Source organism: Natrix helvetica (genome assembly GCF_964273705.1).
Source record: "Natrix helvetica genome assembly, chromosome: 2".
Classification (NCBI taxonomy): Eukaryota; Metazoa; Chordata; class Lepidosauria; order Squamata; family Natricidae; genus Natrix; species Natrix helvetica.
Window position 1 is genome coordinate 293,719,996 of NC_138552.1, and position 138,574 is coordinate 293,858,569.

The 138,574-nt window shown below is 46.0% G+C and overlaps 1 protein-coding gene across 5 annotated transcripts; it reads left to right on the forward strand.

The window, feature by feature from the left end:
• The first annotated feature begins 15,833 nt into the window (after positions 1–15,833).
• TEX14 (testis expressed 14, intercellular bridge forming factor) lies at positions 15,834–106,910 on the forward strand. 5 transcript variants are annotated; one of them, XM_081945381.1, is made up of 27 exons: positions 15,834–15,907; positions 17,477–17,591; positions 19,441–19,606; positions 26,051–26,187; positions 28,133–28,214; positions 29,198–29,328; positions 29,607–29,720; positions 31,138–31,261; positions 35,525–35,703; positions 38,049–38,200; positions 38,313–38,503; positions 43,603–43,750; positions 45,398–46,398; positions 48,344–48,435; positions 53,716–53,798; positions 63,403–63,684; positions 65,862–65,950; positions 70,944–71,066; positions 75,354–75,486; positions 78,645–78,726; positions 80,524–80,586; positions 81,780–81,901; positions 84,053–84,249; positions 88,621–88,708; positions 95,372–95,492; positions 103,762–103,854; positions 106,609–106,910. In XM_081945381.1, exons 1-27 carry the CDS (start codon positions 15,904–15,906, stop codon positions 106,715–106,717), a joined length of 4,221 nt encoding a protein of 1,406 aa, XP_081801507.1. In that variant the 5' UTR covers positions 15,834–15,903; the 3' UTR covers positions 106,718–106,910. The 5 variants fall into 5 exon arrangements, with proteins under 5 accessions (XP_081801507.1, XP_081801505.1, XP_081801506.1 ...); XM_081945379.1 differs by lacking the exon at positions 15,834–15,907 and having other exon boundaries at positions 17,346–17,591; XM_081945380.1 differs by lacking the exons at positions 15,834–15,907; positions 106,609–106,910 and adding an exon at positions 106,476–106,605 and having other exon boundaries at positions 17,346–17,591.
• The last annotated feature ends 31,664 nt before the right edge of the window (positions 106,911–138,574 follow it).

Below are 138,574 nucleotides of genomic sequence, written 5' to 3' on the forward strand. Positions count from 1 at the left end.
CTGCTGCGGCTCCGTTGTCGCTCAAAATACGTGTTACAACTGCCAATGTGCAATGCCCACCGGCACGTGATTTATTGAGGTTTTCGACCCATCTTTCCCACCCACCCCCGCTCCGGAGTTCAAAATGTTTTTGTTGCATGCAGAAATAAAAATTTGTTTTCTCGGCAGCAATTCATTGATTTCATAAATGTAACACGCTATAGTTTTTTTATCCTGTTGGAAGAAATGTCCTTCTGGGTTCACTTCCAAGTGGGGGGGAAAGACACTGGAAACACAGAAGCTGCTTGGAAATATGGTTTAATGGTGGACAGGATCACATGGCTTGAACTCCTAGTGGAAGTCCTAGTGGGGAACCACTTAAATCGGAGCCAGCCGTGTGCAGCAGCTGCCAAAAAAGCCCATACAGTTCTAGGCTGCATCAACTGTCCGCTCCTTCCGACAGAAACTGAAAACACACCTGTTCCGACTGGCTGGTTTGGCATAATTTTAACGTCTACCTCCTGGCATACACATTCTTACTGGTTTTTAGAGGGATATTGTTTTAAATTTATCTTGATATTTTAAACTTTTGTATTGATTTATTTATTAGCTGTACAGTTTGGCATATTTTACCCTCCTCTTATACATGTATTTATATAGTTATTTCTACGTTTTAATCTGTTGTATTTTGGTACGGACTGTACACCGCCCCGAGTCCCTTTCGGGAGAGGGGGCGGTATATAAACGCTAATAATAAATAAATAAATAAATAATAAATAAATAAATAAATAACAGGGAGAGAATCAAGATCACGTGAAGGGTTAATACCACTTTATAAGGCCTTGGTAAGGCCACACTTGGAATACTTGCATTCAGTTTTGGTCACCACGATGTAGAAAAGATGTGGAGACTCTAGAAAGAGTGCAGAGAAGAGCAACAAAGAGGATTAGGGGACTGGAGACTAAAACATATGAAGAACGGTTGCAGGAACTGGGTATGTTTAGCTTAAGAGAAAGAAGGACTAGGGGAGACATGATAGCAGTCTTCCAATATCTCAGGGGTTGCCACAAAGAAGAGGGAGTCAAGCTATTCTCCAAGGCACCTGAGGGTAGAACAAGAAGCAATGGGTGGAAACTAACCAAGGAGAGAAGCAACTTAGAACTGAGGAGAAACTTCCTGACCGTTAGAACAATTAATCAGTGGAACAGAAGTTGCCTCCAGAAGGTGTGAATGCCCCAATACTGGAAGTCTTTAAGAAGATGTTGGATAGACATTTGTCTGGAATGGTGAAGGGTTTCCTGCCTAGGCAGGGGGTTGGACTAGAAGACCTCCAAGGTCCCTTCCAACTCTGCTATTGTATTGTATTGTATTATAACTCCTGAACAGAAAAGGGGGAATCAGATGCTTCCAGATGTTGGGTGAAGAAGGAAAAAGAGGCTGAGGTGCTGAAAGTCCCTGGTTTTATGCCCTCTCTGGGCTTTGATCTTGATCTTGTGTTCTGATTGGTTGTCGGACTCCTATGGGGCCATGCAGGGGCAAGTCTCTAGTCTGGGCTTTGAGTCCAGGTTTGGTTGAGCATTGCTTCTTCCCAGATGCCCTGTGGTGAGATGGGGAAAGGGCTAATCCTATCCTGCCTTAATGCCATCACTTTGGAGCCGAAGGGGGATATAGTTGTTATGTAGAATAGACCAGACCATGCCCTTTTAATGGCCCATTGACAAAGGTGGGGGCTATTAAGAGCGAGTCTGTTTCCTGCCTAAAAACATGCTTCTCCATTTTCTGATACAGGGAAATATAATATTCTGCCTTCTTAATATTTCCCGGGAGATTTCATTTCTCTACGAGAGGGGTAGGTTTTTAACTTCCTACCATACATAGCATCAAGGTAAAAACATAATATATGCAGTGCTATCTTCGCTTTAGACGTCAAGAGGGTTTGTGCTGAAGCAGGTGACACGTGAAACGCATTTAGACCCAGGTGCCTCGTTTTGTTGCCATTGTTTTCCTGAGCTTGTGGAAGCGGAAAGGGCTTTGCACGCAGGGTTTGCACGCTTTTTGCGCTGCCCAAACGCCAGGTGGATTTCGGTGCAGCTGGATTCGGGAATTTTTGCGCGGCGCATCGCTTTTCACTTTCCAAAACGGGTGCTTGGATGCAACCTACTGCCCTCCCATCCTTGCCTTTGTCTGGGTCTCCCCCCCCCCCAAATCTGCGGGGGTGTTTTCCTTTATTGTTTGCATTTTGCACGTGTGGTCCCGATTTACGGCGAAGCCTAGAAGAAGGAAAAGGGGGTTGGAAGGATGGTGAAGGAGGTGGAATCCGCAGACTGCAAACCGGGCACTGTCCTGAGCTGAGATTGACAACATCAGGTCACCAGAGAATAGAATGAATAAATGAACTGGAAGGGGGCTTGGGAGGTCGTCTAGTCCAGCCCCCTCCCCCCTCCCCCGCTCAAGCATAAATGATGCACCCCAGGGGTGACGGAATGGAGAGTTGCCATATGTTGACAAGTATCCAGCTATAATGTGGTTTTTTAAATTCCTTTTTAATATGTCTTATTTTGGGGTTCAACTGAGATCAGAAGTTATGAATTGGGTATTTATTTATTTATTTATTTTCAGTATTTCTAGACCGCCCCCTCTCCCCGAAGGGACTGGGTATGAATCCAGGTGCAATAAAAATTAAGAAGGTTGGCTTTCCTGATCCCCAATGCAAATCCCAGAATTGCACCCAAACCTGCCTCTTCTTATTTGCAAAGTTCGCAAAACTTATTTGAATTTAATTTGAAGGCATTCATTGCAAAAGACGCGCGCATGGGAGGGATTGAAGCGAGTTAATGAAGCTCCGCCGCTAGATGAAACCTGATTGGTTGTCCGGTTTCCCCGATGCAAATCTAAAAACCAGGAGGGCTTATGGGCTCGCTCGTTGTTGTTTTTTGCGAAAAACATACGCTCCGGAACAGTATTTTTCAAAATAAATTCCGCCGGGAAGGTTAGAAATTTATTACTGCGGAGGCAACGGAGGACGCGGCGCAGAATTTGTAATTAGGAAGGCGCTCGCTGTGACCTGAAGAGCCGTCGCTGCGGGTGAGGCCGTGGAAGCGCCGGAAAACTCGTTAAGACTATACTTTCAGGGATCATTTCTATAGTATCTAACTAGAGAAATGCACTCGAAAGTGATCAGCTGAGCAAGCCACGAGGAGGAGGCGTAGTGTTCTCTCCTGAGCGCGAAGCCAGCAGGCGGTGCTACTTTCATGTGGCTGCTGCCTGCTATTGATGACCGTTCCGCCTCTTCCTTGTGGAGAGGTTGGAGGGAGAGAACGCAGTCTGAGTGGTTTGCTCGCTTCCCCACCCCCTTTTTAAAAACACAGTGAAATGAAAGAAAAACGTTGTTCTGTGATCATCTCGCGCATGCTTGTTCTGCGTTGGATTTCCGCGGTTGAGTTCCCACGCTCTAAATATTTGTATATTCTGAACGAAAGCACGTGGCGGTTGCCGTTAATGTCCCTTAACGTCATCTGTGCGGGTTGCCATTCTTTTTAAAAGAAATTCCATCATTTTATTTATTGCATTCAACCTGCACACAGACCTTTTGCAATCGTTCAGGAGAAACCCACTTTTTGAACAGGGCTTTTTTTAACGTTTGCCATTTTTAAGAGGCTGGGACTTCCGCATCCGGTAGGCTGATTTAGAGGATTCTGGGAGTTGAAGTCCACAGGTGTTAAAAGTTCTGAAATCCGAGAAACTGTCAACATGTGCTTCCAGGTTCTGTCTTAGCAATTCTTTAGCATGTATCTTCTAGTATAGTATAGCCTTTATTGTCGTTGTACAAAATAAATACAACGAAATTGGTTTTCATGTCTTTTTAGGTACACTGAGAGCATAAGCACCAAAGACAAATTCCTTGTGTGTCCAATCACACTTGGCCAATAAAGCATTCCTTTCCTTTCCTTTATTTTATTTATTTTATTATTTATTATTCTATTTATTATTTTATTATTTATTTATTTTATTTATTTTATTTATTTTATTTATTTTATTGTGTAAATCTGCCCAAACCAGTACATTCATTCAGTGGGAGCAAAGTTTCGTAGGATATCTTTAACCTCTGCAACTTTTAAGATACTGGGACTTCCACTCCCAGAATTCCTCAGCCCCAGGATGCTGAATAGGGGGTTCTGGGAGATGAAGTCCACAGGTGTTAAAAGTTCTGAAATCCAAGAAACTGTTAACAGGTGCTTCCAGGTTCTGCTAATGGGTAGCCCATTCACATATTCGCAGTCCAGGTCATAAGAATTTTAAGAATTCTTAAGAAAGAATTTAAATTTCTACAGAATTTTCTGGGAGGATTATCATTCCTTTTCTCTTTTAGCAGTGCATTAATTCAGTGGAAGCAAAGTTTCACAGGACATTTTGGGAAAGGATATTTTTAACCTCTGCAACTTTTAAGATGTCGGGACTTCCACTCCCAGAATTCTGGGTGCTGACTAGGGGATTCTGGGAGTTGAAGTCCACACATGTTGCTGAGTTTGAGAGATTGTTACATGTGCTCCCAAGTTCTGCTGATGGGTCCCTCATTCAAGCATTCAGTCTAGGTCAGCGGAAAGGCTCAAAATCACCTTCTAGGCAGAACCAGTTCTTTGGAATACAAGTAGTCCTCGACTTATGACAATTCATTTTGTGACTGTTCAAAGTAACAATGGCACTGAAAAAAGTGACTTACGACCGTGTTTCATACTTATAACAATTGCAGCATCCTCATGGTTACATGGCCAGAATTCGGATGCTTGGCCAGTGACTCGTATTTATGACGGTTACAGTATCCCAGGATCATACATACAGGTAGGTAGTCCTGCAGTTAACGACCACAATTGAGGCCAAAAGAATGTATGTTGCGAAGTGAGTGACAAACTTTTGTTAAGCGAGTTTGCCCCATTTGACGACTTTTCTGGCCACCGTTGTTAAGTGAATCATTGCATTTCTTAAGTCAGGAACAGTGTCGTTAAAGTGAATCTGGCTTCCCCATTGACTTTGTGTAACGGAAGGTCTAAAAGGGGGGGAATCACAGGACCCTGGGATACTGTGACCGTCATAAATATGAGTCGGTTGCCAAAGCGTCTGAATTTTGATCAGTCGACTGGGGGGGAGGGGGGGATACTGCAATGGCTGTAAGTTTGAAAGATGGTCGTGAATCACTTTTTTCAGTGCCGTTGTAACTTTGAACGGTCACAAAATGAACTGTTGTAAATCAGCTGTGCTTTTGAAGCTTTTTTTCAGTCCTAATGAAGCACTAATAACGGAGGAACCAGCAATGAGAAAAGCAGGCAAAGCAGGGAAGATGGCATCACCCGTTAGCACCTCATGAGGGCTGAAAAAGAGCTTAGAAAAAGCTACATTCTGAGTACCCAAATTTGCAGCCTCTTTTAAGGGGGGGGGGGAAGTGTGTCTTATACTCAGGAAAAATTCAGTATCTATCTTATCTACCTACTTACCTCCCTACCTCTCCCTATCCCCCCTATCTATCTCCTGTCTGTCTATCTATCATCACTCTCTTTCTTCCTCTATCTCTTCTGCCTGCATGTCAATCTATCTAATCTATCTACTTACCTATCTACCTATCCCCCTGTCTTATCTATCTCTTATCTATCTATCACCTACCTACTTACCTACCTACGTACTTATCTATCCCTATCCCCCCTATCTATCTCTTGTCTGTCTGTCTGTCTGTCTATTAGGCCACACTTGGAATACTGCATTCAGTTCTGGTCGCCACGATGTAAAAAAGATGTGGAGACTCTAGAAAGAGTGCAGAGAAGAGCAACAAAGAGGATTAGGGGACTGGAGTCTAAAACATATGAAGAACGGTTGCAGGAACTAGGTAGGTCTAGTTCAGTGATGGCGAACCCATCTCTTGTGGCACGCAAGCCAAAAAAGGTTCGTCATCGCTGGTCTAGTTTAATGAAAAGAAGGACTAAGGGAGACATGATAGCAGTCTTCCGATATCTCAGGGGTTGCCACAAAGAAGAGGGAGTCAAACTATTCTCCAAGGCACTTAAAGTCAGGACAAGAAGCAATGGGTGGAAACTAATCAAGGAGAGAAGCAACTTAGAACTGAGGAGAAATTTCCTGACAGTGAGAACAATTAACCCGTGGAACAGAAGTTGCCTCCAGATGCTGTGAATGCCCCAACACTGGAAGTCTTTAAGAAGATGTTGGATAGCCATCTGTCTGAAACGGTATAGGGTCTCCTGCCTAGGTAAGGGGTTGGACTAGGAGACCTCCAAGGTCCCTTCCAACTCTACTACTCTACTCTACTCTACTCTATTCTATATACATACCTACATACAAACACACACACACACACCAATGGTGGCCTTCTACTGGTTTGGACTGGTTCGGCAGAAGCGGTAGTGGTTTGGCAGCCTGGGTCACTGGAACCGGCAGCCACCCATGCCTGCCACGCCCACAAACCGGTTCTCCGTCGGCAGCGCCATCTTGTTTTTTTGCTTCTGCGCATGCGCAGAACAATTTTTATTGCACTGCACATGCATACCAGGAGTAGTGATTGCCGGAACCCACCCCTGATATCTATACGACGCTGGCCTGCATTAACCAGAGAAACAGAAGCGGCAAAGTTTGGATCCAAAGCTGGCCTAAAGAGGGATTGGCCTTCGAGACCCCTTTTCTACCCCAAAGCCCTTGCTTTGTTGGTTCGCAAGAGTGGCAGCTCGTCTCGCCTTGATTGATAAGTCTGGGAACTCTTGATTGGATTTGGGGGAGAGATTTCCTGTGTGCTCAGGACCCAGCTTCTTAGCCTGGTTCTATTGACCTCAAAACTTGGCTCTCTTCTTATCTATCTCCATTGTTATCTGTCTCCTAAAGCAGGGGTTTCCAACCGTGGCAACTTTAAGCATTAGGGGGACTTCAACTCCCAGAATTCCACAGCCAGCTTTGCTGGTAGGCAACTTTACTGGCTGTGGGATTCTGGGAGTTGAAGTCTTCCAGGCTCAAAGTTGCCCAGGTTGGAGACCCTTGTGCTAAAGGCGTTCTCTGCCTCTTTGTCCATCCTTCCAATCAGCTTTAGACATGGCAGCTTCAATCTACTATTCTCACAAAACCCTTTTGTGGTGACAGCTGTGTGACGTGCTTTCCTGTCTTTTAAAAATCCTCTGAATTTTGATCACGTGACCCTGGAGGGGAGGGGGATGCTGCAATGGTTGTAAGTTTGAGAGATGGCCATAAGTCGCTTTTTTCCAGTGTGCTTTGAACGGTCACTAAATGAACTGTTGTAAGTCGAGAGCTGCCTCTGTATTTCTGTTGGGCGAAGTCTCCATTAATCAGATCCACTTGTGACATTAAGCTACACCACATGTTTGCAAAGCAGCTGCCTGTTCCCTGATGCAAATCGATGACCAGGGGAATTATGGGTATTGCGCGGATTGCTAACCATATATGCTCCGGAACCGTATTTTTCTACATAAATTCTCTGGGATTTCCGAAATTTATTACTGACTGTAGAGGAAACAGAGGCCGCGAAGCAGAATTTGTGGTTAGGGTGGCGGTCGCTGTGACTTGAAGAGGGGTGGCTGCAGGTGGGGCCGTGGAGGCGCGGCGAGGTCCATTAAGACTATACTTTCAGGGATCATTTCTATAGTATCCAACTAGAGAAATGCACTCGAAAGTGATCAGCTGAGCAAGCCACGAGGAGGAGGCGTAGTGTTCTCTCCTGAGCGCGAAGCCAGCAGGCGGTGCTACTTTCATGTGGCTGCTGCCTGCTATTGATGACCGTTCCGCCTCTTCCTTGTGGAGAGGTTGGAGGGAGAGAACGCAGTCTGAGTGGTTTGCTCGCTTCCCCACCCCTTTTTTAACTGAGTGAAATGAAAGAAAAATGTTGGTCTGCAGTATAGCATGTGAAATAGAGATACAGGTTTTCCTCGACTTACAACAGTTTACTTAGTGACAGTGGCAACTGAAGTCCGTTCCCCATATTTAAGACCTTTGCAGCATTCCCCATCATCATGTGATCAAAATTCAGGTGCTTGGCAACTGGTTCATACTTATGACTGTTGGTTGCAGTGTCCTGAGGATCTTGCGTTCCGCTTTTGCGACCTTCTGACAAGCAAAGGCAATACAGGAGCCAGATTCCACTTAACTACTGAGTTACTAACTTAGCGGACTGCCGTGAATCACTTAAAGGCCGTGGCAAGAAAGGTTGTAAAATGGGGCAAAACTCGCTTAACAAATGTTTCACTTGACAACAGGTAGTCCTAGACTTAGAGCAGTTCGTTTAATGGCCAAAGTTATAACAGCCCCGAAAAAAGCGACTTACAACCGTTTTCCACACATACGACCGTTGCAGAATCCCCATGGTCAAAATTCAGATGCTCGACAACTGACTCATATATATGACGATTGCGGTGTCCTGGGATTGTGTGTTCCTATCTTGCGATCTTCTGAAAAGCAAAGTCAATGAGAAAGCCTGATTCATTTAACAGCCATATTACAAACTTAACTGCAGTGACTCACTTAACAACTGTGGCAAAAAAAGGTCGTAAAATGGGGCAAATCTCACTTAACATATGTCTGACCTAGTACCACACCACACCAGCCTGTGGGGTTGGTTGCACCATGGAAGAATTTCATTTTAGTAGTTGTGTTCACACCACCATATTCATAAACACTAGTTTTTATTTACTACTAGCCGATAACCTGGTGTTGCCCGGGAATTTATTTATAGGGGGAAAATGTCGGGACCAAACGTCATTTTTAATGTTGGATTTTCACCCTTACCAGAGGGAGCCCCCTTGTGGAGTACTGTAAAGCCGTTACCATGGCAACTCCACTGCGCTGCACAGTAGAAGCCATTTTAAGGCACAACAGGCTGCATCTTAACAGAACACATACCCCGAGGGGTGTTAGGGGTGTCTTACCCCCACAGTATTTGTTTCCAGAGAGTAATTCAGCTGTGTACCAAGTTGGGTTGAAATTGCTCGAGGCGTTCCAGAGTTATGCTGGAACATACACACACACACACACACAAACACACAGCCATTTTTATATATATAAGAAAGAAAAAGAATAAGATCTAGCAACAGGTTTAATCCAACAGAAAGGGTATACTTTTTAATTTAGGCAGTGCTCGACTTAACAACCCCAATTGAGCACACAAATTCTGCTGCTAAGCCAGACAGTTGTCCAGTGAGTTTTGTCCCATTTTACGAACTTCCTTGCCACAGTTGTTAAATGAATCACTGCTGTTTTGAAATCAGTTACCCTGTTGTTAAATGAATGTGGCTTCCCCCATTCATTGACTTCACCTATCAGAAGGTCGCAAAAGACGATCACGTCGTGACCCCCCCCACCCCCGGACACTGCAACCGTCATAAGTACGAGTCGTTTGCCAAGCAGCTAAATTTGGATCATGTGACCACAGGGGGGGGGGGCTGCAACGGTCTTAAGTGTGAAAAATGGTCACAGCTCACTTTTTCCAGTGCTGTTGTGGTTTCAAATGGTCACTAAACAAATGGTTGGAAGTCGAGGACTACTTGTAGTATTTGTTAGCTGGAGAAAATAATAGAAGATTCTTGATTTTTTTGCTGCTGTTGTGGCCCAGCAGGATCCGGTTGAGCTGCTGATGGACTCGGATAGCGAGGAACCATATGAGTCTGCCCTGCACGATGTGGAGGACCCTGGGCAGGGTTCAGACTCAGAGCAGGGACCAGAGAGGCTGGTTGGCCACCAGGAGGCGCCTGAGGCATGGAGCAGTGGGGAGGATCAAAGGCAGTTTGTCCCTGATGCTAGATTGAGAAGGGCTGAGAAACGGAAGCAGCAACTCCGTAGGCAGACTCACAGAAGATGGTTAAGCACAGGTGGTTGTGGATTGGCCCCTCCCAAGAGAGATTATAGGTGAGGCGTTGGGAAGGGACATTTGCAGGAAACAACCGTTCGAATTAGTAGTTAAGAAAATCTATCTGTGTATTCTAGCCATGTCTGTTTGTTTGGACTATCTGCGTTGCTTCATTTTGAATTATCTGGGTTGCTGCAGAGCTACTCTATTGAACATGAGTTGTCTGGGCCCTCAGCCAAAGGATTCGTTATCTCAGTGATTAAATAGTGGCAAACAGCCAAGCCTGTGTTCTGGTTTATTCACAGGCATGGGGGGGGGGGGGGGGTGTCAGAACAAGACCCATACATTAAATTCAGCAGGAGTCCAATTTTCAACCATGGCAACTTTAAGATGTGTGGACCTGTTCTGCCTCGAGCATTGTAGCCTTGCTCGGGGCATGCAGTTAACTCCACGCTTAGGAATCTTATTCAGATCAAGTTTATTATCAGGCATTCTTAATAGCAAAACTTACAGTTCAGTGTTAAGATACTTCTGACTTTCCATAATCTGTCCCATCACGTTGTGTAAAAACATGATGATTTCACTCCCATGTTGAGCGGAGATACAAAACACTACTATTCCAGTTCACAAAAGGCATTCAAACTGACCGGTTATAAACTTTGCACGCGGGCAAAATGCCCCAGTGGCCAATCATAAACAGAGATGTGGTCACATGTCATGGAACTACATTTCCCATAAGGCAGCCTCTGCCTACATTTCCCATGAGGTAGTTTCTTAAAGGAGACAGTTCTTAATTCCTAGACTAGCTATAGGCTGCTGGGGCAGCACAGGACCTCAACCCCTTGCTGGCTGGGGAATTCTGGGAATTGAAGTCCACGTGTCTTAAAGTTGTGGAGGTTGAGAGAGTGTGGTAGATGGGCAGCTGTATATTAGTGAATGGTAGAGATGTGGAAGTAATTTGGTATCCTTAAAAACAAATCTCAATGCATCTTTCTTGGAGTCTTAATGGACAACCAGTTAAATATGAGCCAGCTGTGTGTGGCGGCAGCCAAAAAAAGCCAATGCAATCCTAAATTGCATTAATAGAAGGATCCAAGTGTGGTAGATGGGCAGCTGTATATTAGTGAATGGTAGAGATGTGGAAGCATCTTTCTTGGAGTCTTAGTGGACAACCAGTTAAATATGAGCCAGCTGTGTGCGGCGGCAACAAATTTGCAATCCTAAACTGCATTAACAGAGGGATATAGTCAAGATCAAGGGAGGTACGAGTACCACTCTATAAAGCCTTAGTAAGGCCACCCCTAGAGTACGGCATCTAGTTTTGGTCACACACTATAAATAAAGATGTGGAGACTCTAGAAAGAGTGCAGAGAAGAGCAACCAGGATGATGAGGGGACTGGAGACTAAAACATACGATGAACGGTTGCAGGAACTGGGCATGGCTTGTCTAGGGAAGAGAAGGACCAGGGGAGACAGGATAGCACCTTCCAGTATTTGAGGGGCTGCCCCAGAGAGGAAGGGGTCAAGCTATTCTCCAAAGCACCCGAAGGCCAGAAAAGGAAGAATGGATGGAAACTGACCAAGGAGAGATTCAACCTGGAAATGAGGAGGAATTTTCTGACAGCAAGAATGATCAACCCATGGAACAGAAGTTGCCTCCGGAAGTTGTGGGAGTTCCATCACTGGAAGCTTTCAAGAAGAGACTGGACTGCCATCTGTCAGAAATGGTGGGGGGTTGAACTAGATGACCTACAAGGTCCCTTCCTTCTGTTATTTCAATATGAAGAAGCCATAATTAGCCATATCCAAAGTTACATTAAGCTACATGCCATGTCTATAATCCATGACTTAAATGAAGATCAAACCCAATGAGAGTTTTAAGGAATTTGGAAATTAAAGTGTCGTATATTTGCAAAGGGACAGGGTGGCTCGGTGGCTGAGATGCTGAGCTTGTTGATCAGAAGGTCGGCAGTTCAGCGGTTCGAATCCCTAGCGCTGCGTAATGGAGCGAGCTCCCGTTACTTGTCCCAGCTTCTGCCAACCTAGCAGTTCGAAAGCACGTAAAAATGCTAGTAGAAAAATAGGAACCACCTTTGGTGGGAAGGGAAAAGCGTTCCATTCACCTTCAGCATTTAGTCATGCCAACCGGAGACGTCTTCGGACAGCGCTGGCTCTTCGGCTTTGAAACGGAGATGAGCACCGCCCCCTAAAGTCGGGAGCGACTAGCACATACACTATATTGCCAAAAGTATTCGCTCACCTGCCTTTCCTCACATAGGAACTTACTGTAAGTGACATCCCATTCCTAATGCATAGGGTTCAATATGATGTCGGTCCACCCTTGGCAGCTATAACAGCTTCAACTCTTCTGGGAAGGCTGTCCACAAGGTTGAGGAGTGTGTTGATGGGAATTTTGGACCGTTCTTCCAGAAGCCCATTTGTGAGGTCACACACTGATGTTGGACGAGAAGGCCTGGCTCTCAGTCTCCGCTCTAATTCATCCCAAAGGTGGTCTATCGGGTTGAGGTCAGGACTCTGGGCAGGCCAGTCAAGTTCATCCCCACCAGACTCTTGTCATCCATGTCTTTATGGACCTTGCTTTGTGCACTGGTGCACAGTCATGTTGGAAGAGGAAGGGGCCAGCTCCAAACTGTTCCCACAAAGTTGGGAGCATGGAATTGTCCAAACTGTCTTGGTATGCGGAAGCATTCAGAGTTCCTTTCACGGGAACTAAAGGGGCAAGCCCACCTCCTGGAAAACAACCCCACACCATAATCCCCCCTCCACCAAACTTTACACTTGGCACAATGCAGTCAGACAAGTACCGTTCTCCTGGCAACCGCCAAACCCAGACTCGTCCATCCGATTGCCAGATGGAGAAGCGCGATGTGTCACTCCAGAGAACGCGTCTCCACTGCTCGAGACTCCAGTGGCGGCGTGCTTTACACCACTGCATCCAACGCTTTGCATCGCACCTGGTGATGTATGGCTTGGGTGCAGCTACTCGGCCGTGGAAACCCATTCCATGAAGCTCTCTGCGCACTGTTCTTGAGCTAACCTGAAGGCCACGTGAGGTTTGGAGATCTGCAGCGATTGACTCTGCAGAAAGTTGGCGACCTCTTCGCACTATGCGCCTCAGCCTACGTTCCCTCTAAGGTGCGCGGCTGCGCTAGCGCGCAGGTGGCAAGAAAACACCGCGCAGCAGTTTTCAACTGCCGCGCAGTGATTTCTATTGCCACAGGCTTTGGAAGCTGGGGAGGTCCTTTGCAGGCAGCTAGAACGGGCCGCCTGCAAAGGACTTCCCCAGACTTGCTTTGAGGAGCACGGGGCGACTGAGGCTAGTTGTGAAGCCCCAAAGCCCCCACCGCCACCGGAAGAATTGCTGCCACCCCTCCTCCTCTAATAGGCAGCACTGCCGGATTTGCCGCCCGGCGCTGCGGCTGAGATGAAGCCGGCAAAGCTCCAGCCGGCATCTCCGCGCGTGGCAGCGGCGCCTCCCCTCTGCTCGGAGCACCTGAGCTCAGCGCTGGGTTACCCCTGCCTGCCCCCTCCTCCTCCTCCTCCGTGCTTTTGAAGAGCCATGAGGCTGCGGGAGACAGTAGGAAGGTGGGGAGGGAGCAGGGGGGAAAAAAGCCTCATGGTTCTTCAAAAGCACGGAGGAGGAGGAGCGGGCACGGGTTACCCAGCGCTGAGCTCAGGAGCAAATCTGGTGGTGCTGTTGGAGGAGGAGGAGGTAGCAGCAGTTATTCTGCTGGCAACTCGTCGGCAACTTCAGCAGCAGCCCTGCCCACAATGAAGAAAGCAGAGATGGAGCAGATCCACGCAGATGACGTCGCTGCAACATGACTGGAGGAGGAATTCTGGGAGTTGAAGTCCACAAGTGTTAAAGCTGTCAGGTTTGAAGAGCTCTGCATTTTTTTTCTAGGGGTGGAAGGGTCTTGTAACTTGACAGCTTTAAGACTTCCATGCTTCAAATGCCAGAGTTCCTGAGCCAACAGGACTGGAGGAGAAATTCTGGGAGTTGAAGTCCACAAATCTTAAAGCTGTCAGGTTTGAACACCCCTGGGGTTTTTTTTCTAAAGGGTTAGGGGTGCAAGGGTCTTGTAACTTGACAGCTTTAAGAGTTGCGTGCTTCAAATGCCAGAGTTTCTGAGCCAACATTTTGGTTGCTAAGCAGGAGCGTTGTTAAGTGATACTGATATTATATAACACTTTGAATTAAGCGGGTACCTTGAAGAAACATAACTTTGAGTTTCAAATCATACTGATTTCGTTGTTGTCTTAGGTGACATCTGTAAAAAAAAATTCGGGTGCTCAGGCATGAAAATGTGCCTCTCAAACACTATACTTTTCTGCTCACATCGAAAAAAAATTAGAGGGAACATTGGCCTCAGCATCCGCTGACCCCGCTCCGTCAGTCTACGTGGCCTACCACTTCGTGGCTGAGTTGCTGTTGTTCCCAAACACTTCCACGTTCTTATAAGACAGCTGACAGTTGACTGTGGAATATTTAGGAGCGAGGAAATTTCACGACTGGATTTGTTGCACAGGTGGCATCCTATCCCAGTTCCACGCTGGAATTCACTGAGCTCCTGAGAGCGACCCCTTCTTTCACCAATGTTTGCAAAAACAGCCTGCATGCCTAGGGACTTGGTTTTATACACCTGTGGCCAGGGAAGTGATTGGAACACCTGGTGCTGATTATTTGGATGGGTGAGCAAATACTTTTGGCAATATAGCGTATGTGCGAGGGGAACTTTTACCTTTATCTATATTTGCAAAAACAGTTGGATTTGCAATCATAATGTAGTAAGGTAACAGAAATAACCCGGAAAGCATGTACAGAAAAAAATTAATGAACACGCAGGCAGGAGCCATAGCCAGAGAAAATCAGGAAGAGGTTACACTCGGTCACAAAAGAAACATGGGATAATAGGATTAGGAAAAGGGTAACAAAGTTGGGGAAAACCCCGAATCTAGCAATGACCGGTCAGAATAACAAAAACACAAAATCCAATTCTAAGATGACACAAACATTGTGACTATTTGCATAGAGCAGACACCTTTGTATAAACGGCCGAACAGGAAAGCACCCTCCTCCTGTTCTATGATAGGGTTAGCCCAAGGACAAGACACCGGACGAGCGAAATCCGAAGACAGGAGAATCAAGTTCAGAGCAATCATCCAGAATAAAAGAACTTTTGTAAAATCCGAATTTACACAATAGCCTGAAGCAAGAAAAACTGTATAAAAGGGAAAACCAAACTGTAGACGGGGCTGCTGCAGACCCGGGAACGACGGAGCTGTGTCTCATCCTTCCCGTTTTTCTTTCCTCAATAAAAACTCATAACTTCCAGGCAGCTGTCTTCACGAAACTTTCTTTTAGCGTCGCTGGTGACTCCCAGCTGGGAACGGACCGGAAGTCCTTTGCCTTCCAACAATAGGATACACATTGATTTACTTATTAAATTTACATGCAGTCCATCTCACTACCCAAGCAATTAGAATAACAGAGTTGGAAGGGACCTTGGAGGTCTTCTAGTCCAACCCCCTGCCTAGGCAGGAAACCCTACACCACTTCAGACCAATGGCTATCCAACATCTTCTTAAAGACTTCCAGTGTTGGGGCATTCACAACTTCTGGAGGCAAGTAGTTCCACTGATTAATTGTTCTAACTGAATTCTTACAGTATAAAAGCAAATGATAAATATTTTAAAAAAATTTAACACAACTTTGATCAAAATTGTACCATGTTCTCCCGGTTTCCAGCGGTTGGAAGGCTTTGCACAAGTTAAGGAGCATTTATTCCAAAAAACCACGTGCGTGGGACGAATATAAAGCAACTAAAACGTATAAAAGGAAACAGCCACAAGTGCCATCTGAAAGAAATTCTCTTGTCACCTGCAGCCCTTCGGCAGTGAAATAGTTAACAGAGCGCTTTTTCAAGAGGAGTGACGCCTGGCAGGACCCGCCTATTCCGGCCGCTATTGCGTTGAGCCCTCTTGCAAAGAAACTCCTCTAAATGAAGCGTGATTGGTTTGTCCCGTTCCCTGATGCAAATCTAAACCCAGGGGGTTTATGGGTTCGCTCGTTTGGCTGAAAAATATACGCTCTGGGGGGGGAAAAGTTAATCTTGGTTTTTCGAAGTTTATTCCCGGCTGCGGAAGGAACGAAGACCTGAAGGCCGGGTTTATGGTTAGCGCTCGCTGTGACCTGAAGAGCCGTCGCTGCGGGTGAGGCCGTGGAAGCGCCGGAAAACTCGTTAAGACTATACTTTCAGGGATCATTTCTATAGTATCCAACTAGAGAAATGCACTCGAAAGTGATCAGCTGAGCAAGCCACGAGGAGGAGGCGTAGTGTTCTCTCCTGAGCGCGAAGCCAGCAGGCGGTGCTACTTTCATGTGGCTGCTGCCTGCTATTGATGACCGTTCCGCCTCTTCCTTGTGGAGAGGTTGGAGGGAGAGAACGCAGTCTGAGTGGTTTGCTCGCTTCCCCACCCCTTTTTTTAAAACGGTGAAATTAAAGAAAAATGTTGCTCTGAGGTAATCTCTCACATTCTTGTTCTGTGTTGGATTTCCGCGGTTGAGTTCCCACGCTCTAAATATTTGTGTATTCTCAACGAAAACAATTGGCGGTTGCCGTTAATGTCCCTTAACATTATCTGTGCGGGTTGCCATTCTTTTTGAAAGAAATTCCATCATTTTATTTATTGTATTCAACCTGCACACAGACTTTTGCAATCGTTCAGGAGAAACCCACTTTTTGAACAGGTTTTTTTTTTTAACGTTTGCCATTTTTAAGAGGCTGGGACTTCCCCATCCGGTAGGCTGACTTAGAGGATTCTGGGAGTTGAAGTCCACAGGTGTTAAAAGTTCTGAAATCCGAGAAACTGTTAACATGTGCTTCCAGGTTCTGTCTTAGCAATTCTTTAGCATGTATCTTCTAGTATATATAGTATAGTCTTTATTGTCATTGTACGAAATAAATACAACGAAATTGGTTTTCATGTCTTTTTATGTACACTGAGAGCATAAGCACCAGACAAATTCCTTTATTTTATTTATTATTTTATTTATTTTATTTATTTTATTTATTTTATTTATTTTATTTATTTTATTTATTTTACTTATTTTACTTATTTTACTTATTTTATTTTTTATTTTATTTTTTATTTTTTTATTTATTTATTTATTTTATTTTTTATTTATTTTATTGTGTAAATCTGACCAAACCAGTGCATTCATTCAGTGGGAGCAAAGTTTCGTAGGATATCTTTAACTTCTGCAACTTTTAAGATACTGGGACTTTCACTCCCAGAATTCCTCAGCCCCAGGATGCCCGTTTTTTAAACTATAGTTTAATAATAGAAAGTCTCTTAAAGGCGACAGGGAAACTTAGTTATCTTAGTCATTTCTCTCTAGATAACCTCATCGTTGACTTTGGGCCAGTCGTTAGGACATAGTGTTTTAGCCCGACCGTAGCCATCTAAACTGATTGGCTGATTTTGGGGGAAGCCTCACAACTCTATCCTGTATCTTCCTAGCAAGACTCGGATGCCAAGTTCTCACTTTGTAGGGAAGACGGGCCGCATCAAATTTAATGACGAAATGAAATCAATTGAGTGGAATTTTTTCTCTTCCCCTTCTGTAGGAATCTCCACCCATTCGGTCAACTCCTTAGGACAAACTCCGCTCTTCACGGCTGCCTTGCTCGGACTGGGGAAACTGGTGGATATCCTCTTGGATTATGGATCGGATCCCAACCAGTAAGTACGAGACTTAAATGGGTGAGAAGTGGGATTCAGGTAAAATTAGGGGGGGCTGTGTTTGAACAAAATTACTTTGCGGTTCTGAGGAAGGTATGAGGAAAACCCACCCTGTGAGATATTAAAACCCAATTTTTATGCTCACAATGCAAAAGACAAGTCTGGTTCACAATTCAAAAGTTTTTATTGCAAAGGGATTGAAAAAGCGGTTGCGAGCGCGGCCTCCCAGACTCTTCCCAATGGCTTGAGTACAAGGAGCGCAAGGACAGACTTCAAGTAATACAATTTATACCTTTCTAATCATTACACGCGTGACCCCTAAGAAGAACCCCTCCCCATTTCCAAAAACCATTCTTTGAGGTTAATTTGCATTTCAAGAGGAAAGCATGACTTTTCCTGCAGACCCCTTTATCTTATCTGTGCCACTTGGTTATTTCATTCTAGGCGGCGGATGTTAATCATCTCACCAATTGTATTTAAATAGTAAAGGAATTTTAGCAAGTCATCCGGTATTGACTTTACGGCTTTGTGTATTAATTTACAATCAAGAAAAACAGCGCCAAGAATCTTACACCTTCGTGTTACATTTTACCCTTTATAGGAAAGAGTAACTTATTATTTATTTATTTCCTTCAAATCTTTGCTCCTCCGTCAGGGCTCTTTGGGCCGAGCATCTCCAAAGGAGAATTTGCGGTATCCCAACGGGGGTCAGAAAAGTCAAGGTTGGTAATACACAAAGCCGTAAAGTCAATACCGGATGACTTGCCCTGGGGGGGACTGGCCGCCCTAGGAGCAGGTCCTGTACTCCTGACTCTCTCTAGATTTGTTTTAATTAATTAATGATATTTATTTATTATGCTTTACTAAACACATTCATATGGCTGCCCAACTCAGACATGTTCGACTGTGTGTGGCTTACAAGATTTAAAAATACAACCTCATAATTAAAATACAACCCTACCCCACTCTTGTTAGCTTTGTTAACTTCCTCCTGAAGATACTTCCAGATTTTCTTTTTTAACTTCTACTTTTAGAATAGAATAAACTTGACTAGAATAACAGAGCTGGAAGGGACCTTGGAGGTCTTCTAGTCCAACCCCCTGCCTAGACAGAGGGTTTACTTCTACTGCTACTTCTACTACTCCTACTTTTACTACTTCTACTTCTACTTTTCCTTTTACTTCTGTTACTACTACTAGTAGTAGTTCTACTTTTACTTCTGCTATTACTTTTACTTCTATTACTTTTACTTCTACAACTTTTACTTCTACTAGTACTACTTTTATTTTTACTTCTACTAGTACTTCTACTACTATTTTTACTACTTTTATGTCTGCATTTACTTTTTCTACTACTACTACTTTTACTTCTACTTCTTTTACTTCTACTATCTACTATTTCTACTACCTACTACTTCTACTTTTGCTTTACTTGTACTACCACTTTCACTTCTACTACTTCTACTTCTACTTTTCTTCACTTGTAAGCCTCAACTTACAAGTAAAGACACTTGGCAACTGGCTCATACTTACGACGGTTGCAGTGTCCTCGGGGTCACGCGATCCCCTTTTCCAAGCTTCTGTCAACCAAAGTCCATGGGGGAAGCCAGATTCATTTAACAACCCTGTTGCTAACTTAACTTGCAGCGATTCACTTAACAACGGTGGCCAGAAAGGTCGTAAAACGGTGCGAAACTCATGTAACAGCTTGCTCAGCAGTGGAAATTTTGGGTTCGGTTGTGGTCGTAAGTCGAGGATTATCTCTAAAAGAATTCTCTTTAAGAGAGTTAGAGGAGGTAGCGAAATCACCCGTGAAGTTCATGGCTTTGTTGTTATTGTTGTTGTTTCAGCCGTTGTTATGACGGGAGCACCCCTGTCCACGCAGCGGCCTTTTCCGGAAGCCAGTTCATTCTTAGCAAACTGCTGGACGCCGGCGGGGATCTGCGTTTCCACGACAAGGATGGGAGGACCCCGCAAAGCTGGGCCGTGACCGCAGGGAAGGAAAGCAGTGCGCAGGTGAGTGGTTGCAGGCGTTTAGTGATGCGCCCTTCGAAAGCTTCTGGGTGACGTTTTGTAGCATTGGGGAGGAAGCAAGCAAACACGGAGACGCAGCCCGGGGTGTGGTGGTTAAAAGAACTCCAATTAGTTAGAAACTGGGAGATGGATATGTGGGTAGCCTCGTTTTTCCCCTTCCTTCCTCAGCCCCTTTCACTTTTACTTTATTGTCATTGTACCTATTGTTGAAAGAAATGTCCTCCTGGGCTCGTCTCCAAGTGGGGAAAAAGACACTGGAGACACGGAGGCTGCTTGGAAAGAACGTTTAATGGTGGACAGGACTACATGGCTTGAGCTCCTGCAGAGAAAAAGGGGATCATATGCTTCCAGATGTTGGGTGAAGAAGAAAAGAGAGAGAAAAAGTTACTTGCTGGGCTTTTTATACTCTCTGTTCGGCCCCACCTCTCTGTTTCCTGTTCCTGTGTAAGCAATGTATTCTGATTGGTTGTCAGACTCCCATGGGGTCATGCAGGGGCAACTCTCTAGGCTGCGCTTTGAATCCAGGTTTGGTTGAGTTCTCAGATGCCATGTGGGGAGTTGGGTAAAGGCTAATCATGCCTTAATCCCATCCCCCTGGAGCTGAAGGGGAGAACTCTTTATTATGTAGAATAGAGTGGCTTGGGCATCTTAATGGCCCATTGACAAAGGGGGTGGAGGCAGGAAGCTGCAGAGAGCTACTCTGTCTTTTTAAAACATGTTTCTCCCTTTTCACATCCAGGGAAATGTAATATTCTGCCTTTTCAATATTTTCTAGGACAGTGATGGCAAACCTTTTTTGGCTTGCGTGCCACAAGTGGGGGGAGTGCAGGGGGGTCGTGTGCGGGCGTGCCGCACCCATAATGCAACGTGTAACCCCCCCCAGTGCGCATGCGCGCACAACGCGTGACCCCCCCCCCCATTTTTACATGCTTTTTTCGCCCTCCCCAGGCTCCAGAGGCTTTATAGGAGCCTGGGGAGGGCGAAAAGAGCCTCCCCTGCCCCCCCGGAAGCCCTCCGGAGGCTTCAGGGACCGTCCAGAGGCTTTCCTGATAGGTTATAGTTATAGTTTATTTAATTTATAGACCGCCCCCTCTCCCCGTAGGGAGTGACTTCCGGTTTGCTCGGAGGGTCGTTTTGAGCGCTCAGAAGGCGTCAGGGAAGCCTCCGGACGGTCCCTGAAGCCTCCGGGGGGGGGGGGGAGGCTCTTTTCGCCCTCCCCAGGCTCCTATATAGCCTCTGGAGCCTGGGGAGGGCGAAAAATAGCTTTTAAAAAGGCGCGTTCCCTGACAAATGGCTCCGCGTGCCACTTGTGGCACGTGTGCCATAGGTTCGCCATCACTGTCCTAGGATATTTCATTTTTCTGGGAGAGGGCTGGGTGATAACTTCCTACAGTATATACACAGTATACACATACAATAAAATTCACATAACACCCAGGCCCAATACACACAACAATCCCCAAACACACTCCCACCCACCCAAAAAATTCCCCGCCCCTAAAGCACCCAAGCATCCACGCAACAGACCAAATAATGCGGTCCAACAGCTCACTGATGGTGGCCCTTTAGTTCCTTGTTGAATGCAATTATAACCCTGGGATAAAAACTATTCAGAAGGCGTGTGGTCCGAGTTCTAATTGTTCTGTATCTTCTGCCAGAAGGCAACAGTCTAAATCAGTGTTTCTCAAACTTGGCGACTTTAAGTCCTGTGGACTTCAACTCCCAGAATCCCCCAGCCAGCATAGCTGGCTGGGGAATTCTGGGAGTTGAAGTCCACAGGACTTAAAGTCGCCAAGTTTGAGAAACACTGGTCTAAATAAACAGATGGTAAGCAGGATGGGAGGAGCCTCTGAGAATGTTGTGCAACTTCCTCAAACGGCGAGATGCGAAGATGTCATCCAGGGCTGGTAGCTGAACCCCGTTGATATTCTGGGCAGTTTTAATGATTCTCTGTAGAGCTTTTTTGTCCACTGCAGAGCTGCTCCCGTACCATGCAAGATTGCCGTATGTCAGGAAACACTTAGTAGTGCTGCGATAGTAGGACAGAAGTAGATGCTGAGATAGATTTATCTTTCTCTACATGGGGCTCCCCTTGAGATGCACCCGAAGACTACAGCTAGTTCAGAATGCGGCCGCGCGGGCTATCATGGGGAGTACTAGGTACTCCCACGTAACACCGCTCCTGCGCGAGCTGCACTGGCTGTCTGTGGTTTTTCGGGTGCGTTTCAAGGTGTTGATTACCATCTTTAAAGCGCTCCATGGCACAGGACCTAGTTACCTGCGGGATCGCATCCTACCCCATACATCCCTGCGACCAATTCGCTCTCACAGGGAGGGACTCCTCCAGGTGCCGTCCACTAAGCAGTGCCAACGGGCGGCGCCCAGGAGTAGAGCCTTCTCTGTGATGGGCCCAACCCTCTGGAATGACCTCCCCCTCGATATCAGAACTACAACCGACCTCCGCTCCTTCCGACAGAAACTCAAGACCCACCTGTTCCAATTAGCTGGCCTGGCCCATTTATAGTCCCATTGTATACCTCCTGGCAAACATTTTATCCCGGGACAGTTTTTAGGGGTAGTTTTTTAATGCATTTTTAAATTTTTATATTTTTAAATTTTAAATTGAACTTTAACTATTATTGTACAGTAAATTATATGTTACCTCCTCCAGCCACACCTACACCTATTTTATATTTATATTTATGTATTATTGTGTTTTAAATATGACTGTACACTGCTCCAAGTCCCTTCTGGGAGAGGGCGCGGTTTAGAAATAAAAGTTAAAGAAGTTCCTAAGCATTCTCAGGAAGTGCAGCCTCTTCTGTGCCTTCTTCGCAAGCATGTTAGCATTCATAGCCCATGACTATTTTTTTTAAAAAAAATTCCCTTTCATGCTATGCCATTTCCCCCCCGATTCCATCCCTCTGCTAAACAACTCATTCCCACAACACTGTCACACTATTTACTGACTGCGTTCCTATTATTCTTCTCATCCTTCCTATTACCTCGCTCCTTTTCTACTTAGTGGCTATAAGTTTGTTGCTATTATCTTTATGAATTATATTGTTTTATTTAGTTTCTTTGTATGATTTATGTTTGATTGCTTATTGACTAGCCTATGACTATCACTAAGTGTTGCATCCTATGATTTATGATGAATGTGTTTTTACGATGACTATGATCATGATTTACCACTTATAGCTTGTATGTACACTGAGAGCATCTGCACCAAAGACAAATTCCTTGTGTGTCCAATCACACTTGGCCAATAAGAATTCTATTCTATTCTATTCTATTCTATTCTATTCTATTCTACTGCATTCCATTCCATTGTATTCCCTTCCCCTCCCCTCCCTTCCCTATTTTCTATTCTATTCTTAATACTATTCTCTCTTCTCTTCTCTTTCCTTCCCTCCCTTCCCTTCCCTATTTTGTATTTTCTATTCTATTCTTAATACTATTCTATTTTCTCTTCTCTTCTTGTTTAAGAAGAACAGAGAATTTTTATTAACAATTCAGGCACTTTGGGAATTCTCTAGCTAATCAGCAGCACACCAAATCACTTTTGAGTTTATGCTGGTTGGGGAATTCTGGGAGATGAAGTCCACAAATCTTAAAAGTTACCAAGCTTGATTATGTTTGCTTTAAAAAATTCCACCCCAGGAGAAAGGAGCTGACGTCGCGACGGTACGATGTGCGATCTCGGAGCTCCGAGATCGCAGTCGACACTTTTGCCGCTAGACGGTCCATTCGGACCTAAACCGTCCCGAAGAGACGGTGACAAGGAAGTGTACGTCTTGCTGATCTCAGGGACACCGCAAAGTCCCTGATTGATCCAAGAGAATCTCTTCTTCCCGGCAACAATAAGCACAGCCTCAAGCTGCTGAAGTCGGGACAGCTCCGCAACAGGAGGAAAGCAGAAAGAGAAAGTGTGTCCATCTGGTGAGGAAATCTTATTTTTATAAAAGACTGCCCAAAAAAGATTGAAGTTAAATTAAACTGGTAAAGAAAAGGAAATAAGCGGCAAAATTAAGCATTATTGGACAGTGTGTTATCTTTATTTTATTTTATTTTTTTCTATGGATGGAAGTTTTGAAAACATTTTTTACTTTTTAAAGTGAAAGTATCGGATTTTCTTCTATTTCTTTTTTTTACCTATGAATTAAATCTTTTCCTTTATTTCTACAATACTGGTTGGGATGGATTTTTTCTTTTTATTTTGTTTCATTTAAGAATTTTGTTTCTTCTAAGCCTGAAACATAAAGAAGATATAAAAGGAATATAAAGAGGGTAGTAATTTTAGAGGGAAAAGAAGTTACACTGCCACTTAGAGGTTGGAGGTTGAGACCTGGAAACATTGCTTTTTCTTTTTTTCCCTTTGATCATTTTGACCTTGCATTTCAAAGGTTTCAGCTTGTTTATAGAGAAGAGCATGGGTTGTTTACACAGGTGCTCTTTGGATGCTTATTGGTAGCTAGAAAGAAGTGAAAACAAAGATTTGTTTTTAAACTAGAGTGGCAGTGTTTACTACTTGGAAGGATGGCATGACATCAAAAAGAAACCATAACATTACAACAGATTATGTTTGGAATTCAAAAATTATTAGAAACAACAGAGAGAATTGAGAAGAGATGGGAAAACATTGAAAATATGAATTGTAATGTGGTAAAACCTGATGGAAAAATGGAAGATATCCAGCAAATGGAAAAAGTGGAGGCTGGAGTCCTAAAAACCCAAGGGAAAAATGAACAAAGAGACAAGGTAACCGTGGATATTGACAGTGAACTGAGTGGGGTTGGAGATGGAATGAGTGGAACAAGGAAAGGGAAAATAGATGGAAAGGCGCTCTACTCCAGATTTCAAGGTATAGAAGAAGAAAAAAGAGAAGAATTGATGGACTTAAGGAAAAACACTACTGATAACCAAAGATAAGCTGATTAAAGAAGTTGATGGAGGGTTTCGCGATTTTACAAGATATGTAACAAGCAACAAGTTGCAAAGAGAAGTCCAAACAAATTTGATTAAGGAAATAACCAGAGGATTAATTCCACAAATGGCAAAAGAAATAGGACTGGAGAAACTATTACTGGAAAGACACAGGTTGAGATATGAAAATTAATAATAAAACACTAGTTAAATTTAGTTAAAATTAGAGCATTATGTTAAAAATGTAGTGATGATGGATGAAGTTGGATAAATAATTGATAATGATAACATTGTATACATATGTATTGGTTTGATAAGAGGAAATTTGGTATAAATTTTAAATGGTGAAAAAAGGAGAAAAAGCAAGTTAAACTTAGTCAAACTATTGTTAAATAAATGTCTGATAATGATAATAATGTAATAATTTGTATTGACCTGATAAAAGGGAAATGGGATATAAATTGTAAACAATGATTCAGAAAAGAGGTCTAAAATGTTTGTTATTAAACATAATTAATTTTTATTTTGAACGTGTTATAAAGGTATAATGTGGCTGAATGATATTGAAAATAGATAAGGGAATGCCGCTATGTGGTTTTGTTTTAAATTTTGGAATGTTTGTTATAAAGGAGCGTTAAAACAACCATAGTCCCATGAAGGATGAGGTATGATGCTAGCAATATATATAAGTATATGTGATGTAAAATATATAACTTGATATGAATCATAGGTGATGACTGTGGAAGGGATGCATGGAGGTTCTTTGTAACCAATTGACACACTTTCTACAATTTGTAATGGAAGATGATTTTAAGGTGTTTGTGCTTATTCCAAAAATAATGGATATATATGTGTGTGTGTGCGCGTGTGTGTGTTGTATTTGTGCTGATAAATAATGTGTGTTGTATTTGTGCTGATAAATAAATAAAGGGAGACTAGTATAGATCTATTTCAAGCTATTTAGCTCTCATCAGATAGCCATACCCTTCCTGGGAATCGAACCAGGGCTGTATTGCATGTTAGGCCGATGTAATTGCCACTAAGCCACAGGCTCTCTTCCTTATCAGCTAGGCCAAGGAAATAGGTATGTATTTGTGTTATAACCCCTGGTATGCCCAAATATTCTCAATAATATTTTCAATACCAACAGGTTCAAATCCCAGTAAGGGTATGGCTAGCTGATGAGAGCTAAATAGCTTGAAATAGATCTATACTAGTCCCTCTTTATTTATTTCTCAGCACAAATACAACACACACACACACACACACACACACACACACACATATATGTGTGTATGTATATGTATGTATGTATGATGTATGTATATGTGTGTGTATATATGTGTGTGTGTGTGTGTATAAATTCCACCCCATATTCCATTCTCCCGCCCTCCCCCTTACCGTGTATTTCAAAAATGGCCCCTTTTTCCCCTGGTAAACTAATTTCGGCTTTGCACAGAACCCACAGCTTCACCTGTTGGATTGCGGTTGTATTTTCAGATGCTCGAATTTATCCAACGTTGCACCACTCACATGCAGGTTGTCCTGCAAAACCAGTCCTTGGATTTGTTGAGGAAAGTGGACTCCCCCAGAGCCCTGGTGCACAGCCCATCCAAGTTTGGGGGGTTTACTCAAGGGTAAGTGTGCTTTCTCTATCCCATAATAATCCAGAAGTGCTTGGAGGGAATTTCCAAGGCAAGGCATGCTTTCCTGTAGATGGCGCCTCTGGCAGAGAAAATGCCAAAAATGCCCATGCCAGCTGGGGAATTCTGGGAGTGGAAGTCTCTTAAAGCCTGCTGGCTGGGGAATTCTGGGAGTGGAAGTCCACCCCTCTTAAAGCATGCTGGCTGGGGGATTCTGGGAGTGGAAGTCCTCCCCTCTTAAAGCATGCTGGCTGGGGAATTCTGGGAGTGGAAGTCCACCCCTCTTAAAGCATGCTGGCTGGGGAATTCTGGGAGTGGAAGTCTCTTAAAGCCTGCTGGCTGGGGAATTCTGGGAGTGGAAGTCCACTCCTCTTAAAGCATGCTGGCTGGGGGATTCTGGGAGTGGAAGTCCTCCCCTCTTAAAGCATGCTGGCTGGGGAATTCTGGGAGTGGAAGTCCACCCCTCTTAAAGCATGCTGGCTGGGGGATTCTGGGAGTGGAAGTCCTCCCCTCTTAAAGCATGCTGGCTGGGGAATTCTGGGAGTGGAAGTCCTCCCCTCTTAAAGCCTGCTGGCTGGGGAATTCTGGGAGTGGAAGTCTCTTAAAGCCTGCTGGCTGGGGAATTCTGGGAGTGGAAGTCCTCCCCTCTTAAAGCATGCTGGCTGGGGGATTCTGGGAGTGGAAGTCCTCCCCTCTTAAAGCATGCTGGCTGGGGAATTCTGGGAGTGGAAGTCCTCCCCTCTTAAAGCATGCTGGCTGGGGAATTCTGGGAGTGGAAGTCCTCCCCTCTTAAAGCCTGCTGGCTGGGGAATTCTGGGAGTGGAAGTCTCTTAAAGCCTGCTGGCTGGGGAATTCTGGGAGTGGAAGTCCACTCCTCTTAAAGCATGCTGGCTGGGGGATTCTGGGAGTGGAAGTCCTCCCCTCTTAAAGCATGCTGGCTGGGGAATTCTGGGAGTGGAAGTCCTCCCCTCTTAAAGCATGCTGGCTGGGGAATTCTGGGAGTGGAAGTCCATCCCTCTTAAAGCATGGATGGGTGGGGAATTCTGGGAGTGGAAGTCCACCCCTCTTAAAGCATTCTGGCTGGGGAATTCTGGGAGTGGAAGCCCATCCCTCTTAAAGCATTCTGGCTGGGGAATTCTGGGAGTGGAAGTCCTCCCCTCTTAAAGCATGCTGGCTGGGGAATTCTGGGAGTGGAAGTCCTCCCCTCTTAAAGCCTGCTGGCTGGGGAATTCTGGGAGTGGAAGTCTCTTAAAGCCTGCTGGCTGGGGAATTCTGGGAGTGGAAGTCCACTCCTCTTAAAGCATGCTGGCTGGGGGATTCTGGGAGTGGAAGTCCTCCCCTCTTAAAGCATGCTGGCTGGGGAATTCTGGGAGTGGAAGTCCTCCCCTCTTAAAGCATGCTGGCTGGGGAATTCTGGGAGTGGAAGTCCATCCCTCTTAAAGCATGGATGGGTGGGGAATTCTGGGAGTGGAAGTCCACCCCTCTTAAAGCATTCTGGCTGGGGAATTCTGGGAGTGGAAGTCCTCCCCTCTTAAAGCATGCTGGCTGGGGAATTCTGGGAGTGGAAGTCTCTTAAAGCCTGCTGGCTGGGGAATTCTGGGAGTGGAAGTCCATCCCTCTTAAAGCATGGATGGGTGGGGAATTCTGGGAGTGGAAGTCCACCCCTCTTAAAGCATGCTGGCTGGGGAATTCTGGGAGTGGAAGTCTCTTAAAGCCTGCTGGCTGGGGAATTCTGGGAGTGGAAGTCCACCCATCTTAAAATGGTTTTAGATATAGATGTGAGCATAGATATAGTGGGGTTAGTAATAAGTAGAAAATAAGTACATTTGTCCATTTTTGAAAAAACAATTATGCTTGGGAAACACAAAACTGCCTTCTTCATTGCTGCTCCGTCCCATTTCCCAAAATTCCCCTCACAATTCTCCATCTTGTGCTTCAGGGCAACAGACAGTCCTCTTGGGAGGTTCATGAAACGTGCGAGCAGCATGTCGCAAAGCATCTTCAGTTTCGGCTTTGGGAAGGTAAGAGGACAGGTTGAAGATGGCGGCGATCCTGAGGCCTCCATTCGTCCAGGGTGTGTACGCACAACACACAAATCCCCAGGGTCAAGTGTCCTGTAAGGGGCTTTGGGGAGACTGCCCAAGACGGTATGAAAGTCCAAGGAAGTGGGTTTTGATGGCCCTCAAAGAGAATCTCCTGAAATTACGAGCTGTTAGCCGGGGGAACAGACTGCCACATGATGTGAAGCAGCCCTTTTTTGGATTTTTTTGAGGTCTTCGAAGAGAGGCTATCTGGTAACATTGTAGGATGTTGCCAGTTCTTCTCAATTCTTCCCTCTTTTTGTTCATTCCTTCCTTCCTTCTCTCCCTCCCTCACTTTGCTTTCTTCCTTCCTTCCTTTTTTCCTTCCTTCCTTCCTTCCTTTTTTCTTTCTTTATTTCTTCCTTCCCTTTCTTTTCTTTCTTTCTCTCTTCTCTCCCCCTTTCTCTTATGTCTATCCCTTTCTTATTCCTCCCTTCCTCCCTCCCTTTTCTCACTCTCCTTCTGTTTTTTCCTTTCCTTTCTTCCTTACATCCCTCACTCTCCTTTCTCCATTCTCCTTCCTTTTTGTTTGTTTCATTCATTCTTCCTTTCCTTCCTTCCCTCCATCTTTTATCCTTTTCTTTCTTCTCTTTTTTCCTCTTCTTTTCCTCTCCCTTCCTCTCTCTCCCTTCTTTTCCCTTTCTCTTTCCCTTTTCTTCCTTCTCCTTTTCTCTCTTCTCTCCTTCCTCCCTCACTCCCTTCTTTTTGCTTTGCTTTGCCTTTCCTTTTCTTCCCTTCCCTCGTCCTTTCCTCCTTCCTTTTCTTGCTTTCTTTTCTCACCCTTCCTTTCTTCCTTCTTCCTTCATTTCCGTTCCTTTGATTCTTCCCCTTCCCTTTTTCCTTCTCTTTCTCGCTCTCTTCTTCCTTCCTTCCTTCCTTCCTTCCTTCCTTCCCTCCCTCCCTCCCTCCCTCCCTCCCTCCAGTTTTTTCTCACCAGCAAGAGGCAGCTGGGCTACCTGGCTTCCATTCCCATCATCGCGGACAAGGAAGTGGTTCAGGCCGATGACGAGCCCACCTTCTCTTTCTCCACTGGGCCTTACATGAACATGACTAAGTAAGTGTCCCACAGGACGACCACATGGCCCTGGCACTAAGTGAGGACTTAGCACCCTCCCTACCGCCAGCCAGACCCAGCCTCCGTTCCCAGTCCAGCCCACCTACCTACCTACCTTCCAAGGTTGCCGTCGTGCGACTCCCCCATCCTCTCCTAACCCGGATTCTTCCCCTTTGGCCCACTTTCACCTTTCCCTCCTGCAAGGCATTGTCCACAGCACATGTGGGGCCTGTAGCTGGGTGGGCAAAACCGACGCCCCCCCCTCTTTCTCCCCACAGCCTGATGTGGGGGGGCAGCCGTGTGACCGTGAAGGAGCTGAACATTCAGCCTCACCAACATTGCAGCAAACTGCGCCTCTCCGACCTCCTCTTGGCTGAGCAGGAGTTCAGCAGGTACGCAACCTCTGTGTGTGTGTGTTTGTGTGTGTGTGTAAAGCCACAAAGCTTTGTGCATTCAGGATAGGGTGTGCATGGTCCCCCCGCAATCATCATCTTTTAATAACCCCCCCCCCATAATCCCTTGCAGAGTGGAATCTGGGCAACTGAAATGGAGTTGAGTGCCATATGCCCTTCCCGTCGCCAGGGCGGAGTTATATTCCGTTTCATGGTGTCCATAGAGAGAAATATCTACCTCTGCCTGGGGTCTGTTCTGACCGAGGCTTCCCAAAAGCATGAAGCTAAATCCTTGTCCTGACAAAAAAAACCTTTTATTAATTTGCTGTGAATTCCGCTCATTCACATCCAGCAAAGTCTTTCCAGGGAGGATTTACAGTCACAGACCTTCTCTGGCTTGGAGAGCTGACAGGGCGATCTCTGCAGAACGTGGCCAGGAGCCTCGGAGAGTCTTGGACCAATTAAGTGAACTGATTGTCTCCTGCAAACTCCATTCCCCTTTCGCTCCTCTTTTATTTCCTCTGGGAGGGGCCATTCATCGTCCACCTGTGACCTTACTCCCAAGTTGACCCCTCTTCTTTAGCCCTTCCCTTCCTCTGGCAGCTCTGCACATGTGCACACTGGGAACAGGCTCCAGCTGTTCCTCTTCCTCACTGATGTCCAACTCTGAAGGCAGCTGATAACTGTCAGACGGCCCTGGCCCCCTCTCTGCCTCCGACACAGAGCCCTTCCACAGAGTCCAGGACTGGCCCAGGTTCCTCCCCAACCTCCTCACTGTCTGAATCGGCTGCCGGTTCCGCCAGTGGGCCACAACACTTTTTTTGCCGCGGTTCTTAAGCAAATTACTGCTAGTTGTTAAGCCAAGCAGGCCATCATTAAGTGAATCTGGTTTTCCCCTTGCTTGTCAGAAGTCCCCTGGGAAGGTCATAAAAGGGGATCCTGGGACCCCGAGTCACTGCAACCATCATAAACATAAATTTTGATCACATGCTCCTTTGGGAATGCTATGATGGTCGTAAGTGTGAGGACTGGACATAAGTAACTTTTCTAGTGCTGTGTTAACAGAATGGTCACTAAACCATCGTCATTTAACGACCCTATAGTCCCTTGCAGAATGGAGTTCTGGGCAGCTGAATGGAGCTAGCAGAGTTTTAATGGCCGGATGCCCTTCGTGTCACCAGGGCGGAGTTTTGTTTCGGCAGATATATTCTCAAGTGTGCCCAAAGAGAGAAATCTCGGCCTCTAGCTAGGATCGAACTCATAGCATCCTGATTGTGAGGCAGGAGCCCCACCTCTAGGCCACGTCACCACTCTTGCACGACCGCCGCAGTGAGAGGGAGAAGTGGTCTTGGGCTCTTCTCCCTTTTGGTTCTGGGTCCTCTCTTCAAATGCGGGTCCTTCTCTTCCCGCTTTGCAGCCAGCTCCACCACCCTCACCTGCTGCTGCTGATGGCCGTCTGTCTGTCCAGCGACTTGGAGAAGACTCGGCTGGTGTTCGAGAGGGTGAATTTCGGGTCTCTCTACAGCATCCTTCACGAGAGGGTAAACTTTGTGACTTCCTGTTTGTCTTTTGTCGCTTCCCGCCTGGGGGGGCTCCTGAGCTGCAAATACCTCTCTCTCTCTCTCTCTCGTCTGTCCTTGGAACAACTCTGCAAGGTAGGGCGGTGTGCTGAATGGAAGTTCCCAGATTTTAAGTGGTGTTTTCCGCCTGAATTCAGCATTGGGAGGATAACTATGGCCCCTTTAAGACCTGTGGACTTCAACTCCCACAATTCCTGAGCCAGCATAGCTGGCTCAGGAATTCTGGGAGTTGAAGTCCACAGGTCTTAAACGGGGCCTAGTTGCCTGCCCCAATCCAGCCTACAAACTTAGCGCTTCAACAGAGTTTTAGTTCTTCTTTAGCAATTGTCTCCTTGCCTCTTGCCTGTGTTGTCCATGCATTGCAGAAACTTGTTTCTCCCTTCTCATCTGGGGAATTCTGGGAATTGAAGTCCACCCATCTAGAAGCATGCAAGCTAGGGAATTCTGGGAATGAAATCCATCCATCTTAAAGCAGGCTGACTATGGAATTCTGGGAGTGGAAGTCCACCCCTCTTAAAGCCTGCTGGCTGGGGAATTCTGGGAGGTGAAACCCATCCATCTTAAAGCATGGTGGCTGGGGAATTCTGGGAGTGGAAGTCCATCCATTTTAAAGCATGCTGGCTAGGGGATCCTGGGACTTGAAGTCAACCCGTCTTAAAAGCATGTTGGCTGGGGAATTCTGGGAGTGGACGTCCACCCATCTTAAAGCATGCAGACTGGGGAATTCTGGGAATGGAAGTCCATCCATCTTAAAGCATGTTGGCTGGGGGATCCTGGGACTTGAAGTCAACCCATCTTAAAGCATGCCGGCTGGGGAATTCTGGGAATGGAAGTCCATCCATTTTAAAGCATGCTGGCTGGGGAATTCTGGGAATTGGAGTAGCATCATCATCATCTGGCCACATTAGAAAGACCAGTTCAATTCTATCTGCAGAAAAGAATTCCCTTAGATAGCTGTTATTATTATTTACAATACAATACAATTTATAATACAATACAATACAATACAATACAATACAATAGTAGAGTTGGAAGGGACCTTGGAGGTCTTCTAGTCCAACCCCCTGCCTAGGCAGGAAACCCTATACCGTTTCAGACAAATAGCTATCCAACATCTTCTTAAAGACTTCCAGTGTTGGAGCATTCACAACTTCTGGAGGCAAGCTGTTCCACTGATTAATTGTTCTCACTGTCAGGAAATTTCTCCTCAGTTCTAAGTTGCTTCTCTCCTTGATTAGTTTCCACCCATTGCTTCTTGTTCTACCCTCAGGTGCTTTGGAGAATAGTTTGACTCCCTCTTCTTTGTGGCAACCTCTGAGATATTGGAATAATGCTATCATGTCTCCCCTAGTCCTTCTTTCTCTTAAGCTAAACATACCCAGTTCCTGCAACCGTTCTTCATATGTTTTAGTCTCCAGTCCCCTAATCATCTTTGTTGCTCTTCTCTGCACTCTTTCTAGAGTCTCCACATCTTTTTTACATCGTGGCGACCAGAACTGAATGCAGTATTCCAAGTGTGGCCTTACCAAGGCATTATAAAGTGGTATTAACACTTCACGTGATCTTGATTCTATCCCTCTGTTGATGCAGCCTAGAACTGTGTTGGCTTTTTTGGCAGCTGCTGCACACTGCTGGCTCATATTTAAATGGTTGTCCACTAGGACTCCAAGATCCCTTTCACAGTTACTACTACTGAGTAAGGTATCACCTATACTGTACCTGTGCATTCCGTTTTTGTTGCCTAAATGTAGAACCTTACTCTTTTCACCATTGAATTTCATTTTATTAGATAGTGCCCAATGTTCAAGTTTGTCAAGATCCTTCTGTATCTTAAGCCTATCTTCTGGAGTGTTGGCTATTCCTGCCAGCTTGGTATCATCTGCAAATTTGATGAGTTCCCCATTTATTCCCTCATCCAAATCATTGATGAAGATGTTGAAGAGTACTGGGCCTAAAACAGAGCCTTGGGGTACTCCACTGCATACTTCCCTCCATGTAGATGCAGTTCCATTGAGAACTACACGTTGAGTGCGGTTGGTCAGCCAGTTACCAATCCATCTGGTGGTGATGCTGTCTAACCCACATTCTTCTACTTTATCTAGTAGTAGGTTATGGTCTACCTTATCAAAAGCCTTACTGAAGTCCAAGTAAACTATATCAACGGCATTCCTCTGGTCCACTAATTTTGTCACATTATCAAAGAATGCAATAAGATTAGTCTGGCATGATCTGTTTTTGACAAATCCATGTTGGCTTTTGGCTATTACTTTGTTTGCTTCTAGGTGTTCGCAAATTCGTTGCTTGATTATTTTTTCCAGAATCTTTCCTGGTATTGAGGTTAGGCTGATAGGTCTGTAGTTTCCTGGATCTAATTTTTTCCCTTTTTTGAAGATGGGAACCACATCAGCTCTTTTCCAGTCCTCTGGTAGTTCCCCGGTGTTCCAGGATCTCTGAAAGATATAATTCAGTGGTTCTGAGATCTCGTCTGCTAGTTCCTTCAGAACTCTGGGGTGTAATCCATCCGGTCCTGGTGATTTGAACTCATCTAGGGTAGACAGGTGCTCACTTACCATTTTCTTCCCTATTTCAATTTGTGTTCCTAATTTTGTGGTGCTGCTTTTGATAGGTTGGACTGTTTTATCCCTTTGTGTAAAGACAGATGCAAAACATGAGTTAAATAGTTCTGCTTTCTCCCTGTTGCTTGTCACCTTCTTGCCACTTTCTCCTAGCAATGGACCAATTGTTTCCTTAACTTTTTTCTTGTTTTTAACATGTTGGAAGAAGCTTTTTTTGTTAATTTTTACTTTTGTGGCAAGCCTTTCTTCATTGTGAGCCTTAGCTTTCCTCACTTCATCTTTACAGGCTCGGGCTATTTGCTGATATTCTGCCTTAGTTATGTCCCCCTCCTTCCACTTTTTATACTTACTTTTTTTGTCTTTCAGTTTGTCAGATAGTTGTTTATGCAGCCATGCTGGTTTCTTTTGGGAGCTGTTGTTTTTCTTCTTCATTGGTATTGTGTTAGACTGGGCTTTTCTAATCTCATTTTTCAAAATTTCCCAAGCTTCTTGAGTTGTTTTCCCCTCGAGGATTCTCATCCATGGAATTTTTCCCAAGCTCTCTCTAAGTTTATTGAAATTAGCTTTCTTAAAGTCCAAGACTCTAGTTTGACTTTGTTCTACTACTTGTGTTTGGATAATGTTGAATTCCAATATTGCATGGTCACTTGCCCCCAGGGTTCCTATGACTTCAACACCTTCTATCATTTCCTCTCTGTTAGTGAGAATTAAGTCCAGTATGGCTGATCCCCTTGTTTCCTTCTCTACTTTTTGGAAAACAAAGTTGTCTGCTAGGTTTGTTAGGAACCTGTTGGATCTTCCACTTGGTGCAGAGTTTGTTTCCCAGTTGATGTCAGGGTAGTTAAAATCTCCCATTACTATTGTGGTGTGCTTCCTACATACCTTAGTTAGCTGACTAGCAAAAAGTTCATCTTCTTCCTCTGCTTGGTTGGGTGGCCTGTAGTATAGACCTATGGCAATGTCATTTCCCCCACAACCTTTAATATTGACCCAAATGCATTCAAGATAGTTCTCATTATTGTTGTGCTCTATTTCTGTAGAGACATAGTTATTTCTTATATATAGTGCAACTCCACCTCCTCTTTTATTTGGTCTATTTCTTTTAAATAATTTAAATCCTTCTAGCTGTATGTTCCATTTGTCAGTTTCATCCCACCAAGTTTCTGTAATGGCAATAATATCATATCTGCCCTCTTTTACTTGAATTTCTAATTCTCCCTGTTTATTCCTCATGCTCTGTGCATTGGTATATAGACATTTGAGTCCATTTTGATTGACCTTGTGTTTACTGTCTACATAACCTGTATTATGCCTGACTGCCCCTATTTTCTTGCCACTTGTGTGATTCATGCACATGGTATGACAATCACTATTACATGCTTGGTTTAATTTATTATCCATCCACCTTACTGCAGGGTGACTGTGGGACGACTTCCAATATCAAAAATCCAAAATTATAGGAATAAAATATTGCAAAACATATTTTTAACAGATACAAAACATTTTATATTAGTTCACCTGTGCACTTGCAATATTGCCACAGTGCCCACCTCCCTTGGACGTTTAAGGGAGATTCAAATTCTTGTAGCCAATGTTTCTTTTTCCACCCCGCTTCTTCCCTCTCACCCCTTCCCATCGGCCGCTTTAGCGCTCCGAGTTCCCTGTGTTGCATATGGAAACGATTGTGCACCTGCTAATGCAGGTGAGCGACGCCCTCCGCTACCTCCACCTGCGCGGCTTCATTCACCGGACCCTCAGCTCTTACGCCGTGGTGATTGTACTGACTGGGGAAGCAAAGCTGACCAACCTGGAGCACATGATTGAAAGGTAAGCCATTTGCCACCTCCCCTCTCCTTTGCTCTTACAATGTCCTTTCCCTCCCCTTCCTCTCCTCTCTCGCCCTCCCTTCCCTTCAAGGAGTAAGACACTGGACAGCCGTTTGTCTGAAATGCTGTAGACCAGGCAATCTTAAGCACTCAATGAGCCGTAAAAGTCCTAACTGGAAGCTCTCCGTTCAGTTCTGGAGCTGACCGGAAGTCCGGTTCCCCCATCATAGAGTCTCCTCGTAGCATGGCGTCTTTTTCCCCCTGTTGATCGGAAGTCCACTCCCCCACACCACCACCATAGTCGTCTCCTAGCGCGGCGTCCTTTTTCCACTACCGGTCCTAACCGAAAGCCCTATCAATTATGGAGCCGACTGGCAACAGGGAGCTGCAGCAGAGGGATGAAAGAGCCACATGCGGCTCCAGGGCCACATGCGGCTCCAGAGCCGCAAATTGCTGACCCCTGGTATAAGACAAATGATGGCTGTTAAGTAATTAAGCTCCCCGTTAGAAGAGCGAGTGTGCAGAGAAGTGTAATGAGAGTGATATGGAATAACACGCACAAACCAGCTTACAGAGACACTGAACAGCATAAAAATATAGTAGTTTACTATGTAGAAATATAGAGGTATTCAGAGTCCGGTTAACAGTCCAAGTCATACACGGTACAGTAATTCAGTTATCAAAATAGTCAGTCTAACACACAAAGTATAGCTAAACAGTAGCAAACAACAATACCTCAAAATACACCAACCAGCTTCTAACAAAAACAGAGAGAGAGAGCTAACAACCATTCTGGCTCCCTCATAGCTGCTTGAGGTAACAAGCCAATTACATATCTTAAGCATTTAAAGTAACGGATACATTTGTTACAATCATGGCTTATATACATTGCCAAGCCAAGCCTAGCGTTACTTCCCTAACAATGGCTAACTTTTTTTGGCTCCTGTGCCAAAAGCGGGGAAGCGCATGGGGGTTGTGTGTGGGCGTGCCACACCCATAAAGCTATGCGCGTGACCCCAGCGTGCATGCATGTGCGACCCCCCCACGCATATGCCTGCGCCATCAAATCTCCCCCCCTGCGTTTGGCACACTTTTCGCCCTCCCCAGGCTCCAGAGGCCTTCCCTACCCCATATGGAGGCCCTCCGGTGGCTTCAGGAGCTTCCCTGAAGCCTACAGAGGGCGAAAAACCGGCCCTACGGCCAAACTGGAAGTTCAGGACCAGTGACTTCTGGTTTGTCCATATGGGCATTTTTTGCCCTCCGGAGCCTTCAGGGAAGCCTCCTGAAGGCTTCCTAAAGGCTCTGGAGGGTGAAAAACAGCCCTACGAGCAAACCGGAAGTCCGTTCCTGAACTTCCGGTTTGCCCGTAGGGCTGGTTTTTCACGCTCCGGAGGCTTCAACCTCCGGAGGGGGGAAAATGGCCTCAAAAGAAGGCCGAAGTCAGTTGGCCTGCGTATGCATGCACGCTGGAGCTGATAGGGCAATGCCTCGCATGCCGTAACAAATGGCTCCACATGCCGTCTGTGGCACGCGTGCCATAGATTCGCCATCACAGGTATAGACTCTTCTGCAGTAGTTAACCTCCATGGTCCCTTCCAAATCTGTTATTCTATGTTCTGTGTTCCTTCAGTTTACATCCCCTTCCCTTTTCTTTTCCTTTCCTTTTCCTTTCCTTTCCTTTTCTTCTTTCCTTTTCCTTTTCCTTTCCTTTTCCTTTCCATTTCTTCTCCTTTCCTTTCCTTTTCCTTTTTTCTCCTTTTCCTTTTCTTCTCCTTTTCCTTTCCTTTTCCTTTCCTTTCCTTTCCCTCTTCTATTCCTTTCCTCCCCTCTTTCTTTCCTCTTCCTTCCTTTTCTTTCCCTCTTCCTTTCCTCTCTTCTCTTCCCTTCCTTTTTCCTTTCCTCCCCCTTCTCTTTTCTTTCCTCCCCCTTTGCTTCCTCCCCTCCACTCTCCTATCCCCTCCTCTCCCGTATTCTGACAATATAGCTTTGCAACGAACTTGAATTTGCCGATCAGGTTGCGATTCCAATCTGATTTACCTGGTGGACCAACCTCAGTCTCCTAAATCTGAAACTAAAAATAACCCTCCGTCCCGTCTCCTTTACTCCCTGAGAAGCTAGGGAGGGTGCCCTATGAGTCTCTTTCTCTGTCCCTTATGCAGCAGAGGGCTAAGCTGCCTCTTATCTGATCGCTCTCTCGGTCCCGCTCTCCCAAGGTCTTTCCCTCCCACCGTGGTCGTCCCCCATCCCCCCAGGATGCGGAAAATCTCCAAAGGACGGTGGTCTCGGCCCCTGGGGGGGGACACCTGTTCTTCCCCAACCCTGAGCATCATCTTCCCTTGTCGGCAGCAAAGACGGAGGGGAGCGCAGTGACCTGACCCGAGTGCCCATCCCTCCTCAGCTGTACAAGTGGTGCGCCCCAGAAGTGATCCTGGAGCGGACGGCGACTTTCAAGTCCGACGTCTACAGTTTTTGCGCTGTCATGCAGGAGGCGTTTACAGGTAGAGCAAAGAATTGAAAGTCAGGTTTTTCATTTTCTTTTCTTTTCCTTGTCTCTCTTTTGATGCCTTCTGGCCTCCCAGTTGCATCCCCACGTGTGTTTTTTCCCCCCAGACACAGTTCCCTGGGAGGGATTGGACGGTCCGTCCATCAAAGATCGCATCACCTCCGGCCAGTGGTTGGAAGCCGATGCCAGGCTCTCCAAGCCTTATTACGACATGGTGAAGACGGGCCTGGAGTCCAGACCCAAGCAGCGCACTATGAACCTGCAAGATATCCGCTACATTCTGAAGAACGACTTGAAGGTAAAAGTGGAAGAATTTTAATTTAATTTTAATTTAATTTAATGTAATTTAACTTTTAATTTAATTTAATTTTTAATTTAATTTAATTTAATTTAACTTTTAATTTAATTTAATTTTTAATTTAATTTTTAATTTAATTTTTAATTTAATTTTTAATTTAATTTTTAATTTAATTTTTAATTTAATTTTTAATTTAATTTTTAATTTAATTTTTAATTTAATTTTTAATTTAATTTTTAATTTAATTTTTAATTTAATTAATTTTTAATTTGATTTAATTTAATTTAATTAATTTAATTTAATAATTTAATTTAATTATTTAATTATTAATTTAATTTAATTTGATTTGATTTTTAATTTTTAATTTAATTTAATTTAATATTTAATTTAATTTAATATTTAATTTAATTTAATTATTTAATTTAATTTATTTGATTTGATTTGATTTGATTTAATTTGATTAAATTTGATAATTTAATAATTTAATTTAATAATTTGATTAAATTTGATTAAATTTGATTTAATTTAATAATTTAATTTAATAATTTAATGTAATTTTTAAATATTTAATGTAATGTAATTTTTAAATATTTAATGTAATATTAAATTAAATTTAAAATTTAATTTAAAATTTAATTTATCTTAAAGTTGCCAAGTTTGGAGAACCTTGATTTAAAGCTTTCAATCACGTCCCCCTCTTTCCCTTCTTACCAATTCCATGGGGTACCACAAAGTTCCGTCTTAAGCCCAGTACTCCTCAATATCTTCATAAACTATTCACCGTGTTTCCCCGAAAATAAGACAGGGTCTTATTTCCTTTTGACCCCCGAAATGAGCACTTGGCTTTATTTTCAGGGAGGTCTTATTATTTTTGAGGTGCAGGAGGCGGCGAGCGTGGTCACCTCATGCGTTGCAATATTTTCAGGAGAGGGCTTATTTTAGTGCATGTGCTCAAAAGCTCGATTGGGCTTACTATCCGGGGAGGTCTTATTTTCAGGGAAACAGGGTATATGAAGGAATAGAAGAGGAACTTATCAAATTTGCAGATGATACTAAGCTGGCAGGAATAACTGATAGGCTATTCAATGGATCTTGACAGACTTACCGTATTTATCGGCGTATAACACGCACTTTCCCCCCCGAAAAATAGGGGGCAAATGATGTATGCGTGTTATACGCCGATATACGCCAGGCGATATACGCCAGGCACACAGAAAAGGATCGCGGAGCGCTTCGCCCCAAAAGCAGCTGCTTTTCTGTGCGCCTGGCGTTTAAAACATCCGGCTATCTATCTAAACACCAGGCGCACAGAAAAGGATCGCGGAGCGCTACTCAGCGGGGTGTGGGCGAGAGGAGGAGAGAATGGATGAGCCGTCTCTCCTCTCCCCGGCACCCGACTAAAACGCTTTCTTTCGCCCGCGGAAGAGCTCGGGCGGGCGAAAGGCAGCGCTTTAGACAGCGGGGGTGTGGGTGAGAGGAGGAGAGAATGGATGAGCCGTCTCTCCTCTCCCCGGACTCCCGACTAAAAGTTAATAAAAAAAGGAAGGAGGGAAGGATGGAACTGGAAGGGAGGCAGGGAAGGAGGGAGGGAGAAAGGAAGGATAAGATAGGGAAAGAGGAAAGAAGGCAGGCAGGCAGAAGGGAGGGAGGTGCAAGGAAGGAAGGAAGCATAGATAAGCAGGAGGGAAAGAAGGCAGGCAGGCAGGAGGAAAGAGGAAGGAGGGAACTGGAAGGGAGGCAGGAAGGAAGGGAAGGAGGAAGGGAGGGTGGAAGATAGTAGCAGTGAAAGCAGCAGTGTTCATAGTTGCTTTTACTGTCCTTTTACATTATTTACCTTATAAGTGGTAATAATATTAATAAAAAAAAGTTCTGAGCTACCCTTATTTTGCTTCAAAGTTCTTTATTTGAAATTTAAATTTTTTTCCTGAAATTTCCCTCTTAAAATGAAGGTGCGTGTTATACGCCTGTGCGTGTTATACGCCGATAAATACGGTATCTAACAATATGAAATTCAATGAAGAGAAAAGGAAAGTCTTACATTTAGGCAGGAAAAACCAAAAGGACCCATATAGATTGGGTGAAACATGGCTTAATAGCAGTGACTGTGAGAGGGATCTTGGAGTCTTAGTGGACAACCAGCTAAATAGGAGACAGATGTGTCCGGCGGCAGCAAAAAAAGCCGATGCAATCCTAAATTGCATTAACAGAGGGATACAATCAAGATCAAGGGAGGTACTAACACCACTCTATAAAGCCTTAGTAAGGCCACACCTAGAGTACTGCATCCAGTTTTGGTCACCACACTGTAAAAAAGAGGTTGAGACTCTAGAAAGAGTGCAGAGAAGAGCAACCAAGACGATTAGGGCAGGGGTGAAATCTACTTACCTTCGCTACCGGTTCACAAATGTGAGAGGGCACCGCACCACCTCCGCGCATGTGCAAGACCTTCCATGCACACACAGAGCGTCAAAAACGGACATGTTGGATTCCGGGCGGGTGGGCAGAGACTGCTACTGGGTGCGCCTGAAAGGTAAATAGAATGGGGATGGGGTGGTGGTGGAGAATGTCAGAAATGGTGTAGGGTTTCCCGCCTAAGCAGGGGGTTGAACTAGATGACCTACAAGGTCCCTTCCAACTGTTAATCTGTTAAAGGTTTCAAACAGGTCCTCCCGTTCCCTTCTGATCCATTCCTCTTCAGTCTTCTTCATCACATCTGAATAAACTACAGGTAGCTCTCAGCTTACAGTTATTCATTTAGTGACCGTTTGAAGACACAAGTGCAAAAGTTGATCACATGATCCTGGGACATTACAGTCGTCGGAAATGTGGGTCAGTTGCCCACCGTCGAATTTCCATCAAGTGATCATGGGGATGCAGCAATAGGCTGTAAGCATGAAAAGTGGTCATCGGTCACTTTCTTCAGCTCCGTTGTAATTCTGAACGGTCACTAAACAAACTTTTGTAAGTTGAGGGCTAGCTGTATTTGATAGTCTTCATTATTTTATATGATATCATTATTTTATATAAGACGGGACAATCCAACACTGGGAGGTTTAAAGAAGATGTTGGATAACCATTTGTCTGAAGTTGTGTAGGATTTCCTGCCTAAGCGGGGTTGGACTAGAAGACCTCTAAGGTCCCTTCCAACTCTGTTATTCTAGTCCAGTGATGGCGAACCTTTTTTGGCTCGCGTGCCACAAGTGGGGGGAGCACAGGGGGGTCGAGTGCGGGCGTGCCGCACCCATAATGCAACGCGCGACCCCCCCCTAGTGCGCATGCGTGCACAACGCGCGACCCCCCCCCCCATTTTAACATTTTTTTTGCCCTCCCCAGGCTCCAGGGGCTTTATAGGAGCCTGGGGAGGGCGAAAAGAGCCTCCCCCGACCCCCCGAAGGCCCTCCGGAGGCTTCAGGGACTGTCCGGAGGCCAGTGACGTGCAGTCAGGTGAGGCAAGTGAGGCACAGCCTCACCACTCTCATCATGAGGAAAAAAAAGTAAAAGGAAAAAGCTGAGCTAGTTGCTGCCTCACCGTGGATGACTCTGCTTAATCTCACTGGTGCTCTCCCTCCCCAAGTGTAGTGACTTCCTCCCCAGGCCCCCATTCATTTCTCTCTCACATACACACAGCTGGATAAAACTATATAAAAATCTAGCCCAGCTTCACTGATTACAAGTTTGAAAAGGCAACGTGGCTCCACCTGCAATCAAACTACACTTGGGGAGGGAGAGCACAAGCGAGCACTGAGGAGACCACAGGAGGAGGCAGGAAGCCAGGCAAAGAGCCATGCTGTAGTACACACACTCCCCCCCAGCCTCTTTCTTTTGGAAGGCTCGGCTCCCCTCTGCCTCTCCTCTCACCCCAGCCTGCCAGCAGGAGGTGGTGGGTGGGCTTTATTGTGTTCCAGGCATTTCCCACCCAGACAGCAGGCTGCATTTGCAATGGTGGAGGTGTTTGGGAAAGGCAGAAGGGGAGTGGGGGGGGGGATGGCAGAGGAGCTGCTTTCAAGCCACTGGAAAAGATATCCAATCCAACTTTTGTGTGTGGGGGGAGTTTGTTTGAGAGTGAGTGAGAGAGGGAAGGGGTAGGAGAGATAGTCTAATCCAACTTCTGTGTGTGTGTGTGTGTGTGTGTTTGAGAGAGGGGGAGGAAGGGAGAGAGGGAGGAAGGAGGGGAAGGAGAAGAAAAAGAAAAAGAAAGAAGGAGCAAAGGAGAAAAACAAATGCTGTCGCTTTAAATTGGAACTGAGCATGCCTGGCTGTGGAATTCTGGGAGTTGAAGTCCACAAGTCTAAAAATATTTGAAACTCAGCACTGTGTCAGTGCCTCACCAGTCATAAACCTCACCGCACGTCACTGCCGGAGGCTTCCCTGAAGCCTTCAGAGAGCTTAAAACCACCCTCCGAGCAAACCGGAAGTGACTTCTGGGTTGCTCGGAGGGTCGTTTTAAGCGCTCCGAAGGCATCGGGGAAGCCTCGGACGGTCCCTGAAGTCACTTCCAGTTTGCTCGGAGGGTGGTTTTAAGCGTTCCGAAAGCTTCAGGGACAGTCCCTGAAGCCTCCGGGGGGGGGGGGGGGGGGGGAGGCTCTTTTTGCCCTCCCCAGGCTCCTATAAAGCGCCTCGCGTGCCCTGACAAATGGCTCCGCGTGCCACAGGTTCGCCATCACCGTTCTAGTCTGTTCTGTTCTATTCTTTTCTTATTCTTATTCCCTTCCATTCTATTCTATTCTATTCTATTCTAATTCTTATTCTTATTCTCTTCCATTTCCCTCCCCTTCCTTCCATTCTCTATTCTATTCTTATTCTCTTCCATTTCATTCCATTCCTGTTCTGTTCTATTCTATTCTGTTCTATTCTATTCTTATTATTCTCTTCCATTTCCCTTCCCTTCCATTCTCTATTCTATTCTAATTCTAATTCTTATTCTTCTTTTATTCCCTTCCCTTTCTATTCTATTCTATTCACAGAAAAAAACTATGTCCATCAAATTTAAACATACGAAATGAATAATGGCCCACTATGTGGACAAAGCGTTCTGCTAACTGGTTCTTCGTTTTTCTTTCCTTCCCCTCCCTCCCCCCCCCCCCCCCCCCCCCCCCCAGGATTTACTAGAATCTCGCAAGCACCGTCCGGAGGGACATCCGGAATCTCCCAAGCCTGAAATTCAATCCAATATCAATATCTGTTTGCCTTCTGCCTCGGCTTTCGAGGTTAAGAAGCCAAGATTGCAAGACGAAAAGCCTCACGTAGGTTGGTGTCCTCTGAGAGGCTGGGCGTAACGAGATCCCGGAAAAGGGGCAGGGGTGTTGTGTGTTTAGATCTCTGCTTGGTGAGGTTTCCTCACTGCTCAGGAATTCTGAAATGGAGGGGTCAATTTGGGGGGGCAGGGAGAAAGGATGTTAGTAGGTGAAGTAGGGTATTTTGAGCCGGAAATTGGCGTAAATTGTAAAGTCCGGCAACTTTAGGCAACTCAAATACTGTTATGTCGGGTGAATAAAGTAGCTGGTTAATTTCTTTGGCTGTAGAATACGGCATTCAGTTTTGGTCACCACGATGTAAAAAAGATGCGGAGACTCTAGAAAGAGTGCAGAGAAGAGCAAGAAAGAGGATTAGGGGACTGGAGACTAAAACATATGAAGAACGGTTGCAGGAACTGGGTATGTCTAGCTTAAGAGAAAGAAGGACCAGGGGAGACATGATAGCAGTCTTCCAATATCTCAGGGGTTGCCACAAAGAAGAGGAAGTCAAACTATTCTCCAAGGCACCTGAGGGTAGAAGAAGAAGCAATGGATGGAAACTAATCAAGGAGAGAAGCAACTTAGAACTGAGGAGAAATTTCCTGACAGTTAGAACAATGAATCAGTGGAACAGCTTGCCTCCAAGAGTTGTGAATGCTCCAACACTGGAAGTGTAGATGTAGTGGGTTAAGGCACCAGGTTAGAAAGTGGGAGGCAGTGAATTCTAGTCCCACCTTGGACATGAAACCCAGCTGGGGGACTTTGGGCCAATCATCAGGAGACACTGGGTTCTGGTCCCATCGTAGCTACGAAAGCCAGCTGGCTGACTTTAGGCCAATCACTAGGCGACTGGGAGTTCTACTCTCCTTAGCCATGAAAACCAACTGCATCACTTTGGGCCAATCTCCAGGAGACAGTGAGTTCTAGTCCCACCCTTGGCATAAAAGCTGGCTGGCAGACTTCGGGCCAATCACCGGGTGACTCTTGAGTTCTAGTCTCCTTAGCCATGAAAACCAGCTGTGTGACTTAGGGCCAATCACCAGGTAACGGTGAGTTCTAGTCCCGGCTTAGGCATAAATGATGGCTGGGTGACTTTGGGCCATTCACCAAGAGACAGTGAGTTCTAGTCTCACCTTAGCTATAAAAGCCAACTGGTTGACTTTGGGCTAATCACCAGGAGACCGTGAGTTCTAATCCCACCTTAGGTATGGAAGCCAGCTAGGTGACTTTGGGCCAATCACCAGGAGATTGTGTATTCTAGTCCAGCCCTAGGCAAGGTAGCTGGCTGGGTAACTTTCGGCCCAATCACCAGGGGACGGTGAGTTCTATTCCTGCCTTAGTCATGAAAGTCAACATGGAGATTTTAGGCCAATCACCAAGAGACGGTGAGTTTTAGCTCCACCACAGCTACAAAAACCAGTTGGGTGACTTGGAGCCAGCCCCTCTCTCTTAGCCCAACCCACCTCACAGGGTTGTTGTGGTGAGGAAAATAGGAGGAGGAAACTCATGTCGGATATGTTCACTGCCTTGAGCTATTTAGAGAAATAATAAAGGCAGATTATAAACGAATACAATTAAAAAAACAAATGATTAGCAGGTGAGAAATGTGATTGTTTCTCCCTCAACACACTTCCCTCGCCATTCTCGCTTTGTTCCTCAGTCCGGAGTTTCACCACCACCAGATGCGCCATTTCCTCGCCGGAGAGCAAACCCATCGTCGTCCAGATCTCCGAGCCGGTTCTCCGCACAGCGCAGTCGAGCCCCATGTTAGAGGAATGTTTGAGCGACCTCGTCCAGGTCTCCGAGCCGGTTCTCCGCACCACGCAATCCAGACCTTTCTTCGACAGACGTTTGAAAGACGCGGAAGAGGACAGCAACGCCAACCTGAGCTTGTCCAGCGTGCAAATTAACGAGATATACACTTGCTATCCAGAGCTGGGCGAAGAGACGGAGGGGGACGAAGAGACGTCGAGAACCGAGCAGGACCCCGATTCCCACGGAAGATCATCAAGCTCTCCCGGCGATACGGCCGATTTCTCTCCCCCTCGACTCGTCAAGATCCGAGACCGCGAGGCAAGCCTGTCCTCGGACAACGAAACGGAATACAGTCACGAGGACCTGAACGGCGTCTCGGCGATGAACGAGGTGCTCAAGAGCGTCCACGGCAAACAGGGGAACGTCCAGTCCCAGTTCGAGCACAAATTCGGCAAGTGCGTTCTCGATCTCAAGATCTGCCAAACTTTGCTCCAGCAAGCTACGCATTCCCTCTCCCGCACCGAAACCAAACTGGGCATGCTAGAGACTTTCGACAAACCTCGGGAGGTGTTTTGGGGCACCCAGGCGAAGGAACAACTCCCCGTCGGGATTCCTGCCCCCGGTTGCCAGGAGAAACTGGAGAGCATCTTGAGAAATATTAAACCTCCCTCAAACGGTGACCGCGCCCTGCAGTGGAAGACGGTGGGTCCTCCGACGGAGGCCTACATCCCACCACCGTTCCGGGTTCCAGGGGCATACAGACCCCTGGTGATGCAGTCTTACCAAGCATCTGAAAACAGACCCAAAAGTGCCAACCCCAGCCCGGATACCACCTACTGGAGCGATTTTGGACCAGAAACAGCCAAAAGTCCCGTAAATCCAAAAGGAACAGAGTCGAACTATCAGGTAAAGTGGGAAAGAGATGGGAGGCTCTTTTGCACCCCGAGCAGGGTTGGTTGGCAGCGATAACGTTGCTCAGATGGCTGCTTCCAAGGGGAAGGTTTTGAAGCTCATGAAACAGGGAGCCAGCCTAGAACTAAGGGAGACATTTCTGAAAATGAGAACAATTACGGTTAGTTCTCGACTTACAACCGCTGCTTAGTGACCGTTCGAAGCTACAACGGCATTGAAAAAAAGGGACATGATTGTTTTTCACACTTACAACCCTGGCAGCGTTCCTCTCCTCCCCCGTCATGTGATCAAAATTCAGATGCTTGGCAACTGGCATGTACTTATGACGGTTGCAGTATCTCAGGGTCACTTTGGGACCTCCTTACAAGCAAAGTCAACCGAGAAGCTGGATTCACACAACAACCGTGTTATTAATTTAACAACTGCTGTGAATCACGTAACAGCTGTGGCAAAAAAAGGTCGTGAGGGGGCCAAACTCACTCTCGGAAAATGTCTCACTTAACAACATAAATGTTGGACTCAGCTGAGGTCATAAGTTGAGGACTATCTGTCGTCGCAGCATCCTGAGGTCACGTGATCGCCGTTTGCGAACTTCCCAACGGGCTTTTTGATAAGCAAAGCCCAGTCTTGGAAGCCGGAGTTGCTTAACGACCGCATGACTCGCTTAACAACTTCAGCGCTTCGCTTAACGACCGTGACAATTTTTCATGTTGTAAAATTGGAGGCGATTTGCTTAACAACCGCCTTCCTTAACAGCAGAAGTCCTGGTCTTGATTCGGGTCGTAAAATGGGGACTGCCTGTAATTTATGTCCAGAAATCTTTCTCCCTTCTCCAGAGGTTGCATTGACAGGGTAGAATATATTTGGGCATCTGATGGAGATTGTATTCCAAAGCTGCAGAGGGTTAATTCGAACTCCCCTCCCAGTGCATGCCATATTTTACGAGCTTTCCGTTCTGACCCAGCCTTATCAGAAGCAAGAAACAGATTCCTTGTCATGAAAAACTCTTGATTTACCTCTTGTGAATTAATGGCATTCGCACAACAAAAAGTCCAGGCTAAAGTCCTTCAAGGAGTTAACTGCAGTACAGACCTTATCAGTTCCTTACGATAACTGCAAGGCCGAAAGGCTGTAAACTTAAGTTCTGGCAAGCGGTCTTTGTGGCATGAAACACAATGAGCAAAATCTTCAGAAATACGAACTGTTGTCTCCTACGACAACCACTCCCCTTTCCTTCTATTTATTCCCCAGCCAGGGAGGGGCCATTCAGCATCCACGTGTGCTTTGCTTCCCGATTCAACTCCTTGTCCTCCATTGTTCTCCTCTCCTAACAGCTCTGTGCATATGTGCATCTGGAACAGGCCCCAGCTGTTCTTCCTCCTCCCTCATCTCAGCCTCCAAAGGCAGCTGCCTCTCCGGTGGCTGCGATATCTCAGACGGCCCTGGCTCTGAATCCGACGCAGAGCATCCATCAGAGCCTTCCCGAGACCCCAGAACTGGCCCAAGTTCTTCCCCAACCACCTCATTGTCTGAGTCTGCCACCAGCTCCGTTAACAGCTGGCGGGCCACAACACTTTCTCACCCCGGCAGTTAAGTGAACCCCTGCAGTTGTTAAACTAGCAACGCAGTCGTTAAACGAATCCAGCTTCCCCGTTGACTTTGCTCGTCGGAAGGTCGCAAAAGGGGGAGTCACGTGACCCCAGGACCGCGCAACCGTCATAAATGTGAGCCAGTTGCCAAGTGTTTGAATTTTGACCATGGGGGATGCTGCAGGCGGTAAACAAGTACGAAAAACGGTCGCGAGTCCCTGTTTTCCATGCCTTGGTCACTTCGAACAGTCACTAAACGAACAGTTGTAAGTCGAGGACAACCTGCACAGAAATAGTTGTGTGGCCCCCTACCGGCCCAGATCACCACCTCATCCATGTGCTTTTTTTAGCCCGTGCCCCAAGGGGTGACCTTCAGGAGGAAGAAGAGCTCCCAGTTGCGTCGAGGCAGCTCAATGTTGGACGGGATCAAAGTTGAAGATGGGTGAGTCCTCTTTCCTCAATCCCCGGCTGTAGCCCAAGAGAAATGGGCATGTGGTGGGCAGAGGAAAAACGCAGCATTGGGTGTGCGTTCTACCTAAAAAGAAATCGGTGGGAGTGTCAGAGTTTGCACAGGTCTGTCCCGTGTATCAACCCAGGAGCAAGCACAACAACAGTGGTTTGTATCAAATAGTGGCTTTTATCTACAATACGAATGTAGAAATACTATACATACATGCACTACCAGCAGTATCTAAACAAACAGCAATTACAGCAGGGAAGAAGCTCGGCGAACCGCAAACACTCTAGCAGGGCCTCCTCTTATTACCCAGGCTCTTAAAGGGATAACAGCCAGAGATCCTGCTGACTCTTTCCCAGCATTGCTTCAGCTGGTCAGCTCTTAAATTATCACCTTGACAGACAGTCTGAATTCTCCATCAAGAGAAAAACTGTAACGTCAGTTTGGGCCCTATCTAACAAAATGAAATTCAAGGGTGAAAAAAGTCAGGTTCTACATTTAGGCCAGAAAAACGAAATGCACAGGTACAGTATAGGTGGTACCTTGCTCAATAAATACAATAGAATAGAATAACAGAGTTGGAAGGGACCTTTGGAGGCCTTCTAGTCCAACCCCCTGCTTAGGCAGGAAACCCTGTACCAGTAATGGCTAACCTTTTTGTTGTCACGTGCCGAAAGCGTGCGCCATTGTACCCATAACACAATGTATGTGGGACACAGTGGTGGGTTTCAAAATTTTTTAGAACCTCTTCTGTAGGTGTGGCCTGCTTTGTGGGAGTGGCTTGCCAGCCATGTGACCGGGTAGGAGTGGCTTCCAGCCATGTGACTGGGTGGGAGTGGCTTCTGGCCATGTGACCGGGTGGGAGTGGCTTCTGGCCATGTGACCGGGTGGGAGTGGCTTGCCAACCATGCAGCTTCAGAGGATAATTCAGGACTGGAAGGAACCTGGAGGTCATCTAGTCCAACCTCCTGCTCCAGCAGGACATTGTTGAAATGAGTTTCTGTCTTTTCAATTCAATTCAATTCAATTCAATTTATTAGCGCTTATAGACCGCCCCCTCTCCCGAAAGGGACTCGGGGCGGTGTACAGTCCATGTCAAAGAACAAAATTAAAACAATTAAAATTACTACATGGAGAATATATATATACAAATATAAAATGGATAGATGCATAAGAGGAGGATAAAAGATGTGCAGGACTGTATTGCTAATAAATAATTAAAATAAACAGGCATTAAGATCCCAATACCCAATAAAATTAAGACTATAAAATAATACCCTTAAAAACCAGTAAAATATAAATGCCAGGAGATAGGCGTTAAAATTATGCCAGGCCAGCCAGTCGAAACAGGTGAGTCTTTAGTTTCTGCCGGAAGGAGCGGAAGTCGGTGGTGGTTCTGATGTCGGGGGGGAGGTCATTCCAGAGGGTTGGGCCCATCACAGAGAAGGCCCTACTCCTTGGCGTCGCCCGCTGGCATTGCCTAGCGGACGGCAGCAGGAGAAGCCCCTCTCTGTGAGAGCGAATTGGCCGCTGGGATGTATGTGGGAGGACGCGATCCCGCAGGTAACTGGGCCCTATGCCATGGAGCGCTTTAAAGATGGTGGTCAAAACCTTGAAACGCACCCGAAAGACCACAGGCAGCCAGTGCAGCTCACGCAGGAGCGGTGTCACATGGGAGTACCTGGTACTCCCCATGACCGCCCGCGCGGCTGCGTTCTGGACTAGCTGCAGTCTTCGGGCGCGTCCCAAGGGAAGCCCCATGTAGAGAGCATTACAGTAGTCCAGGCGAGACGTCACCAGTGCATGAGTGACCGTGCGTAGGGCATCCCGGTCCAGGAGGGGGCGCAATTGGCGCACCAGGCGAACCTGGTGGAACGCCCCCCTTGCCACGGCTGCCACATGATCATCCATTGACAGCCGGGCATCTAGGAGGACGCCCAAATTGCGCACCCGTTCCACAGGGGGCAGCTGCTCGCCCCCTATGGTCAGCGTTGGAATTAGCTGACTGAACCGAGGTGCCGGTAGCCACAGCCACTCAGTCTTGGAGGGGTTGAGTTTGAGTCTGTTGTCCCCCATCCAGACCCCGACGGCTTCCAAACACCGGGACATCACTTTGACAGCCTCGTTGGGGTGGTTTGGGGTTGAAATATACAGCTGAGTATCATCAGCGTAGAGGTGATACTCAACCCCAAAACCACGGATGATCTCACCCAGCGGCTTCACATATGTGTTGAACAGGAGAGGCGAGAGGACCGACCCCTGTGGCACCCCACAAGTGAGTGGCCTCAGGGTCGACCTCTGCCCCCCCGTCAACACACATTGCGACCGGTCGGAGAGGTAGGAGCCGAACCACCGTAAAACGGTGCCTCCGACTCCCATCCCCTCCAGCCAGCGCAATAGGATACCATGGTCGATGGTATCAAAAGCCGCTGAGAGATCTAATAGGACCAGGATAGACGAGCAACCTCTATCTCTGGCCCTCCAGAGATCATCAACCAGCGCGACCAAGGCTGTCTCTGTGCTGTGTCCGGGTCGGAAGCCGGACTGGCGTGGGTCTAGATATTCGGATTCGTCAAGGTGTCGCGGAAATTGCTGCGCCACCACATTCTCAACAACCTTCGCGGACGCAATAAGAGCGGCACAATGTCTACGTTTGGCCGCTCTCAATGCCACAAGGTAGGTCCGTAAATAGGATCTTACCTGTGTTCGATCAGACTCGGAGCGTGAGGACCTCCACCTGCTCTCTAGATGTCTCCTATGGCGCTTCATCGCCCTCAGCTCCTCGGTATACCAAGGGGCTCGGGCGGATCGCTGCCGCAGGAGAGGTCGCAAAGGCGCAACCCGGTCCAAGGCCCCAGCCACCGCCATATTCCAGGCGGCCACTAGGTCCTCCGACCGAGCGCGGGTCAGGGCTACAGGTAGCGGCCCAAGCTCCGTCTGGAACCTCTCCGGTTCCATCAGGTGCTTGGGGCGGTACCAGCTTGGACGAGCTGGCTCCGCCTCCTCACGGTGAGGGGTAGCGACAGGGAAGTCGAGCCGGAGACATGAGTGATCTGACCATGACAGGGGAGTAATAACTATGTCCCCTATTCCCAGATCACTCGTCCACTGTTCAGATACAAAAACAAGGTCCAGTGTGTGACCACCCTCGTGTGTGGGGCCCTGAATTAGTTGGGTCAGGCCCATGGCTGTCATGGAAGCCATGAACTCCCGAGCCACCTCAGATGCTGCTCCCGTCGACGGCAGGTTGAAGTCCCCCATGACCATAAGCCTGGGGATCTCAACCGCCGTCTCTGAGATCAGCTCGAGGAGCTCGGGCAGGGCCGCTGATGTATAGCGAGGAGCCAAGTATACAATCAGCAGGCCCAAATGCCTCCCTGGGCCCCATTTAACACCTAGGGACTCACAACCGGGTATCTGAGGGACAGTGAACTCTCTCGGTTCTAGACTCTCCCGAATAACTACCGCCACCCCGCCACCCTTACCCAGGGCCCGGGGCTGATGGAATGCATGGAAACCCGGTAGGCACATTTCCACGAGGGGTAAGACACCCTCGTGGCCCAACCAGGTCTCCGTTATCCCTGCAAGGTCCAGCTCCCCCTCGGAGATCAACTCACTAATGAGGGGGGCCTTGTTGGTTACGGACCTTGCGTTGCACAGCATCAGCCGCATGCCCTGGCCCTGTAGTTCCTGACCACCCAGTCTGCGGGGGTTGGTACAAACGACCGGGCGTAGCCAACAGCCACGGTCTCCCAACCGACCTCGTGATTTTCTCCTGTCCTCGCATCCCCCCCTCCCAACGACCGATGTAATAAAACAACCCTCTACTGGAATAGCTTGTTCCCTCTCCCCCCCCACCCCGCTCACTCCCCTCCTTGACTCACCTGCTCGACTGTTGCTGGCTTCTCTCCCGGCCTGGTTAACACACACCCCTCCCTGGAACCCCCTAAGAACAGTGTAAAACATTTCGATAAAAAGCCCCTCAGCTTCCGTTTCTTCCACCTCTCGGGGTTCACAAACCCGTCATCAAGGCAGGCCCTTGAAAGCGCCAAGGGCCATACCTGCGAGAGAGGGGTCTCTCGCAGGCGGAGCAGGTCTAGCCTTGAGTAGATTGGTAAAATATTAAAACCCAATTGGGTAAGGTGCAGATGGTAACAGTTAATAGTTAATAGCCGGAGGCGAAGATGTTAAAGATGTTAAAGGGGAGCTGGGGGGGGGGAGAATGTTCCCAATATTTCCAGAACGTGAAGGTGAAGCAGGTGGAGAGATCATAAAAAATGGGGAACAATCAAGGTGGTTGAAAGTGGATTTAATTACAGATGTGGGTTCTTTAGTAAATGGGGGGTGGCCTTCTAAGCCCAGCTGTTCTTAGTCTTAGTCTGGTCTGGGCAGCCTGGTTCCAGGCCATCCCCAACCATTATTTAGGTCTTCTTCTTCTCTACTGGTTCCCAACATCCTCACCTTGACCCCCCTATCCGGCGTCTCAGTTCTCATTTCTCTTAACATTCGCAGCAGTTTGGGGAAACGCTTCCAAAATTATCCAGACACCAGAGCAAATTCCCGGGAGCCTGGGAGCAGCCAGGATACGGCCAGCTGTTATGGGGGAGTCCCTGGCTGCGGTTCTTTCCACACACCCAACAAGTTACATGACTACATAGCCACGCCCACCCAGGCACATGACCCCCGCCAAGCCACGCCCACAGCAGTAAAAAAAATTAGATTTCACCACTGGGTGAAAGTCCCCACGTACATTTTAAAGCCACGGGCGCTGCGGGACTGTCCCACTTTCCGTCGTCCCCTCCTCCCGGATCCTATTCCCACCCTGCCAACCGTCGTTAGCGAGGTTGCCGTTGGTCGTGGCCGGGTCGGGCTAGTTTCTCGGGCCGGAGAGCGGGGTTGCACGTCTTCCCCAAGCGACCGAGGCACGCCCAGCACCAACAAGGGCTGGAAGAAGCTCCAGCAAGAGTGAGGCACCAGAGAATCAGCCCCAGCTGCTTCTCCATCCCCTGCCATCGCCCTTACCTTCTCAGGCCAGGCGAAGAGTGACTGGGAGGGGAGGGCGAGGAGCAGGGCCAGCCAGAGGTGGGATCACCTGACAGGGAGCCACAGCAGAGGGCCCAAAGAGCTGCATGTGGCTCTGGAGCCATGGGCTGCCGACATCCACTCTAGGCTGCTTAGAGGAAACCTAGTTTAAAGTGGGGTGTAACTGTATACGGCCACCTATCTGTGGTCAGTAGAAATGATGCTGGTAACCTGGTTTTGCAGGTCCTTGAAAAAAACAGCTCCTGAAATCTACGAAGCGAATTTGAGAGGCGAGGAGAGGAGAATGGCCCAGTCGGAATGGACAAGTGAGTTTGGGGGGTTTCCAGTCCACAGAAATGGGGGGGTTGGGGTGGGGGCGTTCAAGTGAGCTGGGATTACAATACCCAGCATTCTCAGCCCTGCAGTCAGAAGATCGACCCCTTTGGATTAGGCGAGGGTGCTAATCGAGCTGTCAGGTTTCCTAAAAATGCCCTAGTTGATTCATGAGTCTCAAGCCAAATTTCAATACAAAACTAGTCATTTATTAGGAGCACCATTAGGCAAGGCCTTTTCACAGTCAGATCTAAGCTTTGTTTGAGTTATAGCTGAACTTTACCCCTGTTCCTTCCCTCCCCTCAGTCTGTGTCATAAATCACATTCCCCAATGAGGTGCACCCCTCCCAAGCCTGCTGCAGTAATCTGAGATCCGACTTTAGCCTAAAGTATGCATGGAATACAACCCCCCCCCCCCCTTTGTCTCACTTTGGCAACATTAGGAGTTGACACTAGCATTTGGGATCAGTTAGATGCCCTTTGGTGGCTCAACAGATGGAGACACATTCCCTCCCCCATTGTTCCTAGCAATGGTGCCCTCAGCTTGGAGGCCTCGTGAGGTCATCAAGATGAGTAACCCTTTATAGACCTTCTTGCAGGAACTTTTACAGCCGTCTAAAGTTTGGGGCAGTGAGTTAAACGGATTAGTAATAGGCTTTGGGCTGCCCATCAAGAATTCCTCATGCTGGCTGGGGAATTCTGGGAATTGAAATTCAGACTTCGTAAAGCCAATGATGAACAGAGGGATGGAATTAAAAGTTTACGTGAATTGTTCATACCATTTTATAATGCCTTGATAAGGCCACACTTGGAATACGGCATCCAGTTCTGGTCACCACGATGTAAAAACAGATGTGGAGACTCTAGAAAGAGTGCAGAGAAGAGCAAGAAAGAGGATTAGGGGACTGGAGACTAAAACATACGAAGAACGGTTGCAGGAACTGGGTATGTCTAGTTTAATGAAAAGAAAAAAGAATGTAATTGAATTGAATAGAATATAGGATAGGATAAGATAGGATAGGAATAGAATAGAATTCAAAATAGAATAGAATAAAATATGAAAGGGTAGAATAGGAATAGAATAGAATAAAATAGGAGAGGATAAAATAGAATTCAGAATAGAATATAATTCAGAGTAGAATAGAATAGGAGAGGATAGAATAGGAATAAGAATAGGAATAGAATAGAATTCTGAATAGAATAGAATAGAATTCTGAATAGAATAGAATAGAATTCTGAATAGAATAGAATAGAATAGAATTCTGAATAGAATAGAATAGAATAGAATTCTTTATTGGCCGAATGTGATTGGACACACAAGGAATTTGTCTTTGGTGCAGATGCTCTTAGTGTACATAAAAAGACAAGATACATTAGTCAAGAATCCTAAGGTACAGCACTTAATGATACTCATAGGGTACAAATAAGCCATCAGGCAACAATCAATATCCATATAAACCATAAGGATACAAGGCGCAAAGTTACAGTCCTGCAGTCATAAGTGGGAGGAGATGGGGGATAGGAACGATGAGGAGACTAATAGTAATGCAGCCTTAGTGAAGAAAGACAAGAGGGGACATGGCAGCAGCCTTCCAATATCTCAGAGGTTGCCACAAAGAAGAGGGAGTCAAGCTATTCTCCAAAGCACCTGAGGGCAGAACAAGAAGCAACGGGTGGAAACTAATCAAGGAGAGAAGCAACTTAGAACTGAGGAGAAATTTCCTGACAGTTAGAACAATGAATCAGTGGAACAGAAGTTGCCTCCAGAAGTTGTGAATGCCCCAACACTGGAAGCCTTTAAGAAGATGTTGGATAGCCATTTGTCTGAAGTGTTGTAGGGTTTCCTGCCTAGGCAGGGGGTTGGACTAGGAGACCTCCAAGGTCCCTTCCAACTCTGCTATTCAGTAGTTGCCAAAGGTTAAGAAGCATTGCTCTTTGGATAGTATAGCTGAAGTAGGGATAATCCGAACCTGTGTCTCGAGGGAGACCCTAAGAGAGGACTAGAACTCACAGTCTCCCAGTTTCTTACTCCCCATCACCTTGGCCGCTGCACCAAACTGGCCATTGGTGAGTAGAACAGGGTGGCATGGAGAGAATCTGCCAATCCGGCCACTAGATGGCAGTAGAGGTCAAAGAAAAGGAAATTGTGTTTTTTTCCCCCTGCATGAAAAAACTTTGTCAATCTTATTTATTTATACTTATATTTATTAAATTAATATGCTGCCCATCTCACTGATGCAGCAACTTTGGAAAGGTTACAATATAATGAAAAGGCAATAAAAGGTCATTTATTTAAGGACTGGTGATGACTGCACTGAAAATGGTACAACTAATCCTCGCACTTACGACCGTCACAGCATCCGAGAATTTAGGCGCTTGTATTTGTCCTGGTTACAGCATCCTGGGCTCATATGATCATCATTTGCAACCTCCTTAGGGGAAAACGGATTTGTTTATCGCATGTGATTTGCTTAACAACTGCAGCCAAAATGGTCATACAACTGAGCATGATTCACTTAATGACCGCATTGCTTAGGAACAGAAGTTCAAGCTGTGGTTTTAAGTCAAGGTCTACTTTTACAGGTGGTCCTCGGTTTACGTCCCACGTGGAGCCTAACATTTCTGTTGCTAGGCAGCACAGTGATTGAGGGAGCTTTGCCCCGTTTTACGAACTTTCTTGCCAGAGTTGTTAAGTGAGTCACTGCAGTTGTTAAGTGACTCACAGGTTTTTTTTAAAGGAATCTAGCTTCCCCATTGACCTTGCTTGTCAGAAGGGCGCAAAAAGAGGATCTCGTGACCCCGGGACATAGCGGCCGTCATAAAAACCGGCTGAACTTGGATCATAGGATTTCAGCAATGGTCGTAAGTGTGAAAAACGGTCATAAGCCATTTTTTTGTGCACTGTAACTTTGAACGGCCACTAAATGAAAAGTTGCAAGACAAGGACTCTTAGTTGGCCTGGAGATTTCAAATCCCAGCTAGTTTAGTTATACACTATATTTTGCAGTTGGTTTATTTATATCCCCTCATTGTCACAATCTATGGCACATTTAAACCAATTTACAGAAATTGCATCTTTGGAATTGCGTAATGGCCAAACGACCATAATTTCTCGCCAATAAAGGGTTGAGCGTTGAGGGTTCGAGAATTGCCAGCCCATTTAAAATATACAAAAAAGTATAAGGTGATTATCCATCTGCCTTCTCTCCCTTCCTCCTTTCACCAAAAGGAGGCATAAACGGTAATGAACTGAGGGAATCTGTCGGGACTTTTCCCCGCTTCATTTATTTTGTTAAAAATCGTATCAAATAGAATAGAATACAATATCAGAGTTGGAAGGGACCTTGGAGGTCTTCTAGTCCAATCCTCTGCTTAGGCAGGACATCCTATAACATTTCTGACAAACGGTTGCTCAATTTTTTCTTAAAAACTTCCAGTGTTGGAGAATTCACAAGTTCTGGAGGCAACTTCTGTTCCACTGAATAATTGTTCTCACTGTCAGGAAGTTTCTCCTCAGTTCTAAGTTGCTTCTCTCCTTGATTAGTTTCCACCCATTGCTTCTTGTTCCACCCTCAGGTGCCTTGGAGAATAATTTGACTCCCTCTTCTTTGTGGCAACCCCTGAGATATTGGAAGAGTGCTATCATGTCTCCCCTAGTCCTTCTTTCTCTTAAGCTAGACATACCCAGTTCCTGCAACCGTTCTTCATATGTTTTAGTCCCCTAATCATCTTTGTTGCTCTTCTCTGCACTCTTTCTAGAGTCTCCACATCTTTTCTACATCGTGGTGACCAGAACTGGATGCAAATATTCCAAGTGTGGCCTTACCAAGGCATTATAAAGTGGTATTAACCCTTCACGTGATCTTTTTTTTTTTTTTTTTTTTAATTAAAAGAGTTTTGTACAAACAAATTTTCCCCCTTTTCACCCCCCCCCTCCATACAATATAAATCTCATACAAATGCTATACCCCCCCGCAAAAATTCACATTCAAATATTATACCAAACACTTTACCCCCTCCCCACCCCCCATCTTAAAATAGATTACTCATAACCCCTCTCCTCCCAACAAAAACTATAGAGATTAGTCTTAAATTAATAATGACACATTGATCATTTTCTAAGCTAATTTAACATCTATAACTCTTAATATAAATTTCTCCTAGCCTAACAATGTTTCATTAGTCCCATCTTCTAATTTATTCATACATATATATTGCCCCACCCTCCACCCTAACCCTCCCCCACCTCCCGCACAAACCCACCCCCCTGACTTCCGCTGTATACCACTCTAATAATTCCAAACATCCCATATACTATTTACTCTGATCATCTATCGGTCTAAACATTCTTACCTAAAGGCTAGATAATAACTCCTAGTCTGGTATTTATTCTGTATATAATCAATCCATTTTGCCCATTCCTGTGTGTAATCCTCCTGTTTCTGAGCTTTTAAGAAAGCTGAAATTTTTGCCATTTCAGCGAACCCCGCCACCTTCTGAATCCATTGATCAATTGTTGGCAAAAAATCTTTTTTCCAATGTTGCGCAATCAACAACCTAGCTGCTGTAACCATATACAAGGCCAATTTTGTTTCCCCTTTGGTAAAATCCTTAACTATACCCAATAAAAACATTTGTGGAATGAATTGTATTCTTTTCTTAAATACATTCTGCATAACCCACCATATTTTTATCCAAAAAGCTTTAACCTTGTTGCAAGTCCACCATACATGAAAAAAGGTAGCATCTAGACACCCGCATCTCCAACATTTTGGTTGAACATTTGGGTACATGCATGATAATTTTTTAGGATCTAAATACCATCTGTAAAACATTTTATAAAAATTCTCCCTTAAATTCTGTGACTGTGTAAATTTAACATTCTGAACCCATATTTTTTCCCACGTTTCCAACATAACCACTTCCCCAAAATTCTGCGCCCATTTAATCATACAATCCTTAACCAATTCACTTTCTGAGTCTCTTTCTAACAGTACATTATATATTCTTTTAACTTGTTTTGGACCAGTCTCTTTTATCTGCTTAATCAGTTCCACTTCTTTATCCATAAAGCCGACCCTGCGATCTTCTTCCCATCTCTTCTGAAGCTGTATGTAATGTAACCAATTTAAAGTAATTCCTTCTTCCAACAGCTGTTCCAAAGTTTTTAACTTCCATTCGCCCCCATCAGCAATAAGCACATCTTTATATAAACAACCCCCGAGTGACTTAATATTCATAATCCCCATGGTGTCTGCAAGATCCAACCAAAGCGGTATTTTATAATCCCAATTGGGCCGGTGCTTCTTCCATATTCTCATCAAGGCACTACGGAGAACATGGTTGTTGAACACTTTATCCACCCTGTCTTCATAAAAAAGATATGCATGCCATCCCAGAACAAGATCATGGCCTTCTATATTGAGCAATTCCATTTTTGTTTTCCCAAACCAATCTGCTACATGCGTTAATACCGCAGCTTCATAATACAATCGAAGGTTTGGGAGTCTGAGGCCACCTCTTTCACGTGTATCTTGCATAATCTTCATCTTTACTCTCGGTTTTTTCTCCTTCCAAACAAATTTATTTAATGTTGTTTGCCAATTTAACAAGGTTTTATCTGACTTGAGCACCGGAATCATCTGGAATAGAAAGATAAATCTAGGTAGAATGTTCATTTTAATTGCTGAGATCCTTCCAAGCAAAGACAATTGTAACTTTTTCCACGCTTCAAGATCTTTCTGTATCTTTTGCCACAACACTTCATAGTTATTTGAGAAACGTGATCTTGATTCTATCCCTCTGTTGATGCAGCCTAAAACTGTGATGGCTTTTTTGGCAGCTGCTGCACACGGCTGGCTCATATTTAAATGGTTGTCCACTAGGACTCCAAGATCCCTTTCACAGTTACTACTACAGAGCAAGGTATCATCTATACTGTACCTGTGCATTCCGTTTTTGTTGCCTAAATGTAGAACCTTACTCTTTTCACCATTGAATTTCATTTTATTAGATAGTGCCCAATGTTCAAGTTTGTCAAGATCCTTCTGTATCTTAAGCCTATCTTCTGGAGTGTTGGCTATTCCTGCCAGCTTGGTATCATCTGCAAATTTGATGAGTTCCCCATTTATTCCCTCATCCAAATCATTGATGAAGATGTTGAAGAGTACTGGGCCTAAAACAGAGCCTTGGGGTACTCCACTGCATACTTCCCTCCATGTAGATGCAGTTCCATTGAGGACTACATGTTGAGTGCGGTTGGTCAACCAGTTACGAATCCATCTGGTGGTGATGCTGTCTAACCCACATTCTTCTACTTTATCTAGTAGTAGGTTATGGTCTACCTTATCAAATGCCTTACTGAAGTCCAAGTAAACTATATCAACGGCATTCCTCTGGTCCACTACTTTTATCACTTTGTCAAAGAATGCAATAAGATTAGTGTGGCGTGATCTGTTTTTGACAAATCCATGTTGGCTTTTGGCTATTACTTTGTTTACTTCTAGGTGTTTGCAAATTCGTTGCTTGATTATTTTTTCCAGAATCTTTCCTGGTATTGAGGTCAGGCTGATAGGTCTGTAGTTTCCTGGATCTAATTTTTTCCCTTTTTTGAAGATGGGAACCACATCAGCTCTTTTCCAGTCCTCTGGTAGTTCCCCGGTGTTCCAGGATCACTGAAAGATATAGTTCAGTGGTTCTGAGATCTCTTCTGCCAGTTCCTTCAGAACCCTGGGGTGTAATCCATCCGGTCCTGGTGATTTGAACTTGTCTAGGGTAGACAGGTGCCCTGCTTTGGGAAGGGGCTTTGGAAAATAGGTTGACCCCCTTTTCTTCTTTGGGGCAGACCCTCCAATACTGGAAGACTGCTATCATGTCCTCCCCTGATTCTTCTTTTCTTTAGAGTAGCAAAACCCAAATCCTGCAGCTGTTCTTCGTATGTTTTAGTCTCCAGGCCTTTGACCATCTTAGTTGCTCTTTTCTGATGTCCAGGGGTCCCCAATCCCCCAGCTGCATCCCAATACCAGGCTATGGAAGCGGCGGGCGAGGGAGGCATGAAGCTGGATGTGTGCAATGGGTGTGCACAGACGTGCAAAACCCTCCCCTCTTTTCCCCTGCTTCCTCCGTCGGTCCGCCAAGCCAGGAAGGTTGGAGACCCCTGTTCTAGTCCTCCTCATTAAGGAAGCCCTACACCACTTCAAGACAAATGGCCATCCAATCTCTTCTTCAAAACCTCCATTCACTTCTGGAGGCAAGTTGTTCCACTGGTTAATTGTTCCGTTGGGAAATTTCTCCTTAGTTCCTGCTGCCCCACATCTATCATCTGGCCTTGTACAGCATGTAAGTGGATTCAGGAAATCACACAAATAGAATAGGATAGAATTGGAAGGGACCTTGGAGGTCTTCTAGTCCAACCCCCTGCCTAGGCAGGAAACCCTATACCGTTTCAGACAAATGGCTATCCAACATCTTCTTAAAGACTTCCAGTGTTGGGGCATTCACAACTTCTGGAGGCAACTTCTGTTCCATTGATAAATTGTTCTAACTGTCAGGAAGTTTCTCCTCAGTTCTAAGTTGCTTCTCTCCTTGATTAGTTTCCACCCATTGCTTCTTGTTCTACCCTCAGGTGCCTTGGAGAATAGTTTGACTCCCTCTTCTTTGTGGCAACCCCTGAGATATTGGAAGACTGCTATCATGTCACCCCTAGTCCTTCTTTTCATTAAACTATAGACATATCCAATTCCTGTTATTGATGTGGGACCTTGTGGTGGGTTTGCATGTTGCAGAAGTGTTTAGAATAGAATAGAATAGAATAGAATAGAATAGAATAGAATAGAATAACAGAGTGGGAAGGGACCTTGGAGGTCTTCTAGACCAACCCCCTGCCTAGGCAGGAAACCCTATACCGTTTCAGACAAATAGCTATCCAACATCTTCTTAAAGACTTCCAGTGTTGGGGCATTCACAACTTCTGGAGGCAACTTCTGTTCCACTATTTTATTCTATTTTATTATTTGTTATTATATTTTCTATCTTCTATTCCATATTTATTCTATGCTACTATTCTATTCTATTCTTATTCTATTCAATTATTCCATTTAATTATTCTATTCTATTCTATTTTCTTAAAATAATTCTATAAAATAGCAGAGTTGGAAGGGACCTTGGAGGTCTTCTAGTCCAACCCCCTGCCTAGGCAGGAAACCCTATACCGTTCCAGACAAATGGCTATCCAACATCTTCTTAAAGACTTCCAGTGTTGGGGCATTTACAACTTCTGGAGGCAACTTCTGTTCCACTGATTAATTGTTCTAACTGTCAGGAAGTTTCTCCTCAGTTCTAAGTTGCTTCTGTCCTTGATTAGTTTCCACCCATTGCTTCTTGTTCTGCCCTCAGGTGCCTTGGAGAATAGCTTGACTCCCTCTTCTTTGTGGCAACCCCTGAGATATTGGAAGACTGCTATCATGTCTCCCCTAGTCCATCTTTTCATTAAACTGTAGACATATCCAATTCCTGTTATTGATGTGGGACCTTGTGGTGGGTTTGCATGTTGCAGAAGTGTTTAGAATAGAATAGAATAGAATAGAATAGAATAACAGAGTGGGAAGGGACGTTGGAGGTCTTCTAGTCCAACCCCCTGCCTAGGCAGGAAACCCTATATCGTTTCAGACAAATGGCTATCCAACATCTTCTTAAGGACTTCCAGTGTTGGGGCATTCACAACTTCTGGGGGCAACTTCTGTTCCACTGATTCATTGTTTTCACTGTCAGGAAGTTTCTCCTCAGTTCTAAGTTGCTTCTCTCCTTGATTAGTTTCCACTCATTGCTTCAAGCCATGTCAATAAGAAAGCATAATCGTGTTTCTAACTTAACAGCCGCAGTGATTTACTTAACAACGGTGGCAAGAAAGGTCGTAAAATGGGGCAAAACTCACTTCACAACTTTCTCCCTCAGCGTCGTAATGTTTGGGCTTAATTGTGACTATCAGCCGAAGACTACCTATGGAGATATTCCTCGGCTTACGGCCGACAATTGAGCTCAAAAATCTTATGTTGCTAAATGAGATATTGTGACGTGAATTTTCCCCCTCGTTTTACGACCTTCCTTGCCGCCGTTGTTAAGTGAATCACTGCAGTGTTTAAATTAGTCACGTGGTCGTTAAGCGAATCCAGCTTCCTCCATTGACTTTGCTTGTCGGAAGGTTGCCTAAGGGGAATCACATGACCCCGGGGCACTGCGATGGTCATAAATGCGAGTCGGTTCTCAAGTGTCTGTATTTTGATCCCACGACCACAGGAGATGCTGCGACGGCCATAAGAGTGAAAAATGGCCATAAATCACTTTTTTTTCTGTGCCGTTGTAACTTGGAACGGTCACTAAATGAACTGGGATAAGTGAAGGACTACGTGTATTTAATTCTATGTAGCTTCCTTACCGTATCGGCTAACATGGTCACGTCCCACTAAAACCAAAGATTGATTGATTGATTGATTAAACCCAACCGATTTAAGGGATTGTGGTCGTACGTAGAGGACTATCTGTATTTATTAATTAATTAAATCCTATTTATTAAGTCCTCCTGTTGTGCTTTCTCTCCAGCCGAAGTGAAGCAGATGGCCAAGCAAGCAGCTTTGGGGCAGCTTCATTTACCGACGCATCACCCTGCCAGCAGATGGATGTTGCAGAGCGAGGCGCAGGATCTCCAGACGGGTTTCCCGAGCCCCACCATCTCTGACCGTGTCCGATTCTACCAGGAGAACGGCGAGGCGGAGAGGGCGCAGTGCACCAGGGCTATCGGGGACCACAAAGTGCGTTACGATCACGAAAAGCAGAAAAATCCAGACGGGGCATTAGGAAGAGTCCCAGGCTTGGAGAAGGAAGGTAAGGAGGGTTGAGTTACAGCTCTGTAGTAGATGGTGTAGTAGGGTCTGCTGCTTGGATGGTGATGGGGGGTTGGACTAGATGACCTACAAGGTCCGTTCAAGCTCTGTTAATCTGTTTCTCAACTGTAACAACTTGATGAGTGGACTACAACTCCCAGAATTCCCCTGCCAGCACAATTCGGTTCAGGGGCATTTACTTCCATGTTACTTCTTCTCATAAAAACAGACCCTCCGCGAAAGTAGCCAAAATCTGTACATTTCGCTGCCACATTTTTAGCAGCCCCAACGATGCAAATGTAAGCTTCAATCTTGCCATGGGGGTTTGGTCCAGTGATTAAGGCAGCAGGCTAGAAACTGGGAGACTGTGAGTTCTAGCCCCACCTTAGGCATGAAAGCCATTGGGTGGCTTTAGCCAATCACCAGGAGAGGGTGAGTTCTAGTCCCGCCTTAGGCATGAATGCCACTGGGTGGCTTTAGCCAATCACCAGGAGAGGGTGAGTTCTAGTCCCGCCTTAGGCATGAATGCCACTGGGTGGCTTTAGCCAATCACCAGGAGAGGGTGAGTTCTAGTCCCACCTTAGGCATGAAGTGACTTTAGCCAATCACCAGGAGAGGGTGAGTTCTAGTCCCGCCTTAGGCATGAAAGCCATTGGGTGACTTTAGCCAATCACCAGGAGAGGGTGAGTTCTAGTCCCGCCTTAGGCATGAAAGCCATTGGGTGACTTTAGCCAATCACCAGGAGACGGAGAGTTCTAGCCCCACCTTAGGCATGAAAGCCAGCTAGGTGACTTTGGGCCAATCACCAGGAGAGGGTGAGCTCTAGTCCTGCCTTAGGGATGAAATCCACTGGGTGACTGGGCCAATCGCCAGGAGGCAGTGAATTCTAGTCTTGTCTTAGGGATGAAAGCCAGCTGAATGACTTTGGGCCAATCGCCAGGAGACTGTGAGTTCTAGCCTTACCCTAGGCACGAAAGCCACTGGGTGGCTTTATGCCAATCACCAGAGCAGAGATGGTATTCAGCAGGTTCTGACCAATTCTGGAGAACCAGTAACAGAAATTTTGAGTAATTCGGAGAACCGGCAAATACCACCTCTGACTGGCCCCGCCCCCATCTATTCTCCGCCTCCCGAGTCCCAGCTGATCAGGAGGGAATGTGGATTTTGCAGTATCCTTCCCCTCGAGTGGGGGAGGGAATGGAGATTTTATAGTATGCTTCCCCTGCCACGCCCACCAAGCCACGCCCACCAAGCCACGCCCACAGAACCAGTAGTAAAAAAAAAAATTGAATCCCACTACTGACCCTAGGCGGCAGTGAATTCTAGTCCTTCGGTATGAAAGCCAGCTGAGTGACTTTGGGCCAATTCTCAGGCGACTGTGAGTTCTAGTCCCACCTTAGTTATGAAAGGCAGCTGGGTGACCTTGGGCCGGTCTCTCAGCCCGGCCCACCTCGCTGGGTTGTTGTTGAGAAGTAAAATAAGAGGAGGAAGGAAGATTAGTTGTGTTCACCCCCTTGGGTTATTCTTCAAAACTATTAAGACGGGTTGTTTTTTAAAATTAAATTCACAACCCAGCACATCTTAATTCTTTTTTTCCCCTTTTTCTTTTGTTTTAAAACCTACCCTACGGGTAACCGTTGAACAAGAAGCAGCAAATTGCTGCTCTTGTGCTGTGAATTGCCCACCCCTTCCCCGGGAAGAAGACTCAATAAAATGGCTAAGGAGCAGGAATGCAAATCGACTTGGACATAATTGGTGTGCAAAGAGAGAGGTTGTCTGTAGAGATTTTAGCGTTCTGGGTACGTTCCATTTCCCCGGCGCTTTCGGTAGGCGAGCGGATTCGCTGGTCTGCCTCCCGGGAGAACCGAAAAAGGATGGGATTTTTTTTCAGAGACCGTTTTTACAAAATGCATTTATTGGGGGATGCTTTATCCCTCTCCCTTAAAAGGATAATTTGGAGGAGCGGGGGGGAAGTGGGAGTTTGGCTCTGTGGATTAGCTATTTAATTGCTATCCTCCTCCCCTCTGTTGGCGTTTTCTGCATTATTTCTTTTTCCAGCCTGTCCGTCGTCCAAGAAACCCCGGGTTTTGTCCTCCACATGCTAATTCCGACTCTCACCCCTCCTCCTTTCTCTGGGGGGTTGATGTTGCATTTCATGTTGTCTTAATTTATTATTAGGAAGAGACAGTTCGGTTCCCGCCTGCGAGAGTGGTGCAGCGCCACGCAAGCCCGTTTGCCTTTCTCTTCCGTCGGAGGATTCTTGCCGGGTATGGTTTCTTTTGCTCCTTCGACCGCTGAATCGTTAAGCAATCGTTCTTGGTCCAATTGGCCAGTCCCGATCCAGATCATTGAGCAAAATAAAACTAGAAGTACAGAGCGTTAAGCCTGGGATTGAAAATCGTTAGCAACCGGTTCTGTGCCCAGTTGCTGGGTAGGCCGGCCATGTGGACTACTCGGCCTCCTGCACCACGGCGGGGAGGCCTGTTTTTCGCCCTCCTCAGGCTCCGGAGGTGTTCCTCGACCCTCCGGGAGTGCGAATACAACCTCCCCCAGGCTCCAGAGGCCCTCTGGAAGCTGGAAACTGGTCTGTTTCCGTTGTCAGGCTTCCAAATAGCATCCAAAATTTAATCAGAGTCCAAGGCAAAGTATTGCTCAAAGTTCCAATTGATTAAGAAAGCCACGTTGGCACATCTGGGGAAACCCAAATCTGAAAACAACCAAGCTCAGAAAGTACCAAGGACCCCACAGTCCTCTTCCTCCCCCCCCTTCTCCAGAAACCCCACTCCTTTCTAGCACTGATATATGTTACCTAGTTAACGAAACGTGTGCAAGGAAACAACCGAGCTCAGAGGGCACCTGCTAACCTTTGTTAGAAAGGTCTCCCCTCTCTAGAGAGAGAGAGTAAGGTTCTACATTTAGGCAACAAAAACGAAATGCACAGGTACAGAATAGGTGGTACCTTGCTCAACAGTAGTAACTGTGAGAGGGATCTTGGAGTCCTAGTGGACAACCATTTAAATAGGAGCCAGCCGTGTGCAGCAGCTGCCAAAAAAGCCAACACAGTTCTAGGCTACATAAACAGAGGGAGAGAATCAAGATCACGTGAAGTGTTAATACCACTTTATAATGCCTTGGTAAGGCCACACTTGGAATACTGCATTCAGTTGTAAAAAAGATGTGGAGACTCTAGAAAGAGTGCAGAGAAGAGCAACAAAGATGATTAGGGGACTGGAGACTAAAACATATGAAGAATGGTTGCAGGAACTAGGTATGTCTAGCTTAAGAGAAAGAAGGACTAGGGGAGACAGGATAGCAGTCTTCCAATATCTCAGGGGTTGCCACAAAGAAGAGGGAGTCAAGCTATTCTCCAAGGCACCTGAGGGCAGGACAAGAAGCAATGGGTGGAAACTAATCAAGAACAGAAGCAACTTAGAACTGAGGGGAAATTTCCTGACAGTTAGAACAATTAATCAGTGGAACAGAAGTTCCCTCCAGAAGTTGTGAATGCCCCAACACTGGAAGTCTTTAAGAAGATGTTGGATAGCCATTTGTCTGAAACAGTATAGGGTTTCCTGCCTAGGCAGGGGGTTGGACTAGAAGACCTCCAAGGTCCCTTCCCACTCTGCTATTGTATTGTATTGTATTGTATTGTATTGTATTGTATTGTATTGTATTGTATAGATTTACTGACAACCTTTCGCTCAAACGCTTGGCTTTGATCCAAAGCACCAGCTGTGAAAAACATTCACCTGTTTCCGAGCGGATTGCATTCAAATATTATCTCCGAAATGGCTTAACCGGGGGTGGGATTCAGCTGGTTCGGGCGAACTGGATGTTAATTTTACATCTGGTTTGCCGAACTGGTAATTGCAAGGACTGGCTGGCCCCACCCACCCTGCTCCTCCCAGGAGTCTCCACGTGGCCCATTCATCATGCCAGGTAAGTGTAGGGCCCGTGCGGAGGCTCTGGGAGGGCGAAAAACGGGCATCTCAGAAGTTCCGGATGTCACTCCTGCAGCCATCTTTCCTTGTGGATCTTTGGCCTGCCACACTTTCTATTCTTCTACTATGCCTTTTCTATTGTGGGAAAATGGGACGGGGGATTGTACGGAATTAGATGATATGTAGCCATAACAACATTCTTTCTAGAAAGCCAAGGTCATCCTTTGTCTTTGCACCTCTGCACCTGACCGGAACTGGATGGGTGGAAGCTGCCAGCATGGGAGTGGAAGATTGGACCATGGGATGGACTGGTGGATGTGGGGGCAAGATCTTGAACTTTTAACTGGGTGTGGAAAACTGGGAAGTTTTCTTGTACACATTTCACGACCCAACTAGGTAACATCATCAGTGCAGCTAGGAAGTGGGGTTTGGTCTCTGTTTATATAGAAATGAGTTGCCAAGCCTGTTAGAGTTGGTGGGGCAGTTCTTGGTGAGTTCTTCATTAGTCTTAGAAAGAAAGACAGAGAGAGAGAGAAAGACACAGAGAGAGACAGAGAAAAAGAAAAAGACAGAGATATAGCGACAGAGAGAGAGAGACAGAGAGAAAGACACACATAAGGAGAAAGACACACAAAGACACAGAGCGAGAAAGACACAGAAAGAGGGAAAGACAGAGAGAGAAAGACACAGATAGAGAGAAAGACATACAGAGAGATGGAAAGACACACACACACACAGAAAGACAGAGAGACACAGACACACAGAGATAGACAGACAGACAGAGCGAAAAAGACACACACACAGAGAGAAAGACACTGAGAAAGAGAGACAGAGAGCAAGAGACACAGAAAGGCAGAGAGAAAGACACAGAGAGAGAGAGAGAGAAAAAGACACAGAGAGGGAAAGACAGAGAGAGACAGAGACAGACAAAGACACACAGAGAGAAAGACAGACAGAGGGAAGGAAAGACACAGAGAGATAGAGAGAAAGACACACAGAGAGATGGAAAGACACACAGAGAGAGAAAGACAGAGAGATACACAGAGAGAAAGACAAATAGAGAAAGAGAGAGAGACAGGGATCTTGGAGTCCTAGTGGACAACCATTTAAATATGAGTCAGCAGTGTGCAGCAGCTGCCAAAAAAGCCAACACAGTTCTAGGCTGCATCAACAGAGGGATAGAATCAAGATCACGGGAAGTGTTAATACCACTTTATAAGGCCTTGGTAAGGCCACACTTGGAATACTTGCATTCAGTTTTGGTCACCACGATGTAAAAAAGATGTGGAGACTCTAGAAAGAGTGCAGAGAAGAGCAACAAAGAGGATTAGGGGACTGGAGGCTAAAACATAGGAAGAACGGTTGCAGGAACTGGGTATGTTTAGCTTAAGAGAAAGAAGGACTAGGGGAGACATGATAGCATTATTCCAATATCTCAGAGGTTGCCACAAAGAAGAGGGAGTCAAACTATTCTCCAAAGCACCTGAGGGTAGAACAAGAAGCAATGGGTGGAAACTAATGAAGGAGAGAAGCAACTTAGAACTGAGGAGAAATTTCCTGACAGTGAGAACAATTAATCAGTGGAACAGCTTGCCTCCAGAAGTTGTGAATGCCCCAACACTGGAAGTCTTTAAGAAGATGTTGGATAGCTATTTGTCTGAAACGGTATAGGGTTTCCTACCTAGGCAGGGGGTTGGACTAGAAGACCTCCAAGGTCCCTTCCAACTCTACTATTGTATTGTATTGTATTGTATTGTATTACAGAGAGCAAGAGACACAGAAAGGCAGAGAGAAAGACACACAGAGAAAAAGACACAGAGAGAGGGAAAGACACACAGAGAGAAAGACATAGAGAAAGACAGAGAGAGAGAAAGAAAGAGAGAGAGACACACACACAGAAAGACACACAGAGAGAGAGACAGAGAGACAGAGAGATATTTATTGACCCAAATAGGCAACAGCATCAGTGCTACAAGAGAGTGGGGTTTACAGAGGGAGGAGAGGAGAGGACTGGGGGATCCTTGGTTTTCTTACAGACATTTCATCACCCAACCAGATAACATCATCAGTTATTCCGGTAGGGAATACTCTCAGTTCATATACAAATGGTTTACCCTGTTAGTATTGGTGGGTGCATTCTTGGAATGTAGTTTACTGATTGAATGTCTGAGTTGGTAGCTCCTGGATAGGAGTACTGCTGTGACATCTCCGCTATGATAAAAAAGCAGAGGACTACTTCCTTAGCAGTCCTCGATTTAACGACGATTCACTTAGCAACCATTCAGAGTTGCAACAGCACAGAAAAAAGGCCCTTGCGGACAGTCCTCACACTTACAACCATTGCCGCGCCCCCAAAATCACAGGATCAGAATTTGGAGGTTGGGCAACTGGCATGTACTTACGACGGTTTCAGCATGCTGGGGTCATGTGTTTGCTACTTACGACCGTCCCAGCTGGTTTCAGACAAGCAAAGTCGGTGGGGTTTTTTTTCACTTAACAGCAAAAAAAGATCATAAAACAAGGTGTAGCTCGCTCAACAACCGCCTCGCTTAACAATGGAAATCGTTAAGCAAACTCATTGGGGACGGGGGGAGAAGGAAGATGGACTTGCTTAAGGACCGCATGGTTCATTTAACAACGGTGATGGTTCGCTTAACAACCCTGCTGAAAAAAGGTAATAACATTAGGTGTGACTCACTTAACAACTGTCTCGATTAGGAACAGAAATTCTGGTCCTAATCGAGGTTGTAAGTTGGACTGTCTTGAGTCTCAAAGGAAAGGTGGCGTCAGGGTTCCAAATAGCATCCAAAAGTAAATCAGAGTCCGAGGCAAAGGATTCCTCAAAGTCCCAATTGATGAAGAGATCCATGTTGGTCCGTCTGGCAAACCCACATCTGAAAGTTTCCCGGTTTCCCCCACCCAATTGAAAGTTCAAGATCTTGCCCCCACACCCACAAGTCCATCCCATGGTCCAATCTCCCACTGTCATGCTGGCAGCTTCCACCCATCCAGTTCCGGTCAGGTGCAGAGGTGCAAAGACAAAGGATGACCTTGGCTTTCTAGAAAGAATGTTGTTATGGCTACCTATCATCTAATTCCGTACAATCCCCACCTCCCAGTTTCCCACAATAGAAAATGCATAGCAGAAGAATGGAAAGTGTGGCAGGCCAAAGACCCACAAGAAAAGATGGCTGCAGGCCTGACAGGTGGAATACTAACTAAACAGATATGGGGGAAGTAACAAAATAAATATCTTCCTCCTTCCTATCCTATTCTCCCTATCCTAAAGATACCGTTTTAATTTCTGTCCCTCTTACAGGAGCATCTGGAAGAGGTGACCCACTCAACATCGACATCCCTTAACGTATCCGAGGAGTTTTTCACTCCGGACACCGACTATTTTTTGGGTAGTTCTGCTCCTCCCGAGCCTTCAGAATTGGAAGTAAGAGAAAACGTTGGTGTAGTTAGCCAAGATGGCTTAAATTGACTGCTTTGATTAAAGGAAAGAACGTAGCTAATTTTGTTTCTACTTGGAAACCATTCCTGGACTTTGTGCCTGAGGTGGGGGAAAAAATATAAAACTCCGGTTTGGTTTTTTGCCAATAAGTTAAGTTTGGTGCACTAGAAACCCTTAGTATATATGAATACATGAAAGTAAAAAGTCGAGGTTTCATGTTATGACCTGATTCTACAAGTCGTCCTCCACGTACGACCGTAACTGAGCCCAAAATTTATGTTGTTAAGTGAGATGCTTGGTGAGTTTTTGCCCCATTTTATGACCGTTCTTACAGCCGTTGTTAAATGGATCGCTTGCCGTGGCTCAGTTAGTAACGTGGTTGTGCTTTCCCCTTGTCTTTGCTCATTTCTTAAGTGAGTTCCGCCCCATTTTACGACCGTTCTTGCCACCGTTGGTAAGTGAATCACTGCGGTGGTTAAATTAGTCACACGGTTGTTAAGTGAATCTGGTTTCATTTTGGACACGGCTTGTCAGAAGGTCGGTAAAGGGGATCCCAGGACCCCAAGATACTGTGACCGTCGTAAATACGAGTCAGTTGTCAAGCATCCGAACATAAATGCCCACATGACCGTGGGGATGCTGCAACGGTCATAAGTGTGAAAAATGGTCGCAAGTCACTTTTTCAGCGCCATTATAACTTCAAACGGTCACTAAGCAGACTGTTGTAACTCGAGGACTATCTGTATTGCAACAAAAGGAGTCAGAAGTCAAAGCTTTTTTCTATCTTTTCCACCTCTGCCCGTTTCTCTTCTCCCCTTTTGCTCCCCTGATTTACCTTTATTTTCAATTTTTGAAATTTTTTTCTTGATATTCTTGTATAAATTAATATTTTGATCAATTAACTAAATTTTGAACCGATTTAAGAGAGAGAGAGAGAGAGAGAGAGAGAGAGAGAGAGAGAGAGAGAGAGAGAGGACAAATATATATAGAGAAAAGAGGAGATTATCCTTAGGGTGGGGGAAGCTTTGGTTTCTGGCAGATGTCAAGAAGCTAATGCAGGTAGTCCTCGAGATACAACCATAATGGAGACCGTATGTCATGGTGGTCATTAGGTGAAATGACTCACTTAATATCCCCCCCAAAAATCCCTGCTCTCCCCAATGTATTTTTGTGTCATTAAGTGGAACATAGGTGATTCAGGTCTCAATACAGGCCCAGGACAACCTGCCCCAGCCCTCCCAAAGCTTCCTGCACCCCATATAATGCCTCATGCTTCACTTCCTGACTTTGGGGTCCCCAAAGACCTATTCCCATTCCTACTGGGATTGGGATGCCCCCTCCCTAAGCTTTAGGTCTGATTCCCACCTCACCCATCAGGCCAAATACCTTCCTCCTCCTCACCTTTGGAAGAGCTCCAAGGCCTTTTAAAGACCTGTGGACTTCAATTCCCAGAATTCCTGAGGCAGGGCGGGCAACTCTGGCGGCTCTAAAACCTGTAGACTTCAATTCCCAGAATTCCTGAGACAGGGTGGGCAACTATGGCCTCTTTAAGACCTGTAGACTTCAACTCCCAGAATTCCTGAGCCAGCCAGCTTCCTACAAGCAAAATGAATGAGGGATGCCAAATTCACTTAATGAGCATATGATCCACTTAATAGCTGCAGTGGTTCTCTTAGCAACTGCGACAAAAAAGGTTGTAAAATCGGGGGCAGCTCACTTAACAACCGACATACTTAGCATCAGAAATTGTGGTCGTAGGTCTGGAAGTACCTACATGCATGCCCTTCAGGACCCTGGAGTGTTCCCAGAGAGAAAACCAAAGTCGGGGTTATTCTTTGCCGTAAACTGTCCACCATCAGGACCTTGGAGAGCTCCAGAAGAGAAGCTAAAATGTTGGGTTACCTCTGTTGGTCCAGGGTTGGTCCCGGCCAATTAATTAGGTCTCCCAATCTAGGAGATCCTTTATTTGCACCCCACTTGATAGCTGCTCTTTTTCCTCAGATTCCTTTCTGAGCAGTATGGAAATTATAGTAGATAATTTTCTTTCCTTCCTCCTTCCCTCCTTTCTTCCTCCCCCTCTCCCTTCCCTGGCTCCCTCCCTTCTTTCTCTCTTTCTTCCCTTCCTTCCTTCCTTCTTTCTCCTCCCTCCTTCCTTCTCTGTCTCCGTTACTCCTTCCTCTCTTCCCTCCTTTCTCCTCCCTCCCTCCTTCCCTCCCTGTCTCCCTTCCTCTCTTACCTCCTTCTTTCCCCTCTTCTTTTCTTTCCTTCCTTCTCTCTTTTCTTCCTTCCTCCCTTCTTTACCTCCCCTCTTTTTTATCCTTCCTTTCCTTCCTCTCTCCCTCTTTCCCTCCCTTCATTCTCTTCTCTCTTTCTCCTTCCTTCCTTCCTCACTTTCTTTTACAAATAACTCAAGCCAGTGAGCATAATCAATACTCCTTCCTCCTCCCTTTTTTCCCTACGACGACAACCCTGTAAGGCAGGGGTGTCCAAACTGGGGAACTTTAAGACTTGTGGACTTCAACTCCCAGAATTCCCCAGGCAGCATGGCTGGCTGGGGAATTCTGGGAGTTGAAGTCCACAAGTCTTAAAGTTCCCCAGTTTGAACACCCAGCTGCTGTAAGGTGAGTTGGGCTGAGATTGCTATGAGGCATTTCTATGAAGTTATTTGATGCTATCATGATCTGTAGATCAATTTATCCTAAAGCCTCTTTGACTTCTTTCAACTCCTTATTTGGAGGACTCATGAACTGGCAAACAGAGAACGCTAGGTTGAGGTGATTGATCGATCGATCGATTGATTATCTGCCATCAAGACATTCCCAACTCCTAAAGAAGAAAGGGAAAAGAAGAAGAAGAAGATATGGAGGGAAAGTAAGAGTAGGAGAGAGGGTAAGAAAGGGAAGAAGAGAGGAGGAGTGAGAGAGAGGAAGGGGAAGAAGAGAAGGGAAAGGAGAGGAGGAAAGAAGAAAGGAGAGAAGAAGGGAGGGAAGGAGACAAGAAGCAATGGATGGAAACTAATCAAGGAGAGAAGCAACTTAGAACTGAGGAGAAAATTCCTGACAGTTAGAACAATTAATCAGTGGAACAGAAGTTGCCTTCAGAAGTTGTGAATGCCCCAACACTGGAAGTCTTTAAGAAGATGTTGGATAGCCATTTGTCTGAAACAGTATAGGGTTTCCTGCCTAGGCAGGGGGTTGGACTAGAAGACCTCCAAGGTCCCTTCCAACTCTGCTATTGTATTGTTTTGTATTGAGAAGTAAGGTTGTTGTAAAACAAGATGGGTGTATGGGATAGCAGGAAAGTATCTCGATTATATTTTTAATTTTAGGAGGAGGAATGAATTGTTATAAATGTCAAAAGATAACACATATTATTAATAATAGTTATGACATTGTATATTTGTGAATGTATGTATGAGCAATAAAAATAAAAAACTTTTCAAAGGAAGACATTCCCAACTCCTAACAACACATACATAGATTTTTCTCCCTGATGATCCATCTCTAACTGGTCCCTTCCAGGACAAAATAGGTTGGTATTAATATTGGGCAGAGTTCATTGTGCCAGACAGTAAATAATGACGTTCACGTTGAGCAAATAAGAATAAATATATTAGAGTACTTTTGAAAGTAAATGTAGACATGTCCCAGAGAATTGCATTACTGCTGTTGGTGGAAAAACAGGATATAAATGAAACAAAAAAGGAATTGATTGTAAATTTGATAATGGCAGCTAGGTTAGTGATGGCTAAATATTGGGGACAAAATTGGGATATTCAAAGGAATAAGTGGTACAATGACATCTGGAGCATGGCAACAAATGATCAATTAACAGCAGAAAATAAATTTAAGAAAGGGATATTTAAAGCAAACAATTATATTGAAATATGGGGGGGATTTTATAAAAACAGTGTTGGTGGAAGGCAAAGGGAATAAACCTTCTGAAGAATATATGTTGTTTTGGAGGGGAAAAGGGCACAAATGCAATATATTGTATATCTTTTAGTTGTTAAAGACAAAGAAATATAAGGAAGGAGGAAAAGGGTCTCCGGGAGGGTGAGGGAATTGTGTAATATTAGGTTTTTTTTTCTTTTTTCTTCTTTTTGTATTTAGATGTATATGTACTATGTTTGTATTATTTGCATTTTAAAAAAATAATAATTATAACAATAATAAAAATGAATAAATATAGGAACAATAAGTCATCTCGTGTTCTAGGGCTGAAGCTTCGTTGAGACAACTCAGTTGAGAGACTCTTGATTTATCCTTTTAGTATTCAACAGTTGAGGACGAAGATGAAGGCGATATTTCAGGAAGAGCAGAGGAAATTTCCGGGCAGAAGGAAAACTTGAAAAAACATCAAGGAATCTGGAGTCAGAAAGAACGTCCCATCAATTCAGGGCAGAGTAAGGAATTTTTTTTTTTGTACGTGTGCGTGCAATATTAACTCGTCTTAATTACAGGTAGTCCTCAATTTACAACCATGTGAGTGAAATTACAGTAGCACTGCAAAAAAGTGACCTGACCATTTTTCGCTCATACAATCTTTGCAGCATCCCCAGGGTCACGTGATCAGAATTGGGCCCCTTGACCATTGACTCACATTTATGACGGTTGCAGTGTCCCGGGGGGGCGGGGGGCGGATGTCACACGATCCCCTTTTGTGACCTTCTGGGCCAGCAAAGTCAACGGGGAAGCCATATATTCGCTTAACAACCATGCTCGTAATTTAACGACCGCAGTGATTCACTTAACAACTGTGGCCAGAAAGGTTGTAAAATGGGGCAGAGCTCACTTTAACAGTTGTCTCGCTTAGCAATGGAAATAAAGGCTTATTTATGGCCGTAAGTCGAGCGCTACTTGTGCTTAGAACAATTCAGGTCATTTCTGCGAGCGATGGGGGGAATAAAAAATCGACCCAAGGTTTTCCTAAAATAAGTTTAATCTCTTGTTTAATACCACTTTATAATGCCTTGGGAAGGCCACACTTGGAATACGGCATTCAGTTTTGGTCACCACGATGTAGAAAAGATGTGGAGACTCTAGAAAGAGTGCAGAGAAGAGCAAGAAAGAGGATTAGGGGACTGGAGGCTAAATCATGAAGAACGGTTGCAGGAACTGGGTATGTCTAGCTTAAGAGAAAGAAGGACTAGGGGAGACATGATAGCAGTCTTCCAATATCTCAGGGGTTGCCACAAAGAAGAGGGAGTCAAACTATTCTCCAAGGCACCTGAGGGTAGAACAAGAAGCAATGGGTGGAAACTAATCAAGGAGAGAAGCAACTTAGAACTGAGGAGAAATTTCCTGACAGTGAGAACAATTAATCAGTGGAACAGAAGTTGCCTCCAGAAGTTGTGAATCCTCCAACACTGGAAGTTTTTAAGAAGATGTTGAATAACCATTTGACTGAAGTGGTGCAGGGTTTCCTGCCTAGGCAGGGGGTTGGACTAGAAGACCTCCAAGGTCCCTTCCAACTCTGCTATTGTATTGTATTGTTTTTTCTGGTGAAGCATTGATGGCCAAAGTGGAATTTGGAGTCCTTGGTGCTCTCTGAGACCTTGGTGCTCTCTAAGGACGTTTCATTACCAAGCTAGGTCACATCATCAGTGCTAGAAGGGAGAAGGGGTTGAGGCAGGGGTGAAATCCAGCAGGTTCTGACAGGTTCTGGAGAACCGGTAGCAGAAATTTTGAGTAGTTCGGAGAACCGGCAAATATACCACCTCTGGTTGTCCCCAGGAGTGGGGTGAGAATGGAGATTTTGCAGTATCCTTCCCCTGCCACTCCCACCAAGCCACGCCCACGGAACCGGTAGTAAAAAAAAATGAATTTCACCACTGGGTTGAGGAAATGAGGAGGAGGAGGAGGAGGAGGAGGAGGAGGAGATGGGGTGAAGGAAGAGGACTGTGGGGTCTTTGGTGCTCTCTGAGCTTGGTAGTTTTTTTGCAGATGTTTCAATACAATACAATAGTAGAGTTGGAAGAGACCTTGGAGGCCTTCTAGTCCAACCCGCTGCCTAGGCAGGAAACCCTATACCGTTTCAGACAAATGGCTATCCAACATCTTCTTTAAGACTTCCAGTGTTGGGACATTCACAACTTCTGGAGGCAACTTCTGTTCCACTGATTAATTGTTCTCACTGTCAGGGAATTTCTCCTCAGTTCTAAGTTGCTTCTCTCCTTGATTAGTTTCCACCCATTGCTTCTTGTTCTGCCCTCAGGTGCCTTGGAGAATGGCTTGGCTCCCTCTTCTTTGGGGCAACCCCTGAGATACTGGAACTCTGCTATCCTGTCTCCCCTAGTCCTTCTTTCTATTAAGCTAGACATGCCCAGTTCCTGCAACCGTTTGTCTTATGTTTTAGCCTCCAGTCCCCTTCATTGCTCATAGCTAACATCAGTGCTAAAAGGTGGCATTTACAAGGGGGAAGGAAGGGGACGACAGTTTGGCGCTCTCGGAGGTTGGTTGTTTTCTTCACAACACTTCATTACCCAACTAGGTAACATCATCAGTCATGAAGGGAGTGGGGTATGTGAGTAGGAGGAGGAAGAGGAGGTCTGTGGGATCCTTGGTCCCAATTGTCCTCTTCCTCCTCCTCCCATACCCCACTCCCTTCTAGCACTGATATTGTTACCTAGTTGTGTCATGAAACATCTGGAAGAAAACTACCAAGTTCAGAGAGCACCAAGGACCTCCCAGTCCTTTTTCCCCTCTTCCTCCTCCCATACCCTACCCCCTTCTAGCACTGATGATATTAGCTAGTCGGGTCATTAAATGTCTGCAAGAAAACTACTAAGCTCAGAGACCACCAAGGATGCCTCCCCCCAGTCCTTTTTGTCCTCCTCTCCTTCCTCTCCTCCCCCTCCTCCCATACCCCACTCCCTTCTAGTACTGATAATATTACCTTGTGGGGGCATTAAACATCTGCAAGAAAACTACCAAGCTCAGAAACCACCAAGGACCTCCCAGTCCTTCCTTTTTTCCTCCTCCTCCCCCTCCTCCTCCTTGCATACCCCACTCCCTTTTAGAACTGATGATGTTACCTAGTTGGGTCATGAAATGTCTGTACGAAAACTGCCAAGCTTAGAGAGCACCAAAGACCCCACAGTCTTCTTCCTCCTCCTCCTCCTCCTCCTCCTCCTCCTCCTCCTCCTCCTCCTCCTCCTCCTCCTCCTCCTCCTCCCAAACCCTCCTTCCTTCTAGCCCTGATGATGTTACCTAATCGGGTCACAAAACATGAGCTACAAATCACCTCCTTTATTAGAGACAAGGTAATCTCGGGCATCTGACATTGCATTAATATTCACTGGCGCTCGTAAGTATTTCAACATCCCTGGGGGGATTCCGGATGCAATGATTAAGGGGGAGGTGGGGAAAAGAAACCCCCCCTCCTGAAAAACATCGTGCAGAAGACAGAGAGGCCAATTCAAAATATTCTCTTTGCAAACTGGCCCCTAGCAGGAGACGCCGATATCAGAAAATAAAATAAATGCGTATTTGCCTCCCCCCTTTTTTTATGAGGTCTCTTTATTTCAAGTTCTCTGAGCATCTTCCTACTTATATTCCGTAGGACGAGACTGTTCCTGTGGGACAGGTACGAAATATATCCATGACAGCCTGCCAAGGGGAGACGTGTTTTCTTCTGCAAACGGGTAGGAGGAGTTTTCGTTTAATGTTTAGGCAGCCCTTTGGATGAAATCTCTCTCTTTTTTTAACACGGGCTGGTGTTATTTTAACAGCGTGTTTTTTGCTTCTGGGGTTTTTTCCTTAAAAAAACAACCTCATTTCCTTCCATTTTTCTGTTTGTCTTCGGCTCCCGAAGACGGATTGTTGTAGAATTATTTTACAGACGCTTTGGGTACCGTTTCATGAAGACGGAGCATAAATGTTTGCTAACAATAAATAACCATAAATAGATTAAATCCCATACTGTTGTGGCCCGCAGACTCAGACAGTGAGGAGGTTGGGGAGGAACCTGGGCCAGTTCTGGAGTCTGGGGAAGGCTCTGAGGAGGGCTCTGTGTCGGAGGCAGAGATGCGGCCAGGACCATCTGACAGTTATCAGCTGCCTTCGGAGTCAGACATCAGTGGGGCAGAAGAACAGCTGGAGCCTGTTCCCGATGTGCCAACATGGGGACAAAATCTTTCTAATGTTCTATTACAGTGATGGATAACCTTTTTCTCCTCGCATGCCAAAATCGCATGCACACCTGACCCCCACATTCTCCCCTTCAACCATGCATATGCGCACAACCCTCCCCTGCCCCATTTTGGGCCTAGCATTCTTCCCTGAAGCCGCCTGGGACCAAAAATGGGGTCCAGGAGGGTGTACTGCTCACCCTGCGCTCCCTCCACCCCTGCACATGCATGCGCGACCCCATGCATGGGCGCATGGCTCCCCCATGCGTAGCAGAGACCCGAATATCAGCTGGTGGAGCTGGGTGACACAGAGGTTTGCCATCACAGTCCTATGAGAATTACTTTGAAATAGTCCTCGGGGTATGACCAGCCACGTGTGAACTCCTTGAACTTACGTCAGACCTCCTGATTCAAGGTCATGAGGATGATGGGGGGGGGCGTGTATGTGGGGGGAGGGGCTGTCTTTTGGGGGTCCCTTGATCGTATTTCCGGCAACTGGCCTGCATTTACGATCATGTGCATCCTTTCACCCTTTTTGCAACATTTGGGGGTGAGGGGGCGGGGGCTGGAAACTACCGTATTTTTCAGAGTATAAGAGGCACCAAGATTTTGTAGAGGTAAATCTTAAAAAAAAAAAAAAAAGGTTTTGCACTCTGCAGACCTTCCAAAAGGGGCCGTTTTTCACAAAAATGGGCCCGTTTTTTTCTTTTTAAAAAGGGCATGCATAGCCTTTAGGAGGCTTATAGAGTGCTCCTGGGGCTGCGGGGGCAAAAGTGAGCAAAAATAGTCCGTTTCTCGCTCATTTCCGCCCTGCCCAGCCTCCAGGAGCTCTCTGAAAGCCTCCTAAAGGATATGCACGGCCATTTTTGTGAAGGGGCAGAGTTTTGGGAAGCAAAAAATGCTGTATTCCGTGTATAAGACGCACCCAGATTTTCAGCCTCTTTTTTGCGGGAAAAAGGCATGTCTCATACTCTGAAAAATACGGTAGTTTGGTTTCCACCGCCATGTTGGACAAGAGACCCACTAAACTCAGAGCTCTCCAACCTTGGCAAGATGATGACTTTGTGGACTTCAACTCCCAGAATTCCTCAGCAAAATTCTGGGCATCGAAGTCTACAAGTTGCCAAGGTTGGAGAACCCTGCACTAAACGACGGCGGTGTTCACCTCCCAACTGCGGCGGGAAAAAAACCCCGTAACATTGGGCACAGTCAGTACTGACCCACTGAACGGCCGTCCCGCCACACAACCATAATTCTGGCCTCCATTACGATCGTAAGCCAAGGGCTTGTCTTATATTTATTCCCCTGCAGCCCCGGGGTGGCGCAACGTGGATGTCTCGGTGAGCCTCCGAGAGAATTTGGAGCAGAAGACACGTAAGAGCTCTTTAGCCGCTTGGGAGCTGAGCTGGTTTCGGTGGGTGGGAAGGAGGGAGGGAGGGGCACAGGAAGCGTAAGGTGTGACAGGCCATTCCCGGAGGAAAAGGGAGATTCGGCCTGGGGGGTTTTGACCCAGTTTTGCACCAGTGAACGCCGTTGTTCTCCGGAATTTTGCAAATGTATTTTATTGGCTTGGTTGATTGTCCGCCTTTATTATTTGGATCGATCACTCGAGCTGGCTAATCTGCTTCATCCTCTTTCCTCCTCGGGTTTTCCCCCACAACGACAACCCTGTGAGGTGGGTTGGGCTAAGAGAAAGAGAGCGACTGGCCCAAAGTCACCCAGCTGGCTTTCATGACTAAGTCGGGACTAGAACTCACAGTCTCCTGGTGATTGGCCTGAAGTTACCCACCTGGCTTTCATACGTGAGACTAGAACTCACCATCTCCTGGTGATTGGCCCAAAGTCACCCAAACAGCTTTGATGCCTAAGGCAGAACTAGAACTCACCATCTCCTAGTTTCCAGCCTGGTGCCTTAAATCAAATCCATCCTCGAGTTTCCAATTAAACGGCTTCCAAATAATTTATATTTTTTAAATCCCAATTTTGCAATCCCAGTTTTGCTTTGAACCGGGATCTCGAGAGTTATATTTTGATCCCTGTTTCAAGACTTTTCATCCCTTGATTTAACATGTTGGGGCCCTGCCCCTCAAAAGGCCATTGGTATGGTTTGTTCTAGAATTCTGAGTTAGAACCTTCCAGATTGTCCCATAGGAAAATAGGGTTACCATATTTTTTGGAGTATAAGACGCAACCCCCCTCCCCCCAAAGGGTGAAAATTTGGGTGCGTCTTATAAACTGAATACAGCATTTTTGGCCTCCTGAAATCCCGCCCTTCGCATCCCATTTTTGCAAAAATGGATGCGCAGAGGGTTTGGGAGGCCTGCAGAGTGCTCCTGGGGGCCAGGAAAATTACCTCTTCAAAATCTTGGTGGTTCTTATACTCCGGTGCGACTTATAGTCTGAAAATTACGGTACTTAGGTGTCCATAACCTCAAGAGTGTTTGGAGAGAGGATTGAATTCCTGGGAAGAAAGGCTCAAAAAATAAGATTATTGTAGTCCAGCATTTCTGGACTGACGAGAAACCAACACTGATGTCTTCTCATCCGTTTTGTTCTGTTTCGGCCAGATCCCTTGGAGCTATTCAAGAAATATCCAGCATCAATTACAAGGATTTGTCGAACACGTCAGCTGTGAAAACTCCCAGAAATTCGAATTCCCCCATTCAGACCAGCACCCCGCTCAGCCCCGGTTAGTCAAGGGTTTCTGGAAGTAGCAACAGTATAGCTCATAATTGGGGGGGGGGGGGGAAGCGCCCTTCAAAGTTGGGAGAATTGGGGGTTCAGCTTCAGTCTTTGCCATTTCAAGAGGCAAACATCCCTAGAAAGCTGCAGAAAAATGTGTTGCGTAAGAGAGGCATGTTACGATAGCACAGAGGTCTCCAAACTTAGTAACTTTAGGAGGGGAGGACTTCCGCTCCCAGAATTCCCCAACCAGCATGCTTTAAGATGGGTGGACTTCCACTCCCAGAATTCCCCAGCCAGCATGCTTTAAGATGGTTGGGCTTCCACTCCCAGAATTCACCAGCCAGCATGCTTTAAGATGGATGGGCTTCCACTCCCAGAATTCCCCAGCCAGCATGCTTTAAGATGGGTGGGCTTCCACTCCCAGAATTCCCCAGCCAGCATGCTTTAAGATGGGTGGACTTCCTCTCCCAGAATTCCCCAGCCAGCTGGCTTTAAGATGGGTGGACTTCCACTCCCAGAATTCCCCAGGCAGCCTGCTTTAAGATGGGTGGACTTCCACTCCCAGAATTCCCCAGCCAGCAGGCTTTAAGATGGATGGACTTCCACTCCCAGAATTCCCCAGCCAGCATGCTTTAAGATGGGTGGATGTCAGCATGCTGGCTGGGGAATTCTGGGGATGGAAGTCCATCCATCTTAAAGCATACTTTAACACACAACCTCAAGTTGCTGAGTGACACTGCCATAGAAGTTTTGATCTTCTTGCGCTCCAGGAAGTAGACAAGTGTCCATGCATAGATGAGCTTTGTGTCACTTGTGTATCCTGGACCAGGGTTGGGAGTTCGGGGTTCCCTCCCGCAGTGGTTCACCTCTTGGGCAGTGGTGAAATCTAACATTTTTTGCCACCGGTTCTGTGGGCGTGGCTTGGTGGTGGCAGTGGGGTCATGTGACTAGGCCAACTTTTTTTGACTTTGTAAAGCATTTTTTCCCGCTAGTATAAAAAAAAAAGAAAGTGAGCCACGCAATTGTCGGAAGCTTTTTTCCCCACTTTTTAAAGCATTTTTTTTCCTGCCAGTTCAGGTGAATATGCAGGAAAAAAATGCTTTAAAAAGCGTGGAAAAAGCTTCCAAAGATCACGTGGCTCAGAGCTGATGCGCACAATCCTCCCGAGTTTTTTTTTTTTTTTACTACCGGTTCGCAGAACCAACGATAATCATCCCTACTGGGAGGATTTCTCCCCTGCTGTTGGGATTTAGGTAGTTGGGCAAATGAACATTTTCTGCAGGATTCGCTCTCCTGTGAAGTGTCCTTCTGTAGGTCTTAGAGATAAACCATCACAGCACAGATATTTAGAAAGTCCCTGGAAAGCTGCTGCTTAAAGAAAATTTGGGGACTAAGATGAGCACAATGAAGGTGTGTAGGGTGTATACATTCAGTTTTGGTCGCCACGATGTAGAAAAGATGCGGAGACTCTAGAAAGAGTGCAGAGAAGAGCAACAAAGAGGATTAGGGGACGAGACTAAAACATATGAAGAACGGCTGCAGGAACTGGGTATGTCTAGTTTAATGAAAAGAAGGACTAGGGGAGACAGGATAGCAGTCTTCCAATATCTCAGGGGTTGCCACAAAGAAGAGGGAGTCAAACTATTCTCCAAAGCACCTGAGGGTAGAACAAGAAGCAATGGGTGGAAACTAATCAAGGAGAGAAGCAACTTTGAACTGAGGAGAAACTTCCTGACAGTTAGAACAATTAATCAATGGAACAGAAGTTGCCTCCAGAAGTTCTGAATGCCCCAACACTGGAAGTCTTTAAGAAGATGCTGCACACGACTGGCTCCTATTTAGCTGGTTGTCCACTAAGACTCCCAAGATCCCTCTCCCAGTCACTACTATTAAGCCTGGTTTCACCCCAGCCTATATGTGTCCTTTTGGGTTTTCTTGCCTAAGTGTAAGACTTTCCTTTTCTCTACGTTGAATTTCAATGAATCTTCTCTTTCTGAACATCTGGCAGTAATTTGTAATCCCCCCCCCCAGAGGTGAACCAAAAGGAGCTATTTAGAACTCGTTTGAATAAATTGTGCGTGGGAGAAGAAAAAGGACGGATTAAAAACTCGTTCCATTCTCTCCCTCTCTCTCTCTTTTTCTTTTCTTTTCTCAGTGAATCCACCACCGAAATTTTCCTCCACCGTCACAAAATGCAAGGATTATTGTGTGATGACCATAGATACTTCCTGTTGGGCTATGCACGACATCTCCTTGTTGGGGGTCACTACGTTTCCTGTACCTTGTGAAACAAGGGTGACGATAGAAGAGGCACCTCCTGCCCCACATCCATCATCTGGCCTTGTGCAGCATGTAAGTGGATTCAGGAAATCACACAAATGGAATAGAATAGAATTGGAAGGGACCTTGGAGGTCTTCTAGTCCAACCCCCTGCCTAGGCAGGAAACCCTACACCACTTCAGACAAACGGTTATCCAGCATCTTCTTAAAAACTTCCAGTGTTGGAGCATTCATAATTAATTCCACTGATTAATTGTTTCTCCTCAGTTCTAAGTTGCTTCTCTCCATGATTAGTTTCCACCCATTGCTTCTTGTTCTACCTTCAGGTGCTTTGGAGAATAGTTTGACCCCCCCTCTTCTTTGGGGCAACCCCTGAGATATTGGAAGACTGCTATCATGTCTTCCCTAGTCCTTCTTTTCATCAAACTAGACAGACCCAGTTCCTGCAACTGTTAAACGTTGTTACGTGTGGATTGCTTATTTCGTATTCTATGACTATGACTGAATGTTGTATTTGTGATGATTGTATTATATGATTATCATCATGATATGGGCCTCTAGGTGGCCTCTAGGTGGCTCTCTCCCCTCACAATCAGGAGGCCGTGAGTTCCATCCTAAGTAGAGGCAAATATTTCTCTCTGGGCACAATGAGAATATATGTGCCGAACAAAACTCCGCATTGGTGACAGGAAGGGCATCGGGCCAGTAAACACTCTGCTAGCTCCATTCAGTTGCCCCAACTCCACTCACCAAGGGATTATGGGGTCATTAAATGATGATGGTTTAGTGACCATTCCGTTAACATGGCACTGAAAAAGTTACTTATGTCCAGTCCTCACACTTACGACCATCATAGCATTCCCAAAGGAGCATGTGGTCAAAATGTATGACGTTTATGTCCGTTGCAGTGTCCCAGGGTCACATGATCCCCTTTTATGACCTTCCCAGGAGGCTTCTGACAAGCATGGGGAAAACCGGATTCACTTAATGATGGCCTGCTTCGCTTAACAACTAGCAGTGATTTGCTTAAGAACCGTGGCAGAAAAAAGGTTGAAAAAATGGGGTGTGACTCACTTAACAACTTCCTTGCTTAGCAAAGGAAACTCTGGTCCCAATTGCGGTCCTAAGTCAAGGATAAGGCAAATATTTCTCTCTCTGGGCACAATGAGAATATATATCTGCTGAACAAAACTCCGCATTGGCGACAGGGAAGGGCATCCGGCCAGCAAAACACTAAGCTCCATTCAACTGCCCAGACTTCACCCCGCAAGGGATTATGGGGTCATTGAAAGAGGATGATCATGATATATATCACTTGTTGCTTGTACGTATACGGAGAGCTTCTGCACCGGGGACGAATTCCAGACATGCTTAGCCAATAAAGAATTATCTGTTGGTATTCTTTGCCATCTCTGCTGCAGGGGGAGAAGGAATTAGAGGATTAGATCAAGGAAGGAAGCTGTCAGCCGCTGCCCCTGGTCACCTCCGTCCTCTTTCGATTGGCAGCTCAGCCAGACGGTGCTTAATCAGCTCATTAGGAGTGGCTAAGAAAGGAAGGATAAATTATTGAAAAGATTTTGCTTCTTAAGAGTCTCTTCCTTTCCCCCCAGGAAAGGTTTTGGCTTGTTTGCGTGAGAACCAGACAAATTCCCCGGAGAAATTGTAAAATAGCATAGAATAACAGAGTTGGAAGGGACCTCAGAGGTCTTCTAGTCCAACCCTCTGCTCAGGCAGGAGACTCTCTGTTAATCTGTTAAAAAGACTGCTATCTTGTCACCCCCTAGTCCTATTCTATCTTATTTTTCATCTTGGCACTTTAATTTGGTATATATTGGTACTGATGTCCCTCTATATCTCTACAGTTTTGCCACGATTACAGGTAGTCCTCGACATACGATTGATCCCAAGTGAGAGAGGGAAGTGAATTCTGCCCCCCGTTGTGAAGTGAATCCCTGCACTCGTGAAGTCAGCAACACGGTTGTTAAGCGAAGCCAGGTTCCCCCGTTGACTTTGTTAGAAGGGCGATCCCAAGACCTTAGGAAAAATGCAGCCGTCACGAGTACATGCCAGTTGCCAAGCGGGTGAATTTTGGCTACGTGATGCTGAGACGAGGGGGAAAAGTCACAAGTCGCTTTTTTCACTGCCGCTGTGACTTGGAGCGGTCACTAAAGATACCGTTGTAAGTCGAGGACTAACGATATCCAGGCAAAGCCGGCAGTTAAGCTACCAGGCGACCCACTTGTCAAAAAGAATAGCCAAAAGGATTATTTTTGAAAATGTGTTTTCAAGGCTCTTTAAAGGCAAAATTTCCCCTAGGATACAATTTAAAGGAGCTTGTCTCCGCAAACAGCCTTCTGTTAGTTAAATAATACTGTCTGAGGCACTCAGCCTCCGCGCAGGGTATAAAAAAGGTAATTGGTACAATATTCTTTCCATTAGTAGCTATTTTATCCGTTACCAGGCAATTAGGCCTTTTGCAACCTCTGGCAAAATAAACTCCGGTGAAAGAACAAGATTGAACCTGCCAGGATGTTGCGTTTTTTTTTTTTTTTTAAGCTCAAGGAAATAAAAAGTTACAACCACACACAATTGCAAAGCCGCGTTGGCTGTGTAGGAAGCCTAGTTTTCCCATGTGGCAAGGATGGATTTCAAAGAGGAGCAATTTGCCAACCGGGCAGGTAAGTTCCCGGTTGCAGGTAATTGTGTTGCCCTGGGCAGACACGGACACACAAACGGACACACATTTTCCCAGTGAAGGCACATTTGAGGTCGTGGTGAAATTCAAAGGTTTTCTCGACCAGTTCTATGGGTGTGGCTTGGTGGTCACGTGATCGGGTGGGCGTGGCTTGGTGAGCGCATGATCGGGTGGGCGTGGCTTGGTCATGTGACCGGGTGGGCGTGGCTGCACAACTGACTCATGCACAATGCACAATGCAAAAGCAACTGGAATTCACACAAAATGTTCCCTGCAACAAGCAGGAACCTCACCGAGTCGCCGAGAGCTCAAAATCCAACTGTCACACTTTCCACAAAAATCACACAAAAGCTGCACCACTGATGCATAACACCCAATGCACAAAAGCAGTTGGGCTTCTCACAAAGTGGCCCCTGCAGCAAGCAGGAACCTCACAGACCATAAGCCACAGCTGAATGTTGCATAGCTGGTCGTCGGGACTTTTAAAAAAACTTTATAGCATTTTTTTTTTTTTACTACCGGTTTGAGCGAATGGTAGCATTTTCTACTACTGGTTTGGTCAAATTTGCCCCAACCCCGTAGCATTTCACCCCTGATTTGAGGAGCGTCTGACCTCAATCTGGGGTCTCCATCTAAGATAGGCTAAAAGCCAGACGGAAGTTTTCCCAGGTGGAAATGGTGGGTTTGAGACCAGAAATAGACATAACTTCTTGTTGTGGTTTGTGTGGAAGTTAGTAACAGAATTCTCCTCTTCCTGCTCTTCTCCTCCTCTTCCTTTTTGTCCTTATTCTTTTCTTTTTCTTTTTCTCTTCCTCCTCTCCTTTTCTGTCCTCAACCTTCCTCTTTTTCTTTTTCCTCTCCCCTCTCCTTCCTCTTTCTCTTTTTTTCTCTTCCTTCTGCCTTTTTCTTCTTCTCTTCCTCTTTTTCTTCTTTCCTCCTTCTCCTGTTCTCCCCCTCCTTCTTTCTCTCTCCCTTCTCTTTTTTCTCCTCTCCTCTCTTCTTTCTCTTCTCCTTACCTCCTGCTTCTTTTCCTTCCTCTCTTCCTCCTCCTTTTCCATCTCATCTTCCTATTCCCCTTTTTGCCTTCCCTCTTTTTCTTCTTTTTTCTTTTCCTTTTTTCCTCTCCTCTCTTCCACCTCCTGCTTCTCCTCTTTTTCTGTTTCTCCTCCTCCTATTCTTCCTTCTCCTCTTCCTCCTCCTCTTTTCCTCCTCTTCTTCCTTTCCAGTCCTCCACCTCCTGCTTCTCTTTTTCTGTTTCTCCTCCTTTTCTTCCTTCTCCTCTTCTTCCTTCTCCTCTTCCTCCTCTTCCTTTTTTTCCTCCTCTTCTTTCTCTTCCTCCTCTTCCTCTTCTCTTCTTCCTCCTCCTCTTCCTCCTCTACTTCCTCTTCCTCATCCTACTCTTCCTCCTTCTCTTTCTCTTCCTCCTCTTTTTCCTCCTCTTTCTCTTTCTCCTCTTCCTCCTCTTCCTCTTCTCCTCTTCCTCCTCTTCCTCCTCTACTTCCTCATCCTCTTCCTCTTTTCTTCCTTTTTCTCCTCCTCCCTAGCCAAGCCAATCCCATTGTTGAAAAGGCTGCTACTCACAGCCCAGTGAGGGCAGGGATGGAGATGTACAATCCATTATGTCAGGCCTCCCTCGGAGATACCTTGAGCATCTGAGGGCACCAGGTTGGAGAAAGCAATTCAAGCGCCTCCCCCTCCCTGACACCCAGTTCAGACGTTTAATTCTGCACTTTTTATGTCTTTTTCAGGACGGTAACCTTTGGCTCCCCATCTCGAGGAATCTGGCAGAGCCAGGAACGGAGATTCCTCCTGCTCAGCAAAACCCACCCCAAAGAGGTAGGTTGAGGTCCTGCAGACATGTCCCAAGTGCATCCAAGATACCTACAGTGAGTCCTCGACCTACGACTGCCATATGGAGCCCCAAATTTCCATCCGGAAGCTAAGCGAGACCGTTAAGCGAGGTTCGCCCCATCCTACGATCTTTCCTGCCGCAGTTGTTAAGTGAATCACTGCCCGCCGTTAAGATAGTCATACGGTTGCTAACTGAATCTGGCTTCCCCCTTGGCTTTCCTTGTCGGAGTACCTGACCCTGGGTGCGACACTGCAACAGTCATAAGTACATGCCAGTTGCCGAGCGTCTGAATTTTGATCACGTGACCTGGTGGGTTGCTGGCAGCGGCCGTCGGTGTGAAATCCAATCCTGTCCCTTTTTCCAGTGCTGTTGTAACTTCAAATGGTCACTAAACGTCAGTCGAGGACTCCCTGTACTTTGAAAGGGGGAAAATCTAATCCTTTTTTTCTAAATTCACCATTCGCGCTTCAAATCACATCCCCAGGGGCTGTGTCCGAACTCCTGGTGGTTTTCTAAAGCGACTAGTCCTCAATGTTAAGATTTCTGTGCCGTACCTCTTTCTATGCAGCATCTCCGAGAGGAGAGGCCATGTAAAAGCCAAAAAATATTGGATAAAAATATATACATGGTTGGAGGAGATGATACAACAGCATATTGGTCCGAAACCTGAATTATTTTTGTTGTGGATTTTACCAGAAATTTCATAGTAAAGAAAAATGTATATTTGATAATTCACATCATAACTGCAGCTAGAATTGTATTTACGTAAAATTGGACAAATGAAGAGACCCCCCTATGGATGAGAAGGTGATTAGGAAAATGTTACAATGTGCATGAATGAATAGCTTAACACTTGAAATTAAAGAGAAGGAACAATCTGATTATTATAATGTATGAGAATTATTTTATCGGTTAGAGAATAAATATGAAAAGTGGAAAAAAAGCGGGGTGAAATAGAGAAAATGTTTTAACCAAGTTAAATAAGAAGAGGACTGTTACAGCATTACAATACAATACAATAGTAGAGTTGGAAGGGACCTTGGAGGTCTTCTAGTCCAACCCCCTGCCTAGGCAGGAAACCCTATACCGTTTCAGACAAATAGCTATCCAACATCTTCTTAAAGACTTCCAGTGTTGGGGCATTCACAACTTCTGGAGGCAACTTCTGTTCCACTGGTTAATTCTCCTAACTGTCAGGTAATTTCTCCTCAGTTCTAAGTTGCTTCTTTCCTTGATTAGTTTCCACCCATTGCTTCTTGTTCTACCCTCAGGTGCCTTGGAGAATAACTTCCCTCTTCTTTGGGGCAGCCCCTGAGATATTGGAAGACTGCTATCATGTCTCCCCTAGTCCTTCTTTCTTTTAAACTAGACATACCCAGTTCCTGCAACCGTTCTTCATATGTTTTAGTCTCCAGTCCCCTCATCACTCTTTCTATTTAGTTTGTATTCTGCCGTTTACATTTTAATTATGTCTGATATATGATGAGGAATAAATAATTAACCAGAAGCAGTTCCTATCTTTTTATGTCCACAGTAGGATGGCAGTTTTAATTTTTAATCATTTTGTTACGACGTCGTTTTGTCTCTTAGTGTGGGTTCTGTTTTTAACTTCATACCACAGAAAATCAGTTTTTAAACTTACGTCCAAGTAGCGCTCGATCTATGACCACAGCTGACCCCCAAATTTCCATTGCTAACCAAGACAGTTCAGGGAGCTTTGCCCCGTTTTACGACCTTCCTTGCCACCATTGTTAAGGGAATGGTTGCGGTCATTAAGTTAGCAACACTTGTTGTTAAAAGTGGATCAGGCTTCGCCCATAATGTTGCTTGTCACAAAACGGGGATCGCGTGACCCCGGGACACTGCAACCGTCGTAAATACGAGTCAGTTGGTAAGCGTCCGAATTTTGATCTCGTGACCACGGGGACGCTGAACGGTCATAAGTGTGAAAAACGGTGCTAAGTCACTTTTTCAATGGTGGTGTAGCTTTGAACGGTCACTAAACAAACCGTCGTAAGTCGAGGAGTACTTGCATTGTCACATTTCAGGCCTTTTTCCTAAATTTTGTATGGCTGCAGTCTGAATCCCCCAGCAAATAACAGATGCCGAAGGAGTGGGGATTGTATTTAGTTTCTATTTTACCCTTTACGTTTTAATTGTTTCTGACAGATGAGGAATGAATAAATAATCAACCAGGAGCCCTTCCCCAATCTTTTTATGTACACCTAAGGATTGCAATTTAATTTTAATCGTTTTGTTGTTAGATCGTTTCGTTTTGGGTTTTCTATTTTTACTTCCTACCGCAGTCTCGGTTTTAATATTAAAAACCCCTGTGTTTTAATCGCACCCTGCTCTACTCTTACACAAGCTGGTAGGCACCGAGTTACGACCACAATCGGGCCCGAAATTTGTGTTGTTAAGCGAAACGCATTTGTTGAGTGAGCTTGCCTTATTTTACGACTCTTCTGGCTACCGTCATTAAGCGAATCCCTGCAGTCGTTAAGTTAGTCACATGGTTATTAAGTGAATCTGGCCTCCCCCTTGGCTTTCCTTGTCAGAAGGTCGCAAAAGGGAATCGCACGACCCTGGGACACGGCGGCCATCATAAATGTAAGTCAGCTGCCAAACGGCTGAGTTTTGATCACGTGACCACGGGGATGATGCAACGGTCGTAAGTGTGAAAAACGGTCACAAGTTGCTTTTTTTTTTTTTTTTGCAGTGCCGTTGTAACTTCGAACGGTCCCTAAACGAACTGTTGTAAGTTGAGGACTACCTGATTGTGTAGAATCCATTGATCCGTCCATAGGCTTGGTGGCCGCGATTGAAATGGTTGCACAGGTAGTCCTTGACTTGCGACCGACTTGTCGCTTAACAGCGGTTGGAAATTACAATAAGCTCAAAACTTCTGGGAAGCATAAAATATAACACACACACACACACACACACACACAAATATGACGTTTTGTGTACTTGGCAACTGGCTCACATTTGCAACCAGTTGCAGTGTCTGAGAGCGACACCTCCAGCCCTGATGACGTTACCTAACTGGGTAATGAAATGTCTGCAAAAATACCCCCATCAAGCTCAGAGAGCACCCAGGACTTCCCAGTTCTCCTCCCCCTCCTCCTCCTCTTCTACTCCACAAACCCCACTCCCTTCTAACACTGATGAAGTTACCTAACTGGGTAATGAAATGACTGCCAAAAAACCACAAAGCCCAGGGAGCCACCGAGAACTCAGCAGTTGTCGTCGTCCTCCTCCTCTTTCTATTTCTCTCTACAACCCCTAAACCCTTCTAGCACTGATGATGTTAGCTAGTTGGGTGCTCTGACCGAGGCTTCCCAAGTTCATGAAGCCGACTCCTCGTCCCGATAAAACCCCTTTTATTTAGGTGAAAGGGAATTCCTCTCCAGCAAAGTCCCGGCCATCAGTCTTTCAAGAGATTTCACGACCACAGACCTTTATCAGGCTTGGAGAGCTGCCAGGCCGATATCTTCTAAACTCCATGCTGTAGCAGCAATTCCTTGGCAAGAAGTCAGGAACGGATCTTCACCCTAATGAATGGAACTGATTGTCTCCTGCAAACTCCACTCCCCTTTCGCTCCTCTTTATTCCCTTTGGGAGGGGCCATTCATCGTCTACCTGTGGCTTTACTCCAGAGTAGGTCCTTGTTTCTTAGCTCCTTCCCTTCTCCTGACAGCTCTGTGCATGCGCACACTGGGAACAGGCTCCAGTTGTTCTTCTGCCTCACAACTCCGAAGGCAGCTGATAACTGGCAGACGGCCCTGGCCCCCTCTCTACCTCCGACACAGAGCCCTCGTCCGAGCCTTCCCCAGACTCCAGGACTGGCCCATTTTCCTCCCAACCTCCTTACTATCTGAGTCTGTTAGCAGCTCTGCTGGCAGGCCGCAACACTGGGTCATGAAGCATCCCTCCTTTCTAGCACTAATGATGTTACCTAGTTGGGTCATGAAATCTCTGCAGGAAAATACCCAAGCTCAGAGAGAACCAAGGAGTCCACAATCCTCCTCCTCTTCCTTCTCCTCCTCCACAAACCCCTCTCCCTTTTACAACTGATGATGTTACCTAGCTGGGTCATGAAACGTCTGCAAGAAAACCACCAAGCTCAGAGAGCATTGGGGATCCCACATTTCAACCCTCAGCTACAAATATTCTCATCTCTAACGTATTTTGATCTGTGGTTGAATTGGGGTGTTTGTGTGTTACCTGATCATCCAGCCTGCTCAGTGTTGGCTTCCGACTACAGGACCCATCTTCCACTGAGCCATCGTGGAGTGGGCAATAGTTTAATATTTTACACCGCCTGACTGTTAATCCAGGGATCATTGAATTCGTTGCTCAAATCTCGTTACGCATTGTCTCTCTCCTGGGAACAAGTCATATTTTTTTCTTGATTGGCCCAATTAGAAAATCATTATAGTAGCGATCGGAGCAAGAAATCATTGTCCAAAGCTGACTTCCTCTTTTCTCTCTCCTTGTCGCTTCCGACAGACCACAGTAAATTAAATCTCCCTTTTATTTCTTTCAAATAAAAGGGGATATGGGAGGTTAATCCCACAGAGAACCATTGTTATGGAGGATTCAATTGAATAGAATAGAATTGGAAGGGACCTTGGAGGTCTTCTAGTCCAACCCCCTGCCTAGGCAGGAAACCCTATACCGTTTCAGACAAATGGTTATCCAGCATCTTCTTAAAGACTTCCAGTGTTGGGGCATTCACAACTTCTGGAGGCAACTTCTGTTCCACTGATTCATTGTTCTGTCAGGAAATTCATCTTCAGTTCTAAGTTGCTTCTCTCCTTGATTAGTTTCCACCCATTGCTTCTTCTTCTACCCTCAGGTGCCTTGGAGAATAGCTTGACTGCCTCTTCTTTGTGGCAACCCCTGAGATATTGGAACAATGCTATCATGTCTCCCCTAGTCCTTCTTTCTCTTAAGCTAAACATACCCAGTTCCTGCAACTGTTCTTCATATGTTTTAGTCTCCAGTCCCCTAATCCTCTTTCTTGCTCTTCTCTGCACTCTTTCTAGAGTCTCCACATCTTTCCTACATCGAGGCGACCAGAACTGAATACCGTATTCCAAGTGTGGCCTTACCAAGGCCTTATAAAGTGGTTTCCATATTGTTACCCTGTTTTCCCTGAAAATAAAACCTCCCCGGATAATAAGCCCAATCGGGCTTTTGAGCGCACGCATGCGCTAAAATAAGCCCTCCCGGAAAATATTGCCACACAGCGGCAGCCCTGAGGTGACCACGCTCGCCGCCTCCTGCACCTCAAAAATAATAAGACCTCCCTGAAAATAGGGCCAAGCGCTTGTTTCGGGGGGGGGCAAAAGAAAATAAGACCCTGTCTTATTTTCAGGGAAACAGGGTATATGTTGGAGTTTGGTGATATGAAGCCCTAACGGATGAGGTTAGGCAGCTGTTCAGGTGTTCGTTTCCTCTCGGAGACAGTTGCCCCAGCTTAGGTTCTCTGCGCGTGGCTCCCACTGGCCAGTTGATTTTCGGGCCTCCGCCACGCATGTGTGGGAAGTGGGGCACATGCGAGAGATATGCGTGGGGAGGGCGCGCGTGCAGGCATGGCAGGAACGGGGAGGTCACGTGCCCCCCCTCCTTTGCAGGAGGCTGCAAAGAGGCCTACTAGGCCCAAAACATGGCAATGGGGGGGGCACATTTGCAGGAGGGTGGGGGAAGCGCAAGGGGGAGTATGGGGGTCACGCATGCATGTGCAGGGGGCGTGGCATATTGCGGGGGGTGCTGTGCACGCATTGCATTATGGGTGTGGGGGCACTGACGGCACGCAATGACAAAAAGGTTAGCCATCCCTGGTCTAGCGATTAAGGTTCCAGGCTACAAAACAGGAGACGGTGAGTTCTAGTTCCTCCTTAGGCCCGCAAGCCAGCTGGGTGACTTCGGTCCAATCACCAGGAGATGCTGAATTCCAGTCCTGCCTTTGGCAGGAAAGCTGCGTGAGGGACTTTGGGTCAATCCCCAGGAGGCTGTGAGTTCTAGTTCCGCCTTAGCCGGCTGGGTGACTTTTAGGCCAGTCCCTCTCTCTAGCCCAGCCCGCCTCACAGGGTTGTTGTGAGATTAGGGGGAGGAATATCTGTTGGCTGCGTTAGCTGCTTTGAGTTATTTGCTATTGTTGTTGTTGTTGTTGTTGTTGTCTCTTTTATTTATTAAACCTGAAGCTCAACATTTATGATTGTTGTTGTTACTTATACTCCATTATTTATATAATAATAGGCAGGGAAGGAAGGGAGGGAGGGAGGAAAAGGGACGTAGGAGGGAAGGAAAAGGGAAGAAGGAAGAGGGGAAGGAAAAGGGAAGGAGGAGGGAAGAAGGAAGATGGGAAGGAAAAGGGAAGAAGGAAAGAGAAGAATGAAGAGAGGAAGGAAAAGGGAAGGAGGGGGGAAGAAGGAAGAGGAAAGTAGGGAAGGAAAAGGGAAGAAGGAAGAGGGGAAGAAAAAGGGAAGGAGGAAGGAAGGAAAGGGGAAGAAGAGAGAAAGGAAAACAAGAAGGAAGAGAGGAAGGAGGAAGGAAGAGGGAAGAAGGAAGGAAGGACTAAAACCAAAATATACCACAACATGCTTCTAAATTGACCTCCTGCTCTGTGTTTTTTCCAGGAGATCCGCTGGATTCAAAAACACCAGGGAAGCCGGAGGAAAAGGAAGCGCCCAACACCGGCAAAACAGAGGACAGCCTGTGGTTGAGGGACAGCCTCTCTCATGGGGAAGATACAGAAAGGTAAGAGAGCATCTCTTGAACAGGAGGTCATATTGTTCTATGGCTTCTAAAAGCAATTGTCTCCAAAAATATATATATCATTTAAATAAACAAACAAACAAACAAGCAAGCAAGCAAGCAAACTAACATACATACATACATACATACATACATACATACATACATACATACATACATACATACATATGCCTACCAGGGGTTGTAACACAAATACATATAGATAGATGATGATAGATGATAGATAGATAGATAGATAGATAGATAGATAGATAGATAGATAGATAGATAGATAGATAGATAGATAGATAGATAGATAATAGATAGATAGATGAGAGAGAGAGAGAGAGAGAGAGAGAGTTATTTGGTTCAAATCCCAGTAAGGGTATGGCTAGCTGATGAGAGCTAATTAGCTCGAAATAGATCTATACTAGTCTCCCTTTATTTATTTATCAGTACAAATACAACACACACACACACACACACACACATATATATGTATGTTTTCGTAGATTTTCACGGGTGTAGGTATGCTGGTTTTGTTGTATTCGGGTCTTTTCCCGTGTAAGGTTGAGATTGTCTTTGCAACGTTTCGGCAAGATCATTTAGGTCTCATCAGCTAGCCATACCCTTACTGGGAATCGAACCAAATAACTCTATCATCTATCTATCTATCTATCTATCTATCTATCTATCTATCTATCTATCTATCTATCTATCTATCTATCTATCTATCTATCTATCTATCTAATGTATTTGTGTTACAACCCCTGGTATACCCAAATATATATATACATACATATATATACATACATATATATATATACATATACATATACACACATATATATATATATTTGTGTTAGAACCCCTGGTATGACTAAATATGGGAGGAAGGTCACTACTCCCTCTTTCTGTCCTTCGGCTTCATCACAGAAGACCATGCAGGCAGAAAACCATATTCTTATTTTTAATGTTGCCTTTTATATTTGTGTTGTATTTGTACTGATAAATAAATAAAGGGAGACTAGTATAGATCTATTTCGAGCTAATTAGCTCTCATCAGCTAGCCATACCCTTACTGGGATTTGAACCTGTGCTGTTATATATCTCAGGCAGGAGCCTTAGCCACTAAGCCACAGGATCGCCTCCTTATCAGTTGAGCCAGGGAAATAAGTATATATTTGTGTTACAACCCCTGGTATGACTAAATATGAACTGAACTACACACTCTCACCAACGTACTAACATCCAACGGATTCCAAAGAAACAATATCACTAACCTAATCCAAAAAGAAAACCCCACTAAAATCCAACACAGTGAACAAGAAAACGGCAAGGCCCTCCTCCCATACATAAAAGGCACCACAGACAGAATCAGCAAGATCCTCCACAAACACAACATCAAGACAGCATTCTACACAAACCGAAAAATATCCACCATCCTGAGAAACCCCAAAGACAAAATAGAGTTAGAAAATCAAGGAGTATATGAAATCCCTTGCACCACCTGCCCCACCACATACATGGGACAAACCAACAGAAGAATAAAGGCACGCATTGAAGAACACAAAAACTCAGTCAGAAAGGAGGAACCAACTTCTTCCCTGGTCCAACACCTCAAAGCCACAGGACATGATATAGACTTTAAAAAGACCAGAACTATTGCCAAAATTGAACACTTTAACAACAGAATAATCAGAGAAGCTATTGAGATAGAAAAACGACCACACAGCATGAATAAACGAGATGATACCTCCCGCCTACCAGCCATTTGGAAACCCACCCTCACTGACAAACGAGTCCCTAACACTAAGAATGATACCAGACCCACACTCACGAAAACCACACAGGATGTCACTATCACACATCCACGCAAAAAGCAAGCCCAAACCCACACCGATAATGACCACAAACCAGAAGCCCGACCACAAACCAGAAGCCAGACCACAGCTGCATTATTAGCCACTTTAAACCCCTCCAATCCATACATGAAGCAAACTGAAGCCCACCACGGAGATGTGGCACGACCACAAACGCGAAGCCAAACAACAGTAACGCAGCTCACCAGCTCAAATCCCTCTGCTACTCAGACTAACACAAGCACAACCAGGCCCCCACCCAAACAGAACACGCCCCCATCCAATCAGAGCACAGCCAAACTCCCATCCGATCAGAGCACAGCCAAGCCCCCTACCAATCAGAATACACCTCCACCCAATCAGAATGCAGCCAAGCTCCCACCCAATCAGCACAAACCCCCACTGGCAGTTAAAAAGAGGAACCGGCTGAGATCTCACATTGCTCCTGGAAGCACCAAGCCGGAAGCACCAAGCCGGAAGCAGCAGCCTGAAGATGATGAATGAGACTTCATCGAAACGTCGTGAAGATACTTCCAATTCTACGCGGGAGAAAACCCGAACAACCAAAGACGTACATACAAACACCCGCGAAAACCTCAGAAAACAAATATCGTACCTCTACGGGGAGGAAATCCACCATCTGACCAGGACCTACGAAAAACTCGAAGTCCAAAGAGCTTCCATTTTATGTGACCTCACATTCCTACGCAACTGCCGAGATCAAAATTTAACCCCCACAAGCTTCCAATTAAAATTCCACTCCAACTCTGCAGCCACCAAACGCATCCTGAAAAGAACAGAAATGGCCCTAATCAGAAATGAACTTCACACAAAAAGATTCCACCTAGACTGAATCAACAAAAATCTCCTTACACTCCACCTCAAACTCAGCAACAAGATCCACCCCACACTTTGGGACAAATCCAAACAACTCGCCACCTGGAGAGCCGAAACACAGACCACCCTCAAGACAGACACACATACCAATAAACTCCGAAGACTAAAGGAACGCCAGAAACAAACCCCTCCCCCCTCACATCCACACATAATAATAATAATAATATATTTATTTCTTAGCCGCACCCTCTCCCGAAGGACTCGGGGCGGCGTACAACAAAACATTCGAAATAAATATGCAAACAAAACAAACATATAACAAGATACACTAAAACATACATACATATATATAAGGAGGAGATCGATTAATAAAAACAATTAAAATACTGTAATTTAAAACCCCTAGAAATTAAATGTAATTAAAATACCCAGTTAAAAAACCCGTCAGGAGCGATATGGTTAAATCAAAGTTGAGCCAGGCCAGCTGCTTGGAATAGGTGGGTCTTAAGCTTAATACGAAAGGAGCGGAGGTCAGAGGTATTCCTAATATCCGGAGGGAGGTCATTCCACAGGGCTGGGCCCGCCACAGAGAAGGCTCTACTCCTAGGCGCCGCCCCACGACATTGTCTAGCGGACGGCACCTGGAGGAGCCCCTCTCTGTGCGAGCGAATTGGTCGCAGGGATACATGAAACAAACAGTGCATAACATCTCAGATAAGATCCTCACCAAAGCTGAAACCAATGTCCTTGCCAGAGGATTCAACTTTGCAGTCGCTCCCAAACACATCCCCACTGAAACCATTATATGCGGAGTTGAAACCAGCCTGACCAAAATCAACCCCGATGACGCTAACAGAATCAGACTCGAAATCACCAACATCCTCTGCACCAGCAAGCCCCCCAAAAGCAACTTACCCAAAGAGGAACAGACAGCACTACTTAACCTAAAAGAAGACACTAGCATAATAATCCTTACAGCAGACAAGGGGAATGCCACGGTGGTCATGAACACATCTGACTACCAAACCAAATTAACCAACCTACTCCAAGACTCCACTTACAAACCCCTAAGCACGGATCCCACCACCTACTTAGAAAAAACCACCAGATCCAAAATAAAAGCCTCCCCCATCAGCGAAGAGATCCAACAAAGAATCATTCCCAGAGAAAAATCATCCAGATGCCCTAAGCTCTATGGTCTCCCCAAGATACACAAAGAAGGAACCCCACTCAGACCCATAGTCAGCTCCATAGGCTCACCTCTACAAAACCTAGCCAAATTTCTCACCAAACAACTACAGCCCTATGCAGAATCCATCACCTCACACGTAAAAAACTCGTTCCAGTTCATAGAAATCATAAAGAAACAAAACTTACAGCCCAGCGACCTACTCGTGAGCTTCGATGTCGTATCACTCTTCACCCAAGTACCAATCAAAGAAGCCTTGACAGCTATCCAAAACAAATACAAACCCCCCAAACATATCCTAGATCTGACCAACCACTGCCTATCCAACACATACTTAATCTATAACGGACAAAAATACAAACAAATAGAAGGAGCACCCATGGGATCACCCCTCTCACCTGTCATTGCTAACCTCTACATGGAACACTTTGAAACCCAAGCTCTAGAAAAATCCGATCACAAACCCAAACTCTGGCTCAGATATGTAGACGACACCTTCATAATCTGGCCACACGGGAAAGATAAACTGGACAACTTCCTCACACACCTCAACAGCCTACACCCCAAAATACAGTTCACCATGGAAACAGAAGCCAATAACCAACTCCCCTTCCTGGATGTCTTAGTCTATAAGAAATCCAATGGATCCCTAGGACACACCATCTACCAGAAGAAAACACACACAAACCGCTATTTGCATGCACTCTCACACCACCACCCAGCACAGATCAACTCTGTAGCCAAGACACTCATCTCCAGAACAAAACGCTTAGCTGACGAACAACACCTCAAAACTGAACTACACACTCTCACCAACGTACTAACATCCAACGGATTCCAAAGAAACAATATCACTAACCTAATCCAAAAAGAAAACCCCACTAAAATCCAACACAGTGAACAAGAAAACGGCAAGGCCCTCCTCCCATACATAAAAGGCACCACAGACAGAATCAGCAAGATCCTCCACAAACACAACATCAAGACAGCATTCTACATAAACCGAAAAATATCCACCATCCTGAGAAACCCCAAAGACAAAATAGAGTTAGAAAATCAAGGAGTATATGAAATCCCTTGCACCACCTGCCCCACCACATACATCGGACAAACCAACAGAAGAATAAAGGCACGCATTGAAGAACACAAAAACTCAGTCAGAAAGGAGGAACCAACTTCTTCCCTGGTCCAACACCTCAAAGCCACAGGACATGATATAGACTTTAAAAAGACCAGAACTATTGCCAAAATTGAACACTTTAACAACAGAATAATCAGAGAAGCTATTGAGATAGAAAAACGACCACACAGCATGAATAAACGAGATGATACCTCCCGCCTACCACCCATTTGGAAACCCGCCCTCACTGACAAACGAGTCCCTAACACTAAGAATGATACCAGACCCACACTCACGAAAACCACACAGGATGTCACTATCACACATCCACGCAAAAAGCAAGCCCAAACCCACACCGATAATGACCACAAACCAGAAGCCCGACCACAAACCAGAAGCCAGACCACAGCTGCATTATTAGCCACTTTAAACCCCTCCAATCCATACATGAAGCAAACTGAAGCCCACCACGGAGATGTGGCACGACCACAAACGCGAAGCCAAACAACAGTAACGCAGCTCACCAGCTCAAATCCCTCTGCTACTCAGACTAACACAAGCACAACCAGGCCCCCACCCAAACAGAACACGCCCCCATCCAATCAGAGCACAGCCAAACTCCCATCCAATCAGAGCACAGCCAAGCCCCCTACCAATCAGAATACACCTCCACCCAATCAGAATGCAGCCAAGCTCCCACCCAATCAGCACAAACCCCCACTGGCAGTTAAAAAGAGGAACCGGCTGAGATCTCACATTGCTCCTGGAAGCACCAAGCCGGAAGCACCAAGCCGGAAGCACCAAGCCGGAAGCACCAAGCCGGAAGCAGCAGCCTGAAGATGATGAATGAGACTTCATCGAAACGTCGTGAAGATACTTCCAATTCTACGCGGGAGAAAACCCAAACAACCAAAGACGTACATATATATATATATATATATATATATATATATATATATATATATATATATATATATATATATATATATATATATATATATATATATATATATATATATATATATATATATATATATATATATATATATATATATATATATATATATATATATATATATATATATATATACACATACATATATATATACACACACACACACACACACACACACACACACACACATATTTCACAATCAGAATCCAAAGAGAGCTGGAAGGGACCTTGGAGGTCTTCTAGTCGAGCCCCCTGCTCAAGCAGGAGACGCTGTACAATTTGAGGCAAATGGCTGCCCAGTCTCTTCTTAAAAACCTCCAGCGGTGTATTTATTAACATTGTACAGGTAGTCCTCGACTTGCAGCCGTTCCCTTTAGCGACCGTTCAGAGTTCCAACTGTGCTGAGGAAACAGCTTCGCGACCAATCCTTGCGCTTGTTACCGTCGCAAAAGTGACTAAAGTCAGACACTGGGCAGCTGGCACGTACGTACGACGGTTGCCACCTACTGCCGTCAAGTAATCCCCTTTTGCCAAGTCAATGGGGGAGCCGGATTCACTTTAACAGCCATGCGACTCACTTAACAACCGCAGGGATTCACTTAACAGCAGTGGCAAGAAAGGTCGCCCACTGGGGCAGAACTTGCTTATAACATCAGAAATATTGGCCATAAATCAGGGCGTCAGTTTTAACAATTTGGGCTCAATTGCCGTCATAAGCTGAGGACTCGCCTATATTCTATTTTCTCCATTGATATTCCCACCGGACACGGCTGCTTCACTGGTACGCCCACTTATGTATCTTTCCTGCACCAATTTCTCCCTCCCCTCCCTTATTCTCCACTGGCTCTCCTGCTCTTAAGCTTCCCCGAAAAGTTGGGGTTCAGTGGGGAAACTGGAGCCCAGAAACCCCACACTCACAAGACACCCCCCCCCCAACCCCTCTGAAACATGTTCGCCTCCAGAGGTTGCAGGTGCCCCATCATTGGGGTTTTTTAAGAAGAGACTAGACAGCCATTGGCCTTGAAATAGTAGAGGCCCTGATGGCACGCCTGGCAGAGGTGGCATGCAGAGGGCAAGCGAGCCGTTGCCCAGCTTAGCGCCAGGATCTCTGCTGCACATGCAGGAAACACGGACACATTCGTGGGATGTGTCTCCACATGCATGGGAGGGAGTGCGCGGGAGTGTGGTCTCAGGAGTCTTCAGGGAGGCCTGCTAGGCCGAAAACAAGGCACAGGGAGGTCACGCGCAGAGGGTGGGGAGGCCCAAGGGAGTGTTCATGTATGCGCAGGTGTGGGGCACATTGCATTATGGGTACGGGCACGCTGTTGCACACATGCACACGATTTCGGCACACAAGGAGAAAAAGGTTAGCCACCCCTTGGTAGAGGGTCTCCTACTTGAGCAGGGGGTTGGACTAGAAGACCTCCAAGGTCCCTTCCAACCCTGTTATTCTGTTTAATTTGGTGTGCTCCCTCCCTGGAGGATTTTAAGAAGAGATTGGACAACCGTTCTTCTGAAATGGTATAAGGGACACCAGCCATTAGCTCCAGCGCGCATGAGTGCGCCGACCAGCTGATTTTCGACCTTCCATGGGTGGCCCTTTTTCGCCCTCCCCGGGCTTCAGGAGAGCCTCCGGAGGCTGAGGAGGGCAAAAACGTCCCCGACGAGCTGACCGGAAGTTCAGAAGCGATGCGTTTCCGGCTTCCGGGGAGCTGGGGGAGGCCATTTTTGCCCCCCCCTCGGGCTTCTGGAAAGCCGCCAGAGCCTAGGGAGGGGTTGTCCGCCTATGCGTGGGGTTGTCGTGCGTGCATGCGCAGGTGGATGCGGAGGATTAAATTGGTGTGGGTGCACGTTATTCTGTTAATTGCTTAATCAACCAGTGGGAGTTTTGTATGCTCCCATCGCTGCTGGATGTTTTTAAGAAGAGACGAGACACCCACTTGTCTTGAAATGGTGCAGGGCCTCCTGCCTGAGCAGGGGGTTGGACTAGAGGACCTCCAGGGTGCCTCTCAACACTGTTATTCTATGTCGTTCTTTCGGTGGCAGCCAGGCCTGGCGGGAAGAATCGTTCCCTGCGAGGCACAATCTCTGCTCACTGCCCGTTCAGATTAGCCTTGCAAAATCTGGCAGGTTAGCAAATGGCACTGGATGGGCTTATCCAAGGCAACCAGTTGGAGGGGCGGTGCAAATGACAACGACACGACAATCAGTTCTCTCTCTCTCTCTCTCTCTCTCTCTCTCTCTCTCTCTGCCACTGAGTCAGTTGTCCTTACTCAGGGTGTTCCTTTCCTTTTTTTTTCTTTTCGCAGAGCTAACTCAAGCCTTGACAAAGTGCTGGAATTTCTTTGTCCAATTGCCGACAGCCATGACATAAATAAGGGCCTGCCAGATGCCATCCAGAGGTAAGGGTTGGGGTTATGCATCAGTCTTCCCCTCAAATGCTTGCGTGGGTGGAAAACACCGAGATCAGGGTTTGCCATGTTCCGGGACCTTAAGATGGTGGGACTTCAAGTCCCCGAATTCCCCAGCCAGGATGCTTTAAGAGGGATGGATTTCCACTCCCAGAATCTACAGTTAGAATGCTTTAACAAGAAGGATGGACTTCCACTTCCAGGATTCCCCAATCAACAAGCTTTAAGGTGGGTAGACTTCAACTCCCAGAATTCCCTAGCTGGCATTCTTGAAGAGGGGTGGACTTCTTCTACTGGAATTCCTCACCCAGCATGATTTAAGAGGGGTGGACTTCAGTTCCCAGCCAGCTTGTTTTATAATGGGTGGACTTCCACTCCCAGAATTCCCCAGCCAGCAGACTTAAGAGGGATGGGCTTCCACTCCCAGAATTCCCCAGCCAGCCATGCTTTAAGAGGGATGGGCTTCCACTCCCAGAATTCCCCAGCCAGCATGCTTTAAGATGGGTGGGCTTCAAGTCCCAGAATTCCCCAGCCAGAATGCTTTAAGATGGTTGGGCTTCCACTCCCAGAATTCCCCAGCCAGCCATGCTTTAAGATGGGTGGGCTTCAAGTCCCAGAATTCCCCAGCCAGCATGCTTTAAGAGGGGTGATCCAGCAGGCTGGCTGGGGAATTCTGGGAGTGGAAGTCCACAAGTCTTAAAATCGCCAAACTTGGCATTTCCTGCATTACACTATGAGAATTCACCATACCTTCCCTGCAAACAGAATCGCACCAGTCTGAAATATTATTCCTCCTCTCCTTTTTCTTTTACTCTGGAGAAATTCCCTTCTATGGACTGAGATAATTTGCCATAATGGTTGCTTTGTCCGTGACTCCCAAGGCCCTTTTTCAACAATAGCCTCACAACAACCCAATAATTGATAGGAGCTATTAATATTGCATGAGGACGCAAATTGCTGTTTACAGGCTTAAAACTGGCCATCTCAACGCTGACATGGTCAATAAAAGCTGGTTGGGATTGAAAAAAATATTTTATGATGCCCTCAGGAGCAATCAATAAAAGCATTTTGTACCAAGCTTCCTCCATTACATCAACTTGTACTGTCTGGGGAGCAGGGGGGGGGGGACACAAAAAACAACAAAGATTAATTAGGGGACCAGAGGCTAAAACCTACAAAGAACAGCTGCAGGAATTGAGAATGTCTAATCTTTTCTACCTGAGCAGAAGGCTGGACTAGAAGACCTCCAAGGTCCTTTCCAGCTATGATTCTATTCAATTCTAATTCTATTCTATTCTATTCCGATTTCTTATTCTATTCTATATTATTCTATTCTATATCATTCTATTCCATTCTATTCTTTTCTTCATTCTTCTATTCTATTCTAATTCTATTCTATTTCTGTTCTATTCTAATTCTATTCCATTCTATTCCAATTTCTTATTCTATTTTAATTCTATTCTAGTTCTCTTCTCTTCTATTCCTTTCCATTCCATTCTGATTTCTTATTCTATTCTATTCCGATTTCTTATTCTATTCTATTCTTTTCTTATTCTATTCTAATCCATTCTATTCCAATTTCTTATTCTATTTTAATTCTATTCTAGTTCTCTTCTATTCCTTTCCATTCCATATTCTATTCTATTCCATTCCATTCCATTCTGATTTCTTATTCTATTCTATTCCGATTTCTTATTCTATTCTATTTTCTTATTCTATTCCATTCTATTCCAATTTCTTATTCTAATTCTATTCTAGTTCTCTTCTCTTCTATTCCTTTCCATTCCATATTCTACTCTATTCCATTCCATTCCGATTTCTTATTCTATTCTATTCCGATTTCTTATTCTATTCTATTCTTTTCTTATTCTATTCTATTCCATTCTATTCCAATTTCTTATTCTATTTTAATTCTGTTCTAGTTCTCTTCTATTCCTTTCCATTCCCTATTCTATTCCATTCCATTCTGATTTCTTATTCTATTCTATTCCGATTTCTTATTCTATTCTATTTTCTTATTCTATTCTATTCCATTCTATTCCAATTTCTTATTGTATTTTAATTCTGTTCTAGTTCTGTTCTCTTCTATTCCTTTCCATTCCATATTCTATTCTATTCCATTCCATTCCATTCTGATTTCTTACGCTATTCTATTCCAATTTCTTATTCTATTCTATTCTATTCTTATTCTATTCTATTCCATTCTATTCCAATTTCTTATTCTATTTTAATTCTATTCTAGTTCTGTTTTGTTCTCTTCCATTCCATTCCGATTTCTTATTCTATTCCGATTTCTTATTCTATTCTGTTCTATTCATTACACCCATAATTAAATGCCCCCGCATGTTGGGCCCACCTTCGCATGCATGCTTGACACCCCCCCTCCCTGGAGCCTGGGGAGGGGAAAAACAGCCTCTCCACGCCCTCCCGGCCGAAAATCAGCTGCAGCTGACCTAAGGCAACACCTCGCGTGCCCTCAGATACGGCTTGCCATGGGTTCAGCATTCCCGGGTGTAGGATGTCCTGCTTGGGGTGGGGGTGGGGGGTTGGACTAGATGACCTACAAGGTCCCTTCCAACTCTGTTAATCTGTTAATCTGTGTGATCTTCTAGTTCCTCCTTGGAGCCAAGGACGAGCGATTTGTTCTGTTCCAACCCCTTTGATAAATTATGCATGCCGGTGTTTGCGTCGTCCTTCGAGCGCTTGTAAAAGCCGCATTTGACTCGGGCTTCTCTGTCCTTGAAGGGGGGAGCTGAGCTATGCCCACCACGGGAACATTGAGATGAAGGGAGGAGCCGAAGAAAGTTTCAGCGAGTCCGAAGGCTCCATCGAAAATGTTGAAGGACTTTCTTAAGACCCATGAGATAAAACGGACACTCGGCTGGCTAATTGCGTGACTCCCGTTTCTTTATTTTTATTTTATTTTTCCCCTCCCGGTGTGTTTGTTGGAAAACAAACTTTTGAAAAGGGGAAGGGGGCAGGATTTGCTGCAAAGGCACTCGGTGGCTAGAAGAACTGGAGTTTGCAATAAATCCGTCTTTTTCAGACTTGGTGATTTTAATGTAGGTGGACATCAACTCCTAGCATGTTTTGAAGTTAGTCAGATTTCAAGTCCCCCAAAACCCCCAGTTAGCATGCTTTAAGATGGGCAAATGTCAGTTCCCAGAATTCCTAAGTCAGCCTGCTGTAAGAGGGGAGGACTTCCTCTCCCAGAATTCCCCAGCCAGCAGGCTTTAAGATGGGTGGATTTCAACTCCCAGAATTCCCCAGCTGAAAGTATTTAAGATATGTGTGTAACAATTCCTAGAATTCCCCAGCTAGCAGGCTTTAAGAGGGGTGGACTTCCACTCCCAGAATTCCCCAGCCAGCCTGCTTTAAGGTGGGCAAACTTCAGTTCCCAGGATTCCTAAGTCAGCATGCTTTAAGAGTTGGATTTCCACTCCCAGAATTCCCCAGCTGAAAGTGTTTAAGATATGTGGACTTCAAGTTCCAGAATTCTCCAGCCAGCATGCCTTAAGATGGGCAAACTTCAGTTCCCAGAATTCCCCAGCCAGAATGCTTTAAGAGGGGTGGACTTCCACTCCCAGAATTCCCCAGCCAGCTGCTTTAAGAGGGGAGGACTTCCACTCCCAGAATTCCATCCAGCCTGCTTTAAGACAGGTGCTTAACATATATTTACGACAGTTGAGGTGTCCTAGGGTCATGTGATCATCATTTACGTCTTCCCAGGTACCAAGCAAAGTCAATGACGGAAGTTTGATTTGCTTCCTGATTGCCTGATTCACTTAATGATTGTGGCAAAGATAAAATGGGGTGCGACTCGCTTAGTGACTGCATCGCTGAGCAATAGAAGCTCTAATCCTAATGGTAATTGTAACTCAATGCAATTTTGTGTCTTCATTTAATCAGGGAATTAAATTTGTCTGTTCCCCGATTTGCTCTTAAAAGCTGAACTGTCCCTCAGGCTAATGTCAAAGGCAGGGAAGATACAGGAAGTCCTTGACTTAGGACCGCAATTGGGACCAGAGTTTCCATTGCTAAGCAAAGAAGTCGTTAAGTGAGTCACACCCAATTTTTCAACCTTATTTTGCCACGGTTCTTAAGCAAATCACTGCTAGTTGTTAAGCGAAGCAGGTCATCATTAAGCGAATCCAGTTTTTCCCGTGCTTGTTAGAAGCCCCCTAGGAAGGTCGCAAAAGAGGATCACGTGACCCCGGGACACTGCAACGGTCATAAACGTCATACATTTTGATCATGTGCTCCTTTGGGAACGCTATGATGGTTGTAAGTGTGAGGACTGGGCATAAGTAACTTTTTCAGTGCCGTGTTAATGGAATGGTCACTAAACCATCATCGTTTAATGACTCCATAATCCCTTGGTGAGTGGAGTTGGGGCAACTGAATGGAGCTAGCAGAGTGGCCCGATGCCCTTCCTGTCACCAGGGCGGAGTTTTGTTTGGTAGATATATTCCCACTGTCTCCAGAGAGAAATATTTTCCTCTACCTAGGATCAAACTTTCAGTCTCCTGATTGTGAGGCGAGAGCTCCACCTCTTGGCCACTGCACCACTCAGCATTTAGGCTTATTTCATCATCTTTCAATGACCCCATAATCCCTTGTGGGGTGGGGTCTGGGCAACTGAATGGAGCTGATTGTTTACTGGCCAGATGCCCTTCCTGTCCCCAGTACGGAGTTTTGTTCAGCAGATACATATTCTCATTGTTCCCAGAGAGAGAAATATCTGCCTCTACCTAGGATCGAACTCACAGCCTCTGGATTGTGAGGCGAGAGCTCCCCCTCTAGGCCACCGCTCTACTCTACGGTATGGTCACTAAATGAGTGAGTCAAGGACAACAGGTGCTGCAGGCAGAAATCCAAATGAACAAAAAAAACCCCAAACTTTTTCCTTTAAAAAAAAAAAACACCCTGGGATTTTTTTGGGAAAAAAACCCACAGAAACTATATGGCAGAAAGAGAAGTGAGTGAACACTGCTATATTTTCTCCAGGAATGTGTGAAAATGACATATTGATGCCAGCTTGAGCAGATTTCAAGCAAGCCACAGGAGGGCAAGAGGATGGGGCACTTCAGGGACTTCATGCCGAGGCGTCGGAATCTCTAGTTTGGGTGCATAGAAAAATAGGAGGAATGACATTCAGTTAGGACAAAAAGGCTAAACCGAGTTTTGGAAATTCAGGTTATGCGAGAATTGTACATGTTAGAGCAGGGTTGTCCAAACTTGGGAACTTTAAGACTTGTGGACTTCAACTCCCAGAATTCCCCAGCCAGCCATGCTGGCTGGGGAATTCTGGGAGTTGAAGTCCACAAGTCTTAAAGTTCCCAAGTTTGGACACCCCTGTGTTAGAGGAATCCTCTAGCTTCCTTCACACTCCTTCGGTTCAAAGTTAGGTAGTCCTGGACTTACAACGGTTCCTTTAGCGACCGAAGCTACAGGGGCAGTGAAAAAAGCGACTTACGGTGTTTTTTCACACCTGGAATCCTGCACCTAGTTTTGGTTGCCACGGTATAAAAAAAGATGTTGAGACTTTGGGATATAAAGTGCAGAGAAGAGCAACCAGGAGGATTAGGGGACTGGAGGCGAAAATATACGATGAATGGTGGCAGGATTTGGGTTTGGCCAGTTTAGAGAAAAGAAGGACTGGGGGGGGGGGGCATGATGGTGCGAGGATTTGAGGGGCTGCCACGAAGAAGACGGGGGGGGGGGGTCAACTTGTTTTCCAAAGGACCAGAAGGCAGGACAAGAAACAATCGATGGAAACTGATCAAGGAATAGAAGGGAAGGGAAAAGAATCTGTTGAGAATGGAGTGGAATGGAATGGAATATGATGGAATGAAATAGAATAGAATAGAAAATATGGAATGGAATAGAATAGAATAGAAAATATGGAGTATAATAGAGAATGGAATAGAAATAGAATAGTATAGAAAATATGGAATAGAATAGAATAGTAGCATAGAATGAATATAGAATAGAAGACAGAAAATATAACAATAATATAGAATAGGAATAGAATATGATAGAATAGAATAGAACAGAAAATATGGAATGGACTAGAATAGAGAATGGACTAGAATTAGAACAGAACAGAATAGAAAAAATGGAATGGAATAGAATAGAGAATGGAATAGAATAGAAAATATGGAATGGAATGGAATAGAATAGAATAGTAGCATAGAATGAAGAAAGAATAGAAGATAGAAAATATGATAACAATAACAATATAGAATAGAATAGAAATAGAATATGATGGAATAGAATAGAATAGAAAATATGGAATGGAGTAGAATAGAATAGAAAATATGGAATAGAATAGAATAGAGAATGGAATAGAATTAGAATAGAATAGAAAATATGGAATGGAGTGAAATAGAATAGAATAGAATAGCATAGAATGAATATAGAATAAAAGATAGAAAATATGATAATAAAAATATAGAATAGGAATAGAATAGGAATAGAATAGGAATAGAATAGAACATATGGAATGGAATAGAGTAGAATAGAGAATGGAATAGAATTAGAATAGAACAGAATAGAATTAGAATAGAACAGAATAGAATAGAATAGAGAATGGAATAGAATTAGAATAGAATAGAATAGAAACACACATAGCCAGCTCTACAGGCACGCCAGCCGTCACAGCAGCTCAGTTCCCCCGCTCATGCGTGTGCGCTTCCCCTGCAGGCCAGTGTGTTTTCGGGTCTCTGGTGCGCATGCGTGGGGGGAGTGGCATGGGTTTTTTTGCATGCATGCATGGGGGCATGGGACACGGGGATTGTGCATGCATTGCATTATGGATGTGCGGGCGTGTGCATGCTTTCGGCACTTGGCGCCGAAAAGGTTAAAAAAAAAAACCCTGAAATAGAAGAATGAAGAATAGAAGGGAAGGGAAGCAACCTGGAACTAAGACAATGAGAACAATTCACCAGGGGAACTACTTGCCACCAGAAGTTGTGGATGCTTCACCACTGGAGGTTTTTAAGGAGAGACTGGACGGCCATTTGTCAGGAATGGTTTAGGGCAGAGGTCTCAAACTCAAGTTCATGGAGGGTGGCATCAGGGTTGTGTTTGACCTCGGAGGGCTTGGGGGGAGGGGGGTCTGTGGCCGTGCTGGGCGTTTGACACAGAAACTTATTTATTTATATTCTTTTATATTATGATTTATATTCTGCCTTCATTATTTTTACAAATAACTCAAGGCTGTAAAGTAGTGTCTCCTGCTTGAGCAGGGGGGCTGGACTAGAAGACCTCCAAGCTCCCTTCTAGCCCTATTCTGATTGATTGATTGACTGATTGATTGAAATGGTCTAGGGCAGGGGTGTCCAAACTTGGGAACTTTTAAGACTTGTGGACTTCAACTCCCATGCTGGCTGGGGAATTCTGGGAGTTGAAGTCCACAAGTCTTAAAGTTCCCAAGTTTGGACACCCCTGGTCTAGGGTCTCCTGCTTGAGCAGGGGGCTGGACTAGAAGACTCCAAGGTCCCTTCTAGCCCTATTCTGATTGATTGATTGACTGATTGATTGAAATGGTCTAGGGCCTCCTGCACGAGCAGGGGAGCTGGACTAGAAGACCTCCAAGATCTCTTTCAGCCCTATTTTGATTGATTGACTGACTGATTGATTGATTGATTGAAATGGTCTAGGGTCTCCTGCTTGAGCAGGGGGCTGGACTAGAAGACCTCCAAGGTCCCTTCCAGCTCTACTCTGATTGATTGATTGACTGATTGATTGAAATGGTCTAGGGCCTCCTGCATGAGCAGGGGGGCTGGACTAGAAGACCTCCAAGGTCTCTTCCAGCCCTATTTTGATTGATTGACTGACTGATTGATTGATTGATTGAAATGGTCTAGGGTCTCCTGCTTGAGCAGGGGGCTGGACTAGAAGACCTCCAAGGTCCCGCCCAGCCCTATTCTGATTGATTGAATGCAGCCAGGGTAATACCAGGGAAATCTGGTATTAACGCCAAGAGAGTAATCATATTCCCTGTAATTAGCCACAATTAATGTCCGTTAAATTTAAAACATTTAATTTGCATCTCAGCTCTGGTTAACTCATTTGCACTGATTAAGTTGGCTTTATGGAGCATGACTGACGCAAACATACATGCAACGCACAAACGCACACAAACACACACACACACACACCAGACTTAATACTCAAAGGCTGAAGTTGTTGACGAGCAGGAAAACTTCTTTTTCCATCCACCTTAAAACTAATTGCAGGTAGTCCTGGACTTACGACCACAATCCAAGCCCAACGTTTCCGTGGTTAAGCAAGGCTGTTGTTAAGCAACCTTTTACAAACTTTGTTTTGTTAAGTGAATCGCGCCATCGTTAAGTGAATCCGGCTTCACTTTCCGACTGCTTGCCGGAAGCCATCTGGAAAGTTATACAAATAAGGATCGCACGACTCCGGGGAGGGTAAACCGTCATAAATACGAGACAGTTGGCAAGGGTCAGTATTTTGATCACCTAGCCAAAGAGATGCTGCAGCGGTCGTAAAGGTGACACCAGGTTATATGTCACTTGCCACTGTCGTCGTAACTTCAAACGGTCATTAAACGAATCGTAAGCCGAGCACTGCCGAGATTTCAACACCAGGCTGAATGAGTGCTGATGGGGCACTTTTCTCAGTTTTTCCAATACAGGTAGTCCTCGTTTTACGGCCACATTTGAGCCTAACATTTTTGTGGTTCAGCAAGACAGTTTTTCATTTTAATTTTCCCCCATTTTACGACCTTTCTTGCCCCAGCCTTTAAGTGAATCCCCGTTGACTTGGCTTGTCAGGAGGTCGCGAAAGGGGATCACGTGACCCTGGGATGCTGCAACCGTCATAAATATGAGTCAGTTGCCACGCCTCTGAATTTTGATCACGTGACCCCAGAGATGCTACAACGGTCGTAAGTGTGAACAACGGTTGTAAGTCGCTACTTTCAGCACTGCTGTAACTTCGAATGGTCGCTAAACAAACTGTACAGGCCGTCCTCGACTTTCAACAGTTCATTTAGTGACCGTTCAAGGTTACGACACTGAAAAAGGTGACTTATGACCATTGTTCACACTTAACGACCATTGCAGCATCCTCGTGGTCACATGACCAAAATTCAGACGCTTGGCAACTGACTTGTATTTATGACCGTTGCAATGTCCGGGGGGGAGGAGGTGTCACGCGATCCCCTTTTGCGACCTTCTGACAAGGAAAGCCAAGGGGGGAGCCAGATTCACTTAACAACCGTGTGACTAACTTAACAACTGCAGAGATTCACTTAACAACGGTAGCCAGAAAGTCCACTGGGAAACCAGTTCCACTTAACAACCTGGGTTCCTCACTGCAACTGCAGCGGTTCACTTAACAACGGTGTCAAGGAAGGTCGTAACACCAGGCAAAACTCACTTCACCAATGTTTCACTTAGCAACAGAAATTTTGGGCTCAATTTTTTGGGTCGTAAGTCAAGGACGATCTGTTATTTCAATGCCAGGCTAATGAATGCAGCTGACGGGGAATTCTTTTTTTCTGCTGCCGCAGATTTTCAGCCATTCTGTCCATCAACCAAGGTGCTCAACCCTTCCTTCCATCCAAAACTTTTATGAGCTCGCAAATCACGTAAACCGGAGTTCAGGAATGTCAAACTGAAGCTGTTGTTGTTTTGTGTGCAAAGCTGCTGTGAGAGTTTGTTTGTTTATTTATTTATTTATTTATTTATTTATTTATTTATTTATTTTATTCTTCGCATTTCTAAACCGCCCCCTCTCCCCAAAAGGGACTCGGGGCGTCTCCTTAGAGAATTTAAATTTAAAGATTTAAAAAAAAAACCAACCAACCAGGATTAGAGGAGTTACTTGAAGTCCAAGCGAAAATCCTGTGAATATTGGATTGCCCGCCTAGGAGTTAAATTAAAAAGGGGTCCGAAAAAATATGGTTCTTATCTTATGCCACAAATCCTTTGTGTTTTTTTTCAACAGGTTTAAAAGCTGGTGTGGTGCTAGCGGGATTAAGGGGCAGGCAAAGGATGAATCCCCCCCTTGGGGAGATTTAAATCGGGATTAGGGGCTTCTGTGGGAAGGGGAGAAATTGTGAAGATGCTGCAGGCAAGAAAGTCAAAACCTCATCTCTTTTCTTTTTTCTTTTCTTTTATTATCTTATTATCTTATTCTATTCTTTTACTCATTCACTCTTTTTCTTCTTTTCTGTTCTTCTTTTCTTTTATTCTTTTCTTTTTTCTTTTCTTTTACTCTTTTCTTCTTTTCTTCTTTCCTTTTCTTTTCTTTTATTCTTTTATTCTTTTATTCTTTTATTCTTTTATTCTTTTATTCTTCTATTCTTCTATTCTTCTATTCTTTTATTCTTTTATTCTTTTATTCTTTTATTCTTTTCTTTTTATATTTTCTTTTCTTCTTTTCTTCTTTTCTTCTTTTCTTCTTTTCTTCTTTTCTTTTCTTCTTTTCTTTTTATTTATTTTATTTTATTTTTTATTTATTATTTTATTTTATATTTTATATTTTACTATATTTTTTTACATTTTATTTTATTATTATTTATTTTATCTTATATTTTATTTTATTATTATTTATTTTATCTTATATTTTATTTTATTATTATTTATTTTATTTTATATTTTATTTTATTATTATTTATTTTTTATTATTGTCATTACTTCGTTTATTTTATACTATCTGATAACCTGGCATTGTCCAGGTATTTGTTTATAGGGGGAAAATGTCCCGACCAAACATAATTTCTAATGTTCTAATGTATTATTGTATTATTGGAGTCCCCCCACTCCCCCCACCTTACCAGAGGGAGCCCTCTTGTGGAGTACTGTGAAGCCATTACCATGGCTCTGTACAGTAGAAATCATTTTATGGCCATACAGTAGAAGCCATTTAAAGGCACAACAGGCTGTAACTTAACATTGCACACACCCCAAGGGGTGTTAGGAGTGTCCTACCCCCACAGTATTTGTCTCCAGAGAGTAAGTCATCTGTATACCGAGTTTGGTTGAAATTGCTCAAGGCGTTCCAAAGTTATTCTGAAACATACACACACACACACACGGTTATATAGATATTTTCTGTATAGATTCTCAATCATTTAGATCCTGGTTGTCCCCAGTATGCTTTTTCAGGAGGCAACTGGACAACCAGTTTCATAGCGTCCCAAGGACCTTGCAGCCTTCTTCCTCTTCCCCCTCCTCCTCCCTGCAAACCACACACTATTCTAGCACTGATATTGTTACCTAGTTGGGCCATGAAACGTCTGGAAGAAAACAGCCAAGCTCAGAAGGCACCAAGGACCTGGGGGGGGGGGGGGGGATGAAAACCAGGTTACAGCAAACCGGGGAAAAGTGCTGAAGTCTTTTCATTCTGCCATTTTGGTGGTTGTGGATAATTAGTTTTTTCACTGTTCCAAATTACCGTATTTTTCAGAGTATAAGACACACCTTTTTCCCTCAAAAAAGAGGCTGAAAATCTGGATGCGTCTTATACACCGAATACAGCATTTTTGGCCTCCCGAAACCCTGTCTCCCCCTTCACCAAAATGGCTGTGTATAGCCTTTAGGAGACTTTCAGAGAGCTCCTGGGGGCTGGGGAGGGCAGAATTTTGCTCAATTTTTCCCCTCCCAGCCCCCAGGAGCACTCTGTAAGCCTCCTAAAGGCTATCCAGGCCCTTTTTTGCTCGTTTCTTCCCCCCTCCCCAACCAGGAGCACTCAACAAGCATCCTAAAGCAGGAGTGTCCAAACTTGGCAACTTTAAGACTTGTGGACTTCAACTCCCAGAATTCCCCAGCCAGCTCTGCGCATGCACAGAACAGAAAATCAATATGGCTCTGCTGGCTGGGGAATTCTGGGAGTTGAAGTCCACAAGTTTTAAAGTTGCCAAGTTTGGACACCCCTGTCCTAAAGGCTATTCATGCCCTTTTTGAGGGGGAAATGGGGGGCATTTTCACAAAAAAGGGCCCTTTTTGGGAGATTTGCGGAGTGCAAAAACTTTTTTTTTAAATTTTCCTCTTCAAAACCTTGGTGCGTCTTATACTCTGAAAAATACAGAAGCTGTTTAGACCTTTGGTTCGGTTACCCAAGAATCATTCATGGAATGCAAAGGGGATTAAGCTAAGCGTGGGGCAACTGTGAGGTTGCGTGCCAATATCTGCAAGAGGGCGAGGGGAAGAAGTAGTATTTGGCCAGTTTGGACCGGTTCACCCAAACCCACAAGAGGAAATTGTGGGCGAGTTGCCCCCCATCCACACCCCGGCTCTACTGTCCTATTTAGGCATATTTTCAAGCCATGCACGCAATCAAAGCCTATGCACAGAAGGCCGAGCGCATGCGTGGGCTGTGGGAGACACGAAGAAGGTACAGTATTTGCACATACATACTGCCGGGCCAGTGCGCAATAAAGTTTGCTCCACACACTTGCACATTTGCACCTAAAAAGGTTTGTGCATGTGCACGATAGAAAAGGGGGGGGAATTACATGCATTAATGCATTACATGCGCAGAACAGAAAATCAAGATGGCGCCAAGGATAGAACCGGTTCGGGCGCCTGTCTTGCCAAGTTACTACCTACTCGTCTGAACCAGTAGGAATCCACCTCTGCCTGGTTCAGTTCCAATGAGTTGAGAGGAGTTTATACCTTCTCTTGGGCCGTGCACTTGAGCTTCCTGTTCCTGTGCAAGAACATGTATTCTATTGGATGTTGTCAGACTCCCATGGGGCCATGTAGGGATCATTGCTGACTCTATAGGCAAAGTACAAATCCTAGGTGTTTGAGCTAAGTTTGGTTGAAGTTTCTGAGGGTTATGCAATGACTGAAAATACCCTTAGGATATTGTGCAAATGTAGTGAGCTCTGTGTCTTCCACCAAATATTAGTGGGTTAATCCTATTGCATCCTGTTGGATCATATCCTGTCCTTCTTTATCCCATCACTAACTGATAACCCAGCGTTACCCGGGTATGTATTTATGCCAGTCCTGTATTAGAGGGAGCCCGCTTGTGGAGAACTGCTAAGCTGTTACCATGGCAACTCCACTGTGCTGTACAGTAGAAGCAGCCATTTTAAGGCACAACAGGCTGTATCTTAACAGAAGTTGAATCCAAAATGCACACTTATCACGGTCAAAAAATACTGTGACTTGACACTATAGATATAATTCAGTCCCTGTTATTTCAGCAGCTCAGGCGTTTCAAAGTTATCCTGGAACACACGCAGGGGTACCTTACCCCCAGAGTATTTTTTTTTCCAGAGAGTAAATAATCTGTGTAAATGTGGTTGAAATTGCTTGAGGCGTTCCAGAGTTATGCTGGAACATATGCACACACAGAGCCATTTATAGATAGATAGATAGATGATAGATAGATAGATAGATAGATAGATAGATAGATAGATAGATAGATAGATAGATAGATAGATAGATAGATAGCTATAGATCGATCTTGGAGCTGAAGGTCTTTTTTTTTTTGTAGCTAGGCTACAAAATGGGTACCATATATCTCCTGGGGGAGAAGGGAGGGGCTAGCCTGAGTCTGCTTTCTGTCTTTAAATAAAACCACGTTTCTCCATTTCTTATTTAGGGAAATATATTCTGCCTTTAAAAAAAAAATATTCCTCAAAATATTTCGTTTTTCTAAGAGGGGGAGTGGCTTCCTACACAACCGTCCCTTTAACGACCGTTCGAATTTACAGCACAAAAAAGAGTGACATGACTAGTCCTCGCACTTACGACTGTGCCAGCATCGGCGTGGCCATGTGATCAAAATTTGGCCCCCTTGGAAACTGGCAGGTACTTAAGAAGGTTGCAATGTCCCGAAATCATGAAATTGCAATTTGCAAGCTTCTCAGCCGGCTTCTAACAAGTACAATCCAATGAGTGAAGCCAGATTCACTTAATGTCTGTAGGATTCACTTAACAACTGCAGCAATTCACGTGATCAAATTCAGACCCTTGGCAATTGACTCATAGATATGACGGTCGCAGTGTCCCGGGGTGTGCAGCATGCAATCCCGTTTTGTGACCTTTTGCCAAGTCGGGGGGGGGGAGGAAACAAGATTCACTTAACAACCGTGTTACTAACTTAACGGCAGCGATCCATTTGCGGACGGCAGCAAGAAAGGTGGCAAAAGGGGACGAAACGCAAGACTTAACCGCTGTCTCGTTTAGCAACAGAAACTTTGGGCTCCGTTGTGGTTGTAAGGTTGCAAAACGTTGTGGTTGTAAAACTACCAGTCCTGGACTACCTCCTAACAATTGTTGCTAAAAAAGATTGCGAAGTCAGGTGTGACTCGCTTAACGACTGTCTCCCTTAGCAACAGACATTGTGGTGGTAAGTCAAGGACTAGTTATACATTAGCACCTGAGAATTTAAGAAGATATTGGATAGCCATTTGTCTGAAACGGTATAGGGTTTCCAGCCTAGGCAGGGGGTTGGACTAGAAGACCTCCAAGGTCCCTTCCAACTCTGCTATTGTATTGTAGCTATTATCTATCCATCTATCTATCTATCTGACAGTGAGAACAATGAATGAGTGGAACAGAAGTTGCCTCCAGAAGGTGTGAATGCCCCAACACTGGAAGTCTTTAAGAAGATGTTGGATAGCCATTTGTCTGAAACGGTATAGGGTTTCCTGCCTAGGCAGGGGGTTGGACTAGAAGACCTCCAAGGTCCCTTCCAACTCTGCTATTGTATTGTATATTTTGCCACAACCTGCAAAATGTTTTTTTTTGTTTTTTTGTTTTTAAAAAAGAAGAGATTTCAGGTTCATAGGATGAAACCAACTTGACAAACAAACAATAAATAAAGACACTTATAAAACGATAATGGAATACAAAATTTATGTCCGAAGTTGTAGTCAGAATTGTCTTCAGCAGTGACCACATTGTATGTAGCAAAACATTTGGTATCAAACATTTAACAAGTCTGTTGCATGACAACCACCCACCGGCATGCAATGATAAGTATTTTGCTTAAATAGGCCTGTTATTTATATATTTATATGCTGTATAAGGATATATCTTATGTATAGGTCAATTTATACAGAGTTTTCGGGTAGGGAAACAAAAGAATGTCATACAAAATGAAAGCATCCACCACAGATCACCGGGGGGGGGGGGGGGAGTAAAAACCAGCTGGAGGAGAGGGGGATTTACACAACGTGCAAACGAGGGACGTGAAGAAGAAGAAGAAGGTATTGCCCTGCCGGATCGAGATGGATCGCTTCCCGCTTCCAAACGGGGGGAAAAAATGGAGCTTCCCTTGTTCCCGTGCAAAGTTTTAAAATGTCAATTCCACGTGGGTAAAAATTTAGAAGGAGAAAAACAAGAATTTGCCTTTTGCTCTCAAGCGCTGAAGTAGGATTCAGAGATTGTGTTTCTCCAAACTTGTGTTTCTCAACTTCGCCAGCTTTCAGATGGCTGGACTTCCAACTCCCAGAATTCCCCAGCCAATATGCTTTAACATAGCTGGACTTCAATTCCCAGAATTCCCCAGTCTGCATGCTTTAAGACGGATGGACTTCCACTCCCAGAATTCCCCAGCCTGCATGCTTTAACATAGGTGGACTTCAATTCCCAGAATTCCCCAGTCTGCATGCTTTAAGATGGCTGGACTTCCAACTCCCAGAATTCCCCAGCCAATATGCTTTAACACAGCTGGACTTCAATTCCCAGAATTCCCCAGTCTGCATGCTTTAAGATGGATGGACTTCCACTCCCAGATTCCCCAGCCAATATGCTTTAACATAACTGGACTTCAATTCCCAGAATTCCCCAGTTTGCATGCTTTAAGATGGATGGAGTTCCACTCCCAGATTCCCCAGCCAATATGCTTTAACATAACTGGACTTCAATTCCCAGAATTCCCCAGTCTGCATGCTTTAAGACGGATGGACTTCCACTCCCAGAATTCCCCAGCCTGCATGCTTTAACATAGGTGGACTTCAATTCCCAGAATTCCCCAGTCTGCATGCTTTAAGATGGCTGGACTTCCAACTCCCAGAATTCCCCAGCCAATATGCTTTAACACAGCTGGACTTCAATTCCCAGAATTCCCCAGTCTGCATGCTTTAAGATGGATGGACTTCCACTCCCAGATTCCCCAGCCAATATGCTTTAACATAACTGGACTTCAATTCCCAGAATTCCCCAGTTTGCATGCTTTAAGATGGATGGAGTTCCACTCCCAGATTCCCCAGCCAATATGCTTTAACATAACTGGACTTCAATTCCCAGAATTCCCCAGTCTGCATGCTTTAAGATGGATGGACTTCCACTCCCAGAATTCCCCAGCCAGCCTGCTTTAAGATGGGTGGGCTTCCACTCCCAGAATTCCCCAGCCAGCCTGCTTTAAGATGGGTGGGCTTCCACTCCCAGAATTCCCCAGCCAGCATGCTTTAAGATGGGTGGGCTTCCACTCCCAGAATGCCCCAGGTAATATGCTTTAACATAGCTGGACTTCAATTCCCAGAATTCCCCAGTCTTCATGCTTTAAGATGGATGGAGTTCCACTCTCAGAATTCCCCAGTCCTAATTCTGAATTCCTAGAATTCTAGAACTAAGGAGAAATTTCCTGACAGTGAGAACAATTAATCAGTGGAACGACTTGCCTCCAGAAGTTGTGAATCCTCCAATACTGGAGGTTTTTAAGAAGATGTTGGATAGCCATTTGTCTGAAGTAGTGTAGGGTTTCCTTCCTAAGCATGGGGTTGGACTAGAAGACCTCTAACGTCCCTTCCAACTCTGCTATTCTATTCTAACTCCCCAAGTTCCCTAGGTAGTATGCTTTAAATGTATGGAGTTCAACTCCCAGAATTCCCCAATCAGCCACGCTGGCTTGGGAATTGTGGGAATTGAAGTCCATACAACTTAGAGCTGTTAAGATGAAACAAAAGGGATTCCCTTTGGAGTGGATGAACCAAATGAAGATGCTAATCCTTAAAGAGATGTGCTTTAATGATGCTGTTGGAGTTGCCATCTTGATTTCTTTGACCCATGACTAGATGCTCCTAACTGGGTCTAATACAGGTAGTAACTGAACAACAGCTTGTTTGGTGACTGTTCTAAGTTACAACACTGAAAAAAGTGACTTTTGACCAATTTTTCACACTTACGACCGTTATAACCTCCCTGTGGTCACATGACCGAAATTCAGATGTTTGGCAACTGACTCATAGTTATGACGGTCGCAGTGTCCCGGGGTCCTGCGATCCCCTTTTGCAACCTTCTCACAAGCAAAGTCCGTGCGGGAGCTGGATTCACTTAACAACCGAGTTACTAACTTACCTCCGGCAGTGATTCACTTAACAGGAGTGGCAAGGAAGGTTGCAAAATGGGCCAAATCTCACTTAACTGTCTCTCGTTTAGCAAACCAGAATGTTGGGCTCCGTTGCGGTCGTAAATACTGCCGTATTTTGAACGGATGAGAAATTTTGAGCTGCTCTTTTTAGAATTTTGCAGTGTTTTTTGTCAATTTGAGGTAAATCCGGAGAAACACAAAAAGAAACGCTATTGGGAGTCTACAATGAGTAATTAGTTACACAGCCCTTTGAGGTTTTTGTACAGATTGTCAGGAAGGGCATCTAAAGCACTAGGGACGCCAGAAGTACAGCAAACTTTCATTTACACACACACACACACGCACGCACACAAACCAAGAACTAAAATCACCGTAAACATTAAACGCAGGAAAAGACCCTGCCCCAAATTATCCAACCACTCAAAACCGGAATTATCCAACCACTCAAAACCGGAATCCAGAGTGTTTTCTATTACAGTAGGAGCATCCAACATTAGCAACTTTAAAACCTGTGGACTTTGTTGTGGCCCGCCAGTGGCCAGTGGATCTGGCAGTAGAATCGGACAGTGAGGAGAGTTGGGGAGGAACCTGGGCCAGTCCTGGAGTCTGGGGAAGGCTCGGAGGAGGGCTCTGTGTCGGAGGCAGAGAGGGGGCCAGGGCCGTCTGACAGTTATCAGCTGCCTTCAGAGTCGGAGATCAGTGAAGCAGAAGAACAGCTGGAGCCTGTTCCCTATCTGCGCATGCACAGAGTTGCCAGACGAAGGGAAGAGCTAAAGAACAGGGGTCCACTTGGGAGTAAGGCCTCAGGTGGATGTTGAATGGCCCCTCCCAGAGGAAATAAAAGAGGAGCGAAAGGGGAGTGGAGCTTGCAGGAGACAATCAGTTCGCTTCATTGGTTGGTGACTCTCTGAGACTCCTTGCCAAGTTCTGCAGATCTCGGCCTGGCCGCTCTCCAAGCCAGAGAAGGTCTGTGACCGTAAATCCTCCCTTGAAAGACTTTGCTGGAGGTGAAGGAGCAGAATTCACAGTCAATTAATAAAAGGGGTTTTTGTCGGGACCAGGAATTGGTTTCATGCTCTTGGGAAGCCTCGGTCCGAACAGACTTCAAGAATTCCCATCTGGCTGGGGGAATTCTGGGAGTTGAAGTCCACAGGTCTTAAAAGTTGCAAAGTTTGCCATTTTAGAGAGTCAGTAAACCTATTGAAACGTATTTAGAGGCTGACTTTTCAAGCCTGAAATTCAGAATAGTCATATAAATCACCACTGTACTTACATGCAGTGTTACTTTTCCCCAAACGCACACACATACTCTCAGACACATACACACAAACATACACAGGGTTCAAGGCATCCCAGAAAAAAAAAATATCTTGCCAAACGACCAAGAAACCAAACCGCTTGGGATTGGAGTCACCGGGAAATGAGCCATGCCCCCCCACCCCCTGCCCAGCCCATTTCTCCCCTCCGCCCTGGGAGGCCCTGGATGAATTGTGTGCGGTCAAGAAACCCACAATCCAAAGCCAGCTGTCTCTCTCTTGGCGTTTGGTGGGGGAGGTCCCGGGTTCGAGGTCTGAGAGTCAGTCACTAAGCAGAGCTCCCGGTAATTCGTTGGTAAGCGTGTGCCACCGTTCGATTTTCTTATCCTTGTTTTTTAAGCAGTCGAACCAATGCTTCAGGCGTTCGCCTTTGGCGTTGATACCCAGAACCACGCCACCTGGAGGCAAAAAAGGGACGGAAGAGAAATAAAGAAGGAACCAGGATAATCAAGGAAAGGAAGTTTGGTCTAGTGGTTAAGGCACTAGGCTAGAAACCAGGAGATGGTGAGTTCTAGTCCTGCCTTGGGCATGAAAGCCGGCTGGGTGACTTTAGGCCAATCACCTGGAGATGGTGAGTTCTAGTCCTGCCTTAGTCTCAAAAGCCGGCTGGGTGACTTTGGGCCCATAACCAGGAGATGGTGAGTTCTAGTCCTGTCTTAAGCATGAAAGCCATCTTGGTGACCTTGGGCCAATCACCAGGGGACAGTGAATTCTAGTTCTACTTTAGGCATGAAAGCCAGCTGGGTGACTTTGGCCAATCGCCAGGAGACTGTGAGTTCTAGTCCTGCCTTTGGCTTGCAGGCCAGCTGGGTGACTTTGGTCTAATCACCAGGAGATGTTGAGTTCTAGTTTTATCTTAGGCATGAAAGCCAGTTGGAAGACTTGGGGCCCATTGCCAGGAGAATTTTAGTCCTGTCTTAGGTATGAAAGCCATCTTGGTGACCTTGGATTAGTTTGTCACTCTCTTTCTCGTTCTCAGCCTAACCCACCTCACAGGGTTGTTGTGGAAAAATAGGAGGAGGAAGGTGCACTGGATATGTTTTATTGCCTTGAGTTACTTGTAAAAATATTAAAGGTAGGATATGCACAAGTAAATAAATGAATAAAATGAGAGTTGCACAATCTCATAGGATGACACACATCTTAGTGGATGCTGGCTGGGGAATTCTGGGAGTGGAAGTCCTCCCCTCTTAAAGCATGCTGGCTGGGGAATTCTGGGAGTGGAAGTCCTCCCCTCTTAAAGCATGCTGGCTGGGGAATTCTGGGAGTGGAAGTCCTCCCCTCTTAAAGCACGCTGGCTGGGGAATTCTGGGAATGGAATCCCACCTATCTTAAAGCACGCTGGCTGGGGAATTCTGGGAGTGGAATCCCACCTATCTTAAAGCATGCTGGCTGGGGAATTCTGGGAATGGAAGTCCACCCCTCTTAAAGCATTCTGGCTGGGGAATTCTGGGAATGGAAGTCCATCCCTCTTAAAGCATGCTGGCTGGGGAATTCTGGGAGTGGAAGTCCTCCCCTCTTAAAGCAATCTGGCTGGGGAATTCTGGGAGTGGAAGTCCACCCCACTTAAAGCATGCTGGCTGGGGAATTCTGGGAGTGGAAGTCCGCCCATCTTAAAGCATTCTGGCTGGGGAATTCTGGGAGTGGAAGTCCATCCCTCTTAAAGCATTCTGGCTGGGGGATTCTGGGAGTGGAAGTCCTCCCCTCTTAAAGCATGCTGGCTGGGGAATTCTGGGAGTGGAAGTCCATCCCTCTTAAAACAGGCTGGCTTGGGAATTCTGGGAGTGGAAGGCCATCCCTCTTAAAACAGGCTGGCTGGGGAATTCTGGGAGTGGAAGTCCATCCCTCTTAAAACAGGCTGGCTGGGGAATTCTGGGAGTGGAAGTCCACCCCTCTTAAAGCATTCTGGCTGGGGAATTCTGGGAGTGGAAGTCCTCCCCTCTTAAAGCCTGCTGGCTGGGGAATTGTGGGAGTGGAAGCCCACCCCTCTTAAAGCATTCTGGCTGGGGAATTCTGGGAGTGGAAGTCCTCCCCTCTTAAAGCATGCTGGCTGGGGAATTCTGGGAGTGGAAGTCCTCCCCTCTTAAAGCATGCTGGCTGGGGAATTGTGGGAGTGGAAGCCCACCCCTCTTAAAGCATCTTGGCTGGGGGATTCTGGGAGTGGAAGTCCTCCCCTCTTAAAGCATGCTGGCTGGGGAATTCTGGGAGTGGAAGTCCTCCCCTCTTAAAGCATGCTGGCTGGGGAATTCTGGGAGTGGAAGCCCACCCCTCTTAAAGCATCTTGGCTGGGGAATTCTGGGAGTGGAAGTCCTCCCCTCTTAAAGCCTGCTGGCTGGGGAATTGTGGGAGTGGAAGCCCACCCCTCTTAAAGCATTCTGGCTGGGGAATTCTGGGAGTGGAAGTCCTCCCCTCTTAAAGCCTGCTGGCTGGGGAATTGTGGGAGTGGAAGCCCACCCCTCTTAAAGCATTCTGGCTGGGGAATTCTGGGAGTGGAAGTCCTCCCCTCTTAAAGCATGCTGGCTGGGGAATTCTGGGAGTGGAAGTCCTCCCCTCTTAAAGCATGCTGGCTGGGGAATTGTGGGAGTGGAAGCCCACCCCTCTTAAAGCATCTTGGCTGGGGGATTCTGGGAGTGGAAGTCCTCCCCTCTTAAAGCATGCTGGCTGGGGAATTCTGGGAGTGGAAGTCCTCCCCTCTTAAAGCCTGCTGGCTGGGGAATTGTGGGAGTGGAAGCCCACCCCTCTTAAAGCATCTTGGCTGGGGAATTCTGGGAGTGGAAGTCCTCCCCTCTTAAAGCATGCTGGCTGGGGAATTCTGGGAGTGGAAGTCCTCCCCTCTTAAAGCATGCTGGCTGGGGAATTGTGGGAGTGGAAGCCCACCCCTCTTAAAGCATCTTGGCTGGGGAATTCTGGGAGTGGAAGTCCTCCCCTCTTAAAGCATCTTGGCTGGGGAATTCTGGGAGTGGAAGCCCACCCCTCTTAAAGCATTCTGGCTGGGGAATTGTGGGAGTGGAAGCCCACCCCTCTTAAAGCATCTTGGCTGGGGAATTCTGGGAGTGGAAGTCCATCCATCTTAAAGCATATTGGCTGGGGAATTCTGGGAGTGGAAGTCCATCCATCTTAAAGCAGGCTGGCTGGGGAATTCTGGGAGTGGAAGCCCACCCCTCTTAAAGCATCTTGGCTGGGGAATTCTGGGAGTGGAAGCCCACCCCTCTTAAAGCATATTGGCTGGGGAATTGTGGGAGTGGAAGTCCTCCCCTCTTAAAGCATGCTGGCTGGGGAATTGTGGGAGTGGAAGCCCACCCCTCTTAAAGCATCTTGGCTGGGGAATTCTGGGAGTGGAAGTCCACCCCTCTTAAAGCATTCTGGCTGGGGAATTGTGGGAGTGGAAGCCCACCCCTCTTAAAGCATCTTGGCTGGGGAATTCTGGGAGTGGAAGTCCATCCATCTTAAAGCATATTGGCTGGGGAATTCTGGGAGTGGAAGTCCATCCATCTTAAAGCAGGCTGGCTGGGGAATTCTGGGAGTGGAAGCCCACCCCTCTTAAAGCATCTTGGCTGGGGAATTCTGGGAGTGGAAGCCCACCCCTCTTAAAGCATATTGGCTGGGGAATTGTGGGAGTGGAAGTCCTCCCCTCTTAAAGCATGCTGGCTGGGGAATTGTGGGAGTGGAAGCCCACCCCTCTTAAAGCATATTGGCTGGGGAATTCTGGGAGTGGAAGCCCACCCCTCTTAAAGCATTCTGGCTGGGGAATTGTGGGAGTGGAAGCCCACCCCTCTTAAAGCATCTTGGCTGGGGAATTCTGGGAGTGGAAGTCCATCCATCTTAAAGCATATTGGCTGGGGAATTCTGGGAGTGGAAGTCCATCCATCTTAAAGCAGGCTGGCTGGGGAATTCTGGGAGTGGAAGCCCACCCCTCTTAAAGCATCTTGGCTGGGGAATTCTGGGAGTGGAAGTCCATCCATCTTAAAGCATATTGGCTGGGGAATTCTGGGAGTGGAAGTCCATCCATCTTAAAGCAGGCTGGCTGGGGAATTCTGGGAGTGGAAGCCCACCCCTCTTAAAGCATCTTGGCTGGGGAATTCTGGGAGTGGAAGCCCACCCCTCTTAAAGCATATTGGCTGGGGAATTGTGGGAGTGGAAGTCCTCCCCTCTTAAAGCATGCTGGCTGGGGAATTGTGGGAGTGGAAGCCCACCCCTCTTAAAGCATATTGGCTGGGGAATTCTGGGAGTGGAAGCCCACCCCTCTTAAAGCATGCTGGCTGGGGAATTGTGGGAGTGGAAGCCCACCCCTCTTAAAGCATGCTGGCTGGGGAATTCTGGGAGTGGAAGTCCTCCCCTCTTAAAGCATGATGGATAGGGAATTCTAGCATTCTGGGTGGGGAATTCTGGGAGTGGAAGTCCTCCCCTCTTAAAGCATCTTGGCTGGGGAATTCTGGGAGTGGAAGTCCATCCCTCTTAAAGCATTCTGGCTGGGGAATTTTGGGAGTGGAAGCCCACCCCTCTTAAAGCATTCTGGCTGGGGAATTGTGGGAGTGGAAGCCCACCCCTCTTAAAGCATGCTGGCTGGGGAATTCTGGGAGTGGAAGTCCTCCCCTCTTAAAGCATGATGGATAGGGAATTCTAGCATTCTGGGTGGGGAATTCTGGGAGTGGAAGCCCACCCCTCTTAAAGCATTCTGGCTGGGGAATTGTGGGAGTGGAAGCCCACCCCTCTTAAAGCATCTTGGCTGGGGAATTGTGGGAGTGGAAGCCCACCCCTCTTAAAGCATGCTGGCTGGGGAATTCTGGGAGTGGAAGTCCTCCCCTCTTAAAGCATGATGGATAGGGAATTCTAGCATTCTGGGTGGGGAATTCTGGGAGTGGAAGCCCACCCCTCTTAAAGCATTCTGGCTGGGGAATTGTGGGAGTGGAAGCCCACCCCTCTTAAAGCATCTTGGCTGGGGAATTGTGGGAGTGGAAGCCCACCCCTCTTAAAGCATGCTGGCTGGGGAATTCTGGGAGTGGAAGTCCTCCCCTCTTAAAGCATGATGGATAGGGAATTCTAGCATTCTGGGTGGGGAATTCTGGGAGTGGAAATCCACCAACCTTAAAATTTCAAGGTTAGAAAATCTCTGGCCTAACCGAATCATAACTGCTATTAGGTGGACTTAGGAAAGGGTGATGGAAACAAAGCTGAGAGCGTGTGATGACATACAGAATCAGAGCCAATGGGAATTTGTGTGGTGCACTGCCAAATAGCACTGTGGGAGCCCAGAGTTCCAATCCTGAGCCACCTCCCATCCAATACCCAGATTTACCAATGAAATCGTTGGATTTGCCAATGTCGTAGTCCCAGACTGTAACCTCCAAGGTCTTCTTGGTCAAATCGCCATGCTTTATCTCGTACAAAAATTCCTGCAAAAATGGAATTTAGTTAAAATGATTTTGGGTTAAAAACGGAAGACACCCAAGATAGTATCTTTACCTCAGCACTGAATGGTTGTGGAGGAGTATATGAATCAATATGAATCAATATTGGCTGTTTGCTTTTATTATGAATTGCTTATGTTACTATATAATTGTTACTGACTAAACCAGTATTTGCTGCTTGCTTCTGATATGATATACTGCTAGAAATCATTTATTAAGAATTAAGCTTTGTTATGGGCTTCTGCTTATATTATTGTATGCTGTCAGAAATGGGTATGTTTAGCTTAAGAGAAAGAAGGACTAGGGGAGACATGATAGCAGTCTTCCAATATCTCAGGGGTTGCCCCAAAGAAGAGGGAGTCAAACTATTCTCCAAGGCACCTGAGGGTAGAAGAAGAAGCAATGGGTGGAAACTAATCAAGGAGAGAAGCAACCTAGAACTGAGGAGGAATTTCCTGACAGTTAGAACAATTAATCCGTGGAACAGAAGTTGCCTCCAGAAGTTGTGAATGCCCCAACACTGGAAGCCTTTAAGATGTTGGATCGCTATTTGTCTGAAACGGTATAGGGTTTCCTGCCTAGGCAGGGGGTTGGACTAGAAGACCTCCAAGGTCCCTTCCAACTCTACTATTGTATTGTATTGTATTGTATTGTATGAGTTGTTTTCCAGCCTAGCAAATGGTAACCTTAATACTGGCCTTACTGTAAATGTTATCTCACTGCTGCGTCTCGCTTCTATTCTTGGCTTCAAGGCTAGGCACATTCTTGAAAACATAAAAGAAATTGTTACGCAGGAATATCAGGCCCCATAGGTAAAGGAACCAAATTAGAGAGTTTTCCTGGCTCATGAATCCTTAAAGCATTTTGCCGAAAGCCAACTGGTAAAGGGGGGGCTGCCACCCCCTACACAAGGCTATAGGGTTACTCCATAGATAAGGTAGACAGAGACAGGAGCTTGAACAAAAGGACGCTTTAAAGATCCCGCTGGTAACGAATCTTTGTCTCTGATTGGATAAAGTTTGTTTCTATCTGTCTAAAATGCATATAATACTCTGAGGCCCTCTTGCAGGGGGTGGCTATTCCTTCCATGCATTGGTTTGTATGTTTTGGTCAAACACAACCCTGATGTGGCCCTCAAATGAAATCGAGTTTGACACCCCTGCACTAGACCAAACTCTCTCTTACCTGGCTGATGATATCAAAACAACCAGCAAAGACACATGGATAAGGCTACTTCCTTACACTTGTAGGAAGTTAAAACCCACCCCTCTCCTAGAAAAATGAAATATCCTGGGAAGTATTAAGCGATAAAGAGATAGCTAGGTCTATTCATAGGCAAATACTCTCACCCAGGATCCAACAAAGGTAGGATTAGCCTTTCTACCCATCTCACCACATGGCACCTGGGGAGATTACATCACCCAGCAAGGCTCAACTAAGCCTGGGACTCAGGACAGCCTACAGGAGTGATGACAAACCTTTTATGGCACGCGTGCCAAAAGCGAGGGGAGCGCAGGGGGGTCGTACGCGGGCGTGCCACACCCATAATGCAATGCGCGACTCCAGGACGCATGCGCGCATGACCAGCGCTTCCCCCCATTTTTTGCATGCTTTTTTCGCCCTCCCCAGCTCCAGAGGCTATATAACAGCACGCACACACACCCGAGGCCCTACGGAGGCTTCAGGAGCTTCCCTGAAGCCTCCGGAGCGCAAACAAACGGCCCTACGGGCAAACTGGAACTTCAGGAACGGGCTTCCGGTTTGCTCGTAGGGCCGGTTTTAGCCCTCTGGAGCCTTCAGGGACCTTCCGGAGGCTTCCCTGAAGGCTCCAGAGGACGAAAAATGACCCTACAAGCAAAGCGATTTTCGGTTTGTTGGTAGGGTCTTTTTTTCGCTCTCCAGAGCCTTCAGGGAAGCTTCCGGAAGGCCCCTGAAGCTTGCAGAGCACAAAAAACTGCCCTACGGGCAAACCGGAAGTTCGGGAATGGATTTCCAGTTTGCTTGTAGGGTTGTTTTTTGCCCTCCAAAGCTTTCAGGGAGGCCTCTGAAGGCTCCGGAGGGCTAAAACCGGCCCTAGGGGCAAACCGGAAGTCCGTTGCTGAACTTCCGGTTTGCCCGTAGGGCCGGCTTTTTGCGCTCCGGAAGCTTCAGGGAAGCTCCTGAAGCCTCTGCGGGCCTCCCGGTGGGTGGGGAGGCTGTTTTCGCTCTCCCCAGGCTCCTGTAAAGCCTCTGGGGCGGGCAAAAAATGGTGTCATAAAAAGGCCAAAGTCAGCTGGCCAGTGCGCGCATTCATGCTGGCCAGCTGACAGGGCAACGCCTCGCGTGCCCTGACAAATGGCTCCACGTGTCACCTGTGGCACGCGTGCCATAGGTTCGCCATCCCGGGCCTACAGAGTTGGCCCTGCATGGCCCCATGGGAGTCTGACAACCCATCAGAATACAAGCTCAAATTCAAAAGCCCAGAGAGGGCACGAAACCAGGGACTTTCAGCATCTCGGTCCCTTTTTGCTTCTTCACCCAACATCTGGAAGCATCTGATCCCCTTTTTCTGTTCAGGAGCTCAAACCATGGGATCCTCTCCACCATTAAAACCATCTTTCCAAGCAGCCTCCGTGTTTCCAGTGTCTTTTCCCCCCACTTGGAGCTGAACCCAGAAGGACATTTCTTCCAACACACCGATGATGAAATATCGACCAAAAACCCACATCTAAGGTCCAAGAACATCAAGAGCCACATTTTAATCCTGGAGCCATCAAGAAGTCTACAAGGTTAACTATTTTTGCCCTGGTGGTCTGGTAAGATATGATCCCACGAGGTAGAACAGGGGTATCAAACTCAGATCATGGTCAGATCACTCACTTCTCCGGCTTAACTTCCCTGGTGCTACACCCCGCTGCGGGGAGGCGGAGCCGGAAGGTATTAGATGGTTCCGCCCCAAGCGCCTGATGGAACCAGATAGGTTCCAGACGGAGCTTGGGCCACCTCCTGTGGATCTGACCCGCCCCCGAGTAGAGGACCTGGTAGACGCATGGAATAGTGCGACTACCGGGGCCCTAGACCGGGTGGCGCCTATGGGGCCTCTCCTGCGGCGACGAACCATCCTGGCCCCTTGGTTCACCGAGGAGCTAAGGGTGATGAAACGCCACAAGAGACGCCTAGAGAGTCGTTGGAGATCCTCCCGTTCCGAATTCGACCGAGCACAGGCACGAGCCTATTTGAGGACGTACCTTGTGGCATTAAGAGCGGCCAAACGTCAATATTGCGCCGCTCTTATTGCGTCCGCAGATAACCGCCCTGCCGCCCTGTTTCGGGTGACTCGCTCCCTCTTGTTTGAGAGACCGCGGGAAGCCCCTTTACAGGGCAGAGCAGAGAAGTTTGGGAAATATCTACAGGACAAAGTCGCTCAAATCCGGATGGGATGGGCCCCTTTCAGTAGTCCATCTGAGACGCCCGCGGCGAGTCTTGAGGGATCGCTTTGGGAGGAGTTTGACTCGGTTGCCATCGAGGATTTGGACAGGTTGCGTGGACGTCTGCGACCTACCACATGTTTATTGGACCCGTGTCCCTCCTGGCTTGTACTGGCATCCTGGGAGGTTACACGCGACTGGCTCCTGGGCCTAGTGAATGCTTCGTTGGGTGAGGGGCTCCTACCGACCGCCTTGAAAGAGGCGGTTGTGAGGCCCCTGCTCAAGAAGCCTTCCCTGGACCCAATGGACCTAGTCAATTATCGTCCTGTCTCCAACCTTCCTTTTTTAGCGAAGGTTGTAGAGAGTGTGGTAGCACAACAGTTCCCACGTCACCTGGAGGAGAATGATTATCTAGACCCGCGCCAGTCCGGCTTCCGACCCGGGCACAGCACGGAGACGGCCTTGGTCGCATTGGTTGATGATCTCTGGAGGGCCAGAGATAGGGGCTGTTCCTCTATCCTGGTCCTATTAGATCTCTCGGCGGCGTTCGATACCATCGACCATGGTATCCTGTTGCACCGGCTGGAGGGGCTGGGAGTCAGGGGCACCGTTTTACGGTGGTTTGGCTCCTACCTCTCTGACCGGACGCAACGTGTGTTGGCAGGGGAGCAGAGATCGACCCAGAGGTCACTCACATGTGGGGTGCCTCAGGGGTCGGTGCTCTCGCCTCTCCTGTTCAACACATACATGAAACCGCTGGGCGAGATCATCCGTGGCTTTGGGGTGGGATATCATCTGTATGCTGATGATACTCAGCTATACATTTCCACCCCGAACCACCCCAATGAGGCCGTCGAAAGGATGTCCCGGTGTTTGGAGGCCGTACGGGTCTGGATGGATGACAACCGACTAAAACTCAACCCTTCCAAGACGGAGTGGCTGTGGCTTCCGGCCTCCCGGTTCAACCAGTTGCTTCCATCTCTGGCCATCGGGGGCGTGCAACTGGCCCCCATGGAACAGGTGCGCAATTTGGGCGTCCTCCTAGATGCCCGGCTGTCCATGGATGACCATGTAACAGCCGTGGCAAGGGGGGCGTTCCATCAGGTTCGCCTGATGCGCCAATTGCGCCCCTTATTGGACCGGGATGCCCTACGCACAGTCACCCATGCGCTAGTGACGTCTCGCCTGGACTACTGCAATGCTCTCTACATGGGGCTTCCCTTGAGATGCACTCGGAGACTGCAGTTGGTCCAGAACGCGGCCGCGCGGGTGATTATGGGGAGGACTAGATACTCCCCTGTAACACCTCTCCTGCGCGAGCTGCACTGGCTTCCTGTAGTCTACCGAGTGCGTTTCAAGGTTTTGATTATGATCTTTAAAGCGCTTCATGGCACAGGGCCTAGTTACATGCAGGATCGCATCCTGCCCCATACATCCCTACGACCAATCCGCTCACACAGAGAGGGACTTCTTCGGGTGCCGTCCGCCAAACAGTGTCGGGGGGCGACACCCAGGAGCAGAGCCTTCTCTGTGATGGGCCCAGCCCTATGGAATGACCTCCCCCGTGACATCAGGACTACTTCCGATCTCCGCTCCTTCCGTGTACAGCTGAAGACCCACCTCTTTCAATTATCTGGCCTGGCTCAACCGTAAACTTTTCTTACTCCTCCTGACAGTTCTTTTAAATTTTAAAAACCTTAAATTTTAAATTGTGTTTTACAATTGGGGTATTTTTAATGGTGACTTTTAATTGTCCAATGTGATGTAATTTGTTACCTCCTCCGTGTATGTATGTCCTGTATATATGTATGTTTATGTGTTGTATATGTTTTATATGCTCCACTGTACGCCGCCCCGAGTCCTGTCTGGAAAGGGAGCGGCTAATAAATTTAAATTTATTATTATTATTATTAAAGTCCAGGGGATAGATGCAGCCCGCAGGGTACTTAGATTTGGCCCGCGGGGGCTGCCCTAGAAACAGTGAAGGACCGGCCTGCAGTGCCTATGCCAGCGAAAACGGAGCTCGGGAGGGCTTCGTGCAGCCCTCCCAACTCCATTTCCCCTGGCAGAGGATTGCAAGAGGCCGTGCAGCCAAAAATGGAGCTGGGAAGCCCGTTTTCGCTGGCAGAGCACTTGGGTCACCACAGCCCCCCCTCCCAGAGGTGGGTTCCTGCTGGCATTACTACTTCAGCACGCATATTTTTTTCATTCGCGGGCACATTCGCACCTAAAAGTCTGCACACACACACAACATTTAAAAAGGAAAAATATTAAATTTTTTCACTGAAGATTGTTCTGTGCATGTGCACAACAGAAAATCAAAGATGCTTAAAGACAGGGGACTGGAGACTAAAACATATGAAGAACGGTTGCAGGAACTGGGTATGTCTAGTTTAATGAAAAGACGGACTAGGGGAGACATGATAGCAGTCTTCCAATATCTCAGGGGTTTCCACAAAGAAGAGGGAGTCAAACTATTCTCCAAGGCACCTGAGGGTAGAACAAGAAGCAATGGGTGGAAACTAATCAAGGAGAGAAGCAACTTAGGAGGAATTTCCTGACAGTTAGAAGAATTAATCAGTGGAACAGAAGTTGCCTCCAGAAGTTGTGAATGGCCCAACACTGGAAGTCTTTAAGAAGATGCTGGATAGCCATCTGTCTGAAACGGTATAGGGTTTCCTGCCTAGGCAGGGGGTTGGACTAGAAGACAAAGTGACAACATTAGTGGACCAGAGGAATGCCGCTGATATAGTTTACTTGGACTTCAGTAAGGCTTTTGATAAGGTAGACAATAACCTACTACTAGATAAAGTAGAAAAAAGTGGGTTGGACAGCATCACCACCAGATGGATTCGTAACTGGCTGACCAACCGCACTCAACGTGTAGTCCTCAATGGAACTGCATCTACATGGAGGGAGGTATGCAGTGGAGTACCCCAAGGCTCTGTTTTAGGCCCAGTACTCTTCAACATCTTCATCAATGATTTGGATGAGGGAATAAATGGGGAACTCATCAAATTTGCAGATGACACCAAGCTGGCAGGAACAGTATTGTATTGTATTAAATCAGTGAAATGTTGGAAGTGTCAACAAGCAATAGGTTCCTATTATCATATGTGGTGGACATGTGCAGAAGCAGGGAAATATTGCACTAAGATAAGACTATGGTTAAAGAAAATGTTACAACAAGAAATAGAATTCAGACCAGAGATATTTTTACTAGGTATTATCCCAGAGAAATTCAAGAAAGAGGATACCTATTTGATTATACATGTAACTACAACAGAGAGAATCGTATTTGCCCAAAATTGGAAACTAAATAAGCTACCAACAGTTGAAGAGATAGTAAAAAAGATATTAGATTATGCAGAGATGAATAGGTTGACAATGAAACTAAAGGATAAAGAGGAATCGGAGTACTTCAAGACCTGGGCAAGATTTTACGATTGGCTAGAGAAAGGAAGCTAGAAAAGAAAGTGGGGAAAAGATACAGAACCCAGGAGATGCACTGTTAAATGGAAAAGGGGGAAAAGAAGGGGAATACAGAAAAGAAAATATTAAATATATAAGTATATATACAACAGCGAGATACAAAGTGTGTGTGTGTGGGAAATATAGTTAGGATAGATTCGCGAAGGTAAGGGAATAAGAACTGATATCAAATTATATTTGGGTTTGCTGAAATACCATCCCAAGGAAACATAAACGGAGACCTGAAGGAGACATCTACAGTAATAGAAAAGAAAGAGAGAAAGGAGGAGAGAATGAAAGGAAGACGGGGGAAAGAAGAAAGAGGTAAGGAGAGGAGGATGGAAGGGAGAGAAAGAGAAGGAGAGAGGGTAGGAAGGGGAAGAGAAAGAGTAGGAGTAGGAGAAAGGGAAGGGAAGAAGGAAGGGGAAGGAGAGGAGGATGGAAGGGAGAGAAAGAGAAGGAGAGAGGTTAGGAAGGGGAAGAGGAAGAGTAGGAGAAAGGGAAGGGAAGAAGGAAGGGGAAGGAGAGAAGGATCGAAGGGAGAGAAAGAGAAGGAGAGGGGGTAGGAAGGGGAAGAGGAAGAGTAGGAGAAAGGGAAGGGAAGAAGGAAGGGGAAGGAGAGGAGGACGGATGGGAGAGAAAGAGAAGGAGAGAGGGTAGGAAGGGGAAGAGGAAGAGTAGGAGAAAGGGAAGGGAAGAAGGAAGGGGAAGGAGAGAAGGATCGAAGGGAGAGAAAGAGAAGGAGAGGGGGTAGGAAGGGGAAGAGGAAGAGTAGGAGAAAGGGAAGGGAAGAAGGAAGGGGAAGGAGAGAAGGATCGAAGGGAGAGAAAGAGAAGGAGAGGGGGTAGGAAGGGGAAGAGGAAGAGTAGGAGAAAGGGAAGGGAAGAAGGAAGGGGAAGGAGAGGAGGATGGAAGGGAGAGAAAGAGAAGGAGAGGGTAGGAAGGGGAAGAGAAAGAGTAGGAGTAGGAGAAAGGGAAGGGAAGAAGGAAGGGGAAGGAGAGGAGGATGGAAGGGAGAGAAAGAGAAGGAGAGAGGTTAGGAAGGGGAAGAGGAAGAGTAGGAGAAAGGGAAGGGAAGAAGGAAGGGGAAGGAGAGAAGGATCGAAGGGAGAGAAAGAGAAGGAGAGGGGGTAGGAAGGGGAAGAGGAAGAGTAGGAGAAAGGGAAGGGAAGAAGGAAGGGGAAGGAGAGGAGGACGGATGGGAGAGAAAGAGAAGGAGAGAGGGTAGGAAGGGGAAGAGGAAGAGTAGGAGAAAGGGAAGGGAAGAAGGAAGGGGAAGGAGAGAAGGATGGAAGGGAGAGAAAGAGAAGGAGAGAGGGTAGGAAGGGGAAGAGGAAGAGTAGGAGAAAGGGAAGGGAAGAAGGAAGGGGAAGGAGAGAAGGATCGAAGGGAGAGAAAGAGAAGGAGAGGGGGTAGGAAGGGAAAGAGGAAGAGTAGGAGAAAGGGAAGGGAAGAAGGAAGGGGAAGGAGAGAAGGATGGGAGGGAGAGAAAGAGAAGGAGAGAGGGTAGGAAGGGGAAGAGAAAGAGTAGGAGTAGGAGAAAGGGAAGGGAAGAAGGAAGGGGAAGGAGAGGAGGATGGAAGGGAGAGAAAGAGAAGGAGAGAGGTAGGAAGGGGAAGAGGAAGAGTAGGAGAAAGGGAAGGGAAGAAGGAAGGGGAAGAGAGAAGGATGGAAGGGAGAGAAAGAGAAGGAGAGAGGGTAGGAAGGGAAGAGGAAGAGTAGGAGAAAGGGAAGGGAAGAAGGAAGGGGAAGGAGAGAAGGACGAAGGGAGAGAAAGAGAAGGAGAGGAGGAAGGGAAAGAGGAAGAGTAGGAGAAAGGGAAGGGAAGAAGGAAGGAAGGAGGAGGAGGAGGATGGAAGGGAGAGAAAGAGAAGGAGAGAGGGTAGGAAGGGAAGAGAAAGAGTAGGAGTAGGAGAAAGGAAGGGAAGAAGGAAGGGGAAGGAGAGAAGGATCGAAAGGAGAGAAAGAGAAGGAGAGAGGTTAGGAAGGGGAGGAGGAAGAGTAGGAGAAAGGGAAGGGAAGAAGGAAGGGGAAGGAGAGAAGGATCGAAGGGAGAGAAAGAGAAGGAGAGAGGTTAGGAAGGGGAAGAGGAAGAGTAGGAGAAAGGGAAGGGAAGAAGGAAGGGGAAGGAGAGGAGGATGGAAGGAGAGAAAGAGAAGGAGAGAGGTAGGAAGGGGAAGAGAAAGAGTAGGAGTAGGAGAAAGGGAAGGGAAGAAGGAAGGGGAAGGAGGAGGAGGATGGAAGGGAGAGAAATAGAAGGAGAGAGGTTAGGAAGGGGAAGAGGAAGAGTAGGAGAAAGGGAAGGGAAGAAGGAAGGGAAGGAGAGAAGGATCGAAGGGAGAGAAAGAGAAGGAGAGGGGGTAGGAAGGGGAAGAGGAAGAGTAGGAGAAAGGAAGGGAAGAAGGAAGGGGAAGGAGAGAAGGATCGAAGGGAGAGAAAGAGAAGGAGAGGGGGTAGGAAGGGAAAGAGGAAGAGTAGGAGAAAGGGAAGGGAAGAAGGAAGGGGAAGGAGAGAAGGATGGGAGGGAGAGAAAGAGAAGGAGAGAGGGTAGGAAGGGGAAGAGAAAGAGTAGGAGTAGGAGAAAGGGAAGGGAAGAAGGAAGGGGAAGGAGAAGGAGGATGGAAGGGAGAGAAAGAGAAGGAGAGAGGTTAGGAAGGGGAAGAGGAAGAGTAGGAGAAAGGGAAGGGAAGAAGGAAGGGGAAGGAGAGAAGGATGGAAGGGAGAGAAAGAGAAGGAGAGAGGGTAGGAAGGGGAAGAGGAAGAGTAGGAGAAAGGGAAGGGAAGAAGGAAGGGAAGGAGAGAAGGATCGAAGGGAGAGAAAGAGAAGGAGAGGGGGTAGGAAGGGAAAGAGGAAGAGTAGGAGAAAGGGAAGGGAAGAAGGAAGGGGAAGGAGAGGAGGATGGAAGGGAGAGAAAGAGAAGGAGAGAGGGTAGGAAGGGGAAGAGAAAGAGTAGGAGTAGGAGAAAGGGAAGGGAAGAAGGAAGGGGAAGGAGAGAAGGATCGAAGGGAGAGAAAGAGAAGGAGAGAGGTTAGGAAGGGGAGGAGGAAGAGTAGGAGAAAGGGGAAGGGAAGAAGGAAGGGGAAGGAGAGAAGGATCGAAGGGAGAGAAAGAGAAGGAGAGAGGTTAGGAAGGGGAAGAGGAAGAGTAGGAGAAAGGGAAGGGAAGAAGGAAGGGGAAGGAGAGGAGGATGGAAGGGAGAGAAAGAGAAGGAGAGAGGGTAGGAAGGGGAAGAGAAAGAGTAGGAGTAGGAGAAAGGGAAGGGAAGAAGGAAGGGGAAGGAGAGGAGGATGGAAGGGAGAGAAAGAGAAGGAGAGAGGTAGGAAGGGAAGAGGAAGAGTAGGAGAAGGGAAGGGAAGAAGGAAGGGGAAGGAGAGAAGGATCGAAGGGAGAGAAAGAGAAGGAGAAGGGGGTAGGAAGGGGAAGAGGAAGAGTAGGAGAAAGGGAAGGGAAGAAGGAAGGGGAAGGAGAGAAGGATGGAAGGGAGAGAAAGAGAAGGAGAGGGGGTAGGAAGGGAAGAGGAAGAGTAGGAGAAAGGGAAGGAAGAAGGAAGGGGAAGGAGAGAAGGATCGAAGGGAGAGAAAGAGAAGGAGAGGGGGTAGGAAGGGGAAGAGGAAGAGTAGGAGAAAGGGAAGGGAAGAAGGAAGGGGAAGGAGAGAAGGATGGAAGGGAGAGAAAGAGAAGAGAGAAGGGGAAGGAGAGAAGGATGGAAGGGAGAGAAAGAGAAGGAGAGGGGATAGGAAGGGGAAGAGGAAGAGTAGGAGAAAGGGAAGGAAGAAGGAAGGGGAAGGAGAGAGA

Coding starts and splice junctions, on each gene's coding strand:
- TEX14 (XM_081945379.1), top strand. CDS start 17,380: ATGCCAAGTTCTCACTTTGTAGGGAAGACGGGCCGCATCAAATTTAAT. Junction 28,215..29,197: donor TCAGTTTCGGCTTTGGGAAG/GTAAGAGGACAG, acceptor CCCTCCCTCCAG/TTTTTTCTCACCAGCAAGAG. Junction 29,329..29,606: donor CCTTACATGAACATGACTAA/GTAAGTGTCCCA, acceptor TTCTCCCCACAG/CCTGATGTGGGGGGGCAGCC.